Consider the following 100,995-nt stretch of genomic DNA (forward strand, 5'->3'; position numbering starts at 1 on the left):
AATACTCTACCCAGCAAGGCTCTCATTCAGATTTGATAAAGACATCAAAAATTTTACAGACAAGCAAAAGCTAAAAGACTTCAGCACCACCAAACCAGTTTACAAGAAATGTTAAAGAGACTTCTCTAAGGGAAAAGGAAAGGCCACAGCTAGAAACAGGAAAATTACAATGGAAAAAGCTCAGTGGTAAAGGTAAATATACAGTAAAGGTATTTTTAAAATAGTGCTGCATTTACAGAGAAATCATAATTGAGAAGAAATGCAATAAGATACACCTAAATGATTAAAACCCTTAGATGTCATTACTATTTGCCAGAATTGTAGGCCTGGGCCCTGGAAGTAACTCTCAGACATCTCTGTGAGGTTGAAAATATAAATATAGCCCAATTAAGTGAACACACGTGTCACTTGTTTCATGCTGCACAAGGGTCATTCCCACCCTGTTCAATTAACAAGTATTCCCTGGTGAAATGCTCTGGAAGAGATAACCCACATTAATGCTACAGGAAAAACATTGTTCTCGAACTCTTTCAGAAAATGACTTTAAACTATGCTTTGTGATTTCTGAATTGAACACAAAATTCAGGATAGAGTATGATTAAAACACATTTATACCCACACTGTGTGCCCCATCATTGGTGTGCACACACAACAAGCATAGATACACAAAAGTTCCCTTGGCTGTCTGTGTTCCACATCCTCCTTCCTCCATCTGAGGGGTGACAACCATGACCCCTATGAAAGATGTGGCCACCCCTGTAATGTTTCCAATGGCATCACTGGAGAAGACAGCCAACTGTTAAGGTCAGAGTGACAAAGCATAGCATCACCCACTGTTGGTTTCTCTCAACCCCTCTACAAGGCAGTGGGCTTCCTCTTGAACTCGGTCCTCAATGCTCCTCTTCCCCATCCCGAAATTCCACAGGGTCATGAGGGAGAAGCGCCGGGTCTCCTCCCATATTTTCCCATTGTTGAACATGATTCCTACCGGGAGGGGAAACAGAAACTAGGGGGGAGGTGCTAGGGAAGGAGGAGTGAGCTGACACTTGGCAGCCTTTCAGGTGAACCAAGCTCTGCTGGGGGCTCTTCAAATTCCTGTTTTTATCCTCTCCACCCCCACCCATTATCAATGCTGAACATGTGCACATGCACACCTACCATGTCCCTTAGTAGCTCTTTCAAGCATTGGGACACTGCCTCTTCTAGAAAACTCCTCTCCCAGATCCATCAGAGCTTCCTTCACTGCTTCATATCCATGCAAGACCACCGTTGGCTTCATTCCAAAATACACAGTGAACATAGGGCCATAGACTTTTTTTTTTTTTGCAGTACGCGGGCCTCTCACTGTTGTGGCCTCTCCCGTTGCGGAGCACAGGCTTCGGACGCGCAGGCTCAGCAGCCATGGCTCACGGGCCCAGCCGCTCCGCGGCATGTGGGATCTTCCCGGACCGGGACATGAACCCGTGTCCTCTGCATCGGCAGGCAGACTCTCAACCACTGCGCCACCAGGGAAGCCCCAGGGCCATAGACTTTTGAGAGCTGGGAATGGACATACATGTAATAGCAAAAGTCAATATATTGTGCCTAATGCAGAATATATTATCATCCTACTATTATGTTTTTATTCTGCCACATGTAGCCTAAAATATTTCTGAATTTATTACATAAATATTATGGTGATTGTTATAGCTACCAATGATGTGTCAGGCAATGGCCCGAGTAGTTGGTACACAGATTACAATTAATCCTCATATCAGCACCTTCAGCAGGTTTATTTGCCCCACTTATAAATAAGGAAACTGAGGTTAAGGAATTCTGTTCCATTTCCAGCATCCCAGGGCTACTATATAGAGGATTCAAATTTGAAGCTCTTCGTATTCACCCTCTGATCCTTGAGAAATGTACCGATCCTCAATGCCCACCTCTGGACCAACAGCCAGCTGACTGCTTCAGAATCACCTGTACAGCAGTCATTAGAATTCTGATTCTGTAGCCCTATGATGAATACTAGAATCTATATTATAAAAAATAAATTCAAATAATTTTAATGTCCAGCCTAGTTTGAGATCTGCTGGTATTACTAACACAGAAAGAAAGCAGGCATCGTACAGGCAGTGCCAGGACATTTAGCATCTCATGGAAGAAGAGTATCTTCCATCCTGCAGCATTCATAGGCTACAGACAGCAGCTCCCTGCAGAATCCAAATGAACACCATTACCATCAGTTGGACCCTGACTGATGACTACTTTCTTTCATTCACTCATGCTGGCCCTGATCCCAAGCTACTTCCTTAACATCAGGCACAATGCCCTTCTTCAGAAAAGTTCTGTTTTCATGGCCATCTGAACAAAACACACAGCTTATATAGTATATGACTTCTGGAAGAAAATTTCGAATCACAAAACACTTCACTTACCACTTACCTTCAGTGCCAAATCATAGCAAATGGCTGTGAAACAAAGAAGGGAAGAAACAGTACAAGCTTTTGACACTTTATTATTTTGATTCTACCATACAAACACCTACATGTTTCTCCACTCACAAAACACATTACTTTGCTCATCTATTTATGACAATGACAGGCCTGAAAAGGCAAGAAAAAGGTCAAAATTTACAGGAAGGAATTTACTTCACGCTGACCTGTTTTGACAGTGTGCCCATAACAGTATGTATGAGTTTCATCATTGGGATTAATTTACTTACCGTTTGCAAGACAGTGAAGAAGCATAAAACCTACTTACATTGATTAAGGATTTGCCGATGTCCTTAATATCTAATATCTAAGGATATTTCCAGGAATTGGGAGAGGAGTCGGGGCCAGGAGGGAGCTGCCCTTTCCCAGAGCTCTGTTTCCAGAGTGACAGGAGAAGCAGACAGGAGAGACAGAGCACAGCCTGATCCACAGAAACCTTCTCTTCTTACTCAGACAGCTGGGAGCCTGAAATCTAAAGCTTTTATGACAGTCCCTGCTAATTCAACTTGTGCCTCTCTGACAGAAACAGACCAATCAAGTACAGCTACTTTGCACTCCCATTCTGAGTAGACCTTGCCCCACTGATAAAAATAAACTTTTAGTCTTGTTTTCTCTGTGTCCAAGGACATTCTGGAGATTCTGGTTTAACTGTACTGGGATTGGGTCGAGGTATTGATAATTTTTTTAAAAAGGGGAGAGGGGAGTCCCACTGCGCAGCCAGGATTGAGAACCATTGAAATAAATAATTTGAGGCCGAAAAAAGGCTTATAAGTCTGGATTCAAACAATGACCAGTTGGGGATTTATGACTCTGAGGCCAATCAGTGTCTTCTATGCCTTTTTTTATTTTGTGTTTTGTTTTTTTTTAAAAAAACAAAACACAAAATAAAATGACACAGGATGGGAGAGACCACTACAATACTGATAAATGAACAAAAAATTTATATCCTGAATGTAGAAAAAATTCCTATGAATCCATCAAAAAAAAGAAAACATAAATATAGGAATAAAAAAACCCTGAACATCTTCATGACACAGGAAATCCAAATGGTCAACAAACCAAATGATCAACAAAAAATCAAAATGTACTTATTACTTTTTTTCTTTGAATTTTATTTTATACAGCAGGTTCTTATTAGTTATCCATTTTATACATATTAGTGTATATATGTCAATCCCAATCTTCCAATTCATCACACCACCACCCCACCCCTCCCCCACTTCCCCCCTTAGTGTCCATACGTTTGTTCTCTACATCTGTGTCTCAATTTCTGCCCTGCAAACCAGTTCATCTGTATCATTTTTCTAGGTTCCACATATATGCGTTAATATACGATATTTGTTTTTCTCTGACTTACTTCACTCTGCATGACAGTCTCTAGATTCATCCATGTCTCTACAAATGACCCAGTTTCGTTCCTTTTTATGGCTGAGTAATATTCCATTGTATATATGTGCCACATCTTCTTTATCCATTCATCTGTTGATGGACACTTAGGTTGCTTTCATGTCCTGGCTATTGTAAAGAGTGCTGCAATGAACACTGGGGTGCATGTGTCTTTTTGAATTATGGTTTTCTCTGGGTATATGCCAAGTAGTGGGATTGCTGGGTCATATGGTAATTCTATTTTTAGTTTTTTAAGGAACCTCCATACTGTTCTCCATAGTGGCTGTATCCATTTACATTCCCACCAACACTGCAAGAGGGTTCCCTTTTCTCCACACCCTCTCCAGCATTTGTTCTTTGTATATTTTCTGATGATGCCCATTCTAACTGGTGTGAGGTGATACTTCATGGTAGTTTTGATTTGCATTTCTCTAATAATTAGTGATGTTGAGCAGCTTTTCATGTGCTTCTTGGCCATCTGTATGTCTTCTTTGGAGAAATGTCTATTTAGGTCTTCTGCCCATTTTTTGATTGGATTTTTTTTTAAAATATTGAGCTGCATGAGCTGTTTATGTATTTTGGAGATTAATCCTTTGTCCGTTGATTCGTTTGCAAATATTTTCTCCCATTCTGAAGGTTGCCTTTTCGTCTTGTTTGTAGTTTGCTTTTCAAAAGCTTTTAAGTTTCATTAAGTTCCATTTGTTTATTTTTGTTTTTATTTCCATTACTCTAGGAGGTGGATCAAAAAAGATCTTGCTGTAATTTATGTCAAATAGTGTTCTTCCTATGTTTTCTTTTCTTTTTTTTTTTTTTGCAGTACGCGGGCCTCTCACTGTGTGGCCTCTCCCGTTGCGAAGCACAGGCTGCGGACGCACAGGCTCAGCGGCCATGGCTCACGGGCCCAGCCGCTCCATGGCATGTGGGATCTTCCTGGACCAGGGCACGAACCGGTGTCCCCTGCATCGGCAGGTGGACTCTCAACCACTGCGCCACCAGGGAAGCCCTATGTTTTCCTCTAAGAGTTTTACAGTGTCCGGTCTTACATTTAGGTCTCTAATCCATTTTGAGTTTATTTTTGTGTATGGTGTTAGGAAGTGTTCTAATTTCATTCGTTTACATATAGCTGTCCAGTTTTCCCAGCACCACTTATTGAAGAGACTGTCTTTTCTCCATTGTATATCCTTGCCTCCTTTGTCATAGATTAGTTGACCATAGGTGCGTGGGTTTATCTCTGGGCTTTCTATCCTGTTCCATTGATCTATATTTGTTTTTGTGCCAGTACCATATTGTCTTGATTACTGTAGCTTTGTAGCATAGTCTGAAGTCAGGGAGTCTGATTCTTCCAGCTCCGTTTTTCCCCCCAAGACTGCTTTGGCTATTCAGGGTCTTATGTGTTTCCATACAAATTTTAAGATTTTTTATTTTGTTTTTTAATGTTTATCTTGTAATGTTTTATCTAATACTAGGACACTTTGTCCCTGAAAATGAAAGGTTTTTAAATATTTTAAGGTACTGTATTAATATTACATTTGCCTATACATAATATAGTTAATGATGACATATTTAAGATCCTTTAAAAATCAGAATGGAATAACTATGGTTCAGACACCTAAAATGAAGCCACATACTCATTGTGGATGTGTTTAGACATGTTCCTGCATCACTGAGAACTTGAATTCCCAATTGTGTCAAACTCAAGGACTCCACCAGCCATTTTCAAAACAATATATGCTAACAGGTGCTTGCTACAATTTTGTATTTTCAAAGTTCCCCTCCCCCTTCGCAACTATGTAACCATTTCGAACCCTAACCAATTCTTGCTTACAAGCATCCTTACATATTGTCATCTACAATTCTAATTCTTGACAAAAAATTTATGTGCCCTTGTGGTTTTCTGCCTTTATAAATTTCCCCATTTTGTAGTCTGGAAGAACACAATTTAAGTGATTCTTAGATCTGTGTCTCCTGGGCTACGGTCCTAACAAACCCCAAATAAACATCGCTTGATTTCAACCAGATCTACGTTCTTGGAATTCGTGGTTAACACTAACTTAATTCAAACATCTTGAATGACCAAAGATAAAGTAATTATATAAGTAAATGTACATGACTCTTTCCTTGAAACTCCACATCTACCCCACCAAAATAAACATTGGAAGGTAGAGACTGTAATTTTGTATTTTTCAAATGAGTAAAAGGAAGATTCTGGGTAAACAGAAACATCCAGTGTCACATAGCTCATAATTAATAAAACCAGGATTTAAACTGAGATTTTCTGATGCCCACTGTGATGCACTCTCATATATACCACACCTGCCTCAAGAACGATTTTAGAAAAACAAAACCAAACCCCAAAAATGTTACTCTGAATACACACCCAACTGATTGTTCACAAAATAACAGGCTTCACAATAAATAGATGTCCCTGAACTCCAAGGAAAAAGGGTCACAGATTCTCAGCCCCAGAGTGGGCATCATTAAGTTCCAACCAATTCCAGAAAGGTGTCTTGTTCCCTAAGTACCTAAGGACATTAATTTTTATTACCTGCTGAGAAAGCCATGAAGTAGTCACACTTCTTAAAGTTGCCACTCTCATCCAGGAAGTGGACTGGGTCAAACACCTCTGGGTTGGGGAATTCTTTGTCATCATGTAGCAAAGAACTCAGCAATGTTACTATAGTCGTGCCCTGAAATGAAAGATGAAGATAAATGAATTATAAAGAGGTGGTGGAGCGGTAGAAATGTTACAAGTCATTTAGTCCCATCTTTTGATCTAGAGATGAGGAGTCCCAGGTCCAAAGAAGGGCAGTGGCAATTCCAGACAGACAGACCAAAGTAATAAACAGGGATGAGTTTAAGACCAGTGGCAGTGATGTTACTAAAGTGTCCTCCAATAGCATTTGAAGTACTGTGTACTTGGTTACTTGGGTGCTAGATCTCTGAATCCCCTTTACTTATGACAACGTTTGGACACTGCTGTCTGTATCCCACGCTTGACTCTATTTCATCATTTCAGCTTTCTTACATCTCATTTGTGGATCATAGTTTAAAATGGAAGCCTCTGAGGGCTCTTGAAAAGTCAGATGTATTTGGAATCTGTTTATAGGGCTTTTTAAAATAGAGGTCTGATCTGATCAAAAATGGCATCTGGCAAATCCATACAGAGACAGACTAGTGGTTGTCGGGGGCTATAAGGAGTGAGGAATGGGCAATGACTGCTTAACGGGTGGTGGATTTCCTTTTGCAGTGATGAAAATGTTCTGGAACTAGATAGTAACTATGGTTGCACAACACTGTGAATGTACTAAATTTCACTGAATTGTATACTTCAAAATAGCTAAAATGGTCATTTTTATGTTATACTTATTTTACTGCAGTAAGAAAGAAAATTTTCCCAAGAGGAAAAGTGACTTCTTGGATAATATCAACAAGTACGCTAACAACCAGTGAGCATTTATCTTTGGGATGAAATTTGTTTCTCTTAATTTTAAAATGTGGGGGAACACTTTGTTATGGATGAATTCTAGATTAAAAAAACAGAGATGATAAATTAGAAAAATTCTCATTTTTCAACAATTCAAGTAAAGATCATCAATTAATGCTAAAACTGTTGAATGAATTATTTGGGAAACAGTATATTCACAAGGTCTTAAAGTACCATGCCACAGATTTTTAATTAATTATCTATGAAAACAGAACCGCAGCAATGGAGAGATATGGCAGATTTCTCCTTAATAAGTGATCACCTTAGCATCACCCATAATGGGATAAGCTGACATTATATGTCTTCAACCGAAATGTGATGCAGTGGGACATACACAACATCACCTAAGTAATTTTCTTGCCAAATACACACAACTGGAATCTAATCTCAGGAAAACAATCACATAAAGCCAGACTGAGGAACATTTAATATGACAATTGTCCTGGACTCTTCGAAATTGTCAGTGTATTAAAATGAAATAAACATAGGAAAAGGAACTGTCCTTGATAACAGGGGAGTAAAGGGGCAGATAATCAAACTAAATGCTTGTTCCTTGATTGGACACTAGATGCTCCCTCAAAAAAAGCTACACGAGATATTTTAGGATAACTGAGAAAATGTAATTATAGTATATATATATATATTAGAAAAACATATTGTATAGATGATAATTCCTTTAGTGTGAATGCTTTTATTGTTATGTAGATAAAGTCCTTGTTCATTTGTTCTTAGAAGATACATACTGAAGTATTTAGGTGTTAAGTGTGATAGACAGATGACAGACAGGTAGTTACAATATAGATATATACACAATTTCATATGTATTTCATATATTATAATATTTATATCCATTGTATGTTTAAATATTATTTAAATTTTAAAATCTTTTAAATTCAAAACTGGGGGTAATTGCACCCCTTAAGTTTATCGTATTTAAGGTCTATAATTCTGTTTTTAAAATTATTGCCTTGCATATTTTAAAACAAATAATACAGGAAAATGTTACTTTAAGATTTTAAAAGCAGGTATATTTTCAGCAAATGGTGCTGGGACAAGTAGATAACCATAAAGAAAAGAAATGAAATATGACCATTACTTCACTCCATAAGTAAAAATGAACTTTAAATGGATCATAGAGCTAAATATAAACGCTAAAAGTATAAAACTTGAAAAAGAAAAGCATAAATATTTGATAGCATGTGCTGGAAAATAAATATGACACAAAAGCCCAACTCATAAGAGAAATAATCGATAAACTGGACTTCATAAAAATTTTAAACTATGCTTTTTTTTTTTTAAACTTCTGCTCCTTGAAATACATTCTTAGAAACCAAAAAAAGAAAGAAAAAGACACAAACCGGGAGTAAACATGTGCAACACTGAGACATGACAAAGGGATTGCACACGAAGTATATAAAGAATTGCAATAATTAAATAAAGGAAACTCAATAAAAAATAGGACTTTGAGCAAACACTATCAGTGAACACATACGAATGGCCAATCAACATATGAAAAGAAGCCAAATATCATTATTCACCGAGAAAATAGAAGTAAAACAAAATGAGATATCACTATACAACCACTTCAGTGTCTAAAATTTAGAGGGTGCGGCGGCAAGTGTTGGGGCGTGGAAGTTGGTGGGCACGCAGACAGCGCACCCAGGTCCCATTCAGGGCCAGCGGCCACGTGCTTGCCCGCGACCCGGCCTCTTAGCGAGCACAATGCAAACCGTAAACAACACAACAGTGTGGGAGGAGCCTTTGCCTCTCGAGCTTTCTTTGCCTAGTCTCCAGCCTCATGACGCTTCAGGCCAAGGGCCGTCTTTCTGCCCCCAGTTCCCGCGCCGCGCGGGGGACCCGCAACTGTGCCACCGGCTCCGGAGCTGAGAGCGCTGCCAGGCTGTCGCGCCAGGATGGGGGATGAGCAAGTCGGGCGCTATACCTGGTCCAGGCAGCGCCGCCCCACCTGCCCTGCGCCCTCGGAGGGGAGGCTCGTGTCACAGGTTGGACCACGTCGCACGGCGCCTCGCTGCTGCCAACCCCTAGGCACTCCCTGTGCTGCAAAAAAGCGTGTTCGGAGAGGCCACCGCTTCAGCAGTGAGGCCTGCCTCCACCCGCCGTCCGACCCTGTAGGCGCGGGATCCAAAGTTGGATTCCAGCCGGGCTGAGCCTCAGCCCGCTCGGGGACTATGGGCACCACCAGCCAGCGGAAAGGGGTGTGGCTTCACGGGGTGGCGCCAAGGTCCCAACCTTTAACCCCTCATCCCCGCCCCACCTTCCACGTGGGGCGAGTCAGACATCTGACACGCGCCTGCAAGCCCTTACACGGAAAAGCGAGAAAACCTCCAGCGTTAGCACACCGGACAATCAGTTCCACCAAAGTTAACAACGATGCTTTAAATGTTTTATTTTCTTCGCTTTAAAAATATTTACAGATCTGAAATCTCTCCCCATTCGCCCCTACCCATACTCAGGACAAGAGAAACGGAAAGAGGCGTTGAGATGATTGTTCAAAGCCCCCAAGGGCCGGCTTGGCCGGCCATGTGTGCGGGTACATAAATACAGGTGTGTATGTGGGGAGAGGCGTGTACTTGGTTTGGTGTTTTTCTGATTTTTTTTCCCCTACCAGTCAATACCATTCTGGCCAAAACTCCCTTTCCCACCACCACCCAAGAACAGCCCCTCCAAAATGGTTTTCAAAACGTATTGGATTGTTTTGGGTAGAACGAGGTGATCTGGCTGGAGGAATGCCGATAAATACCAGAAACAAAACAAAAAATAGGGCAGAGGCCATAAATAAGAAATAATAAATTTAAAATAAAATAAAATTTAAGAACACTAACAACGGCAAGTGTTGGAGGGTACCTACCTCCAGCAATTGGAACTTTCATATATTGCTAGTAGGAGGGAAAAATGTCACAGCCGTATTAGAAAACAGTTTGGTGGGTTTTTTAAATAAAGTTAAACTTTAAATAAAGTTAAACATTTAACTTTAAACTCCCACTCCTCGGTATTTACCCAAAAGAAATGAAAACTTATGTCCACACAAAAACCTGTATCAAATGTTTAAAGCACCCTGGGGATGAAACAGTTTCTGAATTTAACATCACGGGTCACTGCATGGGGCAGGTTGGTGGAGATAAGGTCAATGTATCTCTGGATCTCATGCACCACAGCATCCATGTGGCTCCTGTCCTGCATGCAGGGACTCTGGTGTCTGCCAATCACACAGTCAATCTCTTTCTGGACTTTAGCTGATAAGACACAAGTGAGACTGATGGAAAAACAGGAAAATACATACCACATTTGCATACCAATTAAGAGTTACATAAAGCTCTGTGAAGGTGTTCCAACATCATTATAAACATCAGTTACAGGCCCAGAAGGACACCTAGACATACAGAATGAGTTGCCATAATATAGGTACAAATGACTTTCATACAAGCTAGGCTTTGAGATATATCTGTGCACACCTATATATTAGCATACAGGATCATTAATACAAATAGAAATTATGAAATGCTTCAAATATAAATATTACATTTTTTTTTGAGGAAGAGCTATTTTAATTTTCTATTAAACATTCTTCCAAAAACATTATTTTACCCCACATCTTACCGAGTTATTAGAAATAACATTAGCATGAGAAAAACTAGCAAGGTAATAATAGGGAAAACACATCACATGCCAAAGTCTGATATGAAATTTACCTTTAAAAAAAAAAAGGAATAAAAAGTAGTATTCCTTTAAATTGAATTTAAGAAACTAGGAAGGGGCTTCCCTGGTGGCGCAGTGGTTGAGAGTCCGCCTGCCGATGCAGGGGACGCGGGTTCGTGCCCCGGTCCGGAAGGATCCCACATGCTGCGGAGCAGCTGGGCCCGTGAGCCGTGGCCGCTGGGCCTGCGCGTCCGGAGCCTGTGCTCCGCAGCGGGAGAGGCCGCAGCGGTGAGAGGCCTGCGTACCGCAAAAAAAAAACAAAAAACAAAACTAGGAAGGTAAATTAAATGTGCCTTGTTCAACTAAACATATGAAAAGGGAAAATTATAACAAAGGAAGGAGAGTTTTACAAATTTAATTAAATTAATACGAGATTATAATTTGAAAACTGTTTATCTCAAAGCAAACTTTATTTGTTCAATTATTTTTAACAACAGTGTTTTATGATTCTAATACATTGATTTTTTTCCAAGAAGGAAACTCACTTAAAAATATTTTTGTTTTAAAAAATAGGCCTTTTTTCAGCTATATATTTTTTCTCCCCAGCCTTGATCATATTTCTTTGATTTGGGAAGAAAATACTGTTTTGATGGCATGAAATGCAAAACTGTAAAGATTTTTTTAAAAAAACATCCCAGTACAGAATTTTATAAATTATCAGTGGAAAACAGATTAAGGTCATTAAGTGCACAACACTAATTACTGGCCAGCTACTGGTATTGTTTCTTCCCTAGTTCTCCCAAGGAAAACTTAAATTGAGTCTTCAGCAGAATAATCCTCAAATATCCTTTTTTTTTTTTTTTTTTTGCGGTACACGGGCCTCTCAGTGCTGCAGCCTCTCCCTTTGCGGAGCACAGGCTCCGGACGCGCAGGCTCAGCGGCCATGGCTCACGGGCCCAGCCGCTCCGCGGCATGTGGGATCTTCCCGGACCGGGGCACGAACCCGTGTCCTCTGCATCGGCAGGCGGACTCTCAACCACTGAGCCACCAGGGAAGCCCGTCAGATATACTTTATAAGCAAAATGAGAGCTTTTGTTTACATAGTTTTTGGATTTTGCTATTCCTAATTTTATGCTACCCCAAACCATAATTACCATATTAACTTTGTAATGCACAGTTGTACGCAGTAGTATACCATCAGGTTCTAGTCACCCAGAGCTTAGGAAAAACAGGATCGGTCACACCCATTTAAAAACAAATACGCTATCTGCCAATGTGTAGTTTCAATCTAAGCTCTGACAATGAAATATATGGACATATATCTATACATCTCATCTTGATTTTCAAAGTTAAGCAAAGAGAGTTCTTCACAGCTTAGCTTTGCCTGGCTGAAGATGATTTTGTAACTTCATAGCCAGACCCATGTTGCCAGTGATTTTCAATTTACCTCGAAAGAAGGCCGACTGAGGATTCATTTTACCAGTCATCAAAGCCAGTAAGTCGGAGTCAGCCATTGCAATTGTGTAGTCACCCTTCTTATCTGAGTTAGGGAGCCCTGATCCTTTGCCATTCTTCACATCCACCACCCAGGTGGCTTCTTTAGCTCCAGGGCCATCCTTCACCTTGAAGGCAAAAATACCACCGATTTTCTTCACACACTGCTCCCCTTCCTCTTCAAGCTTCTTCTCAGTCTCCTTAAAGACAAGATTTGCCTTAAATCCATCAACTGCAGAGCTGGTTGGAGCAGCCTCAATTTGATGAGTTCTCAAAGAACCAGCAGCTTCAGGAAAACCCATCTTGTACAGCGTGACCACTACTGCTCCTCCGATGCCCAAATTATGCTGCAGAGCAACCTTTGCACCAGGAACTTGCCTTTTTCCGGCTTCCTAAATATTACATTATGAACTCAAGAAATTACTGTCCTCGCAGAAAGAAAAAACAGGAATCAAGTATTAATTTCACTTTAAAAATCAAATTCTGTAACTGATGTATATGTATGTATGGTTTGTGTGACTGTACACGTGTTGTGTATTTATTTGCAACTTTGAATGCTATCTTCTTTAATCCTCATACTCCTCCCAAAGGTGGCCACTTTGAAGCATTCTAGCAGTTTCCTCTGAAATTTAAATTTCATATTTCTAAATAATTACTAGGGCTTCCCTGGTAGCGCAGTGGTTAAAGAATCCGCCTGCCAATGCAGGGGACACAGGTTTGAGCCCTGGTCCGGGAAGATCCCACATGCCGTGGAGCAACTAAGCCCGTGCGCCACAACTACTGAGCCTGCACTCTAGAGCCTGCGAGCCACAACTACTGAGCCCGCATGCCTAGAGCCCATGTTCTGCAACAAGAGAAGCCACCGCAATGAGAAGCCCTCACACCGCAATGAAGAGTAGCCCCCACTTGCCACAACTAGAGAAAGCCTGCACACAGCAATGAAGACTCAATGCAGCCAAAAATAAAAAAATAAATAAAATAAATTTATTTTAAAAATTACTACTTTTATTTCCTGAGTTATCCATTTTTAGACAATGTATAATGACTTTCTGGTAAGTGAGATGAGGGCTTACATCTCAACCACCACCCCATACAAAATAAGTACCCACAAACAGATACATACATACACATACACACACACACACACACACACACACACACACACACATGCACAACTTCCCCTCACTCAATTTTCTGCAATATATTTATATCAATTTTTTATTATATCACTATTCATTGTTTATATCATTATGACTATGTAAATACTGTACAAGTAAGACAACTATGATTATGTTGACTCTTTTGTACATTCTTGGTCTTTTAACACGTATTTCAATTCCTAATTTTTAGATGCCAATTTAGAATTATTGCAAATGCTCAGGCAGATGTTTCAAACTCTTAGTAATTAATTTTCTAATTACTGAGAAGCCTCAATTTATCATTTCTCTTTTGTTCTTGGTGTCTCCTCTCCCAACTGCTTTATCCACCTAGTCCATTTTGAAATAGATGTTTTCTAAACCTTGTAACCAGCACCCTCTATGAAACCTCCATTTTCCTACATGAGATCTCCTGACTCTTCAGGAATAACTCTCATTTGTAATTAATTTATCATCATTTCAATGGGGTTCTGACCTAGAAAAACATAATTTGCTTAAAGATAATTTTTTTTAAAATTGTTCATAAAAGTTAAACCTATTGCCCTGAAAGGAAATTCTTACGGCAAACACCATTTTTCTGGACTCAGACTTCTGGAATAATAAAATTCCTTTTGAAGTGTGACATAAGTACAAAAAAAGAAAATTACAGGCCAATATTCCTGATGAACATAGATGCAAAAATTCTCAACACAATGCTAGCAAACTGAATACAAGAGCACATTAGAAGGATCACACACCGGGCTTCCCTGGTGGCGCAGTGGTTACGAGTCCGCCTGCCAATGCAGGGGACACGGGTTCGAGCCCTGGTCCGGGAAGATCCCACATGCTGTGGAGAAACTAAGCCATATGCCACGACTATTGAGCCTGCGCTCTAGAGCTGGCGAGCCACAGCTGCTGGGCCCATGAGCCACAACCGCTGAAGCCCACGTGCCTGGAGTCTGTGCTCCGCAGCAAGAGAGGCCACTGCAGTGAGAGGCCCGCGCACCACAATGAAGAGTAGCCCCTGCTCGCCTCAACTTGAGAGAGCCCGCGCACAACAGCGAAGACCCAACAGAGCCAAAAATAAATAAATAAATAAAATGAATTTTAAAAAAAAAGAAGGATCACACACCATGATTAAGCCAGATTTATCCTTGAGATATATGGATGGTTCAAAATATGCAAAACAATAAATATGATGTACCACATTAATAGAATAAAGGATAAAAATCATACTGTCATCTCAATAGATGGAGAAAAAACATTAGACAAAATTTAACATCCTTTCATGATAAAAACTCCTCCCAACAAATTATGTATAGAAGGAATGTATCTCAACAAAATAAAGGAATGTCTCTCAACATATATGACAAGCCCAGGGCTAACATACTCAACGGTGAGGGGAGTGACATCAGCATTACAGCAGTGTGAGACACTCCCTTTGTCCCCACCTTCAATCTACAACCAGTTCAACGTCCATAACTCAACAAAGGGAACTCTGCCCAACACATGAGGATGCCAGAGAATTCCACACATCTCTACATTTAAAGGTGGGTGGATTGGAACACATAGAGGAGGCAGAATGGAGGGAACAGGTGAGGCAATGCCTGAGATCCTGGCACCCAGTCATGGCATCTAAGCCCACAGCCCCAGAGAATCCAGGAGTAGCGGTGGGGGGGGGGCATTGCACACAATTCTGACCTCCCAGTCACAACAGCACCCACAGCCACAGGGAACTGAGAAGTGGCAGCAGGACCTGTGACTCTGTCCCTTCAGCTGTGGAAGCACCTGCAACTCTGGACCCCCACCCTCCCACCCACAGCAGCAGCACCCATGAACCTGAAAACCCCTAATGCAGCAGAGGTGACCATAGCTCCAACTGCCCTCCAACTCCCACCCTCCCCCCTCGGCAGTGAAGCCCACAGCACAGACGACCCTGGGCAAGGTGCCTGCCTTTCTGGTGCCCCAGGTGGCAATGCCAGCAATAGCAGTGACACCAGCAACAGCAAGGCACCAGTGACAATGAGGGCACCGAACAACACCTCTGGCAAAGGCAGTGGGGTGGAAAGTGCCAATTCTCAAATATAGCCAGAGGCAGCTGAAGTAAGAGAAACCAAAAACCTGTGTTATAGTGTCATCTACTAAAAACAAACAAAAAGGCCTCCAATTACAAGCCTGTTGAATTGTTAGAAACAAGTTTAAAAGAAAGACAAAGCACCTTTACCTAAGGAAGAAAGGTGTTTGCTACTTCAAATGCACCAATAGAAGAACAACTCATCAAGCACCATCGTAACAATAGCATAAAAATTCTCCAGAAGCCAAACTGAAAATTACAGAATATTGAGATCTAATTGATAGACAATTCAAGAGAGCTGTTGTGAAGAAACTCAAACTCAACATGACACAGCAAAACTCAGATAGGCAGTTCAATGAGCTAAGGAACGAAATTAATGAATAGAAAGAAGACCTTACCAAAGAGACTGAAACATTAAAAAAAAAAATCTGGAGCTGAAGCATGCAATAAATGAGATGAAGAACACATTATAAAGCAGGCGTCCCCAGCCCCTGGGCCACCTGTTAGGAATTGGGCCGCACAACAGGAAGTGAGCGAAGCTTCATCTGCCGATCCCCATCGCTCCCCATCACTCACATGACTGCCTGAACCATCACCCACTGCCCCCGTTCGTGGAAAAACTGTCTTCCACGAAACCCGTCCCTGATGCGAAAAAGGTTGGGGACCGCTGTTATAAAGCATTGGAAATAGGGCATCCCATGGAAGAGAGAATTAGGGAGCCCGAAGATAGAAATCTAGACATGATTCTGGTTGAAGAGGAGAGAGAAATAGGGTGTTAAAAAAAAATTGAAGAAATTCTAAAAGAACTATTGGAATCCATTAGGAAGGACAACATAAGGATAATGGGTATCCCACAGGAGAAGAGAGGGAGAAGGGAACAGAGAGTTCATTTAAAGAAATAATAACTGAGAACTTCCTAAACCTGGGAAAGGAACTGGATATATAAGTGTGTGAAGCTAAGAGAACACCTAATTACCTCAATGCAAAAAGACCTTCTCCAAGACACATTATATTAAAACTGCCAAAAGTCAATGACAAAGAAATCCCCATATGCTGTTGGTGGAAATGTAAACTGGTTCAGCCACTATGGAAAAGAGTATGGAGATTTCTAATGAAATTAAGAATAGAACTACTATAGGATCCAGCTATTTCATTTCTGGGTATTTATACAAAAAATATGAAAACACTTATTTAAAAAGATATATGCACCGCTATGTTCACTGCAGCATTAAAATAGCCAAGATATGGAAACAACCTATGTGGCCATAAACAGATGAATGGATAAAGATGATGTGGTATATATATAATGCAATACTACTCAGTGAAAGAAAGAGAGAGAGAGAGAGAGATAAAGAAAGGAAGGAAGGAAGGAAGGAAGGAAGGAAGGAAGGAAGGAAGGAGGGAAGGAGGGAAGGAGGGAAGGAGGGAAGGAGGGAGGGAGGGAAGGAGGGAAGGAGGGAGGGAGGGAAGGAGGGAGGGAGGGAGGGAGAAAGGAAGGAAAGAAAGAAATCTTGCCATTTGCAACATGGGTAGACCTTGAGGGTATTTGCTAAGTGAAATGAGCCAGAGAAAGACAAATACTGTATGCTTCCATTCACATGTGGAATATACAAACAAACAAAACAAAAACAAAAACATAGATACACAGAACGGAGTAGTGGTTACCAGAAGGGAAGCAGAGTGAAGGGAGGGCAAGATGGGTAAAGGGGGTCAACTGTACAGTGAACGGATGGAAACTAAACTTTTGGTGGTGAGCACACTGCAGTGTATACAAAATGTGATGTTGTACACATGGAACATATATAATGTTATAAACCAATGTTACCTCAGTAAAGCATTTAATTTTAAAATAAATAAATAAGTAAAGGGAAGAGTGGATGGTTAACCAAAAAAAAGGTAAAATGCTAAAAGCTATTCTTTTTTTTTTAAATATATTAGCTGTATAATAGTATTTATTTAAAACCATTTATAATTTTTAATGAATATTGGAGACCAAATGAAATGTATAGCATGATGTTTTTAATCCAGTGTGAGTGGGAAACAAATAGTACATGAAATTATGACCCCACCATTTTGTTCCTGCTCTTTTGAGCCAGAACCTTTTAACTCTCAGTTTATTAAGGAATATTTTAACCCAATTATACCAACATTGATGGATTTTTATCAAAAGGCGTTTTCTGATATTATTCCAATTAAGCAAATATAATTCTTTCATTAATATTACTATAAGCTATTCTTGTAAGGTCAGGAACCAGAAAAGGATGCCTACTCTCCCCACTTTTATTTAACATAGTACTAGAAGTCCTAGCCAAAGCATTAGACAAGAAAAATAAAGGCATGCATTTTGTAAAGGAAGAAGTTAAATTGTCTCTATTTACAATGATAGGATCTTACATATAGAAAATCCTAAAGACTACACCAAAAACTGTTAGAACTAATAAACAAATTCAGTAAAATAGCAAGATACAACTCAGTGTATAGAAATCAGTTATGTTTCTATATACTAACAATGAACTATCTGAGAGAGAAATGATAAAAATAATCCACTTATAAAACCATCAAAAAGAATAGAACACTTAGTAATAAATCTGACCAAAGAGGTGAAAGATCTGTACATCAGAAACTATAAAACACTGATTAAAAAGAATTGAAGAGAACACAAATAAAAAGATATCCTGCAGTCATGGATTAGAAGAATGAATATTCTCTAAATGTCCACATTACCTAAAGCAATCTACTGATTCAATGTAATCCTTATCAAAATTCTAATAACATTTTCACAGAAATAGAAAAAGGAATCTTAAAATTCATATGGGACCACAAAAAAACCTTGAACAAACCAAACAATCTTGAGAAAGAAAAACAAAGCTGGAGGCACCAAAATTTCTGATTTTGAACTATATTACAAAGATACAGTAATAAAAACAGTAGAATACTGGCATAAAAACAGACACATAGATCAATGGAACATAATGAATACAGCAGAAATACAGATGGTCCCCAACTTATGACAGTACCATTTACAGTTTTTTCCACTTTACAATGGTAGAAAAGCCATATGCATTGAGTAGAAACTGTACTTGGAATTTTGAATTTTGGTCCTTTCTTAGACTAGCAATACGCAGTATGATACTCTCTCATAATGCTGGGCGGCAGCAGCAAGCCACAGCTCCCGGTCAGCCATGCAATCATGCGGATAAACAACCAATACATTTACAACCACATTCTGTACCCATACAACTATTCTTTTTCTCACTTTCAGTACAGTATTCAATAAATTACATGAGATATTCAATGTTTATAATAAAATAAACTTTGTGGCAGGTGATTTTGCCCAACTATAGACTAATGTATGTGTTCTGAGCATGTTTAAGGTAGGCTGAACTAAACCATGCTATTTAGTAGGTTAGATGTATTAAGCACATTTTTGACATATAACATTTTCAACTTAAAATGGGTTCACTGGGATGTAACCCCATTGTAAGTTGCGAAAGATCTGTAAATCCAGGTATCTACAGTCACTCTCTTTGACAGCGGTGCCAAGAATACACAGTGGGAAAATGATAGTCTCTTCAATAAGTGGTGCTGGGAAAACTGGATATTCACATAAAAAAGAATATAATTTGATCCTTATCTTACACCATTGATAAAAATTAATTCAAAATGGTTTAAAGACTTAAATGTAAGACCTCAAATCATAAAGCTCCTAGTAAAAAACATAGGGGAAAAGTTCCTTGACATGGTCTTGGCAATAATTTTTGATATGACACCAAAAAACACACAGGCAATAAAAGCAAAAATAAACAAGTAAGACTACATCAGTATAAAAAAGCTTCTACACAGGAAAAGGAACAACCAACAAAATGAAAAGGCAACCTACAGAATGGGAGAAAATATTTGTGAAATACATCTGACAAGGTGTTAATATCCAAATTATATAAGGAACTCAAACAACTCAATAGCTAATAATAATAACAGTAATAATAACCCAATTAAAATGGGTAAAAGACCTGAATAAACATTTTTCCAAAGAAGATGTACAAATGGCCAACAGGTATACGAAAAGGTACTCGACATCAGGGAAATGAGACATCACCATACACCTGTTAGTATGGCTATTACCAAAAAGACAAGAGATAACAAGTATTAGTGAGGATGTAGAAAAAAGGAAACCCTTATACCTTGTAGATGGAAATGTAAACTGGTACAGCCATCATGGAAAACAGCATAAAAGTTCCTCAAAAAATCAAAAACAGAACTACCATACGATCCAACAATTTCACTTCTGGGTATATATCCAAAGGAAATGAAATCAGTATCTCAAAGAGATATCTGCATTCCCATGTTCACTGCAACATTATTCACAATAGCCAAGATATGGAAACAACCTAAGTGTCTATCAATGGATAAACAGATAAAGAAAAGATGATGTATACAACAGAATATTATTCAGCCAATAAAGGTGAAAATCCTGCCATTTGCAACAACGTGAATGAACCTGGAGGATATTATGCTAAGAAAAAGTAAGCCAGACACAAAAAGACAAATACTGCATGATCTAACTTATATGTGAAATATAAAAAAGTCAAACTCATAGAAACAAAGAGTGGAGGGATGGCTGTCAGAGGCTGGGGTGGGGGAAATGGGGAGATGTTGGTCAAAGGGTACAAATTTTCAGTTATAATATGAACAAGTTCTGGGGATCTAAAGTATCAATACAACATGGTGAGCATAGTTAACAATGCTGTATTGTATACTTGAACTTTGCTAAGAGTAGTTAATTAGCTTGATTGTGGAAATCATTTTGCAATTTGATTTCACAATATGAAATCATGTTGTACACCTTAAATATATAAATTTATATTTGTTAATTATATCTCAAGAAAATGGGAAAAAATAAAGTTGTTCAAAAAGGGAAAAAATTCCTTTAGGCACTTCTTTTGTCTAAATAGCATAGATCTTTTTCTAAATCTAACCTTGTAAAGAACTTCCCAGACTGGAAATTTTCTCAGCCTTTCTTACCAAATTTCTAGAATTGATGTTATACTTCAACAAATATAGTTCCCATCTTCCCTACCCTAGCATTAGAATGCTGCATATTCAGAATAAGGAAAGATTTCTGCAAAAACATACCTACCATTCAAAGTGGACTCTTCTTAAGAAAACTAATATTCAATCCTAGGCCAATTTATGCTGGCTGTGCCTGCTGCAAATCCCTTCCCATGAAGTCCAGACACTTATCCAGATTTTTTTATTGATGAAATCCATAGCTTTACTGCCTTTGCTATTGCTCACACTGTCTTCACTTTTCTCAGTCTTTCTCCCCTATTGTACAAATTTGTCTCACTTTTAACCTTTTTAAAATATTTTAATCTTAAACTTATAGCTGGTGGCACAGAAATTTCAAAAATAAAGCTTCTCTAAGAGAAATAAGATGGAGGACCCAATATCTTCTCTGAAATTCACTCTGCCCACCATCTTGCTCATACCCGTGACCTCTCAGCACTTTAGCAGGAGGTGAAGCCCATCTCTCTGTGTGGTGTTCGTTTCCTCTGTCCCAGCTCCAAACAAATCAGTTACAGTGGCTATCAAGTTTTCAAAAGTAAACTCCATCTGTTGATTGTGCTTTTCCTAGGAATTATCTGATGTAATTATCTGACAGTTTGACAGCATATATAATTACAGTCAATCCAAAATAACACACATTGTTATAAAGCTAAGCAAACTTAGACACTGGAGTGCAGTATTAAAACAACAACTGTACGGTATGGCAAAGTGTGCGGATTGGGCTGACACAATCTTCATTACCTACTCCTTTTCCCTTGCTTGCCTAAAAATTTCATTCCAAGCCTCTTTTGCAGCTACATTGGCCAAGCAACACACTTCTTACCAATGGCCTACTGATGCCAGTTTCTCCCTTTCTTTCTTCATACTCAAAACACAGATATGAAGGTGAAGGTGGTGTAGACATCATCTTGGAACATGAGTATCTGAGCATGAAGATGAAGCCTATATACTTAAGAATGCTGAAGAAAAATGGAAGGCACTTGAGTCCATGATACTTCAGGGCTAGCTCTGGACTGCCCAACATGAGACTCTCTCTATGTGAGATAAATAAACCCACTGTTTCTTTAAGCCTTTGTTAATTTTTTTTCTTATTGGTAGGCAAACACAATCTTAATTGATAGAAATGAGCAAATTAGAGCTATATTTTGAAAACCATTATAAGCCAGAATCAAGAGTTTGCAATTCTCTTCTCCCACTGAAGAATTTATGTGGATTCTGTGTTGCCTAAAGACCCATTATGAAGTTGAAAATGTGCAAAAACTAACATGGCAGCACATCCTAGAATAGATTATAGAGAAAGAGAATGGATTCACAAAGACAAAACGGGGCTGGCCACTACTGTATTCCAAGATATGAGGCAATAGGCAACTTGGTCTAGGAAACAAGTACAGATGCTAAGGGTCAGGAAGTGACTGAATAAAGCTCTCACAAGTCAGAAGTTGGGAGAGTAAAAGCCCTTCACAGGGACAACTAAGGTTGGTTTAGATGAGGGATGTATGTGATTCAAAATTGAAAATAACAATGGGACAATCTGAAATAATGACTACAGAGGTCATTAACAAACCAAAAAATAATTTCTTCCTATCCAGTCCTCTAGACCAGCACTAATTTAATAAGGCTCTTATAATCCCCAAATGACCTGTGGCATGCCCAATATTATGTAACCCAACACCATTAAGACAGACAACCCTATCGACAGTTGTACTTGGTAGATACAAGTAGTCATCCTCATTGGTAACATCAACTTCACACAGTTTTCTAACCTTTTCAACTCAAAATTACTCTGAGGCCAAGAAGGAGAGCAGAGTTCTTATAAACCATTATTATTATTTCCATCTGTTCAAGTGAATTTGAAGCATCAGTGGTTATGTACACATAGCCTATCAAAAGTAAGTTAGCCTGTACAAAACCTTGCTGAAAGAAATTAAAGAAGAACTAAATACATGGAAATACATCCCATGTTCATCTATTGAAAGACTTAGTATTCTTAAGATGGCATTACTCCTGAACTGACCTACAGATTCAACACGATCCATATCAAAATCACTGTTAGCTTTTTGCAGAAATTGATGAGATTGTCCTAAAATTCATGTGGAAATTTAAGTGACCAAGAATAGATAGAACAATCTTGGAAAGAAGAACAAAACTGGAAGACTCACACTTCCCATATTAAAAATTACAATAAAGCTATGGTAATCAAGATTGTGTGGTACTGGCAAAGAGCAAGATATATAGACAAGTGGAATAGAATTGAGAGTCCAAAAGTAAACCCTTCACATTTACCACTAATTTTCAACAAAGTTGCCAAGATCATTCTATGTGAAAAGAATAGTCTTTTCAACAAATGGTGCTGGGACAACTGGACACCTACATGCAAAAAAATGAAGCTGGACCCATACCTCACACTATTATCAAAAATTGATTTAAAATGGATCATAGACCTAAATATAAGAGCTAAAACTATAAAACTATTAGAAGAAAACCTTGAGGAAATCATTGTGACCTTGGATTAGATAACAGTTTCTTAGATATGACACCAAAAGCACAGGCAACCAAAGAAAAAGATTAATAAATTGGATTTCATGAAATCGAAAACTTCTGAATTTCAAAACACACTATCAAGAAAGTAAAAGGACAGGGACTCCCTGGTGGTCCACTGGTTAAGACTCCACACTTCCTATGCAGGGGGCGTGGGTTCAATCCCTGGTCAAGGAACTAAGATCCTACATGCCTGCATGGCATGGCCAAAAAATATATAAAATAAAATAAAATAGGGCTTCCCTGGTGGTGCAGTGGTTGAGAGTCCGCCTGCCAATGCAGGGGACACAGGTTCGTGCCCCGGTCCGGGAAGATCCCACATGCCACAGAGCGGCTAGACCCGTGTGCCACAACTACTGAGCCTGCACGTCTGGAGCCTGTGCTCCGCAATGGGAGAGGCCACAACAGTGAGAGGCCCGCGTACTGCAAAAAAATAAAAATAAAAATAAAATAATTTTAAAAAGAAAGTAAAAAGACAACCCATAAAGTGAGACAAAATGTCTGCAAATCATATATCGCATAAGGCACTTGTATCTATAACACTGAAGAACTCTTACATCTCAACAATTTAAAAATAAAAACAAAAATTAACAAATAGGACCTAATTAAACTTAAAAGCTTTTGCACAGCAAAGGAAACCATAAACAAGATGAAAGAAAACCCTTAGAATGGGAGAAAATATCTGCAAATGAAGCAACTGACAAAGGATTCATCTCCAAAACATAGAAACAGCTCATGCAGCTCAATATCAAAAACACAAACAACCCAATCCAAAAATGGGTGGAAGACCTAAATAGACATTTGTCCAAAGAAGACATACAGATGGCCAACAAACACATGAAACGATGCTCAACATCACTAATTATTAGAGAAATGCAAACCAAAACTACAATGAGGTATCACCACACACCCGTCAGAATGGCCATCATTAAAAAAATCTACAAACAATAAATGCTGGAGAGGGTGTGGAGAAAAGGGAACCCTCTTGCACTGTTGGTGGGAATGTAAATGGATATAGCCACTATGGAGAACAGTATGGAGGTTCCTTAAAAAACTAAAAATAGAACTACCATATGACCCAGCAATCCCAGTCCTGGACATATACCAGGAGAAAGCCATAATTCAAACAGACACATGCACCCCAATGTTCATTGCAGCACTATTTCCAAGAGCCAGGACATGGAAGCAACCTAAATGTCCATCAACAGAGGAATGGATAAAGTAGATGTGGTACATATATACAATGGAATATTACTCATCCATAAAAGGAACGAAATTGGGTCATTTGTAGACATGTGGATGGACCTAGAAACTGTCATACATAGTGAAGTAAGTCAGAAAGAGAAAAACAAATATCGTATATTAACGCATATATGTGGAATCTAGAAAATGGTATAGATGATCTTATTTGCAAGGCAGAAATAGAGACACAGGTGTAGAGAACAAATGTATGGACACCAAGGGGGGAAAGGGGGGGGTGGGATGAATGGAGAGATTGGGATTGACATTTACACACTATTGATACTCTGTATAAAATAGATAACTAATGAGAACCTACTATATAGCTCAGGGAACTCTACTCGATACTCCAATAAAAATTAATTAAAAAATAATAACAGCCAAATTCAAAAATGGGCAAAGCACTGAAATAGACATTTTCCAAAGAGATACGTAAATGGCCAACAAGAACATGAAAGATGCTCAACATCATTAGCCATCAGGGAAATACAAATCAAAACCACAAGGAAAGACCACTTCACACCTACTAGGATGGCTAGAATCAAATGGACAGATAGGGCTTCCCTGGTGGCGCAGTGGTTGAGAGTCTGCCTGCTGATGCAGGGGACATGGGTTCGTGCCCCGGTCCGGGAAGATCCCACATGCCGCGGAGCGGCTGGGCCCGTAAGCCATGGCTGCTGAGCCTGCGCGTCCAGAGCCTGTGCTCCACAACGGGAGAGGCCACAACAGTGAGAGGCCCGTGTACCGCAAAAAAAAAAAAAAAAAAAAAAAAGGACAGATAATTAGAAGTACTGTCAAGGATGTGAATAAATTGTAACCTTCATACACTGCTGATGAGAATATAAAATGGTGGAATTTTATGCACAAGTTTTCTTCTAAGAATTTTATAGTTTCAGCTCTTACATTAAGCCTTTGATCTGCCACACTTCCTCCAAAGGTTAAACATAAATGTATCATAGACCCAACAATTCTACCACTAGGTATATACCCAAGAGAAATTAAAACATATGTATACACAAAAACCTGTACACAAATGTCCACAGAAACATTATTCATAATAACCAAAAAGCGACGTGACCAAAATGTCCATCAACCAACAAACAGATATATAAAATGTGGTATATCCACACTGAAATATCATTCAACCATTTAAAGGAGTGAAGTACTGATATATGATACATCATCAATGAACCTTGAAAACATTGTTAAGTGAAAGAAGCTAGACACAAAAGATGTTATCATACATATTGTATAATTCCATTAATATGAAATGTCCAGAATAGCAAATCTATAGGGATGGAAAGTAGATTGGAAATGTTTAGAGCTGGGGAGGTTGGGGAGGAAAGGGGGTGACTCCTAAAGCATACAGGATTTCTTTTCAAGGTCATAAAAGTGCTCAGAAACTCTGCTGGCAGCTGGATAATCTTCCCCAGTAATTATTTGCATTCTACTCTTGTTCTGGCTCATACATCTACCTGATCAAATCACAACTTCTCCTGCCAACATTCACGTTTACAGTTACTTGACAGACACCAACCTCCCACTCCACATCTGTCCAAATTTACTTTTGGTTACACTCATTTAAGGCTTCTCTCTTCCATCCATCTAGTCTCTTTACCACAACACACCTCTGAACCTCTCATGACACCATTCTACCAACCTGAAATTCCCTCCCCTATGACTTATTGCAAATATTTGAAGATCTACATCAAACCTCAGGACATTCAGGAAGCCCACCCAGGCTAAGCCCTTCCTTCTCACTCTCCCACATGCTGTGTGAAATGATCACATCCACCTTCCTTTTATAGCTCAGTATTTTGTATTTCTCATTTGTTTGTATTTCCATTTCACCTGAGACATATGTTCTCCTTCTCCTCAGGTAGCCTATTAGTACCTAACGAACAGGGTCCATGTATTGTTATTTAACAATTCAATTTTAAATCTCCTTTGATGCTCAATCCAGATCCATGCACACATAAGTACCCAAAGTGCTGGTCAAGCATTTCATCCGTAACCATTTAAATATCCCTAATAAGTACAGAACTAGTCAATGAACAAAAAAAGTCAGGCAAACAGACAACCAATCTGTCATTAATATTTTACCTGTTCCATTTTGATCGGGAAACAATCAATGAACTCTCGAGGACTGTTAGTGTCCAGAGATGCTTGGTGTTCTTTTACTTTCTCCAAAACATAGCTTTTTACATAAGCAAAAATTTTAAGTACTTTGTTATGACTCCCTGGGAGATAGTCCATGAGGGCAGGGAAATTATTGCAGACCTTAAAGATTTTAAAAATATATTTATTAAACTAAAAACACATATTGAAGACATATCTATCATATGCCAAGCCCTGGCTAAAAACTGAAGTGAATAAAATATGGTCTCTTTCTTCAGGAGAAGCGTTTTATAGTGTACATGTAAAATAATTCTTCATGCTGCTAGAGTATTTAAGGGAGAAAACTCTGACCAGATGATGAAAGTTGATAGCAATTTCCTATACTCATACATCAACCTTATGACATTAAAGCATATTTATATCAATTCTCTCATTTTTTAAATTAATTCTTCCTTACAACCTTGAAACACAGAATAAGATGAATTACTATGATTCACATTTTGTAGATGAGGGCGGAGGTGAAGGAATTTTGCATAACCTGAGACTGAGCACAGACCCACTCCCTGCCGTTTCTACTACTATCAAGCAGCCTCACAAGTAGAATCCCTATATTATAACTCAGAGGGGTGCAAAAATGGCACGAAACCCACCTCAGCATTTTAGGGATAAAGGAGCTGTGCACCAGAGCAGGTAAGTGACTTTTCTAATGTTATGTGATTTTATTTAGGCAGAGTACAGGACATACCAGCTCAGCACAGGGCAAAACTGTGGTGTCTGTTTATGATTCATACACCGTAGAACCAACCATGTGGTCATCCCAAGCCCAATTACGCTGTCAGCTAGGATCCCAACTGAAGCAACAAGCACCCCTGCCCTAGTCAGTGTTCCCTGGCAGCACCTCTGTTCATAAACATTGTCCCTCCTTGAAAGAGATATTCTCTTCCTTCCTAAATTAGGATATTTCTGCTAAGTAACATGATGAAGAAATCACTACATATTTGAGGATAAGCCTTGTGGGTAATGGAAACCTTTCAGCAAGGACCTGGATGTCCATTGAGTGCTATGGCCATCCTCTTGGGCAGTCACCAAAGTAGTTTATGGAAACTGGGCTTTGGGGGGTAGTGGAGAAACCACTGGCCAGGGAGCCAACAAGGCTTGAATTCCAGCTTTATACTCAGGCATTTCTTTTCTTCGTAAAATAACGGCTCAGCCATCTTTCCCAGATGTTCACTCTATGACAGTAAGGCAGGACTGCTGTGTTCAAACACTCACTTACAGCATAACATCAGCAAAACTGATGCAGTAGACAGTTCTAAAGGCCTATCCCTCTACAAAAAATGTCAGAAAATCAAGCAGAAACTGTCAGAATCTACTTAAAAAATGGCAGCAAAGATCTGTGGCTTGTTTTTTCTTTGTCCTTTTTTTTTTTTTTTGCCCTTGTCCCACTTCCATCCTTGGCTTGGCAGTGGTCTTAACAAGGGCAGCTTGTGGTATGGGAGCCTGGTTCCTGGTTCCAGAGGGACCAGAGCAGACCTCAGTCACGAAGACTGTGTTTCTGTGTTCTAACCTGTCTGGGGCCACCTGACAGACTGACACAGGCACTTGTTTTTGTTTCATCTAACCTAGAGTGGAAATGCAGCAGGGATGTCTCAAAAATCTTGCAAGATTAATGAACAGCCCACAGCCACCGGGGGCAAAATATTACAGTTAAGGCGTACAACAGAGCGTCAAACACCAGGAAGAAAAGCTGCGGAGGGAGTGCCTTTGGGAAATTAGGACATTCAAAAGCACCCCTGTATACTGAAAAATTTAGAAAGCTACACACATGCACAGAGCCAATCTGGAAGAGTTATTTCCTCCCTCCCCCCTTCCTCTCTTCCTTTCTCTCTCTCCCCCCATCTCTTTCTCTTCATCATTGTTTTCTTTTTGCCTCCTCACATTCAAAGATATCAATATCCGTAGACTCCAGATAGAGAACAAACTAGTGGTTATCAGAAGGGAGAGGGAAGGAGGGAGGGGCAGTATAGGGGTAGTGAGGGAAAAAGGGTTATTACGGGATTATACGAAATCATGTGTGTGAAACTTTTGAAAATTGTAAAGCAATACAGAATTTAAAGACCCTTTCATTCAATTTAAAAGAATGAAAAAAAAGAAAAGCAAAAGAAAGATCTATCACTCCTAAAAAAAAGGACATCTCTCTCCAAACACTAGCTGAACGTAAGCTAAAGGAACAGAGATTCCAGTGACCACACAAGGCAAAAAAAAAAAAAAGAGACTTTGCAAAAATACTTTAGAAAAGTCACTAAATAAACAAATAGCTACAGCTTGTGGAAGGCAAAAAAAAAAAAAAAGAAACAAACAAACAAAAAACTATAGGGACTTCCCTGGCAGTCCAGTGGTTAAGACTCCACGCTTCTACTGCAGGGGGCAGGGGTCTGATCCCTGGTCAGGGAATTAAGAAACAAAAAAAACTGGAGCAAGCAAAAAAAAAAAACAAAACAAAGAGAGGGGAGAATCTGATTCCCAGAGTTACCACATTGTAATATCCAAAATGTCCAGTTTTCAAACATTCACTTCATGGCTTGGTCCATATAGAATTTTGGACTTGTGAGAGAAAAGAGCATAAACGATTTCTCAGGAAGAGAGGATCCTGACCTCACCCGGATCCATGGGGAGCACATAAATCCTGAGGTTTTCATTAAAGTTTCCTAGCAAGTTAAGAAAATTCTGATCTGTATAATCAAAACGATTCTGGAAAATAATGGAGCAGATCACATTGCAGGGAGCACAGCCCAGGATGAAAGTGGGGTCACAGGGTGACCCTCAAGAATTGAAAAGATTTATAAAACACTATTAAGATATAAATATAAAACTCTGTTGTGGGTAACAGATAATTTTAGAATCTCTGAAGCAATATCTACCTAGAAATTTCCCTATCAGCAAAAATTTAAGCATGCTTAAAATCAACACATCACTGTTCCCTTAAACATGAATTGACAAAATGGATTAACGACCTAAATGTAAGGCCAGACACTATCAAACTCTTAGAGGAAAACAGGCAGAACACTCTATGACATAAATCACAGCAAGATCCTTTTTGACCCACCTCCTAGAGAAATGGAAATAAAACCAAAAATAAACAAATGGGACCTAATGAAACTTAAAAGCTTTTGCACAGCAAAGGAAACCATAAACAAGACCAAAAGACAACCCTCAGAATGGGAGAAAATATTTGCAAATGAAGCAACTGACAAAGGATTCATCTCCAAAACATACAAGCAACTCATGCAGCTCAATATCAAAAAAACAAAAAACCCAATCCAAAAATGGGCAGAAGACCTAAACAGACATTTCTCCAAAGAAGATATATAGATTGCCAACAAACACATGAAAGAATATTCAACATCATTAATCATTAGAGAAATGCAAATCAAAACTACAATGAGATATCATCTCACACCGGTCAGAATGGCCATCATCAAAAAATCTACAAACAACAAACGCTGGAGAGGGTGTGGAGAAAAGGGAACCCTCTTGAACTGTTGGTGGGAATGTAAATGGATATAGCCACTATGGAGAACAGTATGGAGGTTCCTTAAAAAACTAAAAATAGAACTACCATACGACCCAGCAATCCCCCTACTGGGCATATACCCTGAGAAAACCATCATTCAAAAAGAGTCATGTGGGGCTTCCCTGGTGGTGCAACAGCTAAGAATCCGTATGCCAATGCAGGGGACACGGGTTCGAGTCCTGGTCTAGGAAGATCCCACATGCTGTGGAGCAACTAAGCCCGCGTGCTATAACTACTGAGCCTGCGCTCTAGAGCCCGTGAGACACAACTACTGAGCCCATGTGTCACAACTACTGAACCTGCGCGCCTAGAGCCCGTGCTCCGCAACAAGAGAAGCCACCACACTCAGAAGCCCGCGCACAGCAACCAAGAGTAGCCCCCGCTCGCTGCAACTAGAGAAAGCCCACATGCAGCAACGAAGATCCAACGCAGCCAAAAATAAAAATAAAATAAAATTTTAAAAAAGTCATGTACTACAATGTTCATTGCAGCTCTATTTACAATAGCCAGGACATGGAAGCAACCTAAGTGTCCACTGACAGATGAATGGATAAAGAAGATGTGGCACATATATACAATGGAATATTACTCAGCCATAAAAAGAAACGAAATTGAGTTACTTGTAGTGAGGTAGATGGACCTAGAGTCTGTCATACAGAGTGAAGTAAGTCAGAAAGAGAAAAACAAATACCATATGCTAACACATATATATGGAATCTAAAAAAAAAAAAAGGAAAAAAAATGGTCAGAAGAACCTAGGGACAAGACAGGAATAAAGATGCAGACCTACTAGAGAATGGACTTGAGGATACAGGGAGGGGGAAGGGTAAGCTGGGACAAAGTGAGAGAGTGACATGGACATATATCCACTATCAAATGTAAAATAGATAGCTAGTGGGAAGCAGCCGCATAGCAAAGGGAGATCAGCTGGGTGCTTTGTGATCACCTAGAGGGGTGGGATAGGGAGGGTTAGAGGGAGGGAGATGCAAGAGGGAAGAGATATGGAGACACATGTATATGTATAACTGATTCACTTTGTTATAAAGCAGAAACTAACACACCATTGTAAAGCAATTATACTCCAATAAAGATGTTAAAAAAAAACAAACATGAATTGACCATTCCATCCTAGTTTGTTTAATAATAGTTCTCCAAATACTCCATTTACATCACTGCCTTGAGTCAAGGTGCTGGTTATTTTGAAGAGCGAAAGAACAGAAAAAATTTTAAGGGTCAGTTTTTTAAAGACAATTATTCAGGTTATCTATCAGTGCAAAATCACGTCTGTCTGGTAAACCTATAGACAATTAAGCACTGACGTAGGAAGGAAGCAATAGTTAGGAACCTGGAAACGTTTTATATATAGTGAATAGTTGAAGGAACAACTTGTAGAATCAGGAAAGGAAAAGATTAAAGAGAGAAAGATTATGGAAAAAGTCAGGTGTTTGATGGTACAAAGAGAAAAAGCAAAAGCTGTTCATGCTGTACGAGAAGAAAACTAACACAAATGAACATGAATTGTAAGATAGATTTGTCTGCCTAAAATAAAAATAGGTAAGAATTCTGCATTTCAAACAATTCACAGGGCAAACAAGAAAGATTAAATTGAGAAGTGGAGTCCTGTTGTTTCTTTATTGCAGTATGGAGAGGAGGTGTGGGGAGGAACATCCTGCTCTAAGAAATAGTGTCCCTCATCACCCATCAAGCCTCACATTTAATTTATTTGGACAGAACACGCCCTCTTGTGGAATTCTGGGATATTGCTACATATAGCCATCAACGGAATACCATATGTTGTTACAAATTTTTAAATTTGAATTTAGATGAAGTCCATCATTTTACAGACAAATACATTAAAGCAGAGGAAAAGTAGTTTTCTTTTTTAGTGGTCAATATTTACCTGAAATTGCTATAATCGGATGATCGATAAACTTTATATGCAAAAAAACCAAATCACATCATACATGTAATTAAGGGTGACTTGAATCAAAGTGTTGTGATGAAATGATAGGGAATTAAGTAACAGGAACCTATTTAGTTAAGTGCTTGTATGCCAGGCTCCTTTTCAGCCGAAGCATGCCAAGGCACTAAGCTTGCAGAAAAACTTACTTTAGAAGGTAGGGGATAATTTGAGAAGGCCTTAAGATTTCTGTGCGTGTGACAGCTAAAATCTGATTTTTAATCTTTCCTTTCACTTGAGAGAGAGACTTACAAAGTAGGGTAATTTGGAATTCAGACGGAAAATAAGATCCATCTTAACAAGCACTTCATAGGTCAGTACAGCTGACAGTAAGGGGTAAAATATTACCAAAGTACCAAAATTGGTAAAAAAATTACCAATTACCATCCAATTGTTTTAAAATCTACTTGGGTTTTACTTTTATTCAGATGGTAAGGCCAACAGATCAGGAGATGATAAGATAGTTTATTACTCATACTTCCCAAGAGGAGGGGGCACCCTACACAAGGCCACATGGGGAAGCACCAAGGTCAGTCGGGAGGCAGAAGGAACAAGGGGAGAGCATGGGCCAAAAAGCCTTTACTGGGGTTTTCATGGAAGAAATGAGCAAGGCTGGGGAGGTATGCTCAGTAAGTTTAAGACTGGATAGTCTGGGTAATTTCAGAAGGCTCTAGGCCCCAGGGGTGGTCCCTAGTTGTCCTGTAACTGGCCCTGGGTTGATTTAGGGCAGGGAGAATATTGGCTTGGCGTGTGAGGGTTTCATAAAGGAGGTTTCCTGGGGGTATCGGCTTTGGATAGGCTGGTTTGAAAATCAAAGGAGTGCTCACACACAAGATGCGATGCTCTATCTCAGAATCAGCTAACCCTGGGAGAGGCAGTTGCTCCCTGGGTCTGCAAGTCCCCCAAAATGTCAAAGTATCATAAAGAAGAGAAAAGAGAAAACATGATTATTATATCAATAATGGGGGAGGGGAGTATAAAGAAAGCTGAAAACAGAAGAAACTAATAGGGAAGGCAGGGTAATGAGTTATTAATAATAGTTGAAATCTGTTTAAATAAATCATTTTATAACCTGGTATTTGTGGAATGTTCAGGATTAAGCCACAGCATCTATTTCTTAAAATATATAAAACAACACTGGAAATAGGGAGAAACATTAAGTAACTGAAGCTGCTAATTTTAAAACAGTTATTTATAAGGAAATCACAATTGATGAGGGCTGCACTAAGGGATACCTAAGCAATTAAAACCATAGACAATTATCATTACTGGCCAGAACAGTAGGCAATGGGTCTCAGAAGAAACCCGCAGACCTGTGCGTGAGGCGACCATACAAATACAGGCCAATTAAGTGAAAGCACATGTCATTTGTTTCACGCTCCGTAAGGGTGTGATGAGGTCATTCCCACCATGTCCACCTGATGAATGTTCTGGAATACATAACCCACATTTACACTATGGGAAAAAAACATTATTCTCTAATGCCAGAAAAAAACGAGACTCAACACCTTCCACCTTCACGACCTAATGATTTGAAAACAAAAATTCAGGACAGGATAGGATTAAATGACCTTTAATCCACACTATATGCACCACAGTGGGTGTACACACACAACAAGCACGGATACACAAAAGCCCTCTAGGCTCTCTCCTCTCTCTCCCCGCTCCACAGGAGGGCTGACAGCCATGACCCATAAGAAAGATGTGGCTGTCCCTGAAATGTTTCCTAGGATGTCACTGGAGAAGACAGCAGTCTGTTAAGGTGAGAGTGACAGAGCACAGCATCACCCACCACTGGTTTTTCTCAACTCCTCCACAAGGCAGTGGGTTTCCTCTTGAACTCGGTCCTCAACGCTCTTCTTCCCCACCCCGAATTCCACAGTGTCATGAGGGAGATGCGCCAGATCTCCCTCCATCTCTTTCCATTGCTGAGGATTCCTACCAGGAGGAGAAACAGAAACTAGGAGGGAGGCCCTAGGGAAGGAGGAGTGAGCTGACACTTGGCAGCCTGGCAGATGGACCCAGCCCTGCTGTGGGGCTCTTCAAATTCCTCTTTTCCATCCTCCCCACCCTCACTACCAACGCGGAAGATGCGCACACGCACACCTACCATGTCCTTTATTAACTCTTGGAGACACAGGGAGACTGCCTCTTCCAGAAAACTCTTCTCACAGGTCAATCAGGGCTTCTTTCACTGCTTTATAACCATGCAACACCATGGTGGGCTTCAAGCCAAACTACCCAGTGAACACAGGGCCATACACTTTTTTGAGAGCTGGAAAATGTATATTAGCAAAAGAAGTCACAATTTGGTCTATTTTTCTCATGATTAAGATTGTTATCAACATCATATTGTTGATGTTTTTATTCTGCCACACATAACTTCAAAGATTTCTGGATCTTATATATGTATGATGATAATTCAACATCCATTCATGATTAAAAAAAAAAAACTCTCACCAAAGTGGTTGCAGAGGGAACGTATCTCAACATAATAAAGCAGAAGACCTAAATAGACATTTCTCCAAAGACAACATACAGATGGCCAACAGGCATATAAAAAGCTGCTCAACATCACTACCTATTAGACAAATGCAAATCAAAACCACGATGAGGTACCACTTCACACCAGTCAAAACGGTTATCAAAAAAAGTCTACAAATAATAAATGCCGAAGAGGGCGTGCAGAAAAGGGAACCCTCCTACACTGGCTGCAGGAATGTAAATTGGTGCAGCCACTATGGAGAACAGTAGCGACTCCTTTGAAAACTAAAAATAGAGTTACTGGGCTTCCCTGGTGGCGCAGTGGTTGAGAGTCCGCCTGCCGATGCAGGGGACACGGGTTCGTGCCCCGGTCTGGAAAGATCCCACATGCCGCGGAGCGGCTGGGCCCGTGAGCCGTGGCCGCTGAGCCTGCGCGTCTGGAGCCTGTGCTCCGCAGCGGGAGAGGCCACAACAGTGAGAGGCCTGCGTACTAAAAAAAAAAAAAAAAAAAATAGAGTTACTATATGATCCAGCAATTCCATTCCTGGGTATTTACCCAGAAAAAACCAAAAACTCTAACTCAAAAAGATAATGCACCCCAGTGTTCACAGCAGCACTATTTACAATAGCCAAGTCATGGAAGCAACCCAAGTGCCCATCGACAGACAACTGGCTTAAAAAGATGTGGTGTATTTATACAATGGAATATTACTCAGCCATGAAAAAAAGACCAATAAAAAAATAAATATATTTTTTTAAAAAGGGAAATGTTGCCATTTGTAGCAACCTGGATGGGCCTAGAGGATAATACGCTTAGTGAAATAAGTCAGATAAAGAAAAATACTACATCATATCACCTATACGTCAACTCTAAAAAAGTAATACAGGGCCTCCCTGGTGGCGCAGTGGTTGAGAGCCCGCCTGCCGATGCAGGGGACACGGGTTCGTGCCCCGATCCAGGAAGATCCCACATGCCGCGGAGCGGCTAGGCCCGTGAGCCATGGCCGCTGAGCCTGCGCGTCCGGAGCCTGTGCTCCGCAACGGCAGAGGCCATGACAGTGAGAGGCCCGCATACCACCAAAAATAATAATAATAATAATGAATTTATATACAAAAGAGGAAAAGACTCACAGACATAGAAAACAAATGTATGGTTACTAAGGTGGGGGGGAACAAATTAGGGGTATGGGATTAACAGATACAAACTAATATACATAAACTAGATAAGCAACAAGGATTTACTGTATAGCACGGGGAATTATACTCACTTTCTTGTACTAGGTCACCAGGAAGGAAGATGGCGGCACCCAAATCGCGGTGTACTTCCCGAGGTGGTGGTTTGGTACCACAGGCGGGTCAAGAGTCTTCCCCTGGTACTGCGTGAGGCCAACTCGGGCGCTCGGGGGTTGCTGGAGGTGCCGAAGTCTCCGGGTCTGTTCAAGGAGTTCTTCCCAGAGAGGGGCACGAAGACAGGGCTCCCAGAGCTCTTGGACGGTGGTATGGCGGGCAACTTTCCCCAGACCATCTACTGCACCTTCGACCCCATGACTCGCTTCCTTTGGGGCATCTGCTGGCACTGTTGGGCCTGTTTCACTTCCACTGATAGGGCCACAAAGCGAGCGCGTCGGTGGGAGGTGCCACCGCGCGCCTGGGAGACCGGAGCGGCGGTACCTGGGCGCACAAGGCCCTGGACTCAAAGCGCGTGCAAAACAACGTGCGCGCCCTGCGCCGGGCGCTCTAGGCTGCTGATCACCAGCAGCTGCTCACTAACTGGCTGACGCGGGACAGCTGCGCGGTGCTGTACAGCTCGGCGTGATATCAGAAGAAGCACCTGGTGGACTTCTTAGCGGCAGCGGGCGGCTACTTCCGCGCGGCCACGCTGCTGAACCGGCCTAGCGTGCACACTTGGCTGAAGACCCAGGTGGTGTGAGTTTGGCCGAGTTTTTATACCAGGTGAACCCTGGAACAAGCGTCCTGGATAATACATGCTGCAAAGCAAACGCCGTTTCAGACGGTCCTAGAGGGTATCGGATGATAACGGAAGGCGGAGTCAGTATAAATCACAAGCAAGTAACGGATCCTGAGAGTGTTTTAGTTGTTGGACAACATATTCTCAAGAATGGACTTTCGTTACTTAATATAGGAAAAAGGAATTTCTACATTATAAAATGGCTTCAGCTATGATGAAAAATCCTTCTGGTGGTTCAAATTTATCCATCATTCATTCTCAAGACATACGAACGTATAATCTTCGCTTATGCAAATCAAACAACAGAGAATGGAGTATACTCCAGGCCTCACAGCGTGAGTGATTTCATTATTTATATAAGTTGGTTCTGTTTGTGTAATAATGGGATATTTCATTTCCTGGTCCTTAAACATTAAGGGCTACCACAGAAAGGCATGATTTTTCATAATTATTCTCCATGAAAAACTAAGTGCTATCTTTCCTATCCTGTCCTTCTTGTTCTTTTGAAGACAAGGAAGAACAATGAAAAAGAGGTAGTATAAGAAATTGTAAGGGGGGGGACTTCCCTGGCGGTCCAGTGGTTAAGGCTCCGTGCTTACCCTGCAGGGGACACGGGTTCCATCCCTGGTTGGGGAACTAAGATCCTACATGCCAAGCAGCGTGGCCAAAAAAAAAAAAAGAAATTGTGGGTACTTTTATATCAGGTGAATATCTCACTGGATTTTTTTGTTGTTAAGGAAGCTAGTACAGTTCTCCTTTAAAAAGGAGAAAAGTTAGAGGAAGCCATATTTGACATTAGAAATTATGGTAGAAAGTTTCCTTTGGAAAAAAAAAAAAACAAAAATCAGTACTTGACTTTTCAGGAAGTTTCTAATTCAGTTTTCCAGTCCCTTGCCTGTGTTCCATAGAATTAAATTTACTCACAGCCTTGTTTATTTGTTTTTTTTTACTTAGTAAAAAAGGTATCAATGTTTTAAAAATTTATAGGCTTTTAGTTTTCAAAGTTTCAAATTCTGCCCCCAGGCAGATTGCAACTTGAGATGAACTGAAAAGTTAAGTAACCAACAAGATAAAATAGAGGATAATCATATGAGTATATCAAAAGATAAAATGGATAAAGAAATTCCAGGTCAAATTTAAAGTATTTGGAATCAAGACTTAGTTAAATTAAGCTCTACATTCACTAGGCAATTTGATCCTCCAGAAATGTTTCTAAAATCTGAAAAATCAAGGTAATAGCACCCCTGTTTCCCCTGAGGATCAAGTGAAACACGGACACAAAATGGTTTACAATCAGATTTGTTCTAGAAAATCTTACAGGCAGCAAAGCATGGCTTTAGAGTTCAAATTCTAGCCATTTACTACCTGGGGATTACTTGGAGCAAGTCACTACCTTCATATGCAAAAATGGAGATGTAATAATGCTCGAGTCAATTAGGAAAAATCTAATAGGGAAAAAAAGCCATAAAACTTTCGTACAGTGTAAGCTGTATTGCTATGTTCCAAAGTAGATTTAAATGTTAGAAAGCCATAGTTTATCCAAACCTTCGTCTGGGAGTAAAGTTAGGAAGAATTCATTTATTGACAAACTTTAATGTCACTTCATAGCAGCAATTTTATTTACACAGTAAGAATGAACATACAGGTATCCATTATAAATGTCAGAGATCATCGCTACATTTCAAAACTTCACTCAGTTTGAGGGCCAACAAAAGAAGTTTTTCTCTTTCCATACCTATCTTGCCTCTGTTTTTCTTTGTACAAGGTGTGTAGTACTAGCAAGCGCACTACTGTAGCAGGTCACATTTTCAATTTGAAATTTGATGTGCTGGGGAAAGGTGCGTGACGAGGTGTTTTCCCCCTTACAAATTCAAAAAGCTAGAATAGAATGGTCATCATCTGACCTACCTGAAATAAGTAAGTCACGGATTGCTATGATTTCAAAATTGATGTCTAATGATGGCAGAGTAATTTTAAAGTGTGCTAACAAACATCTTGGAAGCCTGTATTCTATGAAGATGGTACTACTAACAGATTCAAAGTAGTACCGTCATATCAGACCGAAACTGGTTTTTTATGTTTGAGATGAGTTGCTGAGCCTATTGTTTCTTAGTAAATGGGTACCGTTAGCTAAAGGTAATGGACGTATCCATATTGTTCCTGCCAGTAGTCCTTCATAAATGTCATGACTTTAAAAATTTTAGTATCTACAATATATAATTGATCTTCAAATTTATAATGTAATTCATATCAAGAACCACCTGGAGACTTAGTAAAATGTTTATGTTCTAAACCTCACTCCCAACCCCCTGAAAGCCTTCAGGAGTATGTGTGTGTGTCCAGATGTTTTTCTTTAAATAATAAAGCTCCACATTATTATCATTTAAAAAGTATCTTGTGGTAACATGTAATGGAATATAATCTGCAAAAACAAACAAACTGAATCACTATGCTGTACACCTGAAACCAACGCAATATTGTAGATCAATTATACTTCAATAAAAATGTTTTAAAAGACTAAATATGATGGTGATTATTATATCACTTCTGAGGTGCTGGGCCATGGGCTGGGTATTTGGTACTCAGATTATTACTAATCATCATATCAAAACTTTGAGCTAGATTTATTTACCCTGTTTTATAGATAAAGAGATTAAGGTTCAAAGGCTTTCCTGTTTACTTCCAGTGTCTCACAGTTAATAAATAGAAGCCCCCAATTTTTTTTATTGAAGTATAGTTGATTTACTTCAACTATAATGGTGTGCCAATCTCTGCTGTACAGCACAGTGACTCAGTTTTACACATATATACTTTTTTTTAATATTCTTTTCCATTATGGTTTATCCCAGGAGATTGGATATAGTTCCCTGTGCTATATGGTAGGACCTTTTTATATATCCATTCTAAATGTAATAGTTTGCATCTACCAACCCCAAACTCCCAGTCCATCCCTCTCCCTCCCCCCAGCTCCCCCTTGGCAACCACAAGGCTGATCTCTGTGTCTGTGAGTCTGTTTCCGTTTTCTAGATAGGTTCATTTGTGCCATATTTTAGATTCCACAAATAAGTGATAACATATGGTGTTTTGTCTTTCTCTTTCTGACTTACTTCACTTAGTATGATCATCTCTAGTTGCATCCACGTTGCTGCAGATGGCATTATTTTGTTCTCTTTTATGGCTGAGTAGTATTCCATTGTATATATGTACCACATCTTTATCCATTCATCTGTTGATGGACATTTAGGTTGTTTCCATGTTTTGGCTATTGTGAATAGTGCTGCTGTGAACATAGGGGTGCATGTATCTTTTTGAACTATAGTTTTGTCTGGGTATATGCCCAGGAATGGGATTGCTGGATCATATGGTAATTCTATTTTTAGTTTTCTGAGGAACCTCCATACTGTTTTCCTTAGTAGCTGCACCAACTTACATTCCTACCAACAGTGTAAGAGGGTTCTTTCTTCTCCACACCCTCTCCAGCATTTGTTATTTGTAGACTTTTTAATGATGGCTGTTCTGACCGATGTGAGGTGGTATCTCATTGTAGTTTTTATTTGCACTTCTCTAATAATTGGTGATGTTGAGCATCTTTTCATGTGCCTACTGGCCATCTGTGTGTCTTTGGAGAATGTTTATTAAGGAGAAGACCCAAATTTCAACACAGTTTAGTTGACCTCTGATGCCTAAGAAACTTATCAGTCCCCAATGCCTACCTTGGAACCAATATCCAGTTGACTGCTTCAGAATCACCTGTAAAGCTCATCCCATGGGAATTCTGACTCAGTAGTGATAAATACTAGAAATCTATATTTTTTAAAACCACCCTAGATGATTCAAATGCCCAGCCCAGTTTAAGATCCGCTAGTATTACTAACAGAAAGAGAGCAAGCATCACAAAGGCAGTGCCAGGACATGCAGCAGCTCATGGAAGAACAGTTTCTTCCATCCTGCATCATTCTTGGCCACAGACAGCAGCTTTGTGCAGAATCCAAAAGGATTTTATTACTACCCAGCTGGCTCTGACTAATTACTTTTTTCTTTCATTCACTCATACTTGTCCTGCTCCCAAGCTATTTCCTTAACATCAGGCATAATTTGCTTCTTCACAGAAGTTCAATTTTCATAGCTATTCTGAACAAAACACAGTTTATATAATAGATGACTTCTTGAATGAAATCTCTAATCACAAAACATTTCCCTTACCATTTACCTTCAGCCAAAAATCATAGCAAATGGTGGTGAAACAAAGGGAAGAAACACTTCAGTCTTTTGTCACGTTATTATTTTGATTCAACCATACAAAGACCTAAATGTTTCTCTACTCACAAAATGCATTCCACTATTATTGACAATGACAGACCAAAAGTAATACTCCAAGGGAGTGTTTGCCTTAAATAATATCTTTTAATAATTTTATCTTAATATATTGTAATGTATTTTAATATATTTTAATGAAGATATTTTATTTAAAAGTAGATGTTCATGGGCTTCCCTGGTGGCGCAGTGGTTGAGAGTCCGCCTGCCGATGCAGGGGACACGGGTTCGTGCCCTGGTCTGGGAAGATCCCACATGCTGCGGAGCGGCTGGGCCCGTGAGCCACGGCCGCTGAGCCTGTGCATCCAGAGCCCGTGCTCCGCAATGGGAGAGGCCACAACAGTGAGAGGCCCGCGTACCGCAAAAAAAAAAAAAAAGTAGATGTTCATTTACTTTCCCTTTGCAAGCCACTAGAGGAACATAAAACCTACTTACATTGGTTAAGGATTTGCCGATGTCCTTAACATCTAACTGTAGGATATTTCCAAGAATTGGGAGAGGAGTGGGGCCAGTCAGGAGCTGCCCTTTCCCAGAGCTCTGTTTCCAGAGTGAGGAGAAGCAGACAGGAGAGAGAGACAGAGCACCAGGACCACAGCCGGATCCACTGGAACCTTCTCTTCTTACTCAGACAGCTGTGAACCTGAAATCTAAAGCTTTTATAACAGTCCCTGCTAATTCAGCTTGTGCCTCTGACTCATAAATTGAACAATCAGCTAGGTCTACTTTAATTTCTCTTTTGAAGGAACTTTAGCCTTGTGATAATTAAAATATGGTGTTCTTTGCTCTTGCCCTTTTTTTCAATGCTCCACCTGGGCATTCCAGTTTAAGAGGTCTGGGGTGGAGCCCAGGTACTGGTAATTTTTTTTAAACACTCCAGGTGGTTGACAACCAGTGAAGTAAATGATATGATCAAAAAGTTGCTCAACATTCTGGATTCTCAGATTAGTAACCAGTTAAGAATTTATGACTTTGAGGGCAGTCCTTGTATGTTTAAAAAAAAAAAAAAAGTATATCCTTTAATGCTTTATCAAACACTAATATACTTTGTCCTTGAAAATGAAAGCCTTTTGAGATATTTTAGAGTACCATACTAACATTATAGCTTCCCAAACATAAACCAGCTAACATAACTCATACATTTTGAAGGTCCAAACATGTATCAAGGAAATAGCTAAGTAAATTTATACACATTTTACCATTAAACTCTCCCCCTCCCCTCAGAGAAAACACTTTAATTTTTATTTTTCAGATGGGGAAAGGGAAATTCAGAGAACAGGAGGTCCGGCCAGTGTCACACAGCTAATAAATGACAAAACTGGGATTTGAAATAATATCCTCTAATGCCCATTGTGGTACACTGTGGCTTACACCACAGCTGCCTCAAGAACAATTTTAGGAAAACAAAACCAAACCCCCCAAATATTAGTTTCTCTGAACATACACCCTGTGAATGTCTACAGAATAACAAGTTTCACACTAAATAAATGTCCGTTACTTGACTGCAAGGATAAAAGCGTCGTGGGTTCTCAAGACGTAAAAGATAGGGATTCTCCCCTTCCATCACTGCAGAGGTGAAACTGGCTCAGGTAACTAAGGGAAGGGCTAATCTCAGGGGGCAGAGCTTGAGAAACCATGACTTCTCCCACCTCCCAGTCACCTCCAGATAAATCTGCTTTGGTCGCTTTCTTTGTTCTGTCATTGTCAGAAATAATGGAATGAAGTATGCACAGCAAGGAAGGGAGATTTTGACAAGACAAAAGGTGTGGATTCAGTGGAAGATGGAAGACAGGGACTTCACTGAACAGACTCATGGCCCAGAACCAATGCAACATGCAGACCTGAACAGGAAACAGCACTTAGTGGTCATGAGGATCTAAATGTCACTGGAATTATATACATTACTAGATCACTAATAGTAATGCTTATACAAAGACATATTCTATAAAGATATCATCATATGTAGTTTTTTATTGAAGTATAGTTGATGTACAATATTATATGTTAAGTACAAGTATAAGATACAGTGATTCACAATTTTTAAAGGTTATACTCCATTTATAGTTATTATAAAATATTGGCTGTATTCCCTGTGTTGTACAATATATCCTTGTAGCTTATTTTATACATAATAGTTTGTACCTCTTAATCCTGTACCTTTATATTACCTTACTCCTTCCCCCTTCCCTCTCCACTGGTAACCACTAGTTTGTTCTCTATGTTTGTGAATCTGTTTCTCTTTTGTTATATTCACTAGTACAGGAGTATGTACTTTTCCAGTGGAGTTTTAAGCTGTACTTGAGGGAAGCTTCTACGGAGTCCACAGAGTGTACTGGACATCCTCAGGGAAAAGAAAAATAGCCACCCTATAAGCAGTTCTTATATTTTCCTATCAAGTGTTCCGATTTTCAGAGCTCTAAAATACTTTATGCTAAAGCTTCTTATTTTTGTTGCTCTGCCTTCTTTGTATTTCCTTTTCAATTTCTAGCTTTTTAAGCTACATTATTCATTGTTTGATTCATTTTCACAGGTTTGTCCTAAGTGTTCAGAAGTATTACATGGTATGAATTTTCTTCATTGAATAATATTATCTCTATTCTACATATTGTTGGTATATCTGTTGTTAGGATTTTAAAAGTATTGTGGAATATTGTTTTTGGTGCCTTCTTTGATCCGAAGATTGTTTTTTTGGCCATGTGGCTTGTGGGACCTTAGTTCCCCAACCAGGGATTGAACCCAGGTCCACGGCAGTGGAAGCGCAGAGTTTTAACCACTGGATCAGGGAAGTCCCTGATCCAAAGATTACTTAGGAGAGTTCTGAAATCTCCAAGCAGTTGTTTTATTTACTTCACACTTTGTTTTTAATTATCCTGAAATTGGATTACAGGAAATCCATTACACTATTTAATTTTTTTTAAGCTGAGGATCTTTTATAGTCCTTTATAGGACTATAGTCCTTTTGGACTATAGTCTTTTATAGTTCAAAATGGTGAATTTTCATTAACATTACATGGTCAACTGTTATTAACATTTGTTTGACATTTTTAATTGTATCACTCCTTCTTTCTACATCGACCAGAGTTTTAACTGCCTGATGGGTCAGCAGAACATGATGTATGAATCTCCAGTGATGGCAAAGGATGGCTTTCTCCTTCCTTCATTCATTCAAATGCTCATTCGTGTATTCCTCTCACAAAAATGCATGGAGTACTGGGCCCCTAATCCCAGTCAGGCCCTGCCCTGAGCACTGAGGACATAGGAGCAAGTGAACACAATTGCTAAAGAAGGGGTGTGACCCCACATTGGCAATGGGAGGAAGATCTTTCCAGGCTGAGGGTACAGCATGCCTAGAGGATTGGATGGGCCTGCTGGGGCCACAGAGGGAGAAGTGTAAGTAGAGAAAAGAAAATGCCAAGGGCAGGGTGGAGGGTGTGTGAGTTTTCATTGCTTTGGTACTGCTCACTCAACCTTCTGCAGGCATGGTCTGCCCAGTTACCTGTCACAGGAGTGCTTCTGGGCAGAACCCAGCTCGGTGATCTCCACAGTGTGGTGTGGTCCAGCTGGCCATGGGAGCAGCTGTATAGGGGACTCTGCTTCAGGAGCCACTGTGGAGGAACCACATCCTAGTAGGAATGTGGACCTGGAGCAGTTGTGGCAAATGCTGAAGAGTTTCCTGGCAGAATGCACTGACACTGAGACACCCAGGCTCGCTGTCCCTGGCTATCAGTGGGAGACGGTGGAGTGTGCTGGGATGGGTCAGGTGTTCATAGCTCTCTTGAGTTTAGGCAGAATTTTTCAGGTTGTCAAAGAACGGTTTTCTCTACAGGGAAACAAGGAATCTGCCAGTCAGCAGTTCAGCACAAGCTGTAGCAAAATGTAAGGCTCCTGACAAGTTTCATCCTGTGAAGGAAGAGGATGCAAATGCAGAAAAGTCTGGTGACCTGGACTTGTTCAACCCTATGATGAGGAACACCATATGTGTTGTAATAAAACATGGGGGGAAACAGCCTGTCTGTGGAACTAAAACCTCAGGAGAGTTTTGGAGGGAACTGAATGAAACTTCATCACCTGCAGAGAAGAGACTGCAAACCTGAGACAAAGAAAAACCCTGTGATTAAACTTGAGCTCCTAGAAGTGGTTCCTTGGACATCTGGTGATCCCAAAGGAGCATCTGGCAAGGACCATTTGCTCCCCAATCTCTGTGCATGGGTGCTGCTCCCCTTTCCTCAGACCCTCCCCCTGAACGCCAGGCTGACCTCCCCCTGCAGCTCCGTTCCCCAACCCATGTTTACTGTGAGTCTAAGGGGAGAGCTCCTGGCAAGAGGATATTCACCACCACCCCAGGAAGCCTACATACACCCCTCTGAATCATATCCTACCAAGGGGTTTTTGTCTGCCTTTTTGTCCACCATGGCCTGGCTTTTTTCCCTGGACACTGCCATTCTGAAATTTGAAGTGTGTTACCTGTGGCCTCCCTCATGACACGAGTCGTAAAAATCCTAATACACTGGTAGACTTTTATGTCACTGAGTTTCTTATTTTCCTGAAAATATTTTGGAACTATGCGTGTATTTAGTTTTAGAATACAAAGCTCACTTTTGGCAAGTGGTTTTACTTTCTTTCATCCTGATACTAATATATCAGGATCGATTCAGTTTAAGTCATTCCCATTATATCGTACATCTAGAAATAACAAGCAGTAGATATTTCTTTGATGAGTCAGTTCATTTTTGTTTAAACAATACAATATCTGTGAGCAGTTTAATCCACAAAGACACTTGAAATTAAAAAATACTTTTCTCTGTTAATGTTTCTACCTACCAGTGTTACAAGAAAGAGCTGAAAATTGCTTCTTGGTTTCAGTAAATTATGGTTGAATTTTTAAATGACTAGTGTGTGGTGACTGAGTGGAGAGGGCAGTCTGTGGAGTGGGAGCCCAGCAGGACTGGACCCATCCATGTCGAGTGCCCTCTGGTTGTGGGGAGCTCTGGAAGGGACTGCACTAATTGTAGATGTTCCATGAAGAGGGAGGTAGCCTCAGGCTATCACTTCCTGCCTCTGCCCCAACTCACCAGGAGACCTGGTGGCCACTGGGGACCCTCAAACTCTTCACTGGAAAGATGGACCTATCCCAGTATAATTCCCTCTTCAAAACGGTGTCTTTAGGCTTCACGTGCTGATGTCCTCAGTGGGATCTTGTCCCAAGAGCTTGGGTGGGGGCCTTGGTACTGGAGGACGTGGTATGGAGGCAGCTCTGCCCAGTAGCAGGGCTGACACAGAGTCAGGTGTATCCCCAGGGCTGGCACGTGGATGGGTGTGGAAGCAGAGCACACAACTGAAGTCTCAGATATTTGGGCAAAGTGTCTTGAGTCTCAGGCCCAGGCCAGTCCCATGCTACAATCAACAGCCCTGAGTCTGGTCCAGAGCCACAGACACTCAGGGCAGAGCAGCTGTCATAGTCTTAAGGGGACACAGATCCTTGGTGTCAGCCGTCATGAGGCTGGAGAAGTCGCATGCCCCCTGCCCACGACCAAGTCTTAGGTTCCCCATCTGTACCTGGGTCCAACATTAGGAACTGCCTACGGTGATCCTCGGGAGCTTCCAATATGAGTAGATTCTTTGAATCAGGATAAACGTGTTGCCCAGAACTGTTCCCATTACTCATCCTGAAGCAGCAGTGGGGGTGCTGTTGAGCAAGAGGGGCCCTTTCATTTCTGTTCAGTGGTATGATGGGAGAGTTTCACCTTCTCATGAAAGTGGGCTAGCTAATCTATCTCACCTTCTCACAGATAACAATGATTCAGTCTGGGCAAGTTTTTCATAAGAAAACAGTTCACAGAACACGTTTGGAGGGCCACCCAGATCAAATAGATCCTAGAAGGGATTACTTGAGAATAAGGAACCGCAAGGAGTGAGATCTCTTAAGAGTGCGGCTTTTCATCTGAGGACAGGCCCCAAGATGCACTAAGTATCAGAATTCACACAAACGACACAGGATCAAATAGAAAATCTAAGAAGTCGTGTTGGTCAAAGAAATTGATTTTATAATCAAAACTAATCCCACAAAGTCAGCTTTGAGTTCAAGTGGCTTTCTTCATGAATTCTATCAAATTGAAGGAAGAACGAGCATCAAACTTATACCAACCTTTTCAGAAAGTAGACGAAGGAAGAACACTTACTGATGTTTTGTAGAAACCAGTTATTACCCTGACACCAAACCTGGGAAAGACATCACTGAGAAATAGAATTACACACCAATATGGTTGTGATCACGCTCACATTGTCTTAACAAAATAGATTGATCCAGCAACAGCATAATGTCATGACCAAGAGGCATTTATCAACAGGAATGCAATATAACCCTTAAAATAAAACACAAAATTTAAGTCCACTCTTGTTAACTAAGTAAAAAAGATAAAACAAAAATTCACCTCAATAGATTTGGGGAAATTTGGAAGAAAATCATTACCATCATTATGGAAAAACCCCCCAGCAAAATTGGAATAGAGGGAAAGTTCCTCCATTGATAAAGTACATCTGTAAGGAGTCTTGAGTTAGCACCATCTTTATCAGTGAAACATGGAAACATTTCCCCACACTATGGAGAACAAGGCAAGCACTCATCACCTCTACTGAATGTTAGATAGTGGATTTAGTAAGTGAAGTATGGCAAAAAAAAGAAAAGAACATTGAAAAAGAAGAAGTAAAATTTTCCTTCTTCACAAATGGTATGAATTTATAGGTAGAAAACCTGAATTTATTTGTAAAAACTTACATTAAAGTGTACCTGATTTTTCCCTCCTAATAAACACTTTACTTGTTTCACTAAAAAAATTAAAATAAAAAAATAAAACGTACCTGGGGGTCTTCCGTGGTGGCGCAGTGATTGAGAGTCCGCCTGCCGATGCAGGGGACGCGGGTTCGTGCCCCGGTCAGGGAAGATCCCACGTGCTGCGGAGCGGCTGGGCCCGTGAGCCATGGCCGCTGAGCCTGTGTGTCCAGAGCCTGTGCTCCGCAACGGGAGAGGTCACAGCAGTGAGAGGCCCGTGTACCGCTAAAAAAAAAACAAACAAAAAAAAGCGTACCTGGGATTTGTTTTAATCAGGTATGGTAAGACACGCAGACACAGAAATGGCTGTCATGAAGGAAGAAATTGTTGCCCACAGCTCGCTAGATACAGGAGGCACAGCACACCAGGCGGGGCCACATGTGGACGCTCCCTGGTTGGTCAGGAGGCAGAAGGGGGGTGAAGGGAAAGCATGGGCGAAAGCCTTTATCCTGGTTTTAGTGGGAAGGAATGAGCGAGACAGGGTAGGTATGATTAGTAAGCTTAAGATTAGCTGTTTGAATAATTTCAGCAGGCTCCAGGGTGCAGGTACTGCCCCTTGCTGCCATGAAACTGGCAAACTATGTTATTACACACAGGTATATGAATTTCAAGGAAGGGAAAAATTAATCTATAGAAATAGAAAAGTATTGTTTTAGGACAATTATGGACATTGATGGACTGGATCGGACATAAGGGACTTACAGGGGTAATGATAATGTTCTATATTTTGATCGGACGGTTGTTACATGGGTGTTAGCATTGATCAAAACTCATGAAATTGTACAGTTAAGATACGTACAATTCCCTGTTGCTAAATTTCACCTCAATAAAAAAGAAATTATGTTTCTATATTGTATTTTTTAGGTATGTTGACATACAACATTATATTAGTTTTCGGTGTACAACATGATTTGGTATTTGTATATATTGCAAAATGATCACCACAATAAGTCTAGTTAACATCCGTCCCCATACATAGTTACAGAATTTTTTTCCCCATAATGAAAACTTAAAGACTTACTCTCTTAGCAGCTTTCAGACATGCAATACAGTATTATTATTATTTTTAAAAATAATTTTATTTATTTTTGGCTGCATTGGGTCTTCGTTGCTGCGTGTGGGCTTTCTCTAGCTGCGGCGAGCGGGGGCTACTCGTCGTTGCGGTGCGTGGGCTTCTGAGTGTGGTGGCTTCTCTTGTGGAACACGGGCTCTAGGCGCGCAGGCTTCAGTAGCAGTAGAACACGGGCTTAGTTTCTCCGCGGCATGTATAGTCACCATGCTGTACAGTACACCCCCATGACTTTTTTATTTTATAACTTAAGGTTTGTACCCTTTGACCACTTCACACATTTTGCCCTACCTGAGCCCCCACCTCTGGTAACCACCAAACTGTTCTCTGTATCCAGGAGTTTAGTTGTTTGGGTTTTCTTTTGTTGTTTTCTTTTTTAGATTCCACATATAAATGAGATTATATGGCACTTGTCTTTCTCTGACTTATTTCTCTTAGCATAATACCCTCAGGGTCCATCCATGTTGTTGCAAATGGCAAGATTTCATTCTTTTTTTATGGCCAAATAGTAATCTCTTGCATACATTGACCACATTTTCTTTATCCATTCATCCTTCAGTGGACATTTAGGTTGTTTCCATATCTTGGCTATTGTAAATAATGCTGCAGTGAACGTGGACATTCAATAAATGTCATAGAATTTCAGCCCTTGTGGGGAATTGCTTGGTTATTCCATAAAAAGGCCTTAGACCAATGTTATAAACGCCTTACTAGCCACAGAAATCTTGTTTTTAGATTTTTAACATCAATAATTTTAGGAGGGGTATGTCCTCACCACTTTATATGAGGCCCCAATATTTCCAATTGTCTTCATTCATTTTCTTTACTCTCCTAGTTCCTGCCTTGATCACTAACCTAATCAGAGACACACCTTGGTAGAGGCCTGGCTCATTTATGTAGGATGGTAGAATGGAAAGGATTCAGTACAGGACGCCAAGAGATCCTGGTTCTGAGTCTGGCTTCTGCCCTGTCATCTTTGGGAAGATTGCTTTCTTCTCTAGCCTTAGTTTCATTATCAGTAAGATGAAGCCAGGAGACTTCTTGTTCTCTAGGGTCCCTGAACAGAGGAATAATATGTAACAGAACTCTGGTAGGAATTTTGGTACTCAGTAACCATATGATCAGGGTTTTGAACACTTTTTTTTTTTTACTATCACTTTCAGTAAGAAACATATTGACATGACAAGAAAACGCACACACACAACCACACACAAATGAACTGAAAAAATTAAAAAATGAATGAATGAATAAATGAATACATAAGCATACTACTTGGTTCAAGTAGGTAAGTGCTGTTCTAATTTTGTGGAGGTATAGATATATACACAAATCATCCCTAGACAATATGCATTAAAAGCCTTACATATATTTACAACTCCAGATTTAACAAAATTGGTTGAACAAATTAACACACACACAGTGCTAGATAAATGGGTAAATGTTGTTAAAATGGGCAAATAATTCCTAGACAATATTTATCAAAAGCCTAGAAAATGTTCACACCTTCAGACTTATAGAAATGTATCCCAAGAAGCAAATCAGAGACTTACAAAGACCTATATAGGAGACAGTGCTATATATCCAACACTTATCCAATAACAGACAATTACTTTAAAAAAATAATGATCCATGTATATTGTAAAATAATTTAGTATGTACTCAATAATATTCTTGGAAAATAATTATAGATATAAATTGTAAATCTTATATTCTTACTAGGAAAAACAATTTGCTAGGTTTTATATACAGTGTGATCCTGAGAGTGTAAATATGTGTGTGCTTTTAATTGTGCACATAGAAAGAGATAAGGAACATGATTTCTGTGTTTTCCAAATTTTCTGAAATTGTTACTTTTAGAATTAGAAAAAGAAGATTCTACTTTAAAACATAATGAAATAACTAAGAAATCTCCCTTGCTGTTACAGATACAGGAGTTAGTGAATTGTTGTTCTTTCCCTTTTTCAACAGGCAAAATAAAATAAGTAAAATGGAAATCTTAACCTTGTAAAATAGAAAGACTGAAATAGAACCGGGAAGGTCAGTTTTAATTGGGGAAATTATGCCACCTTGTGGTCTTTTCGTATATTGCCACGTATAACCATTTTTAGTACAAATTTCAGGGCTAAATTCTGAGATTGTCCGCCAGCTTGCACGTTGAGAGATCCTCTTTCAATTTCATGGCACTTACTTGTGGCAAATAAGAGTTTGTTTATGGAATGAGATGGTTATAACCAATCAAAAACAAGTTTGTATTTACTAAGCCACTACTATCAATAACAGGAAATCTTTGAGTTAGCTAATCCCTAAATAAAGTTCCTTCTCAACTGAAACACTGTAATTCTAAGTCTGCAGCGGAATTTTTATATTCTTTGGAGAGAAAGACTGGAGCCACCAAGAAAACTTTTTCCATTCATTGTCAAGTGAAAGATGAAAGGGCTCAGGGACACGTCAGAAGCCACACTGATCAGTGGAGCCATTCAGTGGCTGAGCTGGAGGCCTAAACACAGAGTTAACAGGTTATGCAAGCTCCAAGGCAATTTATTTTAAAGCAAGAAGAGCTGAGGACAGATTCACAGAGAAAAAAAAAGTAGAAAAAAACCCAGAAAGCAAGTGATAACAGTAGAAATCTGGCAAAAGATGGCACCAACCTATATGATCTTTCCCTAAAATACATAAGAATAAAAGCAGCTGTTAGAGAATAGTTCTGCTGTTATTTGATAAGCTTTAATTTTTTAAGGGAAAAAAAAGCATACTGGATTGGTCACTTGAACTCTGACAGGGAGGTGTCCCTAACAGATGGCCTTGTAACGATTTATATTGAAAGATTTAGTGTAGGTAAAGGTCTTGGAACAGGGCCTGGCACGTGGTAGCACTATACACACATGATCGCTGGCATTATTGTTAAACGGTCACTATAGCATTTTTTCTTTGTCTACAAGCTGGCTTCTGACAAAATTTTTCTGAAGTAGGATAACATGCAATTTGCTGGTTAAAACAAACAAACATTGCCCTTTAGATGATTATAACAGCGTGTAACTCAAAACTCTGCTTCGTATCTCCCTGACAAAGGGTTTAAGTATTTCCAAGCTGGCTGAAAATACACTGTGGGCAAGCAGATCCCCCTCTGCACATGCTCCCTTTTGCTTCCTGTGGTCGTGCAGCCAGGATTACCTGAAAGAAGGTTGCCTTTTTTCTTCTCTGACAAGCAGCACTGCAGGCGCCCATCCCAGGAGGCACAGCCCTCTCTGCAGAGCAGACGGTGACAAGGAGGGGCAGAGTGATGGTGAGACGCCTCAGGGCCAGTCCTTGTGTCTTCACTCCCTTCCCGCCACTTCCCAGTCTGGCTTCACCCCTTTTCTACTCAGTCAGGAACAGTCTTGGCCGCAAAATGTTCAGTATGTATCAAGCTAAAAAGGCATGTTGAAAAGAACATACAGAGAACTTCCATTTGAAAGAAAACATGTAAACACATATATGTTCACATAGAAAAGTATGGGAAGGAATTAGCCCCCAGGTTTTTAACAGCAGTGGCTGGGTGGTGAAATAAGTGATTTTTCTTTTCTTTTTCTTTCTTTTCTTTCTTAAAAGTATGACGTTTTGACACTATCAACATAGAACATGTATTAGTTTAGAAAGAAGTGGGAAAAATGTTATTTGGAAAGAATGGTTTGATTTTTTAAAGACTGCAGTGTTTCTGCACATACATTTACCAGTCTTGTCTTAAATATTTTATTATTTGTCATCAGAAATCATCTTTATCAAGATTAATATTGTAATCATAATGCAAAGCATAAAGCCCAGCTATGCCTTGAAAGGGCAAGTATAAACACATGGTCGGTCTAAATCAGAATGGGCATGAGAAAAGGTTTATTTTCAGGTACTTGAAACACCTTTCCTTTTGGAAATGGCCTTTAACATCTTGCTCATTTGGGGACACTGGGGCCTTCTGATAAGAGTTAAGTATACAATATAGTCAGTTTTGATAAACACCAACACCTGAGTAAACCACACACTATCAAGATGTAGAATAATTCCATTCCCCTGGCAAGTTCCCTCACCCCTTTTCCAGGCAATTCCCATCCTCAGAAGCAACCACTGCTCTGGTTTCTAGCACAATACATTAGTTTTAGCTCTTCTAGAACTTCATAGAAGTAGACATTTTTGAATGATGAAATTCGCTCTTTGCAAACACCAGACTTTAAAGGATTTTAGGATTATCTTTACAGGCAATTGAAGAAAACCCTTTGGTTTCAGAAATCTACCTAGTTACTATGAGATTAGCTTCATAATTCAAATATCATATGCATTTATATACAGTATGGAATTCTACCTTTTTAGGAGAAATAAATTGCCACTGGGAAGTCTGGGTGTGATTTGTGTCTGTTTCTCTTTAAAGAAACACTTCAAATAAGGTCAGTTTTAAACTAACATTACTGGAAATTGAGCATTTTCCTTATAGGAAGAAAAGAATTATAATTAGAACTTACAAGGACTTCTCATGGGATTTAAGGGATTTTCTTATGTCCAAAAACCCTCTCTGAAGGTTTGCTTAATCTTTCTTCCATTTGCTCATTCTTGTGTTTATTCAGTAAATATTTATTGGACAGTTACTGCACACCAGGGTCTGGATTAGGAATTAAGGAAATTTTTCAGGAAAAAAAAAAAGTGGTCCTCGGGATATTATTCTCTAGTCAAGAATAAAATGCATATTCTCGGAGAGTTATAAGGTACTGAATAATGAGTGTCCTAAAAAAGGTAGAAGGATCTGTAGAAATCTGAAAGGGATGAAAATACCTTGTGAGAATCAAAAATTAATGGAATCAAGAAAAATTAATGGTATTTGAACTAAGCTTTGAAGACTGGGCAGAACTAACTAAATATCACAAGGCTTCCAAGAACAATTTCAGCTGTCTCCAACTGGTTTTGTATTTACTTGCGTTTGAGAGTAAGAAATAATTCTCAGTGGTGGTTTGCATAAATGCCTCATCTGTCCCTGTACCCATACCTTTGCCATGTAACTTTACAGTGCCCCCCAACTATGATTCTGGGCTTACCCCAGTGACTCTCTTTGGCTGATGGGAAATTAGATGTGATGCAAGTAGAATGGGGGTAGTTAGGCAGAATTTATAGGGCATAGACAGTCAACCTCCTCATTAAAGAATGGAACAGCTAAGCCAAACTTGAAAGCTTTTGGTGCAGCTGACCTTACATGTGCTCCAGGATAAAGCTGCTAGCAAAGCTCTCTCAAAAATTAACTACTTACTAGGCCACAAAGAATATCTTAATCAACCACCAAAAGCAACACTGTTATTCTAGCAACATTCACTGATCCCAATGCAATGAAATCAGAATTCATTTTTTAAAGTCTAACCAAAAAAAATCCACCCACCATGTGACAGTACTGTTCAAAATATTTTAAAACATCTTAAATAATAATTAAGGTGTGAAAAGATTCTAAAAGTAAAATCCCAACTATTTGCAAGTAAATCTCATTAAATGCCCAGTATTTATCAATATATAAATTGTATAGCTTTGCATGTAATCACTGGATTACAAGCAAGAAAAGAAATAAATTCACTATTCAACTTCAACAATCATAAAATAAGAATATCAAGATAAATCCAAAGAAACATGGTAGACAGAGCTGACATGAATGGCTCCCCACCAACTATAAACACATATAAATGCTGCATAAAATATTACAAAAATACTTTTATACAAACTTAAAGGAAAGAAAGGCAAATATTCAGGTGCCAGAACCCAAAAGATAAAGAGTGGAGTACAGAATTGACTCATAAGCCCAAGGACAGAACAGAATTATTGCCTCAAAATGGGGCATTGAGTTTTGAAACAACTACATAAGACCTGGATGTTCACAAGACTGCTTCATTCTATTAAAAAAAGGATTAAAAGAATTCTATCCACCAATGTAGGAAAGTGAAGATGTTCACTGTCAGTCCAGGCAGGACCTTGGGTATGGAGAAAAAGGTCACCCATGAGAAATCAAAACCAAGATCTGCACCACACAAGGGGTGAAGGCTATGTTTGTTTGTTTTTTTAATTTTTTAAATTGAAGTATAGTTGATTTACAATGTGTTAATTTCTGCTGTACAGCAAAGTGATTGTTATACATATATATACATTCTGTTTTTTTATATTTTCCATTATGGTTTATCATAGGATACTGTATATAGTTCTCTGTGCTACACAGGACCTTGTTGTGTATCCATTCCGTATATATTAACTTACATCTGTTGACCCCAACCTCCCACTTCATCCCTCCCCAACCCCCTTCCCCTTGGCAACCACAAGTCTGTTCTCCATGTCTGTGAGTCTGTTTCATAGATAGGTTCATTTGTACAGTATTTTAGAAGCCACATACATGATATCATATGATTTGTCTTTCTCTGGCTTACTTCTCTTGGTATAATCTCTAGGTCCACCCACATTGCTGCAAATGGCATTATTTTGTTCTTTTTTTTATGACTGAGTAGTATTCCAGTGTGTGTTTATCTTCTTTATCCATTCATCTGTCCATGGACATTTAGGTATTGGCTACTATAAATAGTACTGCTATGAACATAGGGGTGCAGTTATCTTTTCAAGTTATAGCTTTCACTGGATATACGTCCAGGAGTGGGATTGCAGGATCATATGGTAGTTCTACTTTTAGTTTTTTAAGGAACCTCCATACTGTTCGTACCAATTTACATTCCCACCAACAATGTAGGAGGGTTCCCTTTTCTCTACACCCTCTCCAGCATTTATTATTTGTAGACTTTTTGATGATTCTGACTGGAGGTGATACCTCATTGTAGTTGATTTGCATTTCTCTAATTAGAGATGTTGAGCACTTTCTCATGTGCCTGTTGGCCATGTCTTCTTTGGAGAAATGTCTACTTAGATCTTCTGCCCACTTTTTGATTGTGTTGTTTTGATAAATCAACTATACTTCAATAAAAAGGAAAATCTTTTAAATGGGCTACATTTTGAAGTACTTACTCAATTAGGGTGATCCTCAGTGAGGTACTAACGAGCCATGTCAGAAATGTGGATTCTGTTAGGCTGGTTTCACTTTACTTTTTTGCATGGCAAAACTTGTATGCCTTGAAATATCTTCACTGTTCCCTCACATTTAAACAGATGTGATTCTAGGTTGGGATTTTTTTTCAACACATTGAAATTTTTTACTGTTAAAATAACACATCTGCTGTCCACCTGGTCTTTGTTCCTTTGTGAGTGACCTGGTTTTAGAAGACTCTTTGCATTTGATGTTATTTTATCTATAATGAATCCAGGAGTATAGTTTTCCTTATCTTTTCTGTTTAGTGCTTGATAATCTAATCTGAGGTGAGGTCTTTCATCTTTCTTTAATTCTAGGGAACAGTATTTCTTTATCCAGTGCGTTCACTGGATGATTCTAACTTTATTCCTACTTCATGTTTCCAACACGCTCTTATGTAGTCAACAAAACAGATAAAGTACCCAACCTTGTGGAGATGATGAGAGGCTGACAGATTGTCAAGTGTGGTCCTTTGTGGGGAGGATCAGGGACATTCATTCTGAAGTGAAATGCAAGCTGACACCTGAATGCCAAGGAGCCAACCACTCACACATCTGAGTGAGGAATGTGATGGAACAAGTCCAAACAGTAAGTAATGAGTTGATCAATTATTAATTTTTAGGATTACCTCTGGCATCGCTGGTACCTATCTTCAGGTCCATGCAGAACTTAAGCTTCCATTCTCTCTCATGAAAAGATTAAACCTGTCTTGTACCAAGTAGTATAATACTCTATTATCACTTGTCATACACCCTAGTACTGGTATAAAGAGAATTCATTGGAAGGTGGAGAAAAAGGTAGGAACACAACAGGTATAACCTTGGTGGTGAGATAAATAGGGTAAAGGAAAGCCTCCTGCACCCCATGCTCCAAAATGAGTCCATGCCTGGTTCCCCAGCACAAGGTAGTCAGGTCAGAGATCTCATTTTGATGAAACGATAAGATGAGATTTACTTCATCTCTTTCAAAAAATATGCTTAGTATTGGTGGTGGTGACAGCAGCTAAAATCCTTATTCAAAAATCCAATAATAAATTGTACAGAGAGCAAAAGAGGGGTAAGATAACTATATAATTGATCTGTTCTCACCAGAGGTTTTCATCGGTACTGAGAAATGTCTTTTGGTTAACAGTTCCCAAACCTCACTAATTTGCATACCTGTCATAGATTTTGCTATGTAGAATTAGTCTGTGGTGACGAAAATTAGAAGACTGGTTACCTTGGGGTAGGGTTGTTAATTAGGAGGGCAGAAAGCCTTCTTTAAAGAAACACCCCATTTAATCTGGATGGTAAGTTACACAGTGGATACACTAAACAGTATAAGATTTCTTTATTGAGATGTTATATCTCAATAAAAAGTGAAAATGAAACTTGCCATGTTTCTATAATAACTGTGCTATTTTTATATTTCTTTAAATAACTTTTTAAAGCTAAGAAGAAATGAAATGTTCATCTGAGCACCTTAATTGTATAGGTGCGGGGGGTGGTGGTGAGTACTGAAAATGAAAAAGCAGGCACACATTATTTTATAAACATCCTGAAATACTTTAGAGAAGAGGAACGGCTCACACAATCCCCCCACTATCAAAGACCTTTTCAGGTGGTGACATTTAAGCAAACAGTTAATGATATAGAGGAATCTAAAAAGTAGTTAAGACTCAGGAAGAAATAAAAAAGACCCAGAGATGTGACTTGGGGGCTGATCTGTAGAGTGATCTGACTGGAGGACATAGATTTGTGAAAGGGAGATCAGGAAAAATTATGGACAAATTAATTTATCCTTTAGAGCTGCGTTTCTCCACTGGAACCTGTGGACGTAGCTCAGGAATTTGAGTTTTAAAATGTGTATTCATTTCAATCAGATCTAAACAAAATGTAGAACAAGTACACTATAGATCACATGAATGACCAACTACTATACAATCAAGTACAGCTACCTGTGAGTGTTCATACTTTCCAATTATATTGGTACCAAGTAACACCTAAGAGAGACAGTATTTTTGTTGCATCTGGCTGCCATCTGCTTGGTGCTGTTGTCAAACTCATGTCCTAGATATGCACCATAGACTACATTACAACATGTTGTATTTTAAGCTTAGTTTACCACCTCTAAGCCAGAGATAAAAATGTAAAAATTTGTTTTTATAATTCACTTTAAAAGTCATTTCAGGGCTTCCCTGGTGGCGCAGTGGTTGAGAGTCCGCCTGCTGATGCAGGGGATGCAGGTTCGTACCCCGGTCCGGGAGGATCCCACATGCCGCTGAGCGGCTAGGCCCGTGAGCCATGGCCGCTAAGCCTGTGCGTCCGGAGCCTGTGCTCTGCAACGGGAGAGGCCACAACAGTGAGAGGCCCGCGTACTGCGCGCGCACACGCACACACACGCACACGCACACACACACACACACACACAGTCATTTCAACTTTTAATCAAACCTGTTTAGAGTTAAAATCATTACCTAAGTTAGAGACGGAAAATGTATATAATGGAAAGACAAGCTTCACTAGATTTTGACAAGTTACCTCTTCTCTGAATGTAGCAATGGTTGTAAACCAAGTGATAACAATAAGTGATTCCAAAGAAATAAAGACCAAAAGATATCTTTAATTTTACTCATAAATATGATTCCTTGGGCTTGATTTTTATAACCATTATCAATGATAAAGTATTAATACATAGTATGTTATTTGTGAAGATGTACTGAATACAGCAAATGGAATCATAAAAGCTTAAGTAGCATTAACTTAAAAAACTCAAAACCAAAACAATCTTAGGAAGTAAGAGTATAGAATTTAAAACCAGAAACACTTAATGTTTTGAATATAAACGTTAGTGCATTTCAGGCTTTTTATAAAGTATTACTTCAAAGTTCTAAGACTAAAGAAATCAAATACAATTGCTAAGACATCAGTGAAAGATTCCATCAAACATATTTGCCTGGAAATGTTCAAGTACCACTTTCACTATACCTCTCAGTACATTCAGGAACTGCCTTGTAATACAGAAGAATGACTCACCGAATAGTAAAGCTAATGAAGTATTTTTCTTGGCAATTTGACAAAGTGAGGGAAGACAAATCCTGGTCTGAGAATACCTTTTTATACAGATGAAGCAGGGAGCATTTGTTTCAGTATCATGGAGTGAATACATCTGTTCCTCTTGCCCCTTAAACTAAAATCTGGAAACTAAAGTAACAAAGGATGAAAGAGTCATTAAACTCCCAGAAAACACAGGAGATGACAACACAAGATTTCAGAAGTTGAAAAATAACCGCATGGGTGGTAAGTCTTAAGAGGCTGGAGAACAAGTTCATACAGTTCAGATTTGAGATCGTTTATTAGGCAACCAAGTAAAAATATCAAGTAGGCAGTTGGAAGTGAGTTCAGGAGAAAGATTCTTGCTGGAGATATAAACCTGAGTCATCACCACACAGTTGGCATTTAAAGCAACAAGACCATCAAGGGAGCCCACTTGGGAGATTCTAATGTTAAGGAGTCAAAGACGTAAGAAAAAAATAGCAAAGGAGATTGAGAAAGAACCAGAAGTAGGAAGAACCAGGCAAATGTGTTTGCTGAAAACCTAGCAAACTAAAGAAATGGTTTAATGGAAATGAAACAACTATGTGAAATGCTGCTGAAAGATCAAGTAAATGAGGTCGTAGAGGTCACTGGAGACTTTAAAAATCTGACTGGAATGGGTTTAGGAAAAAAATGGAAGCAAAACAAGTCAGTGAATATAGACTTGTTTCAAGGAATTTGCTGTAAAACAAGAAATGGGGCCTTTCTGTTGGCTCTAGCTAGGACAGACTATATCCATAAAAGTAAACGATACATGGGCACAGATGCTGGTAGGTTTACAGATGCAGTGGTGGCAAGTTCTTTTCTGATCATTTTTATTTTCTCTGTGTGGACAGGGAGCAAGCCCAGAGGGAGGAGGTATTAGAAATGTTAAGGACAGAAATAAACCCATGAAATAATCATTTGGGCTCAATGTAAAAGAACGGATTAGGAAAACTTAGTATGACTACTAAGCAACCAACTAAGGTTACGATGATGATTTGTCAGCGATTGGTAAACATTTCCACTTCGAAAAGAATCCACTCTGTAGTCTCTTCTTTCCTTTGGCTGAATATTCTCTTAAAATAGTTTTTCTTCTGAGTCCTAGGTTCCATTACCCTAAGGCAGAGAGAATCTCATCTACATTTGAATATACATGGCAGCAAGAATAACAAGCTCCACAAAAATGTATGGTTCAGGGAGCATTCAGTTTTCATATACATACAGGGCCTAAATGGTTCCCATTTTGCTCCTCTGTTATGCATCTTGTGTTACTTATATTCCTAAGTCTTACTTTAACCCCTCCCTGCTATAAATTTTCAGGATCCCTTTTCTCTTGTTCTTTTCTTGTTTTGCATGGTACACTGCCACTTCCAATTTCTGGTCTTTTGTCAAGAACCTATAATTTCTTCCAGAGCCTTCTCTGCATTGATCCAAGGTCCAGGTGAAATCTTTATATGATGTATGTGTATAGTACTAATGAATGAAACAAGAGGTACCATAATGTTGAATCACAATGCCAGTCAAGACGTTTGCTAGTATTTCACCTGAGCCATTATTTATCTGAAAAAATAATCTGATGAGATCATCTTATAACAAACATTTATTTGCAAACTATTTTATAGAAAGTGACCTCTAAAAAATCAAACCATTTCTTATTTAAACAATAGACAGTATAATCCCAATCTTTCCCCCATCCAAAGCCTACTCCATAACTGAAGTACCAAAAACTCATGAACTGTACTGCTAAAAAGGAGGGTGGGGGAAAGACATTAACTTCCACAGGAAGACTGTATAAATCTGGCAGTGGTTAAGGACACAACAGCCTATACCCAGGAGTACTATCGAGTCCGAAAAATTAACTGAAACTTACTATGAATATGTCTTTGCTCTTAATAAGGCTCAGAAACGTATGCAATGGTACAAGTTATATTATGTAAACTGATATAATCAAAGAAGTAGAGTGAAAAATCTGGATTTTAACACCAATACAGATCACCAGATGTAAACAAGAACTTTTTAAAGACATTCTTTTAGCTCCAATTTAAAACAAACATTCGGGACTGGAATCTTCAGAATTTTCTAGTATCTTGAAAATCCCCATCTTCTCTTTAATTGGTCCTGAGGCATTCATTTGATCTAAGAGAAAAATATATAAACAAGTTTTTTTTTTTAAGTATAAGAACTTAAAAAGAAATCTTAAGAGAGGTCCACTATGTTTTTATGAGAAGTGAGTCATCTGTCCAAAATTTCAAAATCCACAGAAATGTGGGCCACTTTAGCAAGAAAGTACACTCCTCTTATTAAAACTACAACTGGCCTCCAGGGAACAAACAAACTGAAACATCAGTTTGCTAATCAAAATCACTTCTGCTGTATTTAAGATATACAGATACATAGCAATAAACACCAATCTGAATTATGTTCTCAGAGATATTTTTTAAAAAGCCCAATTATGGTTAGTTTAAAAGCAGGAAAGCAAAATACCATGAAAATATATCTTTATACACTCCCATAGCTAATATGAAATCTATCTTTTGCATTTTTGTCAATATGATAGCTATTGGAATGAAAGCACTACTGGTTTTAATTTGCATTCTCTGACTCCTAGGGAGATTGAAGCATCTTTTTATGATGGCTGGCTGTTTCTTTCTCTCCTGGAAATCGTCTGCTCTTAAGCTGTCCAGTTTTCTTGTTGATATTTAGTTATTTATATACAATAAACATTTCCTGTGTGCCGTGTGCTGCAAATATTTGTAGTTTGTCTCTTATCTGTTTACGGTATTGTTTGTTTTTACAGAAGTCTTTAAATTAATAAAATCTGGGGCTTCCCTGGTGGCGCAGTGGTTGAGAGTCCGCCTGCCGATGCAGGGGACACAGGTTCGTGCCCTGGTCCGGGAAGATCCCACATGCCGCGGAGCAGCTGGGCCCATGAGCCATGGCCGCTGAGCCTGCGCATCCGGAGCCTGTGCTCCGCGGTGGGAGAGGCCACAGCAGTGGGAGGCCCGCATACCGCAAAAAAAATAAATAAATAAAATAAAATCTATTAATCTCTTCATTTAGTTTGAGAGTTTTGTATCCTGTTTAAGAATTCTTTTCCTGGGGCTTCCCTGGTGGCGCAGTGGTTGAGAGTCCGCCTGCCGATGCTGCCGATGCAGGGGACGCAGGTTCGTGCCCCGGTCCGGGAGGATCCCTCATGCTGCGGAGCAGCTGGGTCCGTCAGCCATGGCTGCTGAGCCTGTGCGTCCAGAGCCTTTGCTCCGCAACGGGAGAGGCCGCAACAGTGAGAGGCCCGCGTACCGCAAAAAAAAAAAAAAAAAGAATCCTTTTCCTGGACTTCCTTGGTGGCGCAGTGGTTAAGAATCCGCCTGCCAACGCAGGGGACGCGGGTTCAAGCCCTGGTCTGGGAAGATCCCACATGCCGCAGAGCAAGTAAGCCCGTGCACCACAACTACTGAGCCTGCACTCTAGAACCCACGAGCCACAACTACTAAGCCCGAGAGCCTAGAGCCTGTGCTCTGCAACAAAGAGTAGCGCTCACTCGCTGCAACTAGAGAAAGCCCGTGCACAGCAACAAAGACCCAATGCAGCCAAAAATAAATAAAAATTAAAATTAAAAAATTTACTAAAAAAAAAAAAAACAACAACAATGGGTAAGGGGGGGAGGAGTCGGCCAATTCCGGAATGCAGGTCATTTTACTGGACAAATAACCCAGTTTTTCCAACAAATCGATGGCATGGAAAAACAAAAGTGAGGAGGGTGATATAGAAGAAAAGAGATATAGCAAACAATGAAACTTGGATCCTGATTCAAACGGTAAAAAGATTTGAGATAACTGGAGAAATCTGGATATGAACTGGGTATTAGCTCATATTAAGGTTTCAGGACCAACTCTCTTAAATTTAATAATGACATAGTGACTATGTTTAAAAACATGTTCTTCTCAGTAAAAGATGCCTAAGAAAGTGGCGATGGGTAAAATGTCATGAGTTTAACATTCTGACTAAAGAAAATGGCAATGAAATAAAATTGGCTAAATGTTGTAAACTATTAATGGCAGAATGAATTATCCACAGAGGTATATTATACTATTCTCTCTACTTATGTATATGTTTCAAAGTTTCTGTAAAAATAATAAGTAAAACCATGAGAGATACTTACCAAGGAGATCACTTCGATCTAACAACAACTCCAGATCTTTATCACTAATGACCTTCTCTCTTGATCCTTTTACTTCCCTATAAGGAAACAAGATATTCACATCTATATGATAAATCAAAACTATGCATTATATTTTTCTAAAATTAAAACAATCTTACCTTTCATAATCTCTAGATTTTAATAATTCCATTAATTCCTTAGGGTCTAAAAAGTTCTTAGATTGATTTAATCCAGATTGACCACCTTTGAAATGATCTAGAAAAAATTTTCAAGAAATTCAAAACACTCAAAATTGCCTTTAAAACCAAAATACAATACATTACAAACCAATCAGAATGCCTTAATTAAAAAGGACAGACAAACCAAGTGTTGGTAAAAAAAAGAAAAGCAACTGCAATTAATCATACTTTGCTGGTGGGAGTGTAAGATGGTTGGGGAAAAGTTTGGCAGTTTTCTATAGCTAAACATACACCCACTCTAAGACCAAGAACAAATACATACATATGACCATATATATTTGTATAAGAGGAGCTTATGCATAAGAACCAAAATCTGTAAACAATTCAAACATCAATCCACAAAAGGATGGATGAATTATTCAGCAATATTTTTGTTTAAATCGCAAACTTCTAACACACACAACATATATGAATCTCAAAATATTATGTCGAATATTAAGTAGCTAGGCAAAAAAAGAATACATACAAATGAATCCAGCTATGAAGTTAAAGGAAAAACTAACCTATATGACAAAAATTGGAATAGTGATTGCCTTCTAGTGAGGGGCAAGGGAGCCTCAGAAATGACTAGAAAGGGAAACTTTCTCGGATGTTGGAAATGTTCACTACCTCGATCTGGATAACAATTAATTGAGTATATACACTTGTTATAGGCATCAAGATGTACACTTAGCTGGGAATTTTACTGTATGTATATAACACCTCAATAAAACATTGTCAGCATTTTAAAAGTTCCTTTCAAATTGTTCTCTGAGATTAATCTCTAAAATTACTAAAAGTAAAACTTGGGGAAATAAGACTATAAACTGTACCTAATTTAAACTAAATTCAAAACAAAACAGAATTTATTTCATAATTCAAGTCCCTAAAAGCAGCACAGGTGAAAAAATTTTAATTTGCACAACATCTTATTAGGACCAAGTTCCTTTTTCCTCCAATGGAAATTCTAACTGCAATCTGAATGCTCCATCAAATCAAAGAGGTCTAAAGCCTAATCCACAATTTCCCTCAAAATCAGATATACTGGAGAAGGTATTTGCAATTAGAAAAGTAGCATAAAATAAATTGATAGCAATTTTCAACATTATTATGATTTTTCTAGGCTTCAAAACTTATATAAGATGATTTTCAGCTTTTCTTAAGGCAGCCATCAAGCCATTTATCCAAACAGAATTTTATATTGAATAAATAAAAGCAGAACTCCAAGGAATACCAGGGAACAGAACATAAAATGCCAATGCCTCACCCACTTCACTTTCCCTATCCTCAAAATCTTTTCTAGATTAAAAAAAAAAAATACTGTGTTTTTAATATTCTATTATTGAAACTATGAAAAGGGCATACTGGAGTCAAATATTTTTGAAATAGTAGGTTCAACAAAGTAAACAGATTTTATTGTAGCACTACTTCAATATACCTTTAATATTCTAATATTTAATACATTTTACTTGCAAGAAGAGGCTTGGAAGTTTTCTTAAAGCATTTTGGCACACAAATCTCTTATCAAGAATAAACAGTACGGCTTCCCTGGTGGCGCAGTGGTTGAGAGTCCGCCTGCCGATGCAGGGGACACGGGTTCGTGCCCTGGTCCGGGAAGATGCTGTGGAGCGGCTGGGCTCGTGAGCCGTGGCCACTATAAGCCTGTGCATCTGGAGCCTGTGCTCCGCAACGGGAGAGGCCACAGCAGTGAGAGGCCCGCGTACCACACACACACACACACACACACACACACACACAAAAACAGTAGTGGCTTCCCTGATGGCGCAGTGGCTAAGAATCCACCTGCCAATGCAAGGGACACTGATTTGAGCCCTGGTCTGGGAAGATCCCACATGCCGTGGAGCAACTAAGCCCATACGCCACAACTACTGAGCGTGTGCTCTAGAGCCCGCGAGCCACAACGACTGAAGCCCGCGCCTAGAGCCTGTGCTCCACAACAAGAGAAGCCACCGCATTGAGAAGGCTGTGCACCTCAACAAAGAGTAGCCCTTGCTCGCCTCAACTAGAGAAAGCAGCAACTAAGACACAACGCAGCCAAAAATAAATAAATTTATTTTTAAAAAAAGGATAAACATTAACAATAACATCATACTCAACAGTGAAAAGCTGAAAGCTTTTCCTAGAAAATCAGGAGCAAGACAAGGATGGCTACTCTCGTCACTTCTATTGACACAGTATCGGAAGTTCCAGCCTCAGCAATCAGACAAGAAAAAGAAATAAAAGACGTCCAAATTGGAAGGGAAGAAGTACAACTATCACTATTTGCAGATGACACAGTACCATATCAAGAAAACAACTAAAGTCTCCACAAAAAACTGTTAGAGCTAATAAATGAATTCAGCAAAGTTGCAGGATACAAGATTAATATACAGAAAGCTGTTGCATTTCTATACACTAATAATTAACTATCAGAAAGCAGAAGTAAAAAAACAATCCCATCAAGAATGAAATATCTAAGAGTAAACTTAACTAAGGAGGTGAAAGAAGCATTGGAAGAATTAATATTGTTAAAATGTCTATACTACCCAAAGCAATCTACAGATTTCATGCAATCTCTACCAAAATACCCATGGCATTTTTCACAAAACTGGACAAGTAATCCCAACATTTGTATGGAACCACAAAAGACCCCTCCAAAACAAAAGCAATCTTGAGAAAAAAGACCAAAGCTGGAGGAATCATGCTCCCTGACTTCAGACTATGCTACAAAGCTATAGTAATCAAAACAGCATGGTACTTGCATAAACACACACACATAGATCAATGGAACAGAATAGAGAGCACAGAAATAAACCCACAGCACTTATGTTCAAATAATCTATGAAAAGTAGGCAAAACATACAATGAAGAAAAGACAGTCTCTTCAAAAAACTGGATAGCTACATATAAAAGAATGAAACTAGCACATTTTCTCACACCATAAACAAAAATAAACTCAAAATGAATTAAAGACCTAAACTAAGACCTGAAACCATAAAACTCCTACAACAAACTACAGGCAATATATTCTTTGACATTGATCCTAGCAGTATTTTTTAGATCTGTCTCCTCAGGCAAGGGAAACAAAAGCAAAAAAATAAACAAATGTAACCTAGTCAGACATAAATGTTTTGTACAGTAAGGAAACCATCAATAAAATGAGAAGGCAACCTACTGAATGGGAAAAAATATTTGCAAACTCTATGTCTGATAAGGGGTTAATATCCAAAATATTATAAACAGCTCATACAACTCAATATCAAAAACCCTAAACAACTGATTAAAAAACTGGCAGACCTGAATAGACATTTTTCCAAAGAACACTATACACGGCCAACAGGCACATGAAAAGATGCTCAATATCGCCATCCATCAGAGAAATACAAATCAAAACCACAGTGAGATATCACTTCACACCTGTCAGAATGGCTATCATCAAAAAGTCTAAAAAAAAAAAAAAAAAAAAAAAAGTCTACAAATAACAAACGTTGGCAACGATGTGGAGAAAAGGGAACCCTAGTATGCTGTTGGTGGGAATGGTGGGAAAACAGTATGAAGGTTCCTCAAAAGAACTAAAAATAGAACTACCATATGATCCAGCAATTCCACTCCTGGGTATATATCCAAAGAAAACAAAAATAATAATTTGAAAAGATACTTGTATCCCAATGTTCACAGCAGCATTATTTACAATAGCCAAGATATGGAAACAACCTAAGTGTCCATCAACAGATGAATGGGTAAAGATGAATGGTTAAAGAAAAATACAAAATGGAATATTATTCGTCATAAATAAGAATGAAATCCTGCCATTTGAAACGTGCATGAACCTAGAGATTATGCTGAGTGAAATAAGTCAGACAGACAAAGACAAATACTGTATGTTATCACTTATATGTGGAATCTAAAAAATAAAACAGATGAATAACAAAACAGACTCAGATATAGGAAAAAACCTAGTGGTTAGTGGGGAGAAGTGGGGGCAAGGTAGGGGTAGAGGATTAAGAGATATAAACTGCTATGTATAAAATAAATAAGCAATAAGGAGATATTGTACAGCACAGATAATGACTTTATAAAAATACAGTCATTATTTTTTAATAACTTTAAATGGAGTATAAGCTATAAAAATTGTGAATCACTATGTTGTACACCTGAAACTAATATAATATTAGAAATCAACTATACTTCAATAAAAAAAGCTTCTTTTTCTTTAATGAAAAAAAGAATAATCAGTAACATCACATCAATCCCCATGATAGTTTAAGATATGGCACTTTAAAAGTATACTTGATACTCTTCACTGCCCCATTGCTCCTCATTTTAGACACTAGTATTTTTCATTATGTCTATGGTCACACCAACCCAGCTTAGGTCTTCACAGCTCCAAGTTCCCCACTGCCTATTTAAATCCTGCACTGATTTCTTTCTTTCTTTTTTTTTGCGGTACGCGGGCTTCTCACTGTTGTGGCCTCTCCCGTTGCGGAGCACAGGCTCCGGATGCGCAGGCTCAGCGGCCACGGCTCACGGGCCCAGCTGCTCCAGCGGCATGCAGGATCTTCCCAGACTGGGGCACGAACCCATGTCCCCTGCATCGGCAGGCGGACTCTCAACCACTGCGCCACCAGGGAAGCTCCTATTTCTTTTATAAAGAAAGTAACAATAACAAAAATTCACAACACACAATAGACAACTTAAGCGAGAAAGTACTACAAAATGTTATTTACTTTTGTGGATGATCAACTTTTCCAGTTTTCTTTTAGCAGCTGCTCTTTCCACAATTTTCTGATCAATAGTATTTGCTGTAACAAGACGATATACAACAACTGGCTTTGTCTGACCAATTCTATGACATCTATCCTGGGCCTGAAGATCAGACTGGGGGTTCTTAAAGTTAAAAAGAAAAATAACATTTAACAGCTTAAGGTTAAAATTATTTAAACTCATACTATGTGGGTAAAGTCAATAAGCATGATTCAATCAGAATCTTTGTTTAAAAAGATTCTGATTAAAATTGAGTTAAGGTACTGTTTAAGTGCCTTAACTCAATTTAGACTGCTAGAGTGACTTCAATGATAAAGTAGGTTCAAGTCTTTACACACTGGACACTTGAAAAGGAAATGATTTTCATCTTAAAGTGGATACCTTTTCAAAACAGAAAAATGAAATTACAAAGTGTACAATGAAAGATTAAAAGTTCAGAATGGAAATATAATCAGTATATTGCTACACTTCCAACTTACCCAATCACTATCATAAATGATAACAGTATCTGCTGCAGTCAAATTAATGCCCAGACCACCAGCTCGTGTACTCACTAAAAAGATAAACACATCTGGATCTGTGTTGAAGCTGTGCATCTAAAAGCAAAAGGGATGTAAACATAGGAATTAAGAAAGAAAGAAACTGTTCCTGCCTGGAATGTGGATATAGAGCTGCATATTAAACAGCTATCTTATAACCGTTTGTTTACCAGCAAAGGAAAGGGGGGGGCAGTGGTGTCCCAAGGGATATAATAAGCCAGCATTCTTCAAGCTGGGTGTGAGTTCTTAAGCATCCACAGGACTTTTTTTTTTTTTTTTTTTTTGTGGTACGCGGGCCTCTCACTGTTGTGGACTCTCCCGTTGCGGAGCACAGGCTCCAGACGCGCAGGCTCAGCGGCCATGGCTCACGGGCCCAGCCGCTCCACGGCATGTGGGATCTTCCCAGACCGGGACACGAACCCGTGTCCCCTGCATCGGCAGGCAGACTCTCAACCACTGCGCCACCAGGGAAGCCCCCATCCACAGGACTTTTGATGTGGGATAAATAAATACTGAAAGCCACAGCAGACATAAAGTTGAAAATGACCAATCTGGTGGAAAGAGATAAAATTATCAGACTCAACTCCCATGAAACAAAAAAATCATGATCATGCCTATTGCCCAAGTTGTGGCAATAAACCAGAGGCCCTAGGATGTAGGTCCCTTTCTTTTTTTGGGCCGTGCCATGCGCGATGCGGGACCTTAGTTCCCCAATTGAACCTGTGCCCCCTGCAGTGGAAGTGCAGAGTCTTTAACAACTGGACCCCGCCAGGGAAGTCCCTAGGTCAATTTTGAACATTACTTCAGAAATCAAGACAGGAGTTACAAAAAAGAATTAAGTATGTATGACATAAGCAGTCTTACATTTTTTTCTCTCTCTGAATAAGACATGGATCCATCAAGCCTGCTAAAGTTGAAATTTCTAAAGTGACAGTAATCTATCAAAATGTCCAACATTCTTGTCATTTGTGAAAAAAGCAGCACCTGAAATTTAAATATATCTTAGTATCTATACTGATTAATGAAGAATAATTAAACAACCAAAAATCCAATCAAAAGTACCATACCTTATGACCTCTGGTTTTTAGTTCTGGCAGCATTCGATCCAAAATTAAGAATTTCCCAGAATTTGTTACCAACTCTTCATCAATCTTAAAAGTGGGGAAAGAAAGGAAAAAAGAAATTGTCACAACAACTACTAATAATCTGTTTTTGTTAAAATAAAAAACATGTTAACAGTTTAATTTTCAATGACAAATAAGTCCCTATAAAACTGTTTAAATCGACCTTGTTATTTGATTTTTTTTTTTTTTTTTTTATGCGTTACGCGGGCCTCTCACTGCTGTGGCCTCTCCCGCTGCGGAGGACAGGCTCCGGACGCGCAGGCTCAGCGGCCATGGCTCACGGGCCCAGCCGCTCCGCGGCATGCGGGATCCTCCCAGACCGGGGCACGAACCCGTGTCCCCTGCATCGGCAGGCGGACTCTCAACCACTGCGCCACCAGGGAAGCCCTGATCTTTTTTATCAGAAGATAAAAAAGGAAAAGGAAAGACATACTCAAGGAAAGACATACTCTACAATTTAAAACCAATGATTTCACAAAAAACAAAATTCAGTTTAAGTGTATAATCTATCCTCCCCACACCTCTCCCCAAAACTTTGTATAACAGAACATTAAGTTCAAACTTACTTAAAGTTGAGGTTTATTCTTTATAACTTGAGTACACTTTCAACCAAATGCGTATGAAAATTACTGCTAAAACTCTCAGTAGAAATTAAAGAAAGTATAAGAGGTTATAAGCAACCTAAGTATCCAAAATGAAATTTTTAACCTTCTGGTGAATATTAATTACCTTCAGAGATTATCTTCTTCCTTACTCAATGAAAACCTTTAAAACAGTGGTTCTCAAATAGGGGCAGTTCTGCCTTCCACCCCCAGCGTATATTTGGCAGTGCCTGCAAGATACTTTACACGTTGACACAACTGGGGGAGGGAAATATTTTGGCATCTAGTGGCTACAGGCTAGACATGCTGGACAAATGGCCTACAGTCCACAAGACAGCACTTCCTTAACAAAGAATTATCTGGCCCAAAATGTCAATATCGACAAGGGTAAGGAACCCTGCTGTAAACTAGTACAAAACAGGGTTATTGAGGGTTACTGAGAACTGATTTCCTTTACTACTTAGGTTGTTTTTCCATCAACTGCCCAAGAAAGCACTTTCATTCATTTAATCTGAAAGCCCACAAATCAACATAACTTTTTGCTCTCTTCTGTGGCTATCTGTTGAGATTTAAACAATGAGCAGCCCGACTGATTTTGACAAGCTGAATACTAATTAAAAGGAATACTGAAAAGGTGACAACAATCTCCAAAATAGACAGTAACTAAAACACAGTGGAAATCAACTGTGTTACTTAAAAACTTATATTTCCAATATCACTCGAAATTTAGGAGGATTCCTAGCTGTTTACATAAAATATATAAATAAAAATATTAGTTAGCTTACACATAGAAAACCACCTTTATACTAACATTCATAAAGTTCTCTGAATTTGGGGGGAGAAGACAATCTTCATATAACAGTATTTACTGTAAGTAATAATTAAAAAAATGACACTTTCACCCAACATAAAAAGTTACAGACATCAAAACAGTATATTATTAAATAGTACTCACCTTAAACTCTTGTGTGACCGGGTCTATAGGGTACTCAATCAAATATGGATGATTACAGCACTTACGAAGTAGCATCATTATATTCTGCAGCTTCAGATTAACTTCAGATTCTATAGGGATATTTGTTTCCACAACAGCTCTGCACAAAATACAGAATCCATGAATGAGACATTAAAAAAAAAAGAAAAGAAAAGAAAAGAAAAAATTGCAGTTTAAAGAATACTTAAATTTATTTTTAAACTCACACCTTTCTCGGTCTACCTCTGGCTGTATTTGGCTGATCAGTTTTTCCAATTCATTAGGGAAATCATCTATTTTGCTGTAATCTATTGACTTTCTAGTTCGCCGTTTTGGTCGTCCAGTGGGACTCAGCTCAACTGTTTCTTTCTAAGACAATAAATTAAAGAAATATCTTTTTAAAAAGCTATATATATACTCTTAGTTATTTGTAGTGAGGTGGATGGACCTAGAGTTTGTCACACAGAGTAAGGTAAGTCAGAAAGAGAAAAACCAATACCATATGCTAACACATATATATATGGAATCTAAAAAAAAAAAAGGTTCTGATGAACCTAGGGGCAGGACAGGAATAAAGACACAGACGTAGAGAATGGACTTCAGGACATGGGGAGGGGGAAGGGTAAGCTGGGACGAAGTGAGAGAGTGGCATGGACCTATATACACTACCAAATGTAAAACAGATAGCTAGTGGGAAGCAGCTGCATAGCACAGAGAGATCAGCTTGGTGCTCTGTGACCACCTAAAGGGGTGGGATAGGGAGGGTGGGAGGGAGACGCAAGAGGGAGGGGATATGGGGATATATGGGGGATATGGGGATATATGTATACATATAGCTGATTCACTTTGTTATACAGCAGAAACTAACACACCATTGTAAAGCAATTATACTCCAATAAAGATGTTAAAAAAAAAATCTTAAAAAAAAAAGCTATACTCTTAAATTCTATGCACACACACACACAAAGTAGGGTATATAATATTTTTATGTACAAAATGTTTTAACATATAAAGAAAAAAATAATTTTGTCTGTCATCATCAAGTTTAATAATTTCCAAAGGCACAAAATCAAGGCTACATAAACTATAGCCAAATGTAAATTTTATCCTGGGAAATTTAATTGTTTTAACACTGATGACAATATCTGGAATCAGAGTTAATGCATTCATATCAGTGGAAAAAATTAAGGATGGATAAAACTTCTGAACTTATATAAAGGAATTTAATAGCTTTGGGCTGAAATGAAGCTCCACATATCTGCACTACAGAGGTTAATTCTTTGGATTGGTATAATACTGCAATGAAATTCCTTCCAATAGGCAACTACTTTAATTTTCTAACAGTTAAAAAGCCAGAGATTCCCTTTAATTAAAATGAAAATGGGGGCTTCCCTGGTGGTGCAGTGGTTGAGAGTCCGCCTGCCGATGCAGGGGACACGGGTTCATGCCCCGGTCGGGGAAAGATCCCACATGCCGCGGAGCGGCTGGGCCCGTGAGCCATGGCCGCTGAGCCTGCGTGTCCGGAGCTTGTGCTCCGCAACGGGAGAGGCCACAACAGTAGAGGACCGCGTACCGCAAAACAAAACAAAACAAAAAAAAATGGGATAACAGTCTAATGGTTGTACAAAAACAGAAATGCGTAATCATAAATACTTTGAAAAGAAATACACAGGTCCATGGCAAACAGTCAAAAATCTGGACATCTGAACAAAATTTAAGGGTCTTCTAATCTTTAGTTATAAGATAATCACATTCCAATTCAATTTCTTGGAATATAGTGGGGTAACTAAAAAAGATATTTCTTTCAAATAGAGGATTTTATTAAATTTTTTGGCTACCAACAACCTGCTGTAAAGGGATTGTATATTTGGGGTGACTGGTCTAGTTGGCAAGTCCTTAGTATATTGTGTGCTTGTTCAAATGTATTTCCAAATCCATCCCCAGACAGTATTTCAGATGACTATAAAGCAATCAATGCAGGAACCATCACTTGAATTTTAGTAGGACCACAGAATTACTAGGAGACAATTTTTGCTACTGGCCTTATGCCTTATACTCCAGTTAGAAATTCACCCTCAACAAGTCATGAAAACAGGTGATGAGCCTTATATAAGACTGAAATCAACCATGAAATTTTCTATGCCAACTGTCATTTACAGGTAGGTTATTTCAAATCCACACTCTACCTCGCTGGATCCAAACATGTTTGCAATTGTACGGTTCACAATGGCTGTGTAAAAGATCTCTTGTTTCTTTGAAAGTGGTGCATAAACAACTACTTCTCGTTTAGGAGGAACTTCAAGGGCAACATCAGATTTTAGTCTTCTCAATAAGAAAGGTGTTAAAATCTAAAATTTAAACATGAATAAACATATATAACATATATAAACATATATAAATATATAACATATATAAACATATATAAATATTAAACATTTTTGTATTTTCAAGGAATACTCTCCCCAAATACCCTTTTACCCCTTCTTCCTCTTTTCTTCCTATATAAAACTATCACATTTCAAAAGGTGATATAAAATATTTCCTTGAAATTTTCCAGACCAAAAACCACCACATGACAAACTCATAGCGTTTATCTGTAACATTTCACAACTTATTAATTTTTCAAAAATTCTAGTATAACTTGAATATTTTAAAAAGCTGAAATAAGAAGGTGATATCTGTACTTCTTAGGGATAAAGTTATAGCCCACAGTTTTTAAAAGTGAGGTTTCAAATTAGTAGAAAACCAAAAAATCAACTGATCCAGAAAAGTAGGCATGAAAAGTTTCCTTCTATAAGTTCTAAAACTTCAGACTTAAAACCACTCTCCTTCATCAGCTGTGATGACAAGAGATTTCCACATTTATAAAACAGAGAAGCAATAGATAATTATATCATTATTAAACTACTTAGGTTTTTAAAAGAAAATCAACTTAAAAAAATCATTTTATATCCTTTATAGCCTTACCTTTAAATTAGTAGTTAATTTACATATAAATTAGGGCTCTGTACTTAAATACCTCAAAGGTATAGAGCCAAGCATAGAGAGACTTTAATTTTCCAGAGAAAGAGAGAACATTACCAGTAGTTTAAGAAAAAAGTATCTGTAGACAGCGGCCCAGACACAAATATACCTACAGGCAAGTATCAGAAAAAACGTGCAAATGATTTGGGGAAGTATGATTTGGAGTATTATTTTTACTTTGATTTACGTACTGTCTCACTTCAAAGTCAAAAAAACTTTTTCAAAAAGATTTTGAATAAAATTGTCAAAGCACAATTGAGAAGCTTTTCAGGCCCACATATGAAAACTAGGAGACCTTTGAAAGATTATGTTTGTTTAAAAATAGATAGGATAGAGCTTCCCTGGTGGTACAGTGGTTGAGAGTCTGCCTGCCGATGCAGGGGACACGGGTTCGTGCCCCGGTCCGGGAGGATCCCACATGCCGCGGAGCGGCTGGGCCCGTGAGCCATGGCCGCTGAGCCTGCGTGTCCGGAGCCTGTGCTCCGCAACGGGAGAGACCACAACGAGAGGCCCACGTACAGGAAAAAAAAAAAAGGATAAATGGAGTTTGTACAAAACAGTAGAATGGATCATACAAGTAAGTAAATTATGCAACTATTATTGGCAAACATTGCATAAAAATTTTCATTTTTGGCTGACAAACATGTCAGTAACCATTAGGGGTAAAATGAGTATACTTGAAAAGGACAAAATTTTAAAAAGCACTTTACTTCTGCTGTAACACCATGAGACCTCTAGGGGAGGGAAAAGGGCAGGAGAGTAAGTTAAATTTGGGGGTGGGGGGCTCACTTTTCAAATTCTACCACAATGGGTTGAACAGGTAATTTCTAGGGTTCCTTTTTCATTCTATGAGTCTAGTAAGCAGAATAAGAAAAAAGTCAAAACCTGGTGCAGCATATGCAATACATTCTGTTCTCTTTCTTTAGCAATAATATCTTCAGCGGTTTCAGAAAGACTAGTGATATCAAACCAAGATTCAAAGCTGCAAAATAAAAAAATTATTACGAGTTAACCTAACACATAAATCAGTTATATTAACATGATATATGTTTTGCATTTTCAACTTTGTATTAATCTGTGTATGAAGCAGATATTTTCTTAAAGGGAACATTTTTCTGATTTATAAATATATTATCTTTTTTTTTTTTACATCTTTATCAGAGTATAATTGCTTTACAATGGTGTTAGTTTCTGCTTTATAACAAAGTGAATCAGATATATGTATACCTATATCCCCATATCCCCTCCCCTCTTGCGTCTCCCTCCAACCCTCCCTATCCCGCCCCTCTGGGTGGTCACAAAACACTGAGCTGATCTTCCTGTGCTATGTGGATGCTTCCCACTAGCTATCTATTTTACATCTGGTAGTGTATATATGTCCATGCCACTCTCTCACTTCGTCCCAGCTTACCCTTCCCACTCCCCATGCCCTCAAGTCCATTCTCTACATCTGCATCTTTATTCCTGTCCTGCCCCTAGGTTCTTCAGAACCATTTCTTTTTTTAGATTCCAATAAATATATTATCTTAACAATAGTATGAACATGAAGTAAACATTAAAGTACCCCCCCCCCCTTTTTTTTTGCGGTACGCGGGCCTCTCACTGTTGTGGCCTCCCATTGCGGAGCACAGGCTCCGGACGCGCAGGCTCAGCGGCCATGGCTCACGGGCCCAGCTGCTCCGCGGCATGTGGGATCTTCTCGGACCGGGGCACGTACCCATGTCCCCTGCATTGGCAGGCAGACTCTCAACCACTGCGCCACCAGGGAAGCCCCCCTTTTTCCTCTTTTTAAAGGCAGACTTCATTAGGATATGTCTGGAGTCTTGGAAGCGTGACTATCCCATGTTCTCCTACAAATGGACCTTGAGATGGGTCCTCCTCTATTGGGGAATATTATCCTCTACGACGAAGCACGTAGCTTCGGGAGGAATGCACATGTCCCATGGGAGGAAGAGGACACTGGCCTAGCCAGTCAGGTCAGCCAGATCAACCCTAGCGATCAGTGGGGTGACAGATGTCACAGCCAGACTGCCCCCACATCCTAAGGTACACATTTTATGAAACATTTTAATAAAGTTAAAGAAATGAAAACTATCTCTGAATATCAAGGCCACATGATCTCTCTCTTTAGGTAAAAATGTGACCCACTACAGTGTTTTTCAAATTCAACATATATGTACCCTGATAATGATATCTATTAATATCCTTAGTTCTTCACAATATTGAAAAAAAAAAACAACCCTATTAACATGAGCTATTAAATATAAGTATGTCTACTCTAAGTAACGCTATATTGTCAGTAAATACAATTGGGAAAAATGCCAACAACATTAATGCAATAGTTATATCAGATATTTCCAAAATTTCATCACCTCAGGCACATTTTATAAATTCAGATTCCCAGCTCCTCCCTCAGTGTTCTAACTCAGTGGAAATGCATAGGACCTGGAAATCTTGCCTTTTAATAAATGTTCCCTAAGACAGCCTGGCCTTGGGCTAATATCTGGTCACCAGAGGTGGAATACATTCTCAAAATAAAACATTAAAAGTTATTCTCCCATATAAAATTAACTTTCTTCCTTCACTGATGCCAAAGTAAGTGTAAATCAATTATTTTGCCCTCCTGATTTTGAAACTTCTATGTTAATTATTTTTAATGTCTGGTAAGATTATTTACTCTTCCATTCTGAGTATACTAATGATTTTCTGAAAACTATGTTTATTTTTGCTTTTTATGATATAAGCTAAGATTCAAACAGTTTCTAGAGTAAAAAGCATGAGGGTGAAACTGGAAGACCCTGGTTATATTTTTGACTCTGGCATTAACTAGTTATATTTTTAATAACTTGACATTGGGTTTTCTTATGTGTGAGACAGGGGATGTATCAACCCCTATCCCTTCAACCTCTCTATCTCTTGTTTGTGAGAAAATAATGAGAAAAATCCACCTGAAAGTGTTTCACAAAGTTAAGACAATAAGGAGCTTTATAAAAATATGTTAAGGCAGGGAATTCCCTGGCAGACCAGTGGTTAAGACATTTGGGGCTTTCACTGCTGTGGGCCCAGGTTTGATCCCTGGTTGGGGAGTTAAGATCCCACAAGCCGCGCAGTGTGGCCAAAAAAAAAAAAAAAATTTTTTTAAAGGCAGCATAAAACAGTTCGTCTCTAATTAATCAATGCAATACAAACTTTAAAATAATCTTTTATTTATCTCCTCTCATAATTTGTGTCAAAAGTAGAACATACTTTTGGGGGAAGGGGAATTGGAGGAAGGTGGTTAAAATGTACAAACTTCCGGTTATAAAGTAAATAAACACTAGGTATGTAATGTATAACATGGTGACTACACTTAACACAGCTCTATGATATATAGGAAAGTTGTTAAGAGTAGATCCTAAGAGTTCTCATCACAAGGAGTAAAACTTTTTCTTTTCATTTTATCTATTTGAGATGATGGATGTTAATTAAACCTGTTGTGGTGATCACTTCACAATACATATAAATCAAACCGTCATACTGTACATCTTAAAACTTATACAGTGATATGTCAATTATTTCTCAATAAAACTGGAAAAAATAAAATAAAAAGAGCAGAACATATATACCACAAAGAACTGGCCAAAAGCTATCACTTTAATCCAGCTACCTAGAAGATACAAATTAATTTAAACTATGAGCACAGATTCTGAGACAGTTAGAAAAACATAGGAAATAATTAAATAACCGCTTACCTACCTTTTCAAGTCATCAAATACATCTGGCAACAAAAAGTTCAGCAATGACCAAAGCTCTGATAAGTTGTTTTGCAAAGGAGTACCAGTCAAAAGAAGCTTGTTATCCGCATTGAATCGTTTTAACTCCCTGATTAGGCGGCACTTCATGTTCTTAATCCTGTGTCCTTCATCTACTATTAAGTATTTCCAGTAGCAATTCTAGAAAAGGAATTCAGGGGAAACTTTTTATATGATGATCTCACAATTTTTCCTAAAAGCAATTTTAAAGATAAAACCTCTTTATTACGAACGAATGTTCGATTTTATCAAATGGCATTTCTATACCTATTGAGATGATCATGTTTTCCTTTGATCTACTAAGAGAATGAATTAATTTCCTAAAACTGATATATACTTGTGTTGCTGTAACAGACCTCACTTGGTCCTGAACTAATAAAGTCCACCTGCTGTTATATATTTAAGATTTCTCCATTCACATTCTTTAGTCCAAGCAGTCTGTACTTTTCCTTTCTAATGCTTTGTTGAGTTTTAATTAGTGTTATCTTGCAGTCCTAAAAAAAGAACTGAAGAACTTTATTAGTTCTATATGCTCTGAAACATTAAATATCGTTAGAATTTTCATTCTTGAAGCCCACATCTGAGATTGACACTTTTTATTATCTGATGGTATTCTCAACTTCTTACATAGTTATTGGTTTGTTTAGGTTTTTCCTTTCTTCTGGAGCTAATTTCGGTAATGTATATCTTCACAGAAAGCTAACCATTTACTTTCATTAAGTTGTCATGAAAATTGTTTTAATTTCTCATCTTTAGTATCTGTGCTCTTTTATCTTGATTAAGCAAACTTAAAGTTCCTCTGTTTTACTGTGTAAAAATACAGAAATATGCAATATTTCTGGGAAATATAAGTACCAAACTGGCAACTGTAGGTATCCTTGGATAATGGGATTGGCAAATTGGGGGAAGAGTATGAAATGGGACATCTTTTGCATTTTACTTTATACATTCATAGCTTAAAATAATATTATGACTTCTTTAATAAAAAACTCTGATAATAAGGCAAACAAATCAGATAGCCTGAATAATCTCTCACTATATCTACCTTAAAAAAATGAAACAAAATATACAACATCCTTCATAAATGAATAAGCAAAAAAGAAAACCCTATGCAACAGAAATGATGAGGAATCTGATAAATGAATTAGTAAATGGACTCATTTACTTCTGCTGCCACTCAGGAATAGGAGTCCTGTACCCCCAATGCCATCAACCGCTAAAGCTAGGATCCTTGATATAATAATAAAAATTCAGTGAAAGGGAAAATTACAAAAATTCTAGCCACTGGCAAATGGAATTGACAAGGAAGCTTATTGTTTCAATATGGTCTGGCTATGGTAATCAAAATAATTAGAAGATCTTCATGTTATATTATTTAGTAGAAAACAGCTGTTTCAATAAGCAACATAAAGTATTACCATATTTATAAATTATACCTATATGCTAACAATAGTTATATAACACAGCAGTAGTAATTCTCAGGTAGAATTACAAGTGCTTTCAGGTCTTTCTGTACACTACTTTTTCCTACATGCAATATGTATTACTTTTACTGTGAAGACATAACTGCAAACCACATTCCAAAGTTCTACCAGCACACAAGTAAAATCTTACATACAGCTGAATCTTGAGCAACACAAGTTTGAAATGCACAGGTCCACTCATATGCAGATTTTTTTCAATAATAAATACCACGTATACTACTACATGATTCATGAGTGGTTGAATCCATATCCGGAACCACGGATATGGAGGGTCCACTATAAAATATATGCAAACTTTCTACTGCACATAGGGTTGGCGCCCCTAAACCCCATGTTGTTCAAGGGTCAACTGTACTGGTCAGAGTAAAACAAAGCAGTAAAGAACTGTATGTGAAATACGTGGAGCAGTGAGGAAGAAGTTCAAAACACAAAAAAATGGGGCTTCCCTGGTGGCGCAGTGGTTGAGAGTCTGCCTGCTGATGCAGGGGACACGGGTTCGTGCCCCGGTCCGGGAAGATCCCACAGGCCGCGGAGCGGCTGGGCCTGTGAGCCATGGCCGCTGAGCCTGTGCGTCCGGAGCCTGTGCTCCGCAATGGGAGGCCACAACAGTGAGAGGCCCGCGTACCGAAGAAAAAAAAAAAAACACCAAAAACTGAACTGAGAGAGGCAATGAGAAGTCCATTTTCCAACTGCATTACAATAACTTGGGCACTAATAAATAAGTAGCTGCAACACAAAGAAAAACAGATATGGGAATGTTATGCCATAGTAGGTCCATAAGATAGTAAAAAACAACTTGCCTTCATATATTCCACTATTTAATTAAAATTAAATGGATAAGTTCTATATACTTAAAGCACTTGTCAGAGACATCTGTAATACATTCACAGATTAGGTCTATGTCTGGCTGATTTTAAAATAGTGTTGTGGAGGGAATTCCCTGGTGGTACAGTGGTTAGGACTCTGCGCTTCCACTGCAGGGGGCACGGGTTCGCTCCCTGGCTGGGAAACCAAGATCCTGCATGCTGTGCGGTGCAGCCAAAAAAATTAAATTTAAAAAAGAAAACAAGGAAAAAAATTTTAATTTTAAAATTAAAAAATAAATGAATAAATAAAATGGTGTCGTGGCTATAGATTAAAGTACCAAAGACTTTAATTTTCTTGTTAGAGACTACAACCTTCATCTCAATCGTTCTTTTTTTTTTTTTTTAATTTATTTATTTTATTTATTTTGGCTGCATTGGGTCTTCATTGCTGAGCGTGGGCTTTCTCTAGCTGTGGCAAGCAGGGGCTACTCTTCATTGTGGTGCATGTGCTTCTCACTGTGGTGGCTTCTCTTGTTGCAGAGCACGGCTTTAGGCACACGGGCTTCAGTGGTGTACAGGTTCAGTAGTTGTGACTCGTGGGCCCTAAAGTGGCATACAGGTTCAGTAGTTGTCGCTCACGGGCCCTAAAGTGCAGGCTCAGTAGTTGTGGCACACGGGCTTAGCTGCTCCACGTCATGTGGGATCTTCCCGGACCAGAGCTCGAACCCGTGTCCCCTGCACTGATAGGCAGATTCTTTTTTTTTTTTTGATAGGCAGATTCTTAACCACTGCGCCACCAGGGAAGCCCATCAATCTTTCTGTTAATATAAACCTCCAGGTTCTAAAGGAATACGCACAATGCAATCTATTACTTCCATCAGAAAAAATAAACAAATGCTACTGGATGGTGACAAAGTGTTTTAAGTTAAGAAAAATGTGATTTATGGATTACAAAGAATCCAATAAGACCATTCATACCTGTAATGCATTTCGGTCTCTCATGGCTATCTCAAATGAAGTGATCACCACAGGATGAATCTGCAATGTCCCTTTCCGTTTGTGAATATGCTTTACCAATTTTCGACGTTCTTGCTGGGTCCCATGATATAACATAGTAGGAATCTAAAAGATTTTATATTGATTTATAACAAACTTTAGAACAAAATGTAAATAACAACAATTTGTGAAATATAAAGTTAATCATTTCTGAAAGAAAAAATATAATTTAACTTAACTTTAGTTCTGTATTTCTATAACAAAATGAGTCAATCAATTCTAATCAATTATTGGGCTACTATGGGAGGATAAAAAAGCCATAAAACCAAATTGAGTGTAAGGTGAGAGAGATGGCGAAGTTATTTTTGGAATATATACTTCTCATAAGGCAATGATGTGGCTAAAATGCATAAGTATGGAAGGAAAACACCATAATAAGAATGAACAGAATTAAAAATAAATTCTACCCAGGTCTATCTCAGGTGAGTCAAATTATTCAAGGCACTAAAAACCACCCAGGGATGTTTTAGGCAAGATGTCTGAGATTACTATGGAAACTTAGTTTATTCTATATAAACTTAGAGAAGGTATTGCTGAGACTGAAAGATAAGTCAAATAAGATATAGTGCTACACAGAAATCAACATAATTTTAGTAAGAGATCTATAACTTAATTCAGTCAACAAAACAATAAAACATTTGTAATGATAATATATTTAACAAAAGGAAACATGTCTTACTTCTGGTGTAAATCTTTGGAATTCAGCCATCCAGTTAGGAAGTGTAGACAAAGGGCCACAGACGAGAAAAGGTCCAGGTACTCCTCTCTGAATCATCAATGCAATTGTAGCAATGCATTGAACTGTCTTTCCCAATCCCATTTCATCTGCTAAAATGCCATTAATTCCATTTTCCCAAAGCATCTGGACAAAAATAATATACACTGTATTTAAATGCTGACATAAACACCTATTGAATCAGCAGTAAGTTTATTTCTTCTTTTAACCCAAAGATGATAATTATGATGAGACTGACATATTTACACTGTAAGTTATAACAACACTTGTGGGAACTCAGTTATCAAAGCCATAAAAATGTTGGTAGCCTTGAATAAGATAATTTTTCACTTTCAAAATTTACTCTGGGTAAATAAGTTAGAAAATAAGTATTTATACAGAAGTGTTTGTTTTATATATAATAGTGAAACACAGAAGGAACAACTCAAGTTGTGTTACATCATATTAATAGGTTATCATATAGAAATGAACCAACATCTTGTATTAAAATTGAGGATTCATTACCCTAAGCCATTCCATGCCTTCCACTTGGTACCATCGCATCACTCCTCCTGTGAAGTGTTTTGGTTGCTGAAAGGGTACTGGCTGTCCATTACATTTCCGAACTGGGTCAAAAAAGAATTTAGTATTTTGCCTAACCGTTTGAGATAACCTATCTTTAATTTTACTATTTGAATCTTTATTTTTCTGAAGATCTTCTACACAGAGATTAGAAGAGGAGCTTTCATCCTGTAAAGAAAAAAGTTTAATTAGAAGTTTAATACATAATAATGCTGCTACCCTCCATTCAGAAAATGTAACTGCTAATCAAAATTTGCCCAGTCGTATAATCATTGGGTATGAAAAAATAAAGCTACATGTTTAATAAAACCCTCTAGACAGTTAATTCCATTCCCCCACAAATTCAAAGCCACTGGAAAAAAAAAACAACAAACACTTCTGAAAATAACCCTTACATGTAACAGGCATATACTTCTGAAATGACCTTTACAATTAAACATCCCTTCCAAACCTCTAAAATGTGCTACCCAAGAATTTATTAAACTATTTTCTTAATAATTTCCTTCATCCATAGGAAGGATAACAGATAATGTCTGTTAAAAAAATTTTCAAGGAACATAAAAATATTTACTTTCATCTAAGTAATTACTTTCACTACAGGCAAAGGGGCAAAGTAAATACAGTTTAAAAACTCACTATATCAAACTTAAGAATGTCAATTTATCTGTTTGTGACACAGCACCAATTTATGACCAATGGTAATTTTTATTGGTTAGCTATGTCCACAACTCCATACTAAGAAAATGAAAACAAGGACTAAGTCAATTCAAAGGGAAGTCTTACAAATGGTAAGTCTTATTAAATGATGCCACAACTGGATATTCAACTGGAAAAATAGGAAACTTGAGTTTCACCACTCCCTACATAAAATCAGTGATGAAATGATACACCTAAACATCAAACCCAGAACCATAAAGCTTTTATAAGAAAACAGAATAACTTGATAATTCTGTGATAGACAAACACTTCTTATACAAGACAAAAAAGCACTAACCACCAAAAGAAAAAAGGTAATGATTTGGGCTATTACAAAATTTAAAATTTTCTGCTTATTAAAAGATATCATTAAGAAAATGAGTAGGCAAGCCACGAACTTAAAGAAAATACAGTCTATATATGTGACAACAATGAGATTATAGAACTCGTATATCAACAAAACGACAAATAACCCAGTAACTGGGCAAAAGATATGAACAGAAACGTTACAAAAGAAAACATAAACAGCCATTACAAACATGAAAATAAACTCTATATTAGTAATTAAGAAAATGCAAAATAAAACTACATGAGATTCATTTCACATTCAGTAGAACGGCTAAAATCAAAGAGATTAACAACATGAAATGCTGGCAATAGAGTAAAATGGTGTGTTCACTTTGGAAAAAGATCTGTACTTTCTTATAAAGTTGAATTACATTTACCATATGACCCAGCAATTCCATTCCTAGGTATATACAGAAAAAATATCAAAACATGTCCACACAAAGATCTTTACACAAATTATCATAGCAGCCTCATTCAGAATAGTCACAAAGTGGAAACAATCCAAATGCTCATGAAGAAAATGGATTAAGACATTATAATATTCAATGGAATACTACTCAGCAATAAAAAGAAACCGACTAGTAACAAACTCAATAACATCAATGATTATTATCCACGCTGAATGAAAAGTAGCAGGAAATAAAAGAACACATATTTATATTTCGTTTGTATGAAAACTAGATTGTAATATAAGTTTTTTAAAAAATTGGGCAAAACTACTATGATAGAAGTCAAGAGGCAGTTGCCTTTAGGTTTCGGGGGGGGGAAATGACTGGAAAGGGATACAAGGGATCCTTCTACCATAATGAAAAGGTTCTAAATCTTGATTTGGATAATAGTTACACAGATGTATACATTTGTCAGAATTCTTCCGAATGAACACAAGATCAATGTTGCTTTATTGTATATTATAAAATGTCAATTCCATAGTAAATTGTGGTAGAAGATTAGATTGGGCTTAATCTTTAAAAATGCAACTAAATATTTATTAAAAATATGCTTACCTAATCTTATTTACATTAAACATAGTTGGGTTATAACTGCATCATAAACAAATCCTTATACTGAACAAAGAATAAATCTTGTAATTATAGGGGATTGGATAGTAATACTCAGGTAACAAGGAACCTCTCTACATAAAATGAGGGGTTAGGGGTGGGAGTAAAATCAAGCCTTCCCAAACAGAACCAAAGAAAATCTTGAAGGCCAGAAATAAAATTAAAGTATCCCTCAGGGCTTCCACAAGCTATGGAATATATACATGTGGAATGTATATATCCATATGGTTACAGTTACTTGCATCATTGCTAGACTCCCAAAGACCCATAAATTAATATTTACACCCTAAGGAACATGCAATAGACCACCTAAACTTGATATATAAGAAGAATGTTAGGACAAAAAAAGCCAAATGGTTATTTTTTTTAATAAAAGCTAAGAAATAGGATAACTAGTGAGAAAAAATGTACACTGGTGATTAAGAGATCAGGGAAGCAAATATGACTCCTAAATTTAATATCTATTATAAATCTCTTACCTCATTCTCCTTTTTACTTTTCTTAGCCACAGACAAAATTTCCTAAAACATTGAGAAAACAAAATAACAATGAATGTGGTTCATTCATTTATTGAACAAACATTTATTCTTGTTCTGTTTTATGCCAGGAAATGGGGATAAGCCTTGAAGGTAATTAGAATACAGGTGGACCTCAGACAAAATTAAGCCCATAGAATCTTTTTTTTTTTTTTTTTTTACAGTTCAGGTCTTTTATTTTCTTTACACCATCATGCCATGAATTCATAGGGAATGAAGCTGATAGCATCTTATAAAATTCTGAATTTGTTAGCAACACTCAAAAATTGGGATATTTACTCCTAAATCTTCCAGCTTTTTTTTTTTTTTTAGTTAAAGCTTATCTGAATAGACTAAGTCCAAATTCACGAAGTCCTCTAGTACAGAGGCTGGCAAACTACAGACCGTGGACCAACTCCAGCCAGCAACCTGTTTTTATAAATGTCTAAATAAAGTTTAATTAGAACAAAATCAGGCTCACTGGTTTACAATCTGTCTATGACTGCTTTCTGGATACAATGGCAAAGTTCAGGGTTGATTAGTTACCCATAAAACTACTGAAAGCCAAAAATGTTTACCATCTGGCCCTTTACAAAAAAAGTTCTCCAAACCCTGCTCTAGGTTACTACCATTATTCAAGTATTCACTCCCAAATGTATTACAGTCCCAACTCCAGCCCATTTTAGGTCTCTCTCTGGATTAGAGGCCTGAGTTTGCAATCCTGAGCAGGAGGCAAAGACAAATACATTAAAAATACAGAATAAAAGTGTTCTGATTTTGAATTACCTACTAGATGCTAAGGGTAAGGAGACAATGTCCCTGGTGACTTAGGAGAGTATTATATCAAATTATCTGAAAAAGTTGTCATCAAGGCATAATCATTAAAGACAGAATTAGGCTGTATTTCAAGCAGAAAGAATAGCATGTGCAGAGGACCAAGGGAATAAAATAGTATGATACATTCAAGAAATTTTAAGCATATCTCAAATTTGAGATACACAGGAAAATGACAGAACATGTAAGTGAATGACACCACATACATACATACATGTGTATATGTAAAGTATTATGTAAGTATAGATATTCATATTCTAAGGCTGAAGAGATTTTATATAGAGAACGGATAGAAGAGCTGTCTTTTAAAATGGCTAGATAAGCTGAACCTTTTTGGAGAACAATTTGTGAATGACTCAAAACGATACCAACTACTAAGTATTCTTTTTAGAAATTAAACCTCCTAAACTCCTGACACTGCTTACCTCTATAGCTCCATCCTTCACCACTTATTTACAAACTGGAGCCAAATATAATTTCCTTTTAAGTTTTTTTAACTTTCCAGGAACTTCCTGCCTCTGGACATTGGTCAAAGGTTATTTTCTCTTCCTACAACACATCCCCAGTATCTTCTCTATAGCTTACTATTTCCCTATTAACCTACCCCCACCTCTAAATGATTTAACTTTTATACAAGTCTCAACTTCCTAGATGAAACCTTTATGAACCTCATGCTTGAGTTAAGAGCCCCTTTATATGCTCAATAGCATTTTCCGATTATCCAATTATATTTGACTACTTCCTTTTAAATTTTTCTCACTGGATATAGGCTAAGGCAAAGACAGTGATTATGATACCGAGTCTAAGCTCGTACTGCTCACTGCTTGACAGGCCAATAATCAAAAGACACGAGTTGCTGGGGCAAGGAATAACAACTTTATTCGGAAAGCCAGCAAACTGAGAAGATGGTGGGCTCATGCCCCAAAGAACCATCTTGCCTGAGTTAGAATTCAGGCTCCTTTTATACTAAAAGAGGGTGGTGGTGGTGGAGTAAAGTCAAACATTTCCTGGTTCCCATCAGCCTCTGGAGGGGATGTGTTAATTTCTTCCTCCCTGCAGTCATTCACAGGTGGACCTGGTCAGGATGTTTCCTGTGAGCTAAACAAAGGTATTTTAGCTTAATGCTCATTCCTGGGAAGCAGGGTTCCCAGAGATGGGCCATTATGTATAATTTAAGCTTATAGGCAACATCCCTTTAGTGACTAACTTATAATACAAAAGGTTCTTTCCTATTACAATTACCTTTCTTTACTAATTGATCTTATCCACTTAGAACAAAGTTTGTCCATAGCAGATATGCCATCAACATTTGATGAATTAAAATAACAGCCGTGTGATTAGCTAAACTTCAATAAATCTCATTAATAGTGTTTTCAAACTGCAGGCTGAGTGTGTTCCATAATAAATTGAGTGGGTCTCAACTATTATTTTTAAATGGGAAAAAGGGGAAAATATCAGAGTACATCCCTAGACTAAAGACAAGTATGTGAAACTTTATACCTTATGAAGATGTAAAGAGTTAGAATCTCAGGTAAAAGAAAAATGGAGTAGGTAATTAAGGTTAGAATGTTTTTAATATTAAGAATGTGATACATTAAATTATGCTTAAGGAATATTTAGGGTTTGTCATAACTGAGGACACTCTTTAATTAATTAGTTTCTATTTAATGAGGTAATAAGTGAGAAGGTGAAAAAAGAAATGGCTTTAGAAATAAGTTTATGATTTTAGTTCCTTAATGGTTTTCAAACAAAGAACAGAGTTCTTAAGATACAGTTTTGAGGTTCTAAGAAGTTATAATAATTTCTGATTAGGCCAAGCTCATGCTCCTTTAACAAACAGGAAGATGGTACCATTTTCCTCCTTAAAACACTTAACTGGCTGAAAACCCAGGTAAATAACAGTAATCAATACAGCTTTAAGGTGGTTCAAAACCCACAATAGGTTTTTACTCAACATCGAATCTTATGTGTCCCTCCCCCTTTATTTTTACCTCTTTTGACATGACCTCTGAAATACTGTATGATTCATCTTCTCTTCCTCTTTTTTTTCTCATAACTATAAAAAAAAATTTTATTTTTTATAGTAATTAAAACAAAAATATAAACACATAGTCTTCAAAACTGGAACAAGGAAATTTACCTGCATTCTCCTCACTTGCCTCAATGGAATTTTTACCCTACAAAACAAGGATTTAGAGTATTATTTTCCTAAAGACTTCTACAGTATTACATGTTAAAAGGCACTGATTAGGTTAGCTTTCCTTGCAGTTGAACCACATCCACAACTCTTCACTATTACGCTTACCAAAAGGTAATCTTTTTCTGTATTTCCCTACTATAACTTGTTCGTAACCATATCCCTCTACTTTATCCCAAAGACTCTACCTTCCTCAGTTTTCTTCCATGTAAGAGACATTTCAAAACTAAACAAAGAAGGCATTTTTATTTTGAAATTACCATGTACATCTTCTCTAACTGTATATTTATGCTGAAGATACTCATTGGGTATGATATGGAAGGAGTACTCATTTTCAGTATAATTTATAAGTTAAATACAACTGACAGTAGAAATGAAAGAGAAAACCATCTGAAAAATTACTAGTGAAAGGAGATAAGGGAAAGGAAAAAGTGTTCAAAAACAAAGTTTCAGAATGAGAGCTGGCAAAGAATAGGTAGACAACATGTATGAAAAATAAAAATGACAAAGAAATAAGGTAAATATAAAAATGAAGTTAAAAATTTAAAGGATTAAAAAAGAAAATACCAAAAGAGACTAGTGAAATGGAATAGGCAGAATTTAATGGTTGACACCTTTAGAATAAAGGGAAAAAAACCCAAAACGTGATATAAAAAGTTAGCTTGGTGAAAGTGAAGGCTGATTGAAATCGGCAGTTTGAAGAGTACCGAGTAAATGATTAAGCCAGTAAAATTATAAGTACATTCTTCAAAAACCCAAAATAAGCTCCTGGAATTCACAACTGAGTCAAACATCAGTTTTCCACAATTGCTTTTGTTGCAGAGTTATCTGCTATGTACTTTAACATCACCAATAACCACACTAAGAATCAAGTAACTGGACTTAAAGATACCCTACCTATTTTTCCTATTGGCATTTTGACATTTTCTAACAAAGGCAGTTTGGTATAGAAATTAAGTGTGGAATCCGAAATTAATCCTAGGTTCAAATCCTGGCATTACTATTTATTAGATAGGTGACCTTCAAAGTTAGTCAATTCTCATTCACAATAGTTGTGTTCTATAAAGTCGCTGTGAATACTGAGCTAGTGAACACTGAATCAGTGCATCTAGAAGAAATACAAGTTTAGGTTCCTGCAAGCCTCTGGTCACATCTTCATCAACTGATCAACGCATAACCCTATTTTATGTATGTTGCTGTTTAAACACAGCTCATTTAAAACATATGCTGATTAACACTGAACTCAAAGCCAACAGCATTGTAACTCACATCTGAAGGAAGCTTATCTAACACACATATTTTCTCCATAAGGAACATCACAGCCTTCTTGCAATAGAAACACTAGACAGCCCTTCAGCACAATGTGGCTGACAGTCTTTTAAACAGCAAAACCACCAAAACCACAAAAATGCAAAAATCATGGCATTAAATAGACCACAAAAGGACACTTGTTTACACTGTGACAACTTAAATAAGGCAGATAGCTTTCTTTGACCTCAGCTGGGAATGTGCATGTTGGGAGACTCTTAATTTTTTGCCATTCTGCATATACACGTCTGAATGACCACAAAAACACAGGCGACAAATAGGCTAAGTGGCAAGTATGGGATCTATAAATAATGAGGATGAACTGTGCTTTATCTCCTTGCATCAGCTTCTTTATATATAAAATGTAGATAATAACAGTATCTCTACCTAACAGAGCTGCTTTGAGAGTTAAGTAAAAACATGTAAAGCTTAGAACAATACCCAGCACATAGTAAGTACTCAATAAATGTTACCTTTTTTATTTCTCTTTTCACTAACACAAGTGTTGTTTGTACAATCCCTATCAATATGGCATTAAACAGCCTCATGTTAAAACATAGTCCCCAAAAAGATCACATCTAAAATTCAGGCTATCCCTAAATGAATGCTCTATCTGAAATGCTATTACCATATATGTCATATGTTCCAATTTTGGTTCCACTGCTACAGCTATGTACAAGATACAAATTTAGATTATTCTTATGGCTCCAAGTTGACATGATGAGGTTAGAAGCATGAAGAAGAGTAAGCATTACATGCTCCAAAAGAGCTGGCGACTTATAAAATGCCTTGAGGTATAAAATATTTGCAGATTTTCCCCCAGATAAGAAAGTGAAATTTTGCTATTATGAAATATAGTCCACATAATAAGAAACTAAAAAGGTCATAGTTTAGCTCTCCTCCCATATATCTAAAATACTGAGACAAAAAAAAAACCCTAAATAAATAAAATACTGAGAAACAGATTCTACATATTTCTATGCAACCAACAAAGATAGGTTAGCAGATAAAGATTAAAATTAAATAGATGATCAGTAGTCAAAAGAATACAAGAGAATGTGTTCGATATCTAAGGTAACATATACAAAATATTCTAGCTTACTATTTATTACCTTAGTAACTTTTAAAGATTCCTTTTTTCTCTCCAATTTCTCTTTCTTCTTCTGTTCCTGTAAGATAATTTTTTCTTAGTGTCAAAAGTGGAAAATGCCAAGTATGAAACACACATCTCAAATAACTTAAGTTCGCAATGAAGAAACTGTATATAAAAATTAAAAAACAAGAACTTGCGCTTCAAGCCTTTATGGAGTAACAGAGAACAGATTTACCCTCCTGCCTTAAGCAACTAAAATCTAGATAAAATATATCAGTGGTTTTCAGCAATACGCAGCAAAGAACAGTGAACACTGTCACGAACCACGTGAATCTTCTGATTGCCCAGCTTACTGCCTGGAGGCAACTTCCAAGTGCAAATAATGGAGGGAGAACCCAAATAGAGCTCAACAGTCTCCCTGAGTTGAAAAGACAGTGCAAAACTCAGAGGAGCTAGCAAACCAAGGTCAAGTATCAGAGAGGAGACAGTTGCATACAAAAGAGGCTCTGAAGATCTGTAGTGGCATCCTCAGGCTGAGTACTGATCAGTGTGTGAGTGTAAGAAAATGAAGGCCAGGAAAAGAGCAACTAGAAAGCAGGTAGAACAATCCCTGTGCTCACAAGGGCTCAGGAACAGTTCACATTCCCGTCAGCCAAAGCTGAAGGGCCTCTTAATGTATGGGGCTTCAAGAACATTCAGAAGAGGGACCAAGTTATTCTTGGACTAAAAAAGCTGTTCCATAAGCCCCCTAGCAAAGTTTTAAAAGCAGGACAGAAAACGATTCAAACCATTTCCAATAGGTGTTTAAAAGAGTATTTACCTTACAGTGAGTCATTAAGCTTGGTATTTGTTTTTCTGTTTCATTTTACCAAACGAAGGGTTAAAAAGGGCTTCAACAAAGGAAAAAGAGAATTTAGCAAATGTAGCAAAATCTTGATTGATAACTGTTAAATGTGAATGATGGGGACAAAAGGATTTATTGTAGTACTGACACTTGCCCAAGTTTTTAAATCTTCATACTTCTAGTGGACTATAAATAAATTATACAGTGTCTTAGATGATAAATGCAATGCGAAGAAAAGATCAAGGTAAAGGGGATCAGGAGTGTGAGGATGGAGGTGCCAGGTAACTTTATTTAAGGTTGTCAGGGCAGGTCTCATTGAGAAAATATGTAAGCCAAAGCTTGAAGATGATGATGAAGTAAGCCAGGCAGATATCTATTGAGAAGAGGGTTCCAAGTAGAAAACAGCCAGTGCAAAGGCCTAAAGGCCGGAAACACACCTAGAACAAGGTCTGAAAGGTATGGGGGTTGAGGGAGGCAACCAGACTGCTTATAGTCTTGTAGGCCATCATAAGGACTTTGGCTTTGTTAGAAACAATGTAAGCTAGAAAGCAGTGAAACATCATTAAAATACTGCAAGCGGGTGGGGGGAAGCACTAAAGAAAAATAAATTCTTCACCCAGTAGAAAATCTTTCAAAAATAAAGGTAGATGAAGACTTTTTCAGATATAAAAGCTAAAAAGAACCTAACAGAACCTAACACCGACAGAAAATGCAAACAAATCTATAACAGAAAGCAGATCAGTGGCTATCTGGTGATGAAGACAGGAAGTGAGGGATGGGAGAAAATTAAAGGGGCAGAATTCAGCCATAAAAAAAAAGAATGTGATCTTGCTATTTGCGACAATATGGATGGACCTTGAGGGCATTATGCTAAGTGAAATAAGAGAGAAAAACAAATACTATATGATTTCACTTACATGTGGAATCTAAAAAAAAAGGCTCAGATTCAGAGAACAGACCGGTGGTTGGGGGGTGGGGGGGTGAGGGGGGAGGTCAAAAGGTATAAATTTCCTGTTATAAAATAAACAAGTCATGGATGGGGATGTACTATACAGCATGGTGACCGTATTTAATAATACTTATTGCATATTTGAAAGTTGTTAAGAGAATAAATCTTAAAAGTTCCCATCACAAGGGAAAAATTTTTTTTAACTGTGTACAGTGACAATGTTAACTAGACTTACTGTGATCATTTTGCAATATATACAAATATTGAATCATTACACTGTACACCTGAAACTAATATAATGTTACATGTCAACTGTATCTCATTAAAAATGGGGGGACAGGAAGAATTTTTTGGAATTAATGGTTATGTTCATTACCTTGGTTGTGGTGGCTTCATGGGTATACATTTTTAAAATGTACAGTTTTGTGTATATCAGTTATATTTCAATAAAGCAATTTTTAGAAAAGGAGACTGAGCAACATAAAATTCACAATTTCTGGAATCCAAAAAATATCACTGGACAGGATAAAAATCAGTTAACAGGTGAATAAAAAAATAAATGTTGGAGTAAAGCAATTTATATTGAGGAAACTCCAACAGCTCAGGGATTGGCAGGCAGCACAGTGAGGATGAAGTTGGAACTAAAAACAGGAGTTTTGTTCTAAAGTCTGCTTAGAAGCAGTTACTCTTGAATGAAACACATCTTGAATGACAAAAGCAAACTACAGAAGAACTACATATAGTATGATACCATTCTTATAAGGCTCAAAATAAGCAAGACCAAAAATATACACTGTTTATGGATATATACATATGTGATATATGTTAAACTATTTTTTTAAGCAGAGAAATGATAAATACAAAATTCATGATGGTAATTACCTCTGGGTTAGGATGGTAAACGAGGCAAGGAGATGGGAAAGAGAAGCAGAAATGTAGGTGCAAAAATATTTAGAATGTCCTAGTTCTTAATCCTTGTTCGTTTAATTAATACAGTATTCATAATTTTTTTAAAATGTTGGTATATAAAAAAAAAAAAAAAAAATGTTGGTATATTCATACAATGGAATGCTTCTTAGGAATAAAAATGATCTACTAAATTAATACATGTAAGTGAATCTTAAAAATATGCTGAGCTAAAGAAGCAAGACACCAAAAGAGTGCTTATCATATGATTCTATTTATATAATATTCTAGAAAAGACAATACTAATTTATAGTGGCAGAAAACAGAAACCAGTGGTTGTCCGGGGCCAGAAGCAGAGACCACTGAGAGAAGAAAACTTCTTGGGATAATGGAAATGTTCTTTATCTTGACTGTGCCGGTGGTTACACAGGTCAAAACTCATCTAACTCTTAAAATGTGTGCAATTTATTGTATGTAATTTATATCTCAATAAAGCTTATTTTAAAAATTTAAGCTATTAGCTATAATCAATCACATATACATACCTCTAACTGCTGCTGTTCCATTTTAGTCAATAAAAATTTGGAGTAAATATTGCTTTTTTCAAGCAAATGCTGAAGTCTACGATATCGAATGTCCATGGACTCTCTATCCCAAGACATGCGAGCCTATCCAAACAGAAAGTTTCCATAATTATTAACGGTTTCCTGACATACACTGATTTTTTTTTGCATAAGGTGTAACAAAGATGACTAAACAACTGCTCTTTAGGTTTAATGTATTTCCTGTAATTCATGAAAAATATTTTTATAATATTAAATTCACTTACTAAAAATGGTTATCTTCCAAACAAAAACCTAGAATAGCTAAAAAAAATATGATTCTGGGGTTCAACAGGCAATCTGGCAAAGTATAGCTTGGCTACCAAAATACTGAAATTTCAGACACTGAATATATGGTTATTGGCATCTACAGAATTGAAGGTCCATTTTCAAAATATTTGAAATTCAAGTGAGAAAGCAAATATTTAATTCAAGTTGAATTTAAGTTTTTACAAAACCAAATCATTTCAGAAAAGAAAAATTTTATACACCAGTTTAATTTGAAGGAGCAATGGAATTAAAAGATAGTCTCATTGGCTAGGAATCAGAACATCTAGTTTTAGAATTTAAAAACTATATTGTCAAAATATTTAAACGTGCTAAATCTACTGTTTATTTCTTACAAGCCTCTTTCCTCCTCAGTATTGTGTTGCCCAAGCTTTGCCTTTACCTTTTAGCTTTCTACTCTCATACTCTTACCTTTATCTTTCACCTCTGTACACCTTCCATTTACAAACCTCTGCTTTCCATATTACTTTTACACAACATTTATTTATTGATTTGTAAGAGTACACAACAGTCTAGTGGCTGAGGAGGAACCCTCTCAATTCACAATAAAAGTTAAACATTTTAACAGAATAACAGAGGGCACAAGAGAGAAAACAAAAGCAACAAATAAACAGTATAGTTCAACGGTCCACAAACATTTTCTGTAAAAGGGCAAAGGGCAAATATTTAAATATTTCAGCATGATATGGTTTGTATTGCAAATACTCAAATCTGCCTTCGAGCAGTTATAGACAACATGTAAACAAAAGCTGTGTTCCACTAAAACAGACATAAGGCCAAATCCAGTTCATAATTTGCCAACCAAATACTGTAATCTGAACTCAAAAGAAAAGCATTAAGTGGGCTGAAGTCAAGTGAGAGTTGAATATATGCAAATCTTACTAACCAGCAATTCCACTCCTGAGTGTGTGTGTGTGTGTGTGTGAGGTAAATTTAATTTAGTGTTAAGGCTTGACCTTATAAATCAGACACCAGTATATATTAACTTATATTTCCCAGATGTTATGTCATCTAAATTTTCTTTCAAAATAAATTTATTTTCTATTACAAAAGCAGTGACAATAAGATACCTAAGAATAAATTTAATGAAATACATGCGCATTACAAGAAAATAAAAAACCTTTAAAAAATCATCCATAGTCTTACCCGTGCAGATAATCTGTTGACGTCTCATAAAACTCTATTTTCAGTTCTTTTAGGACAGCCTTTCTTTTACTATTACCAACGTACTACTATGATTACAATAGTCAGTCACTGAATGAAATGGATATTATAAATGAGATGAAATTACTTAAAACTTTATAAAAATGAATTCTTATATTTAACTTTATTTTAGTTAAAATACTTAGTGCTTAATTTATCTGCTGCCTTAAGTCCTGTTCAGAATAAATCAGCATACATCTTTAAAGTAATTAAAGCTTTTAAGGTGCCATCATGGAACAATAATTTATAATATAATTAGAATATGCCAATGGTTAACCTTTAAACCCAGTCTTCTGTATTTCAAAATAATTCTGTAGTAAATCTTCTCATCTATCATTACTCTCTCTTGACTTAATTTTGTTATTTGTTAATATTAAAGTAAATTGTAGCTTCATCTGTGGAAAGTATTCAATACTGAGTGCCTGGCGGGAAGCATCTCTTGATGAGAGAGTGACAGAGTATGTCAGTGGCCACCAAGAGCATAAATTCTCCACTGTCTACCCCATTACCTCTCCCAAACCCCAGTTTTATTTATTTCTTTATTTTGCGGAGGGAGTTCTATTTCAGGTTACACAATATGAACTGTTTTCCTTTTTTACCTTTCCAAGAACCCTCACAACTCTTACCATCCCCCTTCCCCCACGTACACAGAACTTAAAGCTACTCTCAAGTATTCTAGACTAACAATGACTTCTTTCAAAAGGAAATGCAGGTGAAAAGTCAAAGAAAATAACTGTAGCAAATGAATGTCAAAATCATTCTCCAGGATCTTCACAAACCTTCAAATCTCCTAAAGCAAAGTAAATGCTTCTCATTAAGAACTTAAGCTAGCTCTTCCTCTCTTAAGTACTTCAAAATATATGCCCATAAATACTGAATTCTCCCAAAAGAAAAGGAATCATTACTTTTGTGTACTGAATTTTTTGGCTCCAAAGACATGTAAGAGACTTATTCTTAGAATTTTCTCTACAGTCACTGAGGGAATAATTTGTAAGTGTCAAGGGCAAAAAGTAATCAAATTCTTTCAATACCTGTACATAAAAAGATACATAATAACAATGAACCGCAATCCTACTAGGTTTTTAGCAAATTACACCCTGCACTAATAGGATTGAAAAGAGCTTTATTCATGGAAGTACTGAAAAATGGATTAAAAATTGCTATTTTAAGTTCTATGATGCATAACTGCTAAAGAAAAGCTAGTTGTACCATACCTATCCCTCAAGAGTAACAATTCTAAAAAACTTTAGGATTGCAAAATGTTCAAGAGCTTAAAAATTTCACTGAAAGTAGAAGTTATTTTGACCCCTAGTTTAATCAGCAAATACTTATGGTACTATAAATTTTGACGGACCTTTTAAATTTATTTATTAAAAAAATTTTTTTGGGCCACACCGCACCGCACCGCTTGTGGGATCTTAGTTCCCCGACCAGGGAAAGAACCTGGGCCCACAGCAGTGAAAGCCTGGAGTCCTAACCACTGGACCACCAGGGAATTCCCTGATAGACCTTTTTTAAATGTGAAAATAATCTTTCTTCACTTGAACTCATGCATTCTTGAAATGTATTCTTATTACACCTCATATCTTTCTTCAAATAGCATTTCCTTAACCAACAATCTTCATGGGTTATAAAAGTGAACTACACTACTCAAAATTAAGGGTTTATCGCTTACAACCTCTGGAGCTGATTCTACTCTGGACCATGCCCCAGGATTCATCCTTTACAATTCACCTTGTTACAATGGCTAATAAGTATATTTATTTTATTTATATAATCATATATGTTAGGTAATTTATTATAAAATATTCTTTTACCTTAGTTAGAAATTCAATAGACATTTACTATAGCCTACTATTTGCCAGGTGCACAGCCTACAAAAACAAAACAATGTGATGTGCCCTCAAGAAACAAAGTGAGAAAGAATCAAGTAAGTAAGGATAATAATACTGTCTAACAAAGTACTGTAGGAATTCATAGAATGAGTAAAGGTGGTTCAAGGTTGACCTCCCAATTCTATTAAAATTTGTTAACATACTACCTTACCGGATTATGGTCAACTACAGATGATCAGTAATAACGGAACTATTATATACTGGAGTGAAAGTATAGCAAGGTGGTTAAAAAGTGTGAGTTCTGGAACCACATGGCCTACATTACCATCTCTAGCTGAGGGACCCCAGGCAACCTCTAGGTGCCTCAGTTTCCTCATCTGTAAAGTGGAATGAAAATAGAACCTAGTTTATAGACTATTTTAATAAAAGTCATAGTTTATACTAGTAATTAAACTAGTAAGTTTAATAATAGTAATCATAATGAGTTTAATGGTATCTACTTGATACCATTGAGGATTCAATGAGTAAAATACATGTACAGCATTCAGAACAGTGACTGACTCACAATAAATAATCATGAGGTATCAAAAATGCTAACAAAATCATCATTATTGTTGATATAAAATAGCAGGGACTAACTAATTCATTACTTGCCTTTGGAGTGCATTATTCCCCAATTTGAGTAGTTTTGTAATTACATGGAGTTAATTCAATATTAATGTCCTCAGAGAGGTTTAGTGTTAAGGACAAGAACTCTGGAGACAGCCAAACTTGAGTTCACTAGTGTGTGACCTGACCCCCAATTGCCTCAGTTTCATCATATGTAAGTGGAGATATCAAAAGTACCTAAATAACCATAATACTGGGAGGGTTAAATAAATTATTACAAGAAAATCACTTAGTAGGCAGCACATAAGATGTAGTAGGTGTCAGTCTTGCATATGTAATAATGAAGCAACAGGGTGGGACAGTACTGGAATAAAATATACTTAAAAACTTAAGTCTTTCAAGAGGTTAAAAACTGCTTTTAGTAACCTACAAAATACTCTGTACCAGAAAACCACAAGGATAATTAACTATTCGTTGAAAAAGTACATCACATTTTAACCTAAAGGATCTTACTCAGCAATAGTCCAAGAAATGGAAAAGAAAGCAAAAAACAAGTTGATCACTTAGGTGGAAAACAGCACTGAAAGAATTCACTAAAAATAATTCACTACCGACTTTGGAAGAATTATAATAGCTAAACAATCAATTTGAAATGCTCACTTAAGAGAAATGAGGCCACTTTATAGACCAAGACTATATCTGATAGAAGCCTCATTCAAAGCTCATGCAAAGGTTTCTCAAAAATAGCATCGGTAAACAGATAAATAAGGAAGCCCGTTTTAAAGCTGGTGAAAAACCAGACTAGTAAACTTAAGCACAAAAACCACACCCCCGACGAAGAACTTGATGCCTATTTTACCTTTTCTAGCATCTTCCTCTCTCTCTCTAGCCCAGCAGCTTCAAGCTGTTCTTCCTCCTCTACCATGGCTGGGGTAATCACGGCAGTCTCCGGCTGTTCAACCATATCTGGAGCTACGGACCCTAGGAGGGGACAAGGCTTTTAAATTGCAGCTTTAAAAAATGACCAGTTACTCAACTTCCGAGTAAACAACCTTCCTCCCTTTCCCAGGTGCATTTGCGGCAAACCATGAAGACCCAGGGGGACGCCAGTATCACCTCTCAGAAGACATCCTAAGCCTTCACTATGTCAACAAGTTGCCTGGACCCCAGTTTACAAATGGAGATGTTTGGGAAAACGCAGCTCCCGTGTGTCAAATTTCCTATACCATGCAAATATGCGCAGTTCCGGGTGTCCCCCACTCACTCCCCACAGAAAAGGTAACCCTCCTTTCCTCCTCAGTCTCTGCCCGGGGACGCCTCTCCCCTCAAAAGCTCGGCGGCAGTCTCTCCATACTGCTCCCGCACCCCCGCCCCGGACGCCGCCGCCCGCTCCGGGAGGCAGGTTCTCCTCACTCACCGCCGCTGCTAGCGGGGCGCTGCGCCGGCATGGCTGGACACACACTCCGGAACCGGGTGCCCTCCTCACAGCGCCTGCAACGCCGCGCGCTAAAACCTCCCAGCCGCTTGCCGGTCCCAGTCTCCCGGCCAGGTGTCCAGCCAGAGAAAAACGCGCGCTTCTCCTTCGCGGGAAAACGCCGTCATCTCGCGATACTTCGTGCTCTCCACCCTGCCCCCGAGTCCCGGTGGCGCGAGACTTGGCGAAGTTTGGTTTTCGTCAGAACTCTCTTAGGAGACTGTGAGCTTTTCCGAGGACCTCGGGTTTGGGGAAGCTGAGTTCTGCTGCAGAAGTCAGCCTTAAACTAGCTGTGTGATACTAGGCGAGTCTGCCTACCGTGGAGGGCCCGGTTTCCTCACCTAATTGATGATGGTGCCGCACTGTGCAGACTTCAGTAGCGCTCTTGTTTGCAAGGTACCTTCACACACTGGCTAATGTGATTAATCCTGCCAACGGATGATCCTTTAGGTAGAAAGATGTACTGAGTATCCAGGTGAAGATGTCAGACTAATATTGCTAAACTTTGCCACCATCTGCAGTTCACATTTTGAGTGAAAATTCCCCGAAATGACCCAGAAGAGGGCTCTTTTTGTGGCTGGGATAGGAGAGAGAAATAAGATTATGGTAGCGTTCTTGTTGAAAAGTTATTTCAGGATAAGGGAGAACTTAATGCAGTGATAAGCCTACCGGAGTGGCCAGTAGAAAAGACGTAAGGTTCAGGAATTCAACAGACCAGTTATTAGAGAAAGCACCTGAAGGGAGGAGCTGGGCTTTTCTCGTCCCTTGGTTTTCACTTCAGCCTTCAGTCCCTCCCTTTCTTACCTGCAGTCCCTTTAAACAAGTTATTTTGCCACCCCTCGCCCCAACCTCAGAATTTATGGTATACCTGCCATGTAACCACCTGTTTCCTCCGTTTCTGACTCCAACAACTTTAATTATTTGTAATTGTACAAAATTTAAGGGTTTACAATGCACCTCACGTCCCTCATAACCATCTTCAGCAACCTTCATAACACTGAGATTAGCAGAGCAGATTGTTTTTATCCCTACATTATAGGTGAGAAAACTGATGCTCACAGAGGATAAATTAACTTGCCCAGAAGCCTACAGTCACTTTGTGATACAACAGTAGCCAAACCCAGGTCTCTGGAAAACTAGTTCAGTATTAAGATAAATTATAACCTCCCTTAGTAATTATTCTTAAATCATACCTCTTTCTTATCAAAGACAATAGCTATCAGTCAGTCTCACACTACTAAGATTTCTGACCTTCACCAAAGTAACTCCGAAATTTCTTGCCCCGACTTCTGAAATACTGCTTTTTACAGGGGTTTCCCCTAAGGTACTGAAAATCTTTTCTTGTTCCCTCTTTTGAACTCAATTGTGGCCCACCTCCCCAGTCTTTCCTCTGTCTGTTTTTTATCTGTTGTTCCAT

General features: G+C 38.2%; 1 protein-coding gene and 3 pseudogenes across 4 annotated transcripts; 1 reads left to right on the plus strand and 3 right to left on the minus strand.

Moving 5' to 3' along the window:
- Positions 1-826: 826 nt before the first annotated feature.
- Positions 827-46,630, minus strand: LOC136136000 (cytochrome P450 2C18-like; annotated as a pseudogene).
- LOC136136239 (sterol carrier protein 2 pseudogene) lies at positions 12,369-12,881 on the minus strand (annotated as a pseudogene).
- On the plus strand, positions 34,812-36,869 carry LOC136136526 (tyrosine--tRNA ligase, mitochondrial pseudogene; annotated as a pseudogene).
- A 14,393-nt stretch (positions 46,631-61,023) lies between the features above and the next one.
- HELLS (helicase, lymphoid specific) lies at positions 61,024-99,552 on the minus strand. 4 transcript variants are annotated; one of them, XM_065893718.1, is made up of 22 exons: positions 99,522-99,552; positions 98,964-99,085; positions 94,113-94,235; positions 90,888-90,944; positions 88,411-88,447; positions 88,262-88,326; positions 85,401-85,442; positions 82,763-82,987; positions 82,202-82,384; positions 81,541-81,588; positions 78,121-78,317; positions 75,271-75,367; positions 73,548-73,709; positions 71,591-71,730; positions 71,344-71,482; positions 69,730-69,813; positions 69,527-69,646; positions 68,603-68,719; positions 68,087-68,246; positions 63,300-63,396; positions 63,142-63,218; positions 61,024-61,118 (listed from the first exon to the last, which is right to left on the minus strand). In XM_065893718.1, the coding sequence occupies exons 1-22, from the start codon at positions 99,550-99,552 to the stop codon at positions 61,024-61,026; spliced, it is 2,418 nt and encodes an 805-aa protein (XP_065749790.1). The 4 variants fall into 4 exon arrangements, with proteins under 4 accessions (XP_065749790.1, XP_065749789.1, XP_065749792.1 ...); XM_065893717.1 differs by having other exon boundaries at positions 81,445-81,588; XM_065893720.1 differs by lacking the exons at positions 75,271-75,367; positions 78,121-78,317.
- Between the last annotated feature and the right edge of the window lie 1,443 nt (positions 99,553-100,995).

The sequence above is a fragment of the Phocoena phocoena genome, chromosome 16 (genome assembly GCF_963924675.1).
Source record: "Phocoena phocoena chromosome 16, mPhoPho1.1, whole genome shotgun sequence".
In the NCBI taxonomy this organism is placed as follows: domain Eukaryota; kingdom Metazoa; phylum Chordata; class Mammalia; order Artiodactyla; family Phocoenidae; genus Phocoena; species Phocoena phocoena.

What these genes read in the sequence shown, in the direction of transcription:
- HELLS (XM_065893717.1), bottom strand. Translation starts at nt 99,552, where the DNA reads ATGCCGGCGCAGCGCCCCGCTAGCAGCGGCG. An exon ending in AATCTTTAAAAGTTACTAAG is followed by an intron (nt 88,448 to 90,887) that starts GTAATAAATAGT and finishes CTTGTTTTGTAG; the next exon opens with GGTAAAAATTCCATTGAGGC. An exon ending in CGGTCACACAAGAGTTTAAG is followed by an intron (nt 69,814 to 71,343) that starts GTGAGTACTATT and finishes CCCACTTTTAAG; the next exon opens with ATTGATGAAGAGTTGGTAAC.